The sequence below is a fragment of the Cervus elaphus genome, chromosome 1 (assembly GCF_910594005.1).
Source record: "Cervus elaphus chromosome 1, mCerEla1.1, whole genome shotgun sequence".
NCBI classification, from domain to species: Eukaryota; Metazoa; Chordata; class Mammalia; order Artiodactyla; family Cervidae; genus Cervus; species Cervus elaphus.
Window position 1 is genome coordinate 98,694,441 of NC_057815.1, and position 136,896 is coordinate 98,831,336.

Consider the following 136,896-nt stretch of genomic DNA (forward strand, 5'->3'; position numbering starts at 1 on the left):
GTGGCTATTTCACTTAAAATCTATTAAAACTAAATAAAGAATTTAGTTCTTTATTCATACTGGACACAGTTCAAGTGCTAGATAGCCACCTGTGGATGGTTGCTACCACACTGGACAGTGAGAACACAGAACATTTTCATCATCAGAGAAAGTTCTGGCGCGAATTGGCACACCCTCTGCACCCCAAACCAGGACATTCCCCATCTTGGAGCGCCTGCAAGACAAAATCAGTAATCAGAAGGTTGCCTGGTGAGCAGAAAACCTGGAGCCGCAAAAGCTGGGGGTCTTATCCTTTGAGCCACCAGGGAAGCCACCTAAAAAGTACTTACTAATTTTTTGCTGTGCCGCACAGCTTGTGGGGTCTTGGGTCCCCAAGTGGGGGTAGAACCTGGGCTGCAGCAGTGAAAACCTAGAATCCTAACCAATAAGCTACCAGGTAACTCCCAGTATCATGGCATGTTCCTATGTGTGCTGCTCCGCCACTAAGTCATGCCCAACTCTTTTTCAATCCTGTGGATCATAGCCCGCCAGGCGCCTCTGTTCATGGGATCTTCCAGGCAAGAACATTAGGGTGGGTTGCCATTTCCTACTGCAGGGGATCTTCCCGACCCAGGGATCAAATCCATATCTCTTGCATTGGCAGGCAGACTCTTTACCACTGAGCCCCCTGGGAAGCATACAGGTTTGGAGAACTCTTTTAGGCTCTTTTCTGCCCACTCAGCTCTAGTGCAGCTGGTTATGCTCTGCTTCCCGAGTCCTATCCCATTTCAGCTCTCCCCACCCAGGTCCTCCCGGCTCACAAGAAGCACAGGTATTGGTGTGTAGACACTTCCACCCACTGGCACATGGTCCTGGGAGCTATCTGGCTTCTTCCTTTCATTGTTGTGTGTCGTTTAATTCTGAGGGAGCAATGCTCTTCTCCTTAGTCCTGCGTGGAGGAGGAGGAGACCTTCCCGCGGTCATGTGTCTCCAAGAGTAGGTTGAAAAGGGCAGAGCTGAGTGTAGTGAAACTGACTAAGACACGGCAGGTGCAAGATTCAGAGAGAAAACACGACCGCGGGTCTGGCAAGAGCTGTCAAGGCAGGGCTGACCGAGCATGTTAACATCACAGAAGGGAGTCGGCAGGGAAGGGGAAGGAGGAGATATTTGCGTGAGGGCGTTAACTGAGAGGGCAGATGGGAAGCGATCTCACACGATCGATCCTGGGACTGGGGAGGAGGCAGCAGGGCTAGAGGAGCTCAAGAAGGAGGCTGAGGGGTGACTGGTGAGTGCAAGACCCAGGAGGGATGCTGCAGAAGGGAGGGCTTCCCGGAGGAGGAGAGACTGTCGGTGGAGAGAAATCAGACCAGGATGAAAAGGGATTGCATCCGTTTAGCAGAGAGAAGGTCAAGGTGGAATGGGAAGGGCGGCCATGAGACCACAGTGAGGACAGAGTCACGAGCGGTGGGCTGTCGCGGGGCGTGCAGAGCAGCTGCACCGTTTGTCCATGAAGGGGGACTGTGCAGGAGGGGAGGACGGGGTCCCTGTGGCGGTGACGGGGCAAGTGAAGATGGGGGTGCAGGGACATAAGCAGAGTGGGTCCCCCGGGGGGATGACATGCGCCCACGTAGGAGAGGGCCACGCCCCCGTTTCCCTGGTGCCCCAGAGGAAGGCTGGGCGGAGGTCTAAGCCTCCGCTTAATGTGTTGGATTAGGGGAGTCAGCGGGCGCTGCTCCCTGGGGGCACTGAGGAAGGCAAGGTGCTGGAGGCTTTGACCCCACGAGGCAGCTGCTGACTTAGTGACAGAAACTGCCCCCACTGTCGTGTCCCCAGGGCTGAGTTTAGGAGCAAGTTATTTTCTATGGCACTCTAAACGTGCATGTGCAGTAGCAAATTGAAAAAAGTAAGTCCAGCCTTTCCCCACCGGCTGACTCATCCTCAAACTCTCATCTCCTTGACCCCCAGTTCCACGAAGAGGGATCCATTATTGCCGTGCAGATGGAGAACGAATATGGTTCCTATAATCTGGATAAAGGATACATGCCGTATATTAAAAATGTAAGTGCCCTTTCATTCTCCTCCATCTTTACATACTTTTCTCACTTTGCTGATTCATGGAGCAAACATTCTGAGCAGCTAGAGCTTGCAAGGTACCATTTGGGATGCAGTATTTGTTAGCAATGGATGAAGAACTTTTCAAGTGTTAAAGTCTTCCTCTGTGTACTCTGTAAATCGGCGCCCTCGAAGTTCAAAAATCAATGCTGTGTCCAGTTTGGGGCTTCCCTGTGTCTTTTATTTGAAAATATAGGACAGAGAAAAGTTATTTATTCTAAAGGGTTTGTAGTGTTGACTTCCGAACAGTCCAGCGTTTTAGTTTTTGAAAACCAACGAGAAATCAGAGGATGCCTCAGTTGCAGCAAAAAGACAAAGTCACACACTACTGTTGCGCTGCTCCCCGCACATGGATAAAGTGACAGAAGTGCAGCTAGTGTTTCCACGCTTTTCCCCCAGACAGGGGCCTGGGACACCTGCATGACTCTGATGTCAGCACAGAGTGAGTCACAGTAATTTTTCCTTCTGTGGATATCACAGATCTTTTTTGGTTGGTGTTTGTATAATACACGGGCTTTTCCACCTTTTCATCTTTGATTTTTTTGTATCCACCTACTTCAGGTACATACTCTGTATATAATTAGAATTTGTTTTCCTTAATCCATTATGAGAATTCTCGTCTTTGGAATGTGGTTGGTGTCCATTCCAGGTCATTGCTGATGGTTGCATTTAAGTCCCTTTTGGCTGTTCTCATTGAACAACTTACCAGCAACTGCGCCTGGTGAGGCCTCCTTCCCGCCCCCTCATTCCGGTGCCTCGACCCTCGCCTTCTCCTGGGGACGCACCCCCCCCCCCCCAGGGCCGTGGACCGCCGTTCACCTTCCCAACTGTCCCACAGGCACTGCTGAGCAGAGGGATCAAGACGATGCTCCTGACTGCGGACACGGGCCAGGGACTCCTGAAGGGACACACACCAACCGGTACGCACGGCTGAGTCTGAGGGTCCGCTGAGGCTCCGTTTCCCGGGCCGGGCCGTGTCCAGGCGCACGCGGCCCTGACGTGAGGGACCAGGGCACCCCTGGTGGCCCCGCATCACCCTGCTGGCCTCTGGCCCCGGGACACAGCGGAGGCGTCTCTGCCACTGCCCCGGGCCAGGCCCGAACCCCCGGGAGAGAGCAGGGTCCCAGAGAAAGTCCTGCCCTAGACCCGCCCCCGGAGCGCGTGGGGCTGAGTCCGGGGCATAAAAGCCACGAGGAAACGTGCAGGAGAATTCCAGGGGGACTAACGGGTGGACACACAGGACGGAGGAGGAGTCACGCGAACGAGCTGGAGAGCGGTGCTTCGGGATTCCCTAGCCTACCTGGCCCGGGCCTCGCCCTCCGCCCGCTCTTCCCGGGCACGGTGGGAGAGACAGAGTGTCTGCAGCCCCGGGCTCGGCTTCCTCGGCTGGCTCTTTATCCACCAGCACACGGGGGCACTCTCTCCGCCCTGCTTGTTCTCTGGGTCACTCAGTGAAGGCTGAGCAGACGGGCGCAGTGGGTCTGAGCGGTGCTGGTCGAGCCCCTGTGGACACACGCGGCCCGTCTTCACCCGCACAGGCTGCGGGCCCCGCGGGCGGTGTCTGCGGGCGTCGCGGGCGTGTCTGCCGGCAGAGGCGGCGCCCCGCCCACTGGTAACCCCGTCTCGCCTCCCGTTCCCCCCAGTGTTCGCCACCCTCCACATGAAGAGCATAAAGAAGGACACGTACGAACACCTCTCCTCCGTTCAGGTGAGGACGTGTCAGAGGCGCGGGGTGTTCTCCTTCCTCTCATGTGAGGACTTTTGGGCTCAGAGGTTCAGGAACTTCTCAGCTGTGATTCGTTCAGTTAAAACTTGGATCTGTTACACGCTGGAAACGCCTGCTGTAGGTGGTTTCAGGTGCAATTGCATCACAGTGCCCACAGGGCCTGGCCCCCAGCCCGGAGGAGGGCTCAGGATGGCGCCGCAGGCTCACGGCAGCGCTGAGAGTCCTCACCGAGGGCGGGGGCTCCGCTCCCCCCACGTCCAGGGGCTCTGCTCCCTCCACAGTCTAGGGGCTCTGCTCCCTCCACAGTCTAGGGGCTATGCTCCCTCCATGTCCAGGAGCTCCGCTCTCCCCAGAGTCCAGGGGCTACACTCTCTCTCCACAGTCCAGGGGCTACGCTCTCTCTCCCCACAGTCCAGGGGCTCCGCTCCCTCCACAGTCCAGGGGCTATGCTCCCTCCATGTCCAGGGGCTCCACTCTCTCTCCCCACAGCCCAGGGGCTCCGCTCCCCCCACAGCCCAGGGGATACACTCCCCCCACAGCCCAGGGGCGGCACTCTCTCCCCACAGTCCAGGGGCTACACTCTCTCTCCACAGTCCAGGGGCTACACTTTCTCTCCCCACCGTCCAGGGGCTACGCTCTCTCTCCCCAACGTCCAGGGGCTACGCTCCCCCCACAGTCCAGGCGCTATGCTCTCTCCCCACTCCCCCCCATCACAGTTCCGGAGCAAAGCTAGGAACCAGCTGGGGCCCCAGGTCATGGCTCCACAGCTTGAGCTTCTGGCTCTGCCAACAGAGCCTCAGGTTTCAGGATACCCTGCACACAGGAAGCCGTGACACCCACTAGGAGTTTATACATCAGTCACTGTTCTCCACTCCAGGTGCAGTTTGCTAACCAGATGTCACTTTTTGCCATAGCAATCTGCCTGATAATATGGGTAATATTCTACCTTTATTGAGATTTGCAAACCAAAATGGACCTAAAGTCAGTTTGCAAAAGTTTTTACCCTTTGAATGAATAGCCTCATTCATATTTACCTGTGGTTCAATGAGAAAGACAAGAAACAAAAATAAACAGAACTCAGTAGGAAGTGCTGGTTCCAATAGAAGCATTAGAAGGAATCAGAGGGTGCATAAATCTCTACCACCAAAAGAGATCAGTGACTGGATGCTTCACTCTGCACCTGTCAGAACTCTGCAGTATTAGAAGGAAGGGAAGACTCTACTAATTTCCATCAAGACAAGACAATGCCTAGAATTCTAAAAAAGTAGTTCTCTCCCTGATTCTGCCCTCCTTCAACCTAAGACAGAACTAAGATTTAGAGAAGAATGCAAAGATACAAAGTGCTGAGTATGCAGCGACTTAACAACTGGACCAACACCAAGGGCTGTTGGTCCCTGGTACAAAGGGAAATGGTAAAAGTAGTGCAGAGATTTGCAAGGACTGGAGTCAGTGCATCCTGAGAAAATATGGAGAGGGGATCTAACTCTTGGGGCAGAGCAGACACTCAGATAGAATATGATGGTGATGATGGTGGTGGTGATGATGGTGATGGTGATGGTGGTGGTCATGGTGGTGATGGTGGTGATGGTGGTGATGATGGTGATGGTGATGGTGGTGGTGATGGTGATGGTGGTGATGGTGATGGTGGTGATGGTGATGGTGGTGATGGTGGTGATGGTGGTGATGGTGGTGGTGATGGTGGTGATGGTGGTGATGGTGGTGGTGGTGATGGTGATGGTGGTGATGGTGATGGTGGTGATGGTGATGGTGGTGATGGTGGTGATGGTGGTGGTGGTGATGGTGGAGATGGTGGTGATGGTGATGGTGGTGATGGTGGTGATGATGGTGATGGTGGTGATGGTGATGGTGGTGATGGTGGTGATGGTGGTGATGGTGGTGGTGGTGATGGTGGAGATGGTGGTGATGGTGATGGTGGTGATGGTGGTGATGATGGTGATGGTGGTGATGGTGGTGATGATGGTGATGGTGGTGATGGTGATGGTGATGGTGGTGATGGTGGTGGTGGTGATGGTGGTGGTGGTGATGGTGGTGATGGTGGTAAGGGTGGTGATGGTGATGATGGTGATGGTGGTTATGGTGGTGGTGGTGATGATGGTGATGGTGGTGATGGTGGTGATGGTGGTGATGGTGAAGATGGTGATGGTTATGGTGATGGTGATGATTGTTATGGTGGTGGTGGTGGTGGTGGTGATGATGGTTATGGTGGTGGTGGTGATGGTGGTGATGGTGATGGTGGTGATGGTGGTGATGGTGATGGTTATGGTGGTGATGGTGGTGATGGTGGTGATGGTGATGGTGGTGATGGTGGTGATGGTGGTGGTGGTGATGGTGGTGATGATGGTTATGGTGATGATGGTTATGGTGATGGTGGTGATGGTTATGGTGATGGTGGTGATGGTGGTGGTGATGGTGGTGGTGATGGTGGTGATGATGGTGGTGGTGGTTATGGTGGAGATGGTGGTGATGATGGTGATGGTGGTGGTGGTGGTGATGGTGGTGATGGTGATGGTGGTGGTGATGGTGATGGTGGTGATGGTGGTAAGGGTGGTGATGGTGATGATGGTGATGGTGGTGGTGATGGTGGTGATGGTGGTAAGGGTGGTGATGGTGGTTATGGTGGTTATGGTGGTGGTGATGGTGGTGATGGTGGTGATGGTGGTGATGGTGATGGTGGTGGTGATGGTGATGGTGGTGATGGTGGTAAGGGTGGTGATGGTGATGATGGTGATGGTGGTGATGGTGATGGTTATGGTGGTGATGGTGGTGGTGGTGATGGTGATGTTGGTGATGGTGGTGGTGGTGATGGTGGTGATGATGGTTATGGTGATGATGGTTATGGTGATGGTGGTGATGGTTATGGTGATGGTGGTGATGGTGGTGGTGATGGTGGTGATGATAGTGGTGGTGGTTATGGTGGTGATGGTTATGGTGGTGGTGGTGATGGTGGTGGTGGTGATGGTTATGGTGGAGGAAGAATACGGGATAGTAAGTGGGGAGGGGGGGTAAAAATGATATCCTAACTATAATTAATAAAGTCCTAAAGCTGAGTTTATTTATTCATTGAATAAATCAGCCAGTAACTGTTTTTAGCACTTGCTATGTACCAGTTCTTCCCTGGTGGTTGTGACTTCCCTGGTGGCTCAGATGCTGAAGTGTCTGCCTACAATGCAGATCCGGGTTCGATCTCTGGGTCAGGAAGATCCCCTGGAGAAGGAAATGGCAACCCACTCCAGTACTCTTGCTGGAAAATCCCATGGACAGAGGAGCCTGGTGGGCTATAGTCCGTGGCATTGCAAAGAGTCAGACACAACTGAGGGACTTCACTTTCTTTCTTTCTGTGTGCCAGCTGGGCTTCCCAGGTGGCTCAGTGGTAAAGAATCTACGTGCCTAGGAGAAGTTTTGGGTTTGATCCCTAGGTCAGGAAGATCCCCTGGAGAAGGAAATGGCCGCCCACTCCAGTTTCTTGCCTGGAGAATCCTGATGAGATTATAGTCCATGGAGTCACAAAAGAGTTGGACATGACTTAGCAACTAAACAAGGACAGCAAATGTGCCAGTTAGGTATTTATTTGTCAAGGCATTGTGGATAAAGCAGGGAAGGAACCCTACAAAATCACCACTTTTGGAACTTGTATTTTAGTGGTAAGAGACAGGTGGTAAACAAGTCAAATATGGAGAAAGCTTGTAACACAAGCTAAGAAAACATTCTATGATAATATTTATATGTACAACTTTCAGTTTACATACCCCCCCCCATTTTTAATGTTTGTTTCTTACATTACCATGTAAGAAGCTATTGGTCCTATCCTTATCTTGCCTATGAGGAAACCATGATTCAGAAAGGTAAAATTTCTGCTTTGAGATCATCTGTGGTCAATCATGTAACAGAATAATCCAGGTTCAAATCCAGCCCTTCTGCCTCCAGATCCCGTGCTCGTTCCCTGTTTTATACCATTGCCATCTGAACTCCTCTGGTAAGGAGAGGGTCAGGGCAGAAGGATGAGAACATACGTCAGAGTGGTTTGGAGAGGCTGAGATGCACTCTTGCAAGGAACTCCACCCCGACACAGCGCCATGCCACCAGAGGCAACCCCCAGCTCAGCCTTTGCCACCCCTGCTGCCTAACTCCTGGACTCCTACCCGAACAGTGGGCTCGCAAACACCCAGCTCTGAAGGGTCACGGGGATTGTGCCCATAAGACCTGCTAGACCGTAGCAAAGAAGCAACTCTTCCAAGCCACTGTGGAAGTCCGTATGGAGGTTCGTGGGGAAATAGAGGCACCTCTGATGCAGCGCTCTCCTCTGTAGGTGTTTAGGGAGGTGTTATCGTAGGTGTTATCGTCCTGAAGAGCTGTGTGTGCTGCCTCTTCACAGCACCACGCCTCATGGCAGCCACGGCGTGGAAGCAGCCCCGGTGGGTAAGGACGGATGAACGGATGAAGAGAATACGATACGTGTATCTAGTGGAAAACATTCAGCTTTTAAAAAGGAGGAAATCTGTCATTTGTGACCACATGGATGAGCCTGGACAGCACTGAGCCCGACAGATAAGCCAGATAGTGAGAGCCGAATAATGCCCGTGGCGCCACTTGGATGTGCAGTCCCCGGAAGAACGCAGCAGACTCCCACGACAGCCGCATAGTGGCTGCCGGAGGCCGCGGGTCGCCAGGGGAACCGGGAGGAGCTGGAGAAAGAGCACAGACTTACCGACAGGGTAAACGAGGTCTCGGATGCATAACTGATGCTTGTGGCAAACATCACAATTGCTTAATTGAAGTTTGTTGAAAGAATATAATATAGATGTTTCCACCAAAAAAAAAAAAAAAAGTGAAAGAAGGAATTGGGAGTGAATCTCACAAAATTTTGGAGCATTTTCTCAGAGCAGGGGAAATTCTTTCTGGTACTAGGGAACAGAATTAATTTCAGCGGGTTAAAGGAATAACAAAACGTTTATTGGCTGCATGTATGGGTTGTACTTTCTCACAATCTGAATTCTCCAGAAATGGAATATACTGTCTGGTGATGAATTTGCCATCACGTGAAAATGCAGGGTGTCCGCAGGGGGCAGTGGCCGCCTGAGGATGAGGTGATGGCTGGAGCCCTCATGTCACAGATCCTTCCCGACACTGTGGGGTCCTGTGGGGCTGCGAGGAAGGAAGCTGCAGGGACTTAAGATGCACAGTTTTAGTTTGTGTGCGTGTGCTCAGTCGTGTCCAACTCTGTGGCCCCCCAGGCTCCTCTGTCCGTGGGATTCTCCAGGCAAGAACCCTGGAGCGGGTTGCCATGCCCTCCTCCAGGGGATCCTCTTGACCCAGGGATCGAACCATGACTTTTGTGTCTCCAGTTTTGGCAGGCGGGTTCTTTTCCTCTAGCACCACCTGGGAAGCTTGAGTCAGTCTTAAAGGAGTGAGCACATTATCTCTGGAATTCAGTAGAATATTTTTAAAATGTTAAATTACAGGATGCCAGGCAGAAATGAATGAAAAGGTCACGTGATTTTGTGGTGCACAAAGTTGGCAGTGGTTTTGTTAGTTTAATTCTTTTTGTCTTTCTTTGAAGCGTTTATCAGCTTAGGCAGGAATGTGAATGCTACAGGGGGCTGGGGGCTGGGGTCCCTGCGCTGAGAGCAGACATTCCAAGGCTGCATTAACTTTCAGAACTCGAAGGAGCAGCGTTGACTTTTAACTGTGGACTGTGTGAGCCTGAATGTGGAGGTCATAGGTCCTGAAGGCCTGGGACGGAGGAGGGCCTCCGACCTCGGGCCTCAGGATGGCTCTGGCTGGCCAAGGGCAGAGCAGGAGCCGGGGATTGTGTGGGATTCTCACTGGGCTTGCATTGTTGGCAGTTGGTTCTTGACATCTTCACTGCGTTCTCTGGGTCAGGTGCTTCCCTATGAGACCTCTCCTGGGGTTGGATCAGGGGATGAAGAGATTCTGCTGTTCTGGAAACTTAAAGTGGCCACGGCCATTGATCTCTCCAAAGCTGGAACAGTGAGACCACGAGAGGCAGGCCAGGTGGGGCGTGCGCCGTGAGAGCAGCGAGGGGCCATGTGGATGCCCGCAGTGAGGCAGGCCAGGTGGGGCGTGCGCCGTGAGAGCAGCGAGGGGCCATGAGGATGCCCGCAGTGAGGCAGGCCAGGTGGGGCGTGCGCCGTGAGAGCAGCGAGGGGCCATGAGGATGCCCGCAGTGAGGCGGGCCGGGTGACCAGCCGGCTCGAATGCGTGGATGCTCTGCTTCCGCAGGGCCCCGGCCCGGTCATGATGATGGTGTACACCGCCAGGTCTCTGGATGGATGGGGCACTTCTCGGAACAGTCTGGACCTGCACAGTGAGTCGCATGTCGCCCCTGTTCATCTCCGAGGGCGGGTGTCGGCGGGACTCCAAGGGCGCTGGCCTGCCTCCTGCCGGCTGATTGGAATCCCTGAGGTCGATGGGGCGGGCAGATCCTGTGTGCTGTGTCTGTGCTGTGCTGTGCCCCTCCCCCCCCCCCTCCCCCCGCCCCCCGCCCCCCACGTGCAGTCCTGAAGTCACCCGGGCTCCTCTGCTGCCCCCTCCCCCTCCCCTCCCCCGCCCCCCGCCCCCCCGTCCCCCACCCCTAACAGTCCTGACATCCCCGAGGCTCCTCTCCCTCTTGCCTGCCCCCCGCCCTCTCCCCTGCCCCTCCCCACCCCGCACGTGCGGTCCTGAAGTCACAGAGGCTCTGCTCCCCTCTCCCCGCCCCCTGCAGTGCTGATGCATGAAGCCCGGGAGATGCTGCAGCTCAGGTTCTCCCTCAACTTCTACATGTTCCACGGCGGCACCAACTTCGGCTTCATGGGCGGGGCCGCGTTCCGCGGCCATCGCCTCCCTATGGTCACCAGCTACGGCAAGTACCAGTGGGTCCCGCGGGTCTGCCTGCAGCTGCCCCGCCTCTGCGGTCTCCGGTCCAGGCCTTTGCAAGCAGAGAAGCTGGGAGCTTAGCTCTGTCCATCCACTGTGCAGCCTTTGTAAAAACCTTAGCTTTCATTGGCAGATGATTGCTTTTCAGTGCTGTGTTGGTTTCCGCCATCCAGCAGTGAATCAGCCCCAGGTATCCACCCTCCAGGTGGGCACTCAGTGCTGCCTGAGCTCCCAGTGCGAGATGCACCTTCCCATGAGCCACGGTCCCACCCACGGTCCTGTGTCTGTGGAGACGCGGCTCTCAGCCCGCCCAGCCTCCCTTCCCGCCTGGATGCCCGCACAGCCGTTCTCTGCGTCTGCACCTCTGATCCTCCTGTGGCTAGGCTCATCGGTACCATTTCTCTAGGTTCCATATGTGTGCGTTAACATATAATATCTATTTTTGTCCTTCTGACTTACTTCACTCTCTATAACAGGCTCTAGGTACATCCATCTTAGCTCAACTGACTCAGATTCACTCCACAAGCCTTTGTTCTTCCGGGCTCACTGTGAAACCCATTCCCTTGATGCCCCTATCCCGGGTGTTGGGTGTTGATGACTAGGTCTCCCCCAGTCTGCGACTCTGCTCAGAGACCAAGCAGGCAGCAAGGGTGAGAGAGGGGAAGGGGTCTGGTTGGAAACCTCCGGGTCCCTGCGCTGGGCTCCAGCCTGGGCTTCTGACCCCCTGAGGCTGCCATCTGTCCCTCCCGGGGGGTCGTGGGGAGCCGGCATTGGGCACCATCCTGCCTCAAGGTCTCCCTCCCAGAGCGGCTGTGTGAAGGGCCCTTAGACTCAGCAGCAAGGGCTGACGTCCCTCCGGAGGCTGGACCTTTTAGGGAAGGTGACAGATTTGTTTCTATTCTCAGACTATGGGGCGCTGCTGACAGAGGATGGAGACTATACACCCGAGTATCTCGTATTCCAAAAGCTTTTTCACTCTGATGCAGGTACCCTCCCCGCCCCCCAGAGGGCTCTGGGCTGTGGGGGACGGGGAGGAGGGGAGAGATGCAGATGTGGTCCTTGGGTGAGTCCAGCTCGCCCCAGCACGTTTTATCCTCAGGGGTCTGGGGAGTCAGGCTGCACGAGACACGGACCCCCAGCCGCACCGTCGGTGGGAACTAGAGGGGCCAGGCCCTCCCCAGAGCCATGAGATGCTCATATCTGGGTGGAAGGGGGGAGAGGGGGCAGAATCTGAGCACGCGTGTTCCCCCGCTGGCTTTCAGGAGATTCTGAGCAGCAGGGCTGAGACAGCTGGCCCGGGGGAGGCCAAGGTGCTGGCCGCCTCCATTTCCGGGACAGCAGGGCACACGGGCCAGGCCTCTGGGTGCAGGAGGACTCCCTCCCCTCGGTCCCTGCCCCTGTGGACCCTTCATGGTGCTGGGCAGGCTGGCCGGGGGCAGCAGAGAGCGCTGCAGCCTTGGACGGGGCTGGGGAAGGAGCCAGCCTCCTGCTTGTGGTTTGCAGAGGTTCCCAGCTTCCAGCAGCGAGGCTGCAAGCCTAAGGACACATACGCTCCCCTGGCCGCAGGTCACTTCATATCCCTGTGGGACACCCTGATTCACCAGGATGACGTGAGTGCCCTGCGCATGGACGTGAGCTCAGGACTCGGTGGGGGAGGGAATGAACACAGGGCACAGAGAGCAGTCTTCGAAGTTTCAGTCCCTTCTACTCCTACAGTTCAGATTAGGAGACCTAGGTTGTTGCTAAGTCGCTCAGTCGTGTCCGACTCTTTGCAACCCCCGTGGACTGCCGCCAGTCAGGCTCCTCTGTCCATGGGATTTTCCAGGCAAGAGTAGTGGAGTGGGTTGCCATTTCCTCCTCCGGGGAATCTTGCTGACCCAGAGATGGAACCTCTGAGTCTGCTGCACTGCCGGCAGGTTCTTTACCTCTGAGCCACACGGGAGCCCAATGCATCTGTCCCCTCCCTCGGGGACCCCGCCCCCTGCCCCTCTTGGTCACCACAGAGTGGAGCACCAAGCGGCTGCCGCAGACTGGTCATCGCAGGGGCTCACTTGGCCCTGTGCCCCCTGAGCTTCCTGGCCTGTGATGAGGCCACCCCCAGCCTGGTTTCCACTCCCATCTCTGCAGCAGCCCGTGAGGTCCATGGGGCCGCTCTCCATGGAACAGCTGTCCGTGAACCAAGGGAACGGCCAGTCTGCTGGGTACATACTTTATGAGACCGTCGTCACCGGAGGAGGCGTCCTAAACTCGGATGGCCATGTGAAGGATCGGGGCCAGGTAAGGGGCGGGGGCGGGCAGAGGGTGCCCTTCTCTGCTGGCGAGACCCTGCCCATGTGGCTGAACGTCTGAACAGCAGGCCGGCCTCTTCCTGACCAGTGGAAAGCCGCCCTTGTGTCTCACCTCTGGTCCCTTCGGTGACTTGCTTGGTGTTCGTATGTAAGCCACTGCTCTCACAGGCGTAAGCTACTGGGTGTCCTGGGGTGGGGGGTGCCCACCGAAGCCTGAGTGCCCTTGATGCCACTCATGGAGGAGAACCGGGAGGGGCCTGGACGCCCCCGTGGGCCTCAGACAGAGACCCCAGACGTTTCCTTGGCGCGTAGCGGTCGGATCTGCGCGTTTAGTTCTTGAAACACCCATCTAAGATACCTGTTACCAGTGAGGAAGCCGAAGAGAGGTGCAGTGACCTTGACCAGAAAACAGGGGCTCTGGGCGCTGGGGCGCCTCCTGCCCGCCCTGCGCAGGGGCTGTTCCAGGCTCCTCCTGCCCCTTATGGTCCCGTCATCCCAGCCTCTGTGTCCCCCTGCACTCATCGTGACCTCTTAGCTGTAGACCCTCATTCCCTACTGTTTGCTGAATGCGTGTCTTCACTCGGGTGTACGCTCCTGTGGCTTCCCAGACTCATCATGTCCAAACCCATCGTGAGCTTCTTAGAGGAACCGCAGCTGCAGCCCCGCACCCAAGCTGTGGCCACCCCACCCGGGCCTCCCCCTCGCCTTGTCTGCTGGGTCCCTGGTGGAGCCGCATCACTTGGCTGCTCTTTGCAAACCCAGGCTGTCGCGCGTGGTCTTAGAATTCTGCGGCATGGCCATCAGACCCAGTTCCCGACCTTCCTGCCTCAGAGGGCTCACTGTCCCCACCTCGTGGGGCCCCCGAGTTCCTTCCCGAGGGCGAGTCCCATCCTGACTGCCCCCACTCCCCGGCCCTCCCAGCCACTCTCCCATGGCGGTCCTGGGTCTGGGAACAGCCCCTCCCGCTTGCGAGCGCAGGGCGGCTGTGTCCTCAGCCCTGCGCGAGTCTTCAGGCTGGGACTGTGTGTGCACCTCGGCCACCGCTGCTGCGGGGAGACCTTTAGTCACTCAGCGGTGGTCACTCGAGCAGGGACTGTCGAGCCTGTAGCGCTCGTCTTGGGACCCTAGTAAGCGTAAAATGTGAATCCTTTGTTCTGCATACTACTGACTTTTTGGATCCTCGTGGATTTTGATTTGTACAGTCTCCGAGTCAGTTCCTTTCGGGAAGTTTCGACCTAACTCAGACCCTCTGCCGTGCCCTTTGTGGGCCCTTCTGTGTCCCGCAGGGCTCGAGCAGCCTTGCGGGGCGTCGGGGGCGGACACAGCATGGTGGGCAGTGGTGGGGGTGGGGACGCAGTCACTGCGTCTCTGCCCTGGTCCCCGTGGGCCCCCCGCAGGGGCTCCGGGCTCTCCTCATGCCCCTGGGCCAAGCTGCCTTCAGTGTCCCCTCTCTGTGGACCAGCGTCAGCTGGTCGCCTTCCCGGAAGCAGACGTAGTCCTCCCCTGGGACCCTGGCACCTCACCCCCTCCTGCCATATCTGCACCCCACAGTCTTGCCCGCTCTCTTTGGCAGGTGTTTCTAGATGACAAGTATATAGGAGTCCTGGATGACACGCATCAAAGGCTGATTCTTCACAATGACGTACATACCCCGCGGTTCCAGCCCCCTGGGGCCCTGGGCTTCCTCGAAGAGGCCCCGCAGGGCTGAGCCGTGAGCTCCTTGGGGGGCGGGCAGGACTGTCCCACCCTGGGTGTTTGCTGCTCAGAAATCTCTGCGTTGATCACCAGCCTCAGAAGAGTCTCCAGTAGACTGTTCAATGACTCTTCATTTCTCGGCAGGCCCAGTATGGGAGGAGGGTGGAGGAGGAGCTTCAGGGTTTGCCTGGCCCGGAGCTGAGGTCTGGGGTGCCAAGCCCCACCCTCTGACAGCCCCCAGTTTCCGAGATCGTCCCAGTCTTGGGGGGTCCCCAGTGGTCTCCAGAAGAGGCCTGAGTGCCCCCCCCCCACCAGCTGGTGTGTGTTGGGCAGCATTACAAGGAGTTCCTGACGCTGAGGATCCTGGTGGAGAACCAAGGACGGCTTGCCTCCGGGACCAGCATGAACCAGGAGAGGAAAGGTGGGCCCCGGCAGAGGAGGCGCCAGGGCACTCCTGGGGTGCTTCCCCAGCCCGGGCAGCCGTGACCGGGATCACGGTTTGGAAGTTTCGGGGGCTCCTGGTCAGTGAGAGGCCCGCCCGGGAGCATGACAGAGTGGGCTTCAAGGGGAGGAGGGTCACGTCCTGCTCCAGGCTCCCCCGAAGGTGCTTTTCTAGCACTGAGCGCACAGAGTGCCCTGCCTCTTCCAGGAGGAGGCTGCAGAAACACCCTTGGAGAACAAAGTGGGCCAAGTGCTGCCCTGGGAGCGCTGATTGTCCCTCCCTGGAGCCCAGGCCTGTGTCCTGGCCTCCTTCAGCCTCCCCATCCTCCTCCTCCCCTGGCCTCCTCCAATCTCCCCATCCTCCTTCGTCCTCCCCTGACCTCCTCCATCCTCCCCATCCTTCCTGACCTCCTCCATCCTCCTCATCCTCCCTTGACCTCCTCCACCCTCCCCTGCCTCCTCCATCCTCCCCTGACCCCTTTCATCCTCCCCATCCTCCCCTGGCCTCCTCCATCCTCCTCATCTTCCCTTGACCTCCTCCACGCTCCCCTGCCTCCTCCATCCTCCCCTGACCCCTTTCATCCTCCCCATCCTCCCCTGGCCTCCTCCATCCTCCTCCCTTGACCTCCTCCACGCTCCCCTGGCCTCCTCCATCCTCCCCTGACCCCTTTCATCCTCCCCAGCCTCCCCTGGCCTCCTCATCCTCCCCTGGCCTCCTCCATCCTCCCCATCCTCCCCTGGCCTCTTTCATCCTCCCCTGGCCTTCTTCATCCCCCCTGGCCTCCTCCATCCTCCTCCCCTGACCTCCTCCATCCTCCCTGACCTCCTCCATCCTCCCCATCCTCCCCTGGCCTCCTCCATCCTCCCTAATCTCCTCCATCCTCCCCATCCTCCCTTGACCTCCTCCACGCTCCCCTGGCCTCCTCCATCCTCCCCTGACCCCTTTCATCCTCCCCAGCCTCCCCTGGCCTCCTCCATCCTCCCTAATCTCCTCCATCCTCCTCATCCTCCCCTGACCTCCTCCATCCTCCCCTGGCCTTCTTCATCCTCCCCTGGCCTCCTCCATCCTCCTCATCCTCCCCTGGCCTCCTCCATCCTCCTCATCCTCCCCTGGCCTCCTCCATCCTCCCTGGCCTCCTCCATCCTCCTTCAGGGGGCCAGGCAGGGGCACTTCTCTGCAGCTGCCCTGTCTTGGTGTCCTCTTCCCCCTCTTCTGCAGGTCTTACTGGGAACATCTATCTAAACAGTTCTCCACTGAGAAAATTTAAAATCTACAGCCTGGAGATGCAGAATAAATTCATACAGAGGTGGGTACCCAACCACTGGCTCTAGGTGCCTGATCACAGATGGGGAGACCAGAGACCAGCCAGCCAGACCTGTTTGTGTTCACACAAGAGGCAGAGACCCAGAACACTGAAGAAAGTGACCCCAAGTCTCCTAGTTGTCCAGGACAGAGTGGTCACTGCCCCCACTCCCCAGCCTTGGTCTGCTGTCTCATTACTGTGTTGTGGACCCCAAATGGGCCATTGGAGGGGACACTGGACTCAGCAGGGAGGAGACAGCCCTCCGAAGGCACAGCTGACATGCTGTCAAGGAGGGTGTAACCTGTCCACTGGACTGACTCTCCCTAGGAAACTTCCCAACATCTGGAAGCCCAGCTTTCTCCACGCTGAGGGCCCTGCATTCTTCCTTGCCCTCCTGAGAGTCGGCAGTCAACCCAAGGACACCTTCATGAGCCTGCGGGTGAGTGGTGTTCTTCCCGGCTGTGTCCCCAGCCAAGCTTCTGTCCCAGGATACCATCGTCACCCCACGGCCGCCTGGTGTTGACTCAGGGTGGGGAGGGAGGCCAAAGAAACGTGCCCAAGCTGCCTGCCACCCTGTGTCGTGGGGGGGGGGGGCGGCAGTGGGGACGTGGTGGGGCCCTGAGGTGGGTGCGCATGCAAGGTGAGTTGGAACCTAGTGCCTCCCTCCTGGGGGCCCGGAGCAGGAGCCAAGGCCGGGCGGGGGCAACAGCGCAGAGTCTCCAGGTCACTACCCCTCGAGGGCCGCAGCTGGGCCTGCGTTGCTGTCTGAGTGTGGCTGTGGCTGCAACCTGCATCGTGTGTGTGTGTGTGTGTGTGTCCTGCAACTCTGCTTCAATGTCTTCCAGGGCTGGACGAAAGGAGTGGTCTTCATCAACGGACAGAACCTGGGACGCTACTGGAACCTCGGGCCCCAGGAAACGCTTTACCTCCCGGGACCCTGGCTCAAGCCCGGGTTAAACGAGGTGACCTCCCGCTCTGCACCTCTCCCCGCCCCGGGCAGTGCTCACCCCACCCCGCCCAGCCTCGGCTGAGCGTGTGTCTCAGGGGCACCCCTGCCTCTCTGCAGATCATCGTGTTTGAGGAGTTCAAGTCTACCCTGCTGATCTACTTCAGCAACGTCTCCCAGCTGGGTAAGGGGCTTCCTCCCCATAAGCGGCTCCGGCAGCTTGCTGCCTCCCGAGGCATCTGCGCAAGCTGCCCAGGTCCCGATCACGCTGTACCCGCCCCAGCACCTCCCCTGCCAGCCTTTCCGAGGTTCTCACGGCCACGTCTGCTGTGTTTCCTGCTGCCGTGGCCCTTGGGCCCCTCTTGGCCGTCACAGGGTGGGGGACGTGCGGCCCAGCCAGGATGGCCCGAGCTGCCCCAGGGTGGGGTGGGGCCAAGGGAGACCATGCCCCTCCTCCTCAGGGTACTGAGACTGAGGTCAGACCGCGTGCCTCTCCCTCTCAGGGTACTAAGACTAAGGTCAGACTACCCGCCCCTCCTCCTCAGGATACTGAGAGCAATGTCATATGGCCGCCCCTCCTCCTTAGGGTACTGAGACTGAGGTCAGACCACCCGCCCCTCCTCAGGGTACGGGGACTGAGGTCAGACCAGCCAACCCTCCTCCTCAGGGTACTGAGACTGAGGTCAGACCACCCGCCCCTCCTTCACAGGGTACTGAGACTGAAGTTAGACCACCCGCCCCTTCTTCCCAGGGTACTGAGAGCAATGTCATATGGCCGCCCCTCCTCCTCAGGGTACTGAGACTGAGGTCAGACCGCCCGCCCTTCCTTCCCAGGGTACTGAGACTGAGGTCAGACCGCCCGCACCTCCTCCTCAGGGTACTGAGAGCAATTTCAGACCACCCACCCCTCCTCCTCAGGGTACTGAGACTGAGGTCAGACCGGCCGCCCCTCCTCCTCAGGATACTGAGAGCAATGTCATATGGCCGCCCCTCCTCCTCAGGGTACTGAGACTGAGGTCAGACCACCCGCCCCTCCTTCCCAGGATACTGAGAGCAATGTCAGACCGGCTGCCCCTCTTCCTCAGGGTACTGAGACTGAGGTCAGACCGGCTGTCCCTCCTCCTCAGGGTACTGAGACTGAGGTCAGAGCGCCCACTGCTCCCTCTCAGGGTACTGAGCTCAATGGCAGACGGCCTGTCCCTCCTCCTCAGGGTACTGAGACTGAGGTCAGACTGGCTGCCCCTCCTCCTCAGGGTACTGAGACTGAGGTCAGAGTGCCCACTCCTCCCTCTCAGGGTACTGAGAGCAATGTCAGACCGCCAACCCCTCCTCCTCAGGGTACTGAGACTGAGGTCAGAGCGCCCACTCCTCCCTCTCAGGGTACTGAGAGCAATGTCAGACCGGCCGCCCCTCCTCCTCAGCGTACTGAGCGCAATGGCAGACACCCTGCCCCTCCTCCTCAGGGTACTGAGACTGAGGTCAGACCACCCGCCCCTCCTCCTCAGGGTACTGAGAGCAATGTCATATGGCCACCCCTCCTCCTCAGGGTACTGAGACTGAGGTCAGACCACCCGCCCCTCCTCAGGGTACTGAGAGCAATGTCATATGGCTGCCCCTCCTCCTCAGGGTACTGAGACTGAGGTCAGACCGCCCGCCCCTCCTTCCCAGGGTACTGAGACTGAGGTTAGACCACCCGCCCCTTCTTCCCAGGGTACTGAGACCAATGTCATACAGCCGCCCCTCCTCTTCAGGGTACTGAGACTGAGTTCAGACCACCCGCCCCTCCTCCTCAGGGTACTGAGACTGAGGTCAGACCACCCGCCCCTCCTCCTCAGGGTACTGAGACTGAGGTCAGACCACCTGCCCCTCCTCCTCAGGGTACTGAGAGCAATGTCAGACCACCAACCCCTCCACCTCAGGGTACTGAGTGCAATGGCAGATGGCTGCTCCTCCTCCTCAGGGTACTGAGACTGAGATCAGACTGCCCGCCCCTCCTCCTCAGGGTACTGAGAGCAATGTCAGACCACCCACCCCTCCTCCTCAGGGTACTGAGACTGAGATCAGACTGCCCGCCCCTCCTCCTCAGGGTACTGAGAGCAATGTCAGACCACCCACCCCTCCTCCTCAGGGTACTGAGACTGAGGTCAGACCACCCGCCCCTCCTCCTCAGGGTACTGAGACTGAGGTCAGACCACCTGCCCCTCCTCCTCAGGGTACTGAGAGCAATGTCAGACCACCAACCCCTCCACCTCAGGGTACTGAGTGCAATGGCAGATGGCTGCTCCTCCTCCTCAGGGTACTGAGACTGAGGTCAGACCGGCCGCCCCTCCTCCTCAGGGTACTGAGAGCAATGTCAGACCGGCCGCCCCTCCTCCTCAGGGTACTGAGACTGAGGTCAGAGCGCCCACTCCTCCCTCTCAGGGTACTGAGAGCAATGTCAGACCGGCCGCCCCTCCTCCTCAGGGTACTGAGACTGAGGTCAGACCGGCTGCCCCTCCTCCTCAGGGTACTGAGACTGACGTTAACCGGGCCGTGGCTGAGCTGAGCCGTCTCAGAGCCCTGAGCGCCTGCCAGTCCCCAAGGCCCGCCCAGTGGCCGGGACCACTCTAGAGACTCTGTGAGGCCTGATCCTGCCTGGTCTGCAGTCTGCTTCCCCACCAACCGGCCCGTTCCTCCTTTGGCATAAGTCAGCTTCCCTGTTAGCGGAGCACAATAAACACAGCAAACTGACCAAAGCCAACCCTCTGTCATGCTTCTGTAATAAATGCTGCTGGTCCCTGAGGACAGTGGTGAAGAGATGCTCGGCGGACTTGACCCCACAAATGTGAATCTGGAACAACAGGTGTCTTCCTGAGAAATCAAATAAAATATGAACGCTAAGTGAGGGATTGGCAGGCAGTTCATATGTTTTATATTTTCAGTGTTAAGAAAGGGTTTTCCTTTAATTCCCCAAGTCTGTCTCCATACATCATTGCTTTTCCACACTCCTATGGAAACCTTGCTTCCTGGAGATTCAAGACTCCAGGTGGCCTGGTCCTGCGCCGCCCCCCCCAGCGCCCCTCTCTTCCCCCTGCCCCCCCTCCCACTCCACGCCCCTCCCCCGGCCCCTTACTCCCAGCGCCCCTGGATTCCTCTCCTGCTCCTGGTTCCCCTGGGGTGCACGCCCCCCTCTGAGCCACAGCGGGGAGCACCAGTGACATCCCCACACTCGGGTGGGGCAGCCTGCTGCCACAGCAAGAGCAGGCAGAGGGAAGGCCTGCCGATTCCCGTGCAGATGGGCCCTGGGCAAAGGGGGTCCCCACGAGGTGCGTGGGGACTGTGCGGCCGGCGGCTGAGGCGTTCCGAGCCACCGACCGAGTGGCCGCAGTCAGGCCAGGTGGGGGCTACACTTGCGCCCCAGTCGACCAGAAAGTCAGGGTCGCGAGCGCTCAGCCTGCACCCCGCGTGTCCAGGCAGCGGCCGGGCGCGGACCAGGCCTCCTGCCGCCCAAGGCGGTCGGGGGCGCTGCCCTCATCGCCCACGCTCTCGAGAAGTGCAGGCGTGAGAACCCAGCGAGATGGTCAGACGTGCTGCTCTCCCCACCGTGGGCCCCCCGGGGTGTGCAGCACAGACCCCCAGAGGGCCCGGGTGGGTGCTGGGCCACACCCCCAGAATGTGTGCGCCTACCAGGTCCTTGGGCGTTGCTGGACCGAGGCCGCCCCCCCAAGCCCCCCGCGTGCACGACCTCAGCCCGGGCAGCCCTCCTCCCGGCCTCGTGGCTGTGGGGTGGGCGCCCTGTGCCCCCCAGGCTGTCGGGCTGCACGCTTGGCGTCTGCTCGCCGGGTGCCAGGAGCACCCACACCTGGGGTGACAGCCGGCGTGGACACCACCATCGGCGTCGGGCCCGCTTCCCTCGTCACGGGCCCTTCCGGGCACAGTGGCTGCGCTCCGGCTGGCCGAGACCTCTCCCCATGCCTGGGACCTGCAGGAAGAGGCCTTCGGGGCCATCAGTGCTGTTTCCCCCTGATAACCGAGGGCAGCGCCTTACACGGAAAACTGGTAACTTGTGAACAAAACACATGAGCGGCCGTCCTCTGCCCGTGTGGTTCGGCGGGCGGCTTTCTTCGATTGTTGGGTCTTTGAGGTCCCTCTCAGCGTTAGGCGCGGAGGAGTCACTGCAGTGAGCGGAACGGAGTGGCGTCCAACATTCCCACCTGGATTGTGCCGAAAACCTCCCCAAGGGGACTGAACGCTCCCTGTATCTCCGGCGGGGACTGAACCCTCCTTGTATCTCAGGGGGCCTGGTTTCAGGGCCTCCGGGGCAGGCCTGGAGGCGGGCCCTGGCAGGGGACTGTGGCCTCCGCGCAGGTGCCGGCGTCTCCAGGGCGCGTTCACAGGGGGCTGCCAGCTCCAGCCCCTGCCAGAGGATCCCGGGGGGAGGGGGGACCCCTCTGCAACTTGAGAAGCTCAGGCGCTTTCTATCAGTAGGAGCCGTACCTTTAGCTTCCCGCTTTGAAACAAGTTTACCGACTCAGACGCAGACCGGAAATGGACTAGTGCTCATTTCCGCTGCCCGCCTGCGGGAAGAGAACGCTCATCAGCTTCAGGGCCGGCCGCAGGGCTCGGCGCGCATGACACCAGGGGCCTGCTGTCCTTCGGGGAGGGGGAGGCCTGGGTCTCCCCCAACCCCGGCCCGTGACGGCCCTTGCGTGTGCACATGGTTACAGCGGGCTCCCTGCCTCCCAAAGCCTCCCAAAAGCGCGCCCACGGCGCCCTGGGTGGAGCTGGGCTGAGAGTACGTGGCGTTCCGGGGACGGGGCTGGTGGTCCGTTTGTCCCCCAACCTTCGGAGCACCGCCCTCTGAAATCATGTTCATGTCTGTTCCCGGGGGTGAGCAGACGCAGCTCTGCGCAGAGCAGCAGAGGGCAGGGGGCGGACTCGCCGGGGACCCGGGACAGACCGCCCCGGCCTCCAGGAGCCGGATGTGTCTGGATTCCGTCACGGCCGTGTGCAAAGGGTCCCTCAGCTCAAAGTAGGGCGTTTCCTCATGTTATGCTGTTCCGAAACCCGTGGAAAGGAAGAGGGAACTGGGACCTTCTGGGAAGGAGGGATGACGTCCAACAACAGGCCCGGGTGTGCCCAGAGCCAGCAGAGCATCTGTTGCTGCTGCCCGTGAAGGCAGGGGCTCTTCACCCTAGGTGTGTGGCGGGTCACCCGCAGAGCCGACAGAACACACAGCCGCCCATGCTTTCACGGTAACTTGGACTTTACTCACCAGTGCGCCAGATGTAAATACCAAAACCCAAGAACCATCTCAGGCCCTAGGGCACAAGTCAGCCTTGGAATCATCTGGGGTGTTCTGATAGGCATGCAGCATCATGGAGGTGTGAAGTTTTTAAAAAATTGTAAATAACCGTTGCTTAATTCATTTAAAAACAGTAAACCCACTATCAGGTAGCTAGCTAGACAGATGCCAACTATCAGTGGACTCCTCCAGCCAGCAGCCTTGGAAGTCATCCAGAAGAGAGTAGACCGATCTCACAGGATTACTGTTTCTGGCCACCTCAGAGCCTGTTGGGGCTTCCCTGGTGGCTCAGATGATCAAGAACCCGCCTGCAATGCAGGAGACCCAAGTTCCATCCCTGGGTCGAGAAGATCCCTGGAGAGGGAAATGGCAACCCACTCCAGTATTCTTGCTGGGAGAATCCCATGGACGGAGGAGTATGACAGGCTACAGTCCTTGGGGTCCCAAAGAGTTGGATATGACTCAGCGATGAACATTTCCACTTCAGGGCCTGTTGCACTCTTTGGCCATAAACTCTGGTCATTGTCCCCGTGCCTTCAGGTGTGAAGCCTTTGTCTTTTTTCTGAGATACCGTGGAATACAGGTTGCCTCATAGTGAGGAAAGTCATGACTATCTGATCCAGCATTCTCATCCTGATAAAGGTCCTCTTGTAATCAAATTTCAGTGTTATGAGAGAAATTCCAAAGAGTTCCATCATGACATGAAAATGATGCCTCCTGCTATGAGCTCTCCTGGGCTGCAAAGGCCAGCATCACTTCACACACAGAGGACCTTCTCCCCACTCTGATTATTAATATCTTTGCCTAAGACATCACTGGGGCTTCACTGGTGGCTCAGTGGTAAAGAACCCATCTGCCAATGCAGGAGCCCTGAGTTCAATCCCTGGGTCGGGAAGATCCCCTGAAGAAGGAAATGGCGACCCACTCCAGTATTCTGGCCTGGAGAATCCCATGGACAGAGGAGCCTGGCAGGCTATGGTCTGTGGGGTCATAAAGAATCAGACACGACTGAGCAACCGAGCACACAGACATGCGGTAAATTACTGGGCTGGGGTCTTGCCTGTGAGACTCAGCGCCTGGAAAGGTGCCTGTTTCACCGGGGAAACAGCTCCAGTGGAGGTGGGCGGGCCCTCCGGGGTGTCACTGCGGTGGCGCCAGCCTTCACGGCGGGCTGACCTCCGGGCGGCTCCTGCCGAAGAGCAGACTAGCACACTCACCCAGCCCGGTGGACCGGCACCAGCGTCTTACCTGTCACCCGGGACTGGATGCTAAAGGCCTTGGCTGGCGCTTTGACAGAGCCAAGACACCCGGAAAGCCTTGGACGCTGGCTGCCTTGGGCAGTCCCCGGCCACCCTCGTTGGCCCTGGAGGTGCCTTGTAATGAGAGTACAGTAACTGTGGAACTCACTGCTCTGGAAAACAGGTAGGCAGGTGGTGCATACACACACGCGGGCGCACGTATACACACTCACACACGGGTAGGTAGACTGGTGCAGCCCCAGGGGGGACGATCAGTCTCAGGCGGTTGAGCAAACGAAGGCAGAGGATGGAAGGTGGGAGGGGGCTGGTGGGGACTGAGAAACGCTCCCTCCTCCAGTGTGTCTGGGTCGGACAGCCCCAGGCAGCCTCCACCAGCGTCCCAGGCGGTGACCCATCACGAGAACTCCTCGTCATGTCCACGCGTCCCAGACCAGACACCTGACTCTCGGCGGGATCACCACCCTGCGCATGTCAGGACAGGTGGGGAGAGCTGGCACAGTGGGTGAGCCCAGGGGCCTGGCAGTGCCCTGACCCGGGGGACTGGGTGGCCCGGAGGCTCCGTCCACCTCTCCTTGGAGGGCTGAGCACGGATGGCCTCCGCACGTCTGCTCGGTTCAGCTCAGCTGAGAGTCGGCTGAGCTTTTCCTGAGACAGTCACTTCTTCAAACGGGGAACCTCCGTATGTGGACGCGGAGCTGCTTCCGACCTGGGGCCCTGTAAGTACGGGGTGCTGCCAGGTTGGGCTGGGGTGCACACTGACCCCCTGGCTGAAGCCCCGGGGTGATCAGAGTTTGGGGGGTTGTGTAAATTTGCTACTTCCCTCTTGTGAGTTTGTTCCCTTTAACCCTTACTGTGCCTCCGTACTGAGGGGCCGCATGGTATGTGCTGCCGACCTCCACGCTGCTGGGCGGCAAGGCACGCAAGAAGGCACAGCCACGTGCAAAGGGTGCATGCCCGGGACAACGCACACCAGACACGCGGACTCACTCACGGGCTGGACATGCACACGCAGGTTTCCACTTGTGGAAACTCAAAGCGGGGACTTACAGTCTGATACAGAGAACCAGTGCAGGAATCCCCTGCGGGCCAGCGCGGCAGGGAGGCCACAGCCCCGGCCCACCCCTTGGGCCCCACCCCGTCTGACCCCCGGCCCGGGGATCCGCTCTTTCTCCACGGCTCGCTCCTTGGTTAGAGGCCCAGGCCCTCCCTGTGGCCCTTCCAAGTGGCCTCCCTTGGAGTGTGATCCACGCACTTCGTCTGTTGGGGTTCCTGACCTCTGGGCCGCTGGGCATTGCTTCCTCTTGCTTTTGAGTTTATTTCTCTACTTAGCTGCTGAACGTGGAGCCTGTCCTTGCTTATTCCCACTGCTTGGCTCAGCGGACAAGATTGGAGGATCTGTCCATTTGGCCTTTTGAAGCTAGAGCTCTATGAACGTTCCAGGAACAAAGCTAACACTTACACACGTACAATCCCTTATCCGTAATCTCTGCACCCACAAACACTAAAGCCTAAAGTGTCTTCTAAAATTATTTGGCAGCAAAGCTTGACCAGTGTGAGCAAATTTGGAAACAAAACCTCTAAGGCATTGACCTGACACATTTTAATCGTTTTTATTTACCCCTCTTTTTTTTTTTAAAAGAATCATCTTGTATTTTGGTTTTGGCTGTGCGGGGCCTTCGCTGCTGCCATGGCCTTTCTCTGGCTGCAGGGAGCAGAGCTAGGGTCTGCCCCTAGCTGTGGTGCACTGGCTTCTCTTGTTGCGAAGCATGGGTTCTAGGGTGCCTGGGCTCCAGAGCGTGGGCTTAGTTGTTGTAAGCATGTGGTGTCTTCCTGGACCAGGGAGCCAACCTGTGTCTCCTGCGCTGGCAGGCAGGTTCTCAGCCACACTTTCCTGGTTTACCCCTGTTTACTCCTGTTTACCCCTCTTACTGTGAAGGTCAGCTATTTCTGAGCAGAAGTGCTCCTGTATTTTCCACGAGTATCGCAGACTTGCTCTGTTAGAGTGTCCTATGACAGAGGCTATAAGGAAACCACTTCAAATTGATAAACAATGTATGCCCCCCAACACACACTTAACATTATTAACACGTAGTGGTAAACAACTGCTTGCTACCTGAAGCCTGGAAACAGGTAAGGATGGTTCTTACCACTTTTATTCAACATAGTACTGGGAACTCCCGCTACCACAATGGGATAAGAAGAATTAATAAAAGAGATTGGAAAGGAAAAAAGCTGTATTTGCAGATAACATGACTGTTTCTGTTTTAAAAGATCCTTTTCCCTCAATTTTCAGCTCTGTTTCTTCTATCCCAGATTCTTTTATTTATTTATTATTATTATTTTCTGGCCATGTGTCTTGTGGGACCTTAGTTTCCTGACCAGGGATCGTACCCAGGCCCTCGGCAGTGAAAGCGTCGAGTCCTAACCACTGGACCACCAGGGAATTCCTAACGTAACTGCTGCTTTGGAAAGTCCCGTGGAACTGGGTTTTCAAAACAACCGTGTAGAATTAATGAGAGAGAATACCAAGGTCACAGAATACCAGATCTAAAACAAGAAGCCCGGCTGCATTTCTCTATGCTAACAATGAACTTGCTGAAACTGAACTTGAAAATACCATTACCATTTAAAATAGCTCAAAAGAGGGGCTTCCCTGGGGGCTCAGTGCTAAAGAATCCACCTGCCAATGCAGGGGATACTGGTTCAGGCCCAGGTCAGGGAAGATCCCACATGCCCTGAAGCGACTATACCCGGGAGCCACGAGTCCTGAAGCCTGAGGACCCCAGAGCCCGTGGGCCACAATAAGAGAACCCACGGCAATGAGAAGCCTGTACGCCACAGCTGGAGAGCAGCCCCTTCGCGCTGCAACTAGAGAAAAGTCTGTGCAGCAACAAAGACCCAGCACCGCCAAAAGTAAATAAGTGATTTTAAAATAGCCTCCCCAAAAATGAAACACCGAAGTATACAGCTAAAAAGTATGCATAGGCTCTGTACGTTGAAAAAACACAAAATTCTGATCAAAAAAGTGAAAGTCGCTCAGTCATGTCTGACTCTTTTTGACCCCATGGACTATACAGTCCACCAAATTCTCCAGGCCAGAATACTGGAATCTTTTCAACCAGGGACTGAACCCAGGTCTCTCGCATTGCAGGCAGATTCATTAATGTCTGAGCTATGAAGTAAGTCCCCCCACCAAAGTGAGAGAAGACCCAAGTGAATACAGAAACACAGCATGTTCATAGATTTGAAGACTCAACACAGTGAAGATGCTAAATCTTCCTAAGGGAGGCGGAAGGTCTAATGCAATTCCCATCAAAATGTCAGCATGGCTTTTGGTAGAAATAGACAAGCTTTTTCTAAATTCATGGAAAGTCACAGATGCCAGAATAGTTTTAAAAGTCCTGATAAAAAAAAAAAAAGATTACAGTGCTGTGGCTGTAAAACCAAATTGATAAAGCAGTATAATCAAAGAAATGAAACATTGCGCTTCTGTGTTTAAGAAAGTCAAGGCAGCCCCTTGCATCCAACCTAAGAATGAGAGAGAGAGGGACATTGCACAAAATTCTCAGGGAGGTCGGGTCTCAAGGATGGACGTGTACCTGTAATGAGCAAGCCAAGAATAACAAACACACACAACGCTCCCTGAAAGCTCTAGTCTTGATTTCGATCTGGTGCCACGAGCTCTGCTCTTTCCAGTGGCAGAGGAAAAGCAAGGGCTTCAGGGAGAAAAGGCCAGAGGACTGTCTGATTTTCCAGTCCCTGAAAAGAGATTTTCATTCCGGGAGATCACATCCAGGTGTTCCAGACAGGGCTCAGCGCTCCTTTCTGCGTTCAAATCTCCACCCCGACCTGCCTTTCTGGTCTCAGGAGACGTCCCCACTGTCTACTCCGCTCGCCTGGGCCGCCAGCACAGGGACTGTCTGCCTCCTCTCTCTGAAGCACCTGCTTCATCAGTCAATTACCAGAAGTTCCCCATTTCACCCGGAAATTCTCCTAAAATCCCTTCATGTCCTCGCGGAGTGTAGGGACCAGGAGAACAGCTCGGGTGCTCCTCCTGGGATCCCCGGCTCCTCGATGACCTACTTCTCACCTCACCTCCGCTGTGCACCAGGCAGTCTCCTTAGAACTGATACCCGGCTTGACGGTCCGCCTGCAGCCTCCCGCAGGAGACGCCGAGGCGCCCCTGGTAGCCAGCAACGAGGCCCCCGCGGTGACCCGCGCTGCAGACACTGGATGCACTCCCCGTCCACCGGCGTCCCTCTGTGCCCCTCTCTGACTCTCCCGTCTGCTGCGGGGGGCTGGGGCCGCCTCCCCAGGGGCGCACGCCCGCGCCCCCGCGCCGGGTGTCCTCCTTGCTGAGGGGCTGCGGCACTGGACCTGGAGCCAAGGGGCGCGCTGACCGCCTGCCCCCCGCGGCCGCCCTCGGGTTCTCCTCGCGCCCTGCAGTCCCGGGTGCTGCTGGGGCTCAAGCTCAGGGCGATGACCCTAACCCCCCGGTTCCTTCCCGCAGCTGAGAGGCGTCTCCCGCTGTTCCCTCCGCCTCGTCCCGGAGTCGGGGGACCTGGGCGCCTCCCCTCGCGGGGATGGGCTCCCCGCCGCGCTCCAGGTGAAGGCCCCCCATCCCGCAGCCCAGGGGCCCTCCAGGCGCGGGTTCCCTGAGACCCCCCGCCGCTCCCCCTCCTCGACCCGGAGCCTCCGAGACCTCCCGCCGTCTGTCCGCTGTCAGCCTGGGGCCCTCGCCCGGGGCAGGCGGCCTCGCGGGCCCTCAGACTGCCCGGGGCGGCAGTCCCCCAGCGCGGCCTCTGCCCGGCCGGAGCCCGCCTCCGCGAGCACCCCCGGGAAGAAGGGCGGCCCCGTCCCCTCCTCCACGTCCCCGGGACCCCTCCCCGGTGCCCCTCTTGCCCAGTTCGTGGCCGCAGACCTCTAGGAGGCAAGGTCCACAGGCAGCCCTCTGCGCAGAATGAGGCTGGCGGCGGGACAGCCCCGGCGGCCCCGGTTCAGCACGGAGACCCGCTCCCGCCGCCCGGCAGCCCGGGGCCGCTCCGGGGTCCCTCCGGCGCCTCCCCCGCCTGCCCGGGTCACGGCGGTTTCCTTGTCCTTTCAGCCCCAGTCTCTCCTGGAGAAGAGTCCTCTGCGTCCTTTTCCTGCCACTTGTCTCATCGGGTTTTGCTCCTCCGGTGAAACAAAGAAATAACTTTATATTCGAACGCCGAAAGCTGCACCCGAACCCGCGCAGGTCTGCCTGAGCAGGGGGGAGGCGGCCCTTCTCCTTTCTGGGCTGAAACTGCAGCAGCGCCTGATTTCCGCCATGGAAGCTGCTGACGCCTGCTCTCCGGGCGGGTTCCCAAAAGCCTCGCTCTCGCCACCCCCACCTCTTCCTCTGGGCCCCCAACAGGTTTGACTGGTCGCACCTGACGCCCCGCCAGCTGAAGAACCGCTCGCGGGGGATTCAGACTGAGGAGCAAGCCGGGCGGAACCCCTACTTCACGCTGGAGGGCCACGAGTTCCTCATCCTCGGGGGCTCCGTCCACTACTTCCGAGTGCCCCGGGCCTCCTGGAGAGACCGGCTGCTCAAGCTGCGGGCCTGCGGCTTCAACACCGTCACCACGTGAGCGCGGCGCGGGGCCGCGGATGCGGGCCGAGCCTCCGGTGCGCGGTCCTGCGCGTGCTCAGGATGCCGCGGCCCGTCCGCGGGTGGGGTCACGGGGAGCGGGAAAGCGGCCAGGCTTCGCTCAGGAGCCTTCCCGGTAGGAGGCCCCGGGCCCTTTAGGAGAGCTGCTTTAGGACGGATGCTCAGAGTAGAATTCTAGGTAAAGGCTTGTTTTGTTTTTTTTTTAAACACCAAAAACATTTTGCCCTGGGGTATGGCTGATTAACACTGTTGCGCTAGTTTCGGTGAAGGGACTCGGCCATACCTACCCCCGTGTCCATTCTCCCCGAAACTCCCCTCCCGTCCAGGCTGTGACAGTCATCCGCGGGACAGTCAGCAGAGTCCCCTGGGCTGTACCGCAGGGCCCTGTTGGTTGTCCATTGTAAACGCAGCAGTCTGTTCGTGACCTTCCCAAAGTCCTTAACTATCCCTTCCCCTCTAAATGCATGTTGTTTAACAACAGTTTTTATGTCTGTGAAATGAGCACCTAGAGGAATGAGTGTGCCTGCTCAATGGCTCACTCGTGTCCGACTCTTGCGACCCTAATGGACTGTAGCCCATCGGGCGTCTCTGTCCATGGGATTCTCCAGGCAAGAATCCTGGAGTGGGTTGCCATTTCCTTCTCCAGGGGATCTTCCCGACCCAGGGAAGTTTGCCTCTTACAATTGCCTATGAGAAAAAGGCCTGTCGTAGTGCCGGCGCGTGTATGTCCCCAGTGGTGGTGTCATAAAGAAATGCAAGCGCGGCTTAGTCATCGTGATGTTTAACCTGATTGTGTGTCGAGAGGTGACATGGTTAAGGTGTACTGACGACGATGGGATTTCTGTGCATCTTCGTGGCCTTACGTGGTCCTGACAACTGTGGGTGTACGGTCCCTACCCTGAGGGTTCTGCCAGCTGGCTTCCAGGGTCAGTTTTGCCCAGAGACCTGCCACATCCCACGGGGAGCAAGGCTGCCTCCGAAGCGCTGGAGCAGAGGTTCCTGCCTGCAGGCACCTGGCTGGTGGGAAAAAAACCACGTCCCAAGTAAAAGCCATATTTGAAAGAGGAACAGTGGCGGTCCCTTCATAAGGGACCGTTTCCAGAAATGTCTTGAAGCTGAGAAAAGCAGGAGCTGATTATGGTGGGGTGACGGTGAGTCCAGAGTGAAAGTCCAGAACGGCCGTGCGGGAGCTCCAGGAACAGGTGCCGAGCGAGGGTCGCCGGCAGGGAGGCCCTCCCGTGGAGCGACCCTGCCCAGAGCCCAGAGCCCCCTCCCCCAGGACACGGGCACCGTGTTCCCCGCCCTGGGAAGAGGGGCCCGGGGAGGGGAGCGTCGTCGGTGGCCGTGGAGGGCCTGCTGGAGGGTCAAGCAGGCCCCAGGCTCCGCGGCCCTGCGGCCCCTCAGGACTGGAACCGGCTTGGGCAGCGGGGTTACCTGCCTGGAACTTCGCACCCCTTCCTGTGAGGTTTTGTTATCAAGTCCAAGTGCCCTTGGCAGGGTATTTCATCATTTTATGATGCAGAGTGTAGTTTTCTGGTTTTCTTGTCTCTTCAAAATGACAGTAACCTAAATTTATTTCCTATCTTATCTTCTTAAACATCATTACCCTCCAGCTAAAATCTTCTAGTTGTTGGAACAGGGACTAACCAAATGAGTTATTGTAAGTTATTTAGGTCAGGGATCCCTAAATAGCTATTCAACTTTATTTCTACTTATTTAATTAAAAACGTCTTTTCTTGGCCGTGCTCTGTGGCGTGCGGGATCTTACTGCCCAGCCAGACCTGACGCTGTGCCCCCAGCATCGGGAGCCCAGAGTCTTTACCAGTGGACCCCCAGTGCTAAACTTTATTTTTCTATTTCTTGATGATACGTATGTCACCAGCAATTCGAACGGTCTGTTGTTTTCATGGTCAGGCTGTGGGGTTTTGTTTGGTAACATCAAGAAAAAGTGAGGGCAGTCCCGAGAATCTAGGACTTACCATATGTAGGAGGAAAAAGTGGAAACATGGTAGCAGATACCCTGGGGCACGTAACTCAAGGTCTACATCGGTGACTGTATTCGTCACATTCATTCCAAAAGATTTCCACCTGCTTGCCCGCTCTGGTTAAGCCTCCGCCGGTCGTTCCGGATGATACTCATCCTGCATGGAAGTTTGGATGGAGCAGGGACCTCAGCGTGTCCCCATGCCACTGACCGGTCCCAGCTGGACCCAGAGCAGAGGCCCTTTGCAGCCGAGTGTCCCCGCCGCCCCCTTGTGGCAGAGCTAAGCATCGCACTCACTGAGGGGCCAGCGCTGCTCCGCACCAGCCTGACCTGCAGGGTGGGCTGGCGGCTGGGGGCAGTAAACTGATAACTGGCTCATCTTGTCTGCTGATACTTCAATCACAAAGCATTGCTGAGTTCTGCTGAGGTCTTTCTGCATCTACTGAAGGGATGATACAGTTTTTCTTCACTCTTCTGTTAGACCAGTATTGTTAGTCGCTCAGTCATGTCCAACTCTATGCAACCCCACGGACTGTAGCCCGCCCCAGGCTCCTCTGTCCATGGGCTTCTCCAGGCAAGAATACTGGAGTGGGCAGCCATTCCCTTCTCCAGGGATTTTCCCGACCCAGGGATCTAACCCAGATCTCCTGCAATGCAGCCAGATTCTTTAGCATCTGAGCCACCAGGGGACTGTGTTAAAGCAGTAAATTATATTGAAAAGTTTCCTGATATTTATCCCATCCATGGCTCTGGGATGAATTCTGCTTGGTTATGAGACATGCAGCTGTGGGCACCCACATGCAGATTGCTGAATTGGATTTGCTAGTGTTTTATTTCAGCGATGTACCTTTATGATGATAACTAAATGACTTAAAATTTTATTTCTGAGTGTCTTGCTCAGTTTATAAATCAACACTTGTGAGCTGACTTTATCTTCTTTTTCTATTCACTGAAAATATTTTGCAAAAGAAGTATTTTTACCTTGAATGTTTCTTAAAAGTCACTTGTAAAACTCTGTGACTACTATCTTTTGTGGTTGTGTGGTAAAGGTTTTAGGGACAGTATAACTCTCTTGAATATTTATTATTTAATTCATGCTTCTAAAGGGCTTTCCTCATACCTCAGCTGGTAAAGAATCCACCTGCAATGCAGGAGACCCCAGTTCGATTCCTGGGTTGGGAAGATCCCCTGGAGAAGGGATGGGCTACCCACTCCAGTATTCTTGGGCTTCCCTTGTGGCTCAGCTAGTAAAGAATCTGCAATGTGGGAGACCTGGGTTCAATCCCTGGGTTGGGCAGATCCCATGGAGAAGGGAACAGCTATCCACTCCTGTATTCTGGCCTGGAGAATTCTATGGATGGTACAGTCCATGGGGTGACCAAAGAGTTGGCCGGTACTGAACGACTTTCACTTTTCTATTCTAAAATGTTTCCTGTTTTATTCTATACTCTTGTTTCCTTTCCTTTCTTCTTTCAGATTGACTGGGACTTAAAAAATTCTTTCTTGGAAGTTATACATCATCCAGAGTTTTGGGGACTTTTTTTCCCCTGAATCTTGTGTAAACTTTAAGTCTTTTCAAAGAACTAACTTGTCGATTTATTAATCCTCTCTCTCTAAATCTCTAATTGAGCTGCATTTGGCTTGGGGTCACAGACTAAGAGATGTCGGTTTTGGAGTTTGTTGAGATTCGCTTTGTGTTTTACAGTCTCACCTTGTGTTTGTGGTTTTAGGTGCGTGTTCCACACAGTCAGCTACCGCGCTCTGTGTTTGAGATTCAGTCTTTCAACTGTGCTGTTCAAGTCTACATTCTTACCATTTTAATTTTTTTTTTTTTTTTTGCTGTTGTTGTCTTCCTCTTGTAGAGAAGTATTTTAACTCTTTCCACTGTGGCTGTGGGTGGACCCTTTCCCCCTCTGGTTCAGTAACCTTCTCTCCAAGGCTGTGTATTCAGAGCCCGCAATGCCGTGATCATCACATCTTCTTGAGGCTTCATTCCTTTTGTTACTACTTGATGCCTCTCTACATCTATTTGTGAGGGGGTTTTCTTTGCCTTAAAATCCATTTGCCTGCTATTTAAGACTGCTAGACTAATTCTTTCTCATGTATATCTTTTCCCATATTTCTGTTTCAACTTTTTTTTAGAAATTTTCTTTAAAGTAAATCACTTGTAAGCATCGTTTAGCAAAACTTTTTCATTCTATTCTCTCAGTGTCTAGGTATAAACTTTTCCAGGCATATTTAGTCTTGAGCAAACCAATTTTTCATTCCTTCTCACAACAGGAGATCTTGAAATATAGTCGGTTCTGCCATCTCTTCAGTTCAGTCCTTGGAGGACCTTCTCCGTGGAGGACCCCCTCTTTTGCCGTTAGCCCCACCCGCCATAGAGCTGCCGAGCAGACGACTCACAAACTGCAGAACAATTGTGCATGTGAAAGTCGCTCAGTCTATCCAACTCTTTGTGACCCCATGGACTGTACAGTCCATGGAATTCTCCAGGCCAGAATACTGGAGTGGGTAGCCGTTCCCTTCTCCAGGGCACCTTCCCAATCCAGGGATGGAACCCAGGTCTCCCACATTGTAGGCGGATTCTTCACCAGCTGAGCCACCAGGGAAGCCCAATTATACCAAAGAAATTCTCACACTGTTAAGAAAGTTCTAGGGCCCACAGCAGACTTCCCAACCTGGGGAATCTGGCGAAGGGACTGAGACTCCCCAGGGAATTTGACTTTGGAGGCCAGTGGGATTTGATTACAGAATTTCCACAGGACAGGCAAACAGACTCTCAGAGGGCACGAACAAAGCCTTGTGCCCACCAGGACCCAGGAGAAAGGAGCAGTGACCCCACAGGAGACGGAGCCAGACTTGCCCATGAGTGTCCATGAGGCTCCGGCCTCAGGCCAAACAACAGGGAAGGAACACAGCCTCGCCCATCAACAGAAGATTGGACTAAAAATTTACTGAGCATGGCCCCGCCCATCAAAACAAGACCCAGTTTCCCCCTCAGTCAGTCTCTCCCATCAGGAAGCTTCCAGAAGCTTCTTATTCTTACCCATCAGAGGGCAAACAGAAAGAAAACCACAATCACAGAAGACTAACCAAACTGATCACATGGACCACAGCCTTGTCTAACTCAATGAAACTATGAGCCATGCCATGTAGGGGCACCCAAGTCAGCCGGGTAATGATGGAGCTCAGTTCAGTCACTCAGTCATGTCCGACTCTTTGTGACCCCAGGCTCTGCAGCACACCAGGCCTCCCTGTCCATCACCAACTCCCGGAGTTTACACAAACCCATGTCCATCGAGTCAGTGATGCCATCCAACCATCTCATCCTCTGTCGTCCCCTTCTCCTCCCACCTTCAATCTTTCCCAGCATCAGAGTCTTTTCCAATGAGTCAGTTCTTCTCATCAGATGGCCAAAGTATTAGAGTTTCAGCTTCAGCATCAGTCCTTCCAATGAATATTCAGGACTGATTTCCTTTAGGATGAACTGGTTGGATCTCCTTGCAGTCCAAGGGACTCTCAAGAGTCTTCTCCAACACCACAGTTCAAAAGCATCAATTCTTTGGCGCTCAGCTTTCTTTATAGTCCAACTCTCACATCCACACATGACTACTGGAAAAACCATAGCTTTGACTAGATGGACCTTTGTTGGCAAAATAATGTCTCTGCTTTTTAATATGCTATCTAGGTTGGTCACAACTTTTCTTCCCAGGAGCAAGAGTCTTTTAATTTCATGGCTGCAATCACCATCTGCACTGATTTTGGAGCTCCCCAAAATAAAGTCTGTCAGTGTTTCCATTGTTTCACCATCTATTTGCCAGGAGGTGGTGGGACCAGATGCCATGATCTTAGTTTTCTGAATGTTGAATTTTAAGACAACTTTTTCACTCTCCTCTTTCACTTTCATCAAGAGGCTTGTTAGTTCCTCATTTTCAGCCATAAGGGTGATATCATCTGCATATCTTAGGTTATTGATATTTCTCCAAGCAATATTGATTCCAGCTTGTGCTTTATCTAGCCCAGCATTTCTCATGATGTACTCTGCATGTAAGTTAAATAAGCAGGGTGACAATATACAGCCTTGACATACTCCTTTTCCTATTTGGAACCAGTCTGTTGTTCCATGTCCAGTTCTAACTGTTGCTTCCTGACCTGCATACAGATTTCTCAGGAGGCAGGTCAGGTGGTCTGGTATTTCCATCTCTCTAAGGATTTTCCACAATTTGTTGTGATCCACACAATCAAAGACTTTGGCATAATCAATAAAGCAGAAGTAGATGTTTTTCTGGAACTCTCTTGCTTTTTCAATGATCCAACGCATGTTGGCAATTTGATCTCTGGTTCCTCTGCCTTTTCTTAATCCAGCTTGAACATCTGGAAGTTCACAGTTCACCTAATATTGAAGCCCCGCTTGGAGAATTTTGAGCATTACTTTGCTTGTGTGTGAGATGAATGCAATTGTGTGGTAGTTTGAGATTCTTTGGCATTGCCTTTCTTTGGGATTGGAATGAAAACTGACCTTCTCCAATCCCGTGGCCTCTGCTGAGCTTTCCAAATTTGTTGGCATATTGAGTGCAGCACTTTCACAGCATCATCTTTTAGGATTTGAAAAAACTCAGCTGGAATCCCATCACCTCCACTAGCTTTGTTCATAGTGATGATTCCTAAGGCTCATTTGACTTTGCACTCCAGGATGCCTGGCTCTAGATGAGTGATCACACCATCGTGGTTATCTGTGTCATGAAGATCTTCTTTGTATAGTTCTTCTGTGTATTCTTGCCACCTCTTCTTAATATCTTCTGCTTCTGTTAGGTCCATACCATTTTTGTCCTTTATTGTGCCCATCATTGAGTGAAATATTCCCTTGGTATCTCTAATTTTCTTGAAGAGATCTCTAGTCTTTCCCATTTTGTTGTTTTCCTCTCTTTCTTTGCATTGATCACTGAGGAAGGCTCTCTTATCTCTCCTTGCTATTCTTTCAAACTCTGCATTCAAATGGGTATAACCTTCCTTTTCTCCTTTGCCTTTTGCTTCTCTTATTTTCACAGCTACTTGTAAGGCCTCCTCAGAGAACCATTTTTCCTTTTTGCATTTCTTTTTCTTGGGAATGGTCTTGATCACTGCCTCCTGTACAATGTCACGAACCTCCATCCGTAGTTCTTCAGGGACTCTGTCTATTAGATCTAATCCCTTGAATCTATTTGTCATTTCCACTCTATAATCGTAAAGGATTTGATTTAGGTCATACCTGAATGGTCTAGTGGTTTTCCCTACCTTCTTCAATTTAAGTCTGAATTTGGCAAAAAGAGTTCGTGATCTGAGCCATAGTCAGCTCCCAGTCTTGTATTTGCTGACTGTATAGAGCTTCTCCATCTTTGGCTGCAAAGAATATAATCAATCTGATTTTGGTATTGACCATCTGGTGATGTTCATGTGTAGAGTCTTCTGTGTTGTTGGAAGAGGGTGTTTGCTATGACAAGTGTGTTCTCTTGGCAAAACTGTTAGTTTTTGACCTTCGTTTTGTACTCCAAGGCCAAATTTGCCTGTTACTCCAGGTGTTTCTTGACTTCCCACTTTGCATTCCAGTCCCCTATAATGAGAAGGATATCTTTTTTGGGTGTTAGTTCTAGAAGGTCTTGTAGGTCTTCATAGAACCATTCAACTTCGGCTTCTTCAGCATTACTGGTTGGGGCATAGACTTGGATTACCGTGATATTGAATGGCTTGCCTTGGAAATGAACAGAGATCATTTTGTCATTTTTGAGATTGCATCCAAGTACTGCATTTCAGACTCTTTGTTGACTATGATGGCTACTCCATTTCTTCTGAAGGATTCTTGCCCACTCTAGTAGATATAATGGTTATCTGAGTTAAACTTATCCATTCCAGTCCATCTTAGTTCATTGATTCCTAAAATGTCTATGTTCACTCTTACCATCTTATGTTTGATCACTTTCAATTTGCTTTGATCATGGACCTAACATTCCAGGTTCCTATGCAATATTGCTCTTTACAGCATTGGACTTTACTTCCATCACCAGTCACATCCACAACTGGGTGTTGTTTTTGCTTTGGCTCCATCTCTTCATTCCTCATGGAGCTATTTCTCCACTGATCTCCAGTAGCATATTGGGCACCTCCAGACTTGGGGAGTTCATCTTTCAGTGTCATATCTTTTTGCCTTTTCATACAGTTCATGGCGTTCTCAAGGCAAGAATACGGAAGTGGTTTGCCATTCCCTTCTCCAGTGGACCATGTTTTGTCAGGACTCTCCACCATGGCCCATCTTTCTTGGGTGGCCCTACATGGCATGGCTCACAGTTTCATTGACTTGGACAAGGCTGTGGTCCATGTGATCAGTTTGGTTAGTTTTCTGTGATTGTGGTTTTCATTCTGTCTGCCCTCTGATGGAGGAGGATAAGAGGGTCATGGAAGCTTCCTGATGGGGGAGACTGACTGAGGGGGAAACTGGGTCTTGTTCTGATGGGCAGGGCCATGCTCAGCAAATCTTAAATCCAATTTTCTGTTGATGGCTGGGGCTGTTTCCCTCCCTGCTCTTTACCTGAGGCCAAATATGGTGGAGGTAATGAGGATAATGAGGACCTCCTTCAAAAGGTTCCACGCATGCACTGCTATACTGAGCATCCCCAACCCTGCAGCAGGCCACTGCCGACCCACGCCTCTGAGGGAGACTCCTGGACACTCCCGGGCAAGTCTGGGTCAGTCTCTTGTGGGCTCACTGCCCCTTTCTCCTGCGTCCTGGTGCACAAGGTTCTGTGTGTGCCTCCAGGAGCCTGTTTCCCAGTCCTCTGGCTTCTGGCGGCTCTGTGGTGGGGTTAATGGTGACCTCCTCCATGAGGGCCCATGGCACACCCAGGTCTACTGCACCCAGAGCCCCTGCCCCTGCGGCAGGCCACTGCTGACCCGGAACTCTGCAGGAGACCCTCAAACACAGTTCTGGCTCGGTCTCTGCGGGGTCTCTGGGTCCTGTTGTGCAGAAGGTTTGAGCCTTCCGAGCGTCTCTGGCGGGATGGGGTTTGATTCTAAATGCACATTTGCCCCTCCTACCGTCTTGCTGGGGCTTCTCCTTTGCCCTTGGAAGTGGGGTATCTTTTTTTGGTGGGATCCAACCTTCTCCTGTTGACAGCTGTTTGGCAGCGAGCTGTAATTTTGGAGTTCTCGCAGGAGACGATGAGCGCACGTCCTTCTGCTCCGCCGTCTTGGGGAAGGAAGATGGCGAGTTCTGAGAAAGCACTGGAGAAGGGAAAGGCGCCCACTCCAGCGTTCTTGCCTTGAGAGCCCCGGGAACAGCACGAATGGCCGTAACACAGCGGTGCTGTTGTTTTAGTCGCTGGTTGTGTCCGATTCCTGTGTCCATCTCTCCGTATGGACTGGGGCCCCGCCAGGCTCCTCTGTCCATGGGCTTCTCCAGGCAAGATCACTGGAGTGGGCTGCCATTCCCTTCCCCAGGGGATCTTCCTGACCCGGAGACTGAGCCTGCATTTCCTGTACTTGAGGGCCACTCTTTACCGCTGAGCCACTCGGGAAGCCCCAAAGCAACACATGCACTCCTGAAAGCCTGCACTCTGCAGACCCGTCGGGGAGCGGGAGCCGTCGGGCTGAGGAGAGACTTGAGCTGAGGGCACAGAGCTAGAAGCTGTGCTGCTGACACACAGGAAGCACCTCCCCCAGGGCACACAGCGTGTGACAAACATGCTACGTGTGTCTCGGCCCTTCAGCCTCAGCCCCAGGGGAAGGCCCTGACAGGGTGCTTCCTGCAAAGGCTAAACGTGGTGCCTTCTTTTATCTCTGTTAGCCTCATAGAAACCCGCCTCTGTTGTTATTTTGATTAATGTTTAGCAATATTTGGTAGGTATATATAGACACTTATGGTTTTTACCTTTTCTTTGAATTTTCTAATGGATATGACAAACGATAGGGTGGTGAGTGGGATAATTTATGGATAAATTCAAGGAGTTTAGAATCATAGGATTTTGGCAGCTTAGAACACAAGTGGATAACAGAGAAAGGACCTACTGAAAATAACCACTGTGTGTGTGTGTGACAAGGTTTACGTACCAGTGGGAACTTCAGCTTTTTCCACAATAGAGCTCCCTCAGGGCTTGGGACTGACCTGGCAGTTTGGAGGAAAGAAATAAAAGCATGCTCTTTGTACTTCCCTCTTCCCTGCCACAGCTACGTCCCGTGGAACCTCCACGAGCCGCAGAGAGGCACATTCGACTTCTCTGGGAACCTGGACCTGGAGTAGGTTCTGTGACCCGGCTGGGCGGGGCCGGGGGCCTGAGGGGCGGGGATCCACGGGGCATCCCGGGCAGAGGGGGCCGCGGGGGGAGCCTGTGCCGGGCCCCACGCCCTCTGTCATGACCCCACCACCCCTGGGCAGGGCCTGCCCCCTGAGCCCAGCCCGAGGCCTCTCCCCAGGTGCCCAGCTCTGCAGGGTGGTCCCCGCTGGGCTGGGGGCCTCGGGTCAGGCCCTCGGTCAGGACTCTGTGCCCCGGGCGAGGCTCTTTCTTCTCCTCGTGCCCCAGAGCGGCCGCGCCGATGTCTCAGGCTGGGGGCTCGGCGGTGATCCCGGGAGGGTGGGTGTCCTGCCCTCAGCATCCCCAGCTCCCCCCGGGGAGGGCCGGGCCGGCGAGAGGAGGGGGCGCTGAGCTCCAAGCCCTGAGACTTGGTGACCCCGACCCCCAGGGCCTTCATCCTGCTGGCGGAGGAGGTGGGGCTGTGGGTGATCCTGCGTCCAGGCCCCTACATCTGCAGCGAGATGGACCTCGGGGGCCTGCCCAGGTGAGCGGGGCCGGCCTGGAGCTGTGGCCTTGGTGGAGCTCTGCTGACCCTTTGGTCCAGTCCGAGGACAATGGCGCCTGTTTTGGGTCTCATTGTCGTCACAGCAACGCAGGTGGTGATGCTCTTTTGTTATCCCTGGAGCTGGCGGGATCCTCGTGGGTCCACGCTTCCCCCGGTGGACAGTCTGCCTCCTGGTCAGTGGAGGCTTTGCCCTCTGGGACAGGCGTGTCTGCAGTCTGGCTCAGGAGCTGGACCCACACCCTGCAGGTGTCCTGGGGCTGCTTCCTTCCTGCGGTTGGCTCCTCTCTGTCGAGCTCCTAGGCCTCAGAGGAGAGCTAGCTCTGTCCCTAAGCCTGTGCTCTGCTGACAGCACAGGCTTTTCATAAATTGACAAAGAAGGCAGCAGAGTGTTCACAGATGCTCACAATGCCTGTCCTTAGGACACAGGCGTGCGGCCCCTCCTGAACGGGCCGGAAAGCTCCTGGGGCCCTGGACGTGAGGGTGGACCTGGGACCCCCTCCTGCCTGCTGAGCCTGCCCCCCCACACCCCAGCTGGTTACTGCAGGACCCCACGTCGCAGCTGAGGACCACCAACCGCAGCTTTGTGAACGCCGTGAACAAGTACTTCGACCATCTGATCCCCAGGGTGGCTCCGCTCCAGGTGAAGACAGATGGCTGCGTCCCGTGATCCTCTGCTGCAGGACCGCGGCCGTCCCGGCTAGTGTCCGCGGAGAAGGGAGCTGACAGGCCGCAGCGGGAACTCCAGACTCCCGCCCGGCGGTGCCCTTTCTAGGGTTTCCGGGGTGTGGGGGTGGCGTGCCAGAGTCCCGCCTTGTGTTCGCAGAACTGCCTACGAGGGCAGGAACTCCAGACCCCCGCCCCGCGGCGCCTTTTCTAGGGCTTCTAGGCAGGGGAGGAGGCGGGGCGAGCCAGTGTCCCGGCTCCAGCTCAGGAGTTGAGCTGTGCCCCTCAATGGGGCGGCTGGGGGTCGCCCGGCAGAGCTGCAAGGGCTGGAGCGGGGCGGCCGCCACTCTGCCCGCGGTGGGCTGGGCTTCAGGGAGCAGAGGCTCAGAGTGGACGGCGGTGAGATCACCTTCAACCTTGAAGGCGGTGTGCTGGCACGTCCGGGGGCCGTCGATGGCTCAGCAGCCGACGGGGAGCTCTGAGGAGTGGGTGCAAGGGAGAAACAGACGCTGAGAGTGCGGCCTGGCCGATCCTGGCCGGGGGGAGGGGGGCTTGCGGGTGGAGCCATGGTGGTTTCCATGGTGATGGGAGTCAGCGGGTCTGGCGGGGGAGGATGGGGCGCAGGAGGGGAGGGGCCAGCGCGGAGCCCCGCCTCCCGAGCAGGTGGACCGCGGAGGCGCCCCTGAGACAGGAGACAGAGGACGCCTGCGGGCTGCGGTTTGGGGCCGGTGACTGAGCGGCTCCCGGACCGGGCTCGGGGGCCTCACCAGCCGGCCTGCCGTCCCGTCCCAGTACCGCAGGGGAGGCCCCATCATCGCGGTGCAGGTGGAGAACGAGTACGGCTCCTTCTACAAGGACAAGGCCTACATGCCCTACCTGCTGCAGGTGAGCCGACTGCCGTCCTCCGGTCCGGGTGCCCACTGTCCGGGCCCCGGGGCTTCGGTCCAGCGTCCGTGTGAATCTGCACGTGTGTGACCGCACGCGGTCAGGGCGCCCAGGGAGGCCGGGGCGGCACTGGCGTGGGGTGAATGTGCGGCTCCTTGCCCGCCGTCTCTGGCTCACGGTTCCCGTCGGAGCCGGGGGTGGGGGGGCGATGGGGGTCACCCTCTCTTGCGCAGTCTTTGCCGTCTGGGGGGTATCTCAGGTCGGGGGGCATCTCAGGTCGGGGGTCACCCGTGGTCCTGGTGCTCTTCCCCGGGGTGAGGCTCCGGGCCCCCAGCCTGTAGGAAGCAACCTGGCCGTGAGTGGAAGGCGGGGTCCCACGTGTCTTGCCCACCTCAGGCTGGCGCAGTGGGGGAGCCCCTGCAGCCAATGTTGCCCCCCGGCCCCCCACTTCCTTCTCATTCAGTGAGATTCTGATTCCTGGATCTGTAGACTGTGCCCGTCGACTCGCTGTGGGTCCCAGGCTGGCTCGGTGAGCCCAGGACGCACAGACGGGGTCCTAGGCCGGGGCATCTGTCTGCTCCGTGTTCCCGTGTGGCTTCCAGATGGGACCCCCCGCCCCACCTCCCCGGGAGGGTGGGCGTCCCTCAGTCCAGACAGGACCCGGGTTTGCGACGCTCACCTCTCTCGGGCCCCACAGCCCTGCCCTTCCCAAGGCTCCCCTGTCCCTCTGTCAGTCTACCTGGGTCTGCATGTCTAGTGATCACTCACTTCCTGTCTGCCCCTCCCACTGTCAGCCACCTGTCCATCATCTGTCTGTGTGTCTGTTGTCTTTCTACCTGTATGTCAGCTATCTATAAATCTATCATTTACCTCTTATCTATCTACCTGTATATCATCTGTCTATACATCTATCATTTATCTATTATCTATCAGTCCATCTATGTATCTCTCATCCATGTATCTATCTCTCCACATCTCTCTGATTCTCCCTGGATGTAGGAACCCCTATTCCCTGGTGGACTCAGCTCTGACCTCTTCATTTGAGCCACAGCTACAGGGTAGCCGGGCTCACCCCCTCCATGTGCCCACCCCTGGGAAGACCGCAGGCTGGCCGGAGCACCCAGGCCCCAGCTGCGGAGCGGTCCTGGGCAGAATGTTGACGCGGGCCGTCCTGTCTAGCACCCATGCTGCTGTCTGAGCCCTGGCATATTTGTCTCCTGCTTTCCTTGTATTTCCCTCTTTCAAGGAAAACAAGGGGGTGATTTCATCCTGTCCAACTCTCTCCACAGGCTCTGCTGCAGAGGGGCATTGGAGGGCTGCTCCTGACCGCAGACAGCACAGAGGAAGTGACAAGAGGACACACAAAGGGGGGTAGGAACTCAGACTTGTTTTAGGGGAGAGGGGAGGCTGTGGCAAGACCTCTGACTCCTGAAGGAGCCTCAGCAGGGCCAAGCGCACACCACACCTGACCCCAAGGGCCCGGACGTCGGGCCGCGGGTGATGTCGCCCTGGTGAGGACTCGGGGTCAGGGGTGGACCCGGGCGTGATGTCCCCTGGTGAGGAGTCGGGGTCAGGACTGGACTCGGGCGTGATGTCCCCTGGTGAGGACTCGGGGTCAGACGTGGACTCAGGCGTGATGTCGCCCTGGTGAGGACTTGGGGTCAGGGCTGGACCCGGGCATGATGTCATCTGGTGAGGACTCGGGGTCAGGGCTGGATCCAGGCGTGATGTCCCCTGGAGAGGACTCGGGGTCAAACGTGGACTCAGGCATGATGTCCCCTGGTGAGGACTCGGTGTCAGGCCTGGACCTGGGCGTGATGTCCCCTGGAGAGGACTCGGGGTCAGACGTGAACTCAGGCGTGATGTTCCCTGGTGAGGAGTCGGGGTCAGGGCTGGACCCGGCATGATGTCCCCTGGTGAGGACTCGGGGTCAGACATGAACCCAGGCGTGATGTCCCCTGGTGAGGACTCGGGGTCAGACGGGGACTCAGGCGTGATGTTCCCCTTATGAGGACTCGGGGTCAGGCGTGGACCTGGGCATGATGTCCCCTGGTGAGGACTCGGGGTCAGGGGTGGACCTGGGCGTGATGTCCCCTGGTGAGGACTCGGGGTCAGGGGTGGACCTGGGCGTGATGTCCCCTGGTGAGGATTCGGGGTCAGAGGTGGACCCGGGTGTGATGTCACCCTGGTGAGGACTCAGGGTCAGGCGTGGACCCGGGGATGATGTCCCCTGGTGAGGACTTGGGGTCAGGGGTGGACCTGGGCGTGATGTCCCCTCGTGAGGACTCGGGGTCAGGGGTGGACCTGGGAGTGATGTCCCCTGGAGAGGACTCGGGGTCAGACGTGGATTCAGGCATGATGTCCCCTGGTGAGGACTTGGGGTCAGGGCTGGACCCGGGCATGATGTTGCCCTGGTGAGGACTCGGGGTCAGGGCTGGAATCGCGCGTGGTGTCCCCTGGAGAGGACTCGGCGTCAGAGGTGGACCCGGGTGTGATGTCCCCTGGTGAGGACTCGGGGCCAGGGGTGGACCCAGGCTTGATGTCCCCTGGAGAGGACTCGGGGTCAGACGTGGGCTCAGGCGTGATGTCCCCTGGTGAGGACTCGGGGTCAGGGCTGGAATCAGGTGTGATGTCCCCTGGTGAGGACTCGGGGTCAGGGGTGGACCCAGACGTGATGTCCCCTGGTGAGGACTCGGGGTCAGGGCTGGAATCGGGCGTGATGTCCCCTGGAGAGGACTCGGCGTCAGACGTGGACTTGAGCGTGATGTCCCTGGTGAGGACTCAGGGTCAGGGGTGGACCCAGACGTGATGTCCCCTGGTGAGGACTCGGGGTCAGACGTGGACTCAGGCATGATGTCCCCTGGTGAGGACTTGGGGTCAGGGCTGGACCCGGGCATGATGTTGCCCTGGTGAGGACTCGGGGTCAGGGCTGGAATCGTGCGTGATGTCCCCTGGAGAGGACTCGGCGTCAGAGGTGGACCCGGGTGTGATGTCCCCTGGTGAGGACTCGGGGCCAGGGGTGGACCCAGGCGTGATGTCCCCTGGAGAGGACTCGGGGTCAGACGTGGGCTCAGGCGTGATGTCCCCTGGTGAGGACTCGGGGTCAGGGCTGGAATCGGGCGTGATGTCCCCTGGAGAGGACTCGGGGTCAGACGTGGACTCAGGTGTGATGTCCCCTGGTGAGGACTCGGGGTCAGGGGTGGACCCAGACGTGATGTCCCCTGGTGAGGACTCGGGGTCAGGGCTGGAATCGGGCGTGATGTCCCCTGGAGAGGACTCGGCGTCAGAGGTGGACCCGGGTGTGATGTCCCCTGGTGAGGACTCGGGGTCAGGGGTGGACCCAGGCGTGATGTCCGCTGGAGAGGACTCGGGGTCAGACGTGGACTCAGGCATGATGTCCCTTGGTGAGGACTTGGGGTCAGGGCTGGACCCGGGCATGATGTTGCCCTTGTGAGGACTCGGGGTCAGGGGTGGACCTGGGCGCGATGTCCCCTGGTGAGGACTTGGGGTCAGGGGTGGACCTGGGCGTGATGTCCCCTGGTGAGGACTTGGGGTCAGGGGTGGACCCGGGTGTGATGCCCCCTGGTGAGGACTCGGGGTCAGGGGTGGACCCGGGTGTGATGTCCCCTGGTGAGGACTCAGGGTCAGACGTGGACTTGAGCGTGATGTCCCCTGGTGAGGACTCGGGGTGAGACGTGGACTCAGGCGTGATGCCCCCTGGTGAGGACTCGGGGTCAGGCGTGGACTTGAGCGTGATGTCCGCTGGAGAGGACTCGAGGTCAGGGGTGGACCCGGGTGTGATGTCCCCTGGTGAGGACTCGGGGTCAAACGTGGACTTGAGCGTGATGTTGCCCTTGTGAGGACTCGGGGTCAAGGGTGGACCCGGGCGTGATGTCCCCTGGTGAGGACTCAGGGTCAGACGTGGACTTGAGCGTGATGTCCCCTGGTGAGGACTCGGGGTCAGGGGTGGACCCGGGCGTGATGTCACCCTGGTGAGGACTTGGGGTCAGGGGTGGACCCGGGTGTGATGTCCCCTGGTGAGGACTCGGGGTCAGGGCTGGACCCGGGCATGATGTTGCCCTTGTAAGGACTCGGGGTCAGGGGTGGACCTGGGTGTGATGTCCCCTGGTGAGGACTCAGGGTCAGACGTGGACTTGAGCGTGATGTCCCCTGGTGAGGACTCGGGGTCAGGGGTGGACCCGGGCGTGATGTCACCCTGGTGAGGACTTGGGGTCAGGGGTGGACCCGGGTGTGATGTCCCCTGGTGAGGACTCGGGGTCAGGGCTGGACCCGGGCATGATGTTGCCCTTGTAAGGACTCGGGGTCAGGGGTGGACCTGGGCGTGATGTCCCCTGGTGAGGACTCAGGGTCAGACGTGGACTTGAGCGTGATGTCCCCTGGTGAGGACTCGGGGTCAGGGGTGGACCCGGGCGTGATGTCCCCTGGTGAGGACTCGGGGTCAGACGTGGACTCAGGCGTGATGTCCCCTGGTGAGGACTTGGGGTCAGGGGTGGACCTGGGCGTGATGTCCCCTGGTGAGGACTTGGGGTCAGGGGTGGACCTGGGTGTGATGTCCCCTGGTGAGGACTCGGGGTCAGACGTGGACTTGAGCGTGATGCCCCCTGGAGAGGACTCGGGGTCAGGCGTGGACTTGAGCGTGATGCCCCCTGGAGAGGACTCGAGGTCAGGCGTGGACTTGAGCGTGATGTCCGCTGGAGAGGACTCGGGGTCAGGGGTGGACCCGGGCGTGATGCCCCCTGGTGAGGACTCAGGGTCAGACGTGGACTTGAGCGTGATGTCCCCTGGTGAGGACTCGGGGTCAGACGTGGACTCAGGCGTGATGTCCCCTGGTGAGGACTCGGGGTCAGACGTGGACTCAGGCGTGATGTCCCCTGGTGAGGACTCGGGGTCAGGCGTGGACCCGGGTGTGATGTCCCCTGGTGAGGACTCGGGGTCAGGCGTGGACCCGGGTGTGATGTCCCCTGGTGAGGACTCAGGGTCAGACGTGGACTCAGGCGTGATGTCCCCTGGTGAGAACTCGGGGTCAGGGGTGGACCCGGGTGTGATGTCCCCTGGTGAGGACTCGGCGTCAGAGGTGGACCCGGGTGTGATGTCCCCTGGTGAGGACTCGGGGTCAGGGGTGGACCCAGGCGTGATGTCCGCTGGAGAGGACTCGGGGTCAGACGTGGACTCAGGCATGATGTCCCCTGGTGAGGACTTGGGGTCAGGGCTGGACCCGGGCATGATGTTGCCCTTGTGAGGACTCGGGGTCAGGGGTGGACCTGGGCGCGATGTCCCCTGGTGAGGACTTGGGGTCAGGGGTGGACCTGGGCGTGATGTCCCCTGGTGAGGACTTGGGGTCAGGGGTGGACCCGGGTGTGATGTCCCCTGGTGAGGACTCGGGGTCAGGGCTGGACCCAGGCATGATGTTGCCCTTGTAAGGACTCGGGGTCAGGGGTGGACCTGGGTGTGATGTCCCCTGGTGAGGACTCAGGGTCAGACGTGGACTTGAGCGTGATGTCCCCTGGTGAGGACTCGGGGTCAGGGGTGGACCCGGGCGTGATGTCACCCTGGTGAGGACTTGGGGTCAGGGGTGGACCCGGGTGTGATGTCCCCTGGTGAGGACTCGGGGTCAGGGCTGGACCCGGGCATGATGTTGCCCTTGTAAGGACTCGGGGTCAGGGGTGGACCTGGGCGTGATGTCCCCTGGTGAGGACTCAGGGTCAGACGTGGACTTGAGCGTGATGTCCCCTGGTGAGGACTCGGGGTCAGGGGTGGACCTGGGCGTGATGTCCCCTGGTGAGGACTTGGGGTCAGGGGTGGACCTGGGTGTGATGTCCCCTGGTGAGGACTCAGGGTCAGTCGTGGACTTGAGTGTGATGCCCCCTGGAGAGGACTCGGGGTCAGGCGTGGACTTGAGCGTGATGCCCCCTGGAGAGGACTCGGGGTCAGGTGTGGACTTGAGCGTGATGTCCGCTGGAGAGGACTCGAGGTCAGGGGTGGACCCGGGTGTGATGTCCCCTGGTGAGGACTCAGGGTCAGACGTGGACTCAGGCGTGATGCCCCCTGGTGAGGACTCAGGGTCAGACGTGGACTTGAGCGTGATGTCCCCTGGTGAGGACTCGGGGTCAGATGTGGACTCAGGCGTGATGTCCCCTGGTGAGGACTCGGGGTCAGACGTGGACTCAGGCGTGATGTCCCCTGGTGAGGACTCGGGGTCAGGCATGGACCCGGGTGTGATGTCCCCTGGTGAGGACTCGGGGTCAGGCGTGGACCCGGGTGTGATGTCCCCTGGTGAGGACTCGGGGTCAGGGGTGGACCTGGGCGTGATGCCCCCTGGTGAGGACTCAGGGTCAGACGTGGACTCAGGCGTGATGTCCCCTGGTGAGAACTCGGGGTCAGGGGTGGACCCGGGTGTGATGTCCCCTGGTGAGGACTCAGGGTCAGACGTGGACTCAGGCGTGATGCCCCCTGGTGAGGACTCGGGGTCAGACGTGGACTCAGGCGTGATGCCCCCTGGTGAGGACTTGGGCTCGGGGGTGGCGTGCCCGCGGGCAGGCTCCCGGGTTCTCACTCCTGACGTCTCCCTGGAGCCTCCTCCTCACAGCTTTCCCTCTTTCCCAGTTTTTCTGTGGTTTAGAGTCTGGGCTGGAGCTGGCCAGAGTCAAGCTTCCCCGGGCCTGGGAGTTGTGTGGCAGCAGGAGGCAGTGCTGAGTGGGGCCCGGCCTCCAGAGCCAGCTGGGACCCCGGCTGCGTCTCCGCGGGCACTGCGTGTGCCCCTGGGCAGCAGGTGGCGGGGGGATGTCACCCAGCAGTGGAGGACAGAACCGAAAGGCCCCGGCCGTGGGGGCAGTGACCAGGGCAGCAGGTGTCCAGGAAACACCTGTCGCGTCATCTGCCCCTTCTTGGTGGCATGCCGCTCTGTTACTGCTGACCGTGGGCCCTGTGCTGACCGTGGGGTGTGCTGACCGTGGGCCCTGTGCTGACCGTGGGGTGTGCTGACCGTGGGCCCTGTGCTGACCGTGGAGCATGCTGACCGTGGGCCCTGTGCTCACCAGGGGGCCGGGGGTCCCAGGTCCATGTGAGTCACGCGACCTTGGTCTAATCCACTTCTCTGCACACAGCAGGGCTGCTTTGAACTGCCCTTCTTCCCTCACATTGTCCCTGCAGTGCCGGGAACGTGAGGGCGTGCGTGGGGGCCCTTCCCACCTGCAGAGGGAGGAGCCGCTGCTGCCCCTCCCTCCGAGGGCACCCTGCACCCCTGTCGGGGGTGGCGAGCCCCAGCCGCGCCCCGTCCTGTCTGTCTCTGCAGTGCTGGCCACCATCAACATGAAGGGGTTCAAGGTGGACTCGTTCAAGCATCTGTACAAGCTGCAGGTAGGTGGCGGCCGCGGGCCCGGGCAGAGCTGCTCCAGGACAGGCCTTGGGCCCAGCTTCGGGACTGCTGCCGCTTGTATTAGGCAGTGCGGGGAGCGCCTCCCAGGAGGCCCGGAGGGACAGCGGGGGGTGAACGTGGATGCTGGGTGCGGGGCCGTGGCCGAGAACTCTCCCCAGAGATGCGCTGGGCAGCTCTGCCCCTTGGCCCCGTGAGCTACGACGAGGACGGACACCAGTGCCGGCCGGCGCCCTCCCTCCTGGCTCAGCGGGGCCGGGTGCTCGGGATCAGCTCTGCTTCGCAAGAACTCTGCAGGCTACCTGTGGCTCCAGGCCCACGCTGCCCGCGCCCCCTTCCAGGTGCAAACGCCCCCTCCCCTCGGCCTCCACCCTCCTCCACAGTCCTTTCTTTTTCTTAAGATGTTTTGATGTGGACCGTTTCTAAAGGCTTTATTGAATTTGTCAAAACATTGCTTCTGTTTTCTGTTTCAGTTTTTTGGCCGAGAGACACGTGGCCCCTAGTTCCCTGACCAGGGATCCAACCCACACCCTGTGCGTCAGGAAGCCAAGCGTTGACCCCTGCCAGCCAGGGGAGTCCCCTCAGTTTCAGTCCCCTGTGCTCACGGTTTCTGCGCGTTTCCGGCTCGTTGGAAGCAGGGAGCTGTGCCAAGGGCAGTGTCACAGCTGTGTCTCCTGTTGCGTCTCCCTTGCTGTTGTTTTCCTCTCGTTCCCTTAAAAGCAGTTTTATTGAAGAACAATTTATACACCGTTGACTCCACCCATTGAAAATGTGCGATTAGCAGGTCTTTTTGCAACTGTCATCTGTCTAGAAGGCCTCCTCCTGCAGTTAGCTCCCCTCCCTCCTCCCATCCCAGGGAGCCGTAGATGACTGGCCTTTTCTGAATGGCAGTCCACTCCAGTATTCTTGCCTGGAGAATGCCATGGAGGGAGGAGCCTGGTAGGCTACAGTCCATGGGGCTGCAAAGAGTCGGACACGGCTGAGCTAGTTCACTTCACTTCATCAAAATGGGGCCTTCGGTGTCCATTCTCTCGTGCTGCCTGACGACTCTGAGGCCCACGTGTTGGGCCTTGATCGGCGCCGCGTCCCTCCTGATCGCGGCGCTCAGGGCCTAGCTCCCCGCTTCGTGGGCGCTGACACGGGTCGCTTGCGTTTTGAATGCTGACCGACGTTTGCATTCTCCGGCTGAATCCCTCTTGGTTGTGGCGTGGTCTCATTTTATACACCGCTGTTTCCCACTCGTTCGGATTTTGTTGAGGACTTTGGCTTCTGTGTTCGTGAGGAATGCTGATGCTGGGTTTTCTTTTCTTGAAATGCCTTTATTTGATTTTGGAATTAGGGTCATGCTGACTGCATAAAATGCCCTCCTTTTCTGTCTTCTGGAAGAGATTGTGTAGAAATGTTAGTATGTCTTACTCACCGTTTGGTAAAATTCACCATTGAGAGCATCTGGACTTGAAATTCTCTTTTTTAGAAGATTTTTTATTAGAAATTTAATTTTTTTAATGGATACAGCATAGTTCAGGTTACTGCTTCTTAAGTGAGTTTTGGCAGCTTGTGTCTTTTAAGGATTCATTCTATCTCCTGTGCTTTGAATTCATGACCTTAGAGTGTTTGTAATGATCCATTAATATCCTTTGAATGTCTTTGTTGTAAGTAATGATGACCTTTCTTTCACTCCTGTTATTGACAATTTCATGTATTCTTCTTTTTAAAAAAAATCTTGGTCAGTATGACTTGAAGCTTATCACTTTTGTTGATATTTTCAGAGAACTAGATTTTGGCTTTTTTCTCTATTATGTTTTTGTTTTCTATGTATTTCTAGTGTAACCTCTAACATTTTCTACCTTATGCATAGAATTTGCTCTATTTTTACTAGTTTTTTTTTTTTTTTCTGGTTGAAGCTTAGGTTACTGACTTGAGACTTTCTGTTTTTCTCATACAAGCATTTAGTGCTATGAATTTTCCTGTGTACACTGGTTTTGCTCCATCCCACCAATTTTGAAATGCTGTATTTTTTTTCACTTTTGCTGTATTTTGCTGTATTTTTTTAAATTTTCAAGTGATGTTTTTAAAATGTTCAAAGCATTAAATTTTCATTGAATTCAATTATTAACTTTTCATTTCTATATTCCATGTATCCGTTGGAAGCATGTTGTTTAATTTCTCAGTGTTTGGGGATTTTCTAGATATCATTCTGTCAGTGATTTCTATTTTAATGCTGTGAAAATCCAAGAACTTACCTGTTGTGATCTCTGTTCTTTTACATCTGTTCCAGTTTGCTTTATGGCTTGTGATACGGTTGTCCTCGGTGCGTGGCCTGTGAGCACTTTGGAAGAGGGGCGTTCCGGGTTCGTTTGCGCGTTTCCATCAGGTCGGGCTGGCGGGTCTTACTCTCAGGTGTCTCTGTCCTTGCTGATGAGCAGAGCTCAGCCCATCGATGAAGAGAAGGGTGCTGGCGGCTCTGAATCTATTTGTGTTCTGTGCTGCTCTCAGCCTGTCCACAACCAGTCCACAGGTCCCCGCGGGCCTTACTATGAGCGCAAGATGCCCTCAGCAATAGCCATCAGGTTGTTACTTCCTTTGTTTTACTCTTTGGTTTATTTTTCTGATTTCTTGAGACGGATAAGTAGCCCCCGCGCTCGGTTTTATGTCTCTCTTTGTCCCTTTGTCTTAGTACACGTGGGGTGTGTTTTTGGGCCTGTGGGGAACAGGAGCCCCTGCTGTGGGTGGTTGCAGAGGTGCGCTGGGTGAGGGGCACGGAGCGTCCGCGCCCAGCAGGGACGCGTGGAGAGAGGGAGCTCCTCAAATGCTGACTTGTCATCTTCATGTCTTCTGATCTCCCTTCTTCCTGGCGTCAGACTTAGCGTTTGACTTGGTTTGTTCCTAGAGCCACAAGCCCATTGTGATCATGGAGTTCTGGGTCGGCTGGTTTGATACGTGGGGAAACGACCACAAGGTGGTGGGTGTGAACGGTGAGTCTGCCGTGGCGTCTGCCCTGCGAGCGTCGCTCACCCTGCCCTGCTCCTTGGTCAGCTCTCGGACCCGCACCTCCTGCGGAGGGGCCGCGGCCAAGCCCGAGGGTGCGGGGGCCTGAGCCACTGGCTCCACGCCCTGGAGGCTCGCCGCTCCGTGGACGGACAGGCGGTCGGGTAAACACTCAGTGAAGAGTCCCCGACCCCTGACCAAGCCGCTGCGGGGACAGAAGAGGGAGGGCCGGCTGCTGGGGGGCCCCGCACAGTCTCTGAGGGCGGGATGCATCTCCTGAACGTCACAGTGGCCTCTGCAGCTGAGGGGCCAGGAGGTGAGAGTGACTGGAAATCCTGGATCTCGGGCCCGGCTCTGCGGCCCCAGTGAGGTGGCCCCTGTGACCGCCTCTTCCCCGGAGCGCTGTTGTTAGGATGAAGTGTGGTGATCCGGGTAAACCGCCCAGAGCAGTGCCTGGAGGAGGTTGTTAATAGAAGTGATTTTCTACTAACGATAAAAATTTACAAAAGCAAGCTCACTTGTACCGGAAATAAAGACAACAATTGAAAGATAGTGGGTAACTGAGAAAAACCTGCTTTGAACTGCAAAATAGGGAGCAAATGAAAATAACTTCAGACTGCCACCAGTGAACAACAGGTTTCTGACCACGTGTCTGTCAGGCGCTGTGTGTATTCCTTCCCTATCAGTTAATTCTCACCCGTATGTGATGTGGGAGGGAGGGGGACCTTTGTTCAACAGACCGGGGAGCAGAGGCTCTGAGCGGGCAAGTGGGCTGAGCGTGGTCAGAAGGAGAGTGAGGGGTCAGCCAGTGCCGAACCCACGCCTGCAAACCTTCGTGTCCTTCAGGGCCAGCGTGGCCTCGGGGCACAAATGAGAAGGCAGTGGTCACTGGCCCCAGAGATACTACCCGAGCAGGTAGTTCACAAGAATAGACGAATTATTTGTATAATTTCAAAAAATTTAATGAGCACGAGATCCTTAAGTGATGCAGAGGCTCTCAGGATGCTGTTTAATAGATGTAGCTCAGAGTGAAATTCTCTGGGAAAAGTAACTTTTGAAAAGGCTCTTAGTATTGGAGAAGGGAGTGGCAAGCCACTCCAGTTTTCTTGCCTGGATCATTGCATGGACAGGGGAGACTGGGGGGCTACAGTCCATGGGACTGCAGAGAGTCGGACACAACTGAGCGACTAACACTTGCTTAGTTTGGCCAAGCTTAGTTTTCTAGGGTGGTTGTGGTCGATTCCACCTGCTGTCTGGTTAGATGCTCTGTGGACGCTGAGGGCCTATGGGGCAGTGCCAGAGAGGAGTGGCTTTCCTAGAGACTTCTGTCTTCTCTGAAGTTTTAGCCTTCGCTATTTCTCATCTTCCTCCTCTGCAGAGGTTGAAAAGAGTGTGTCTGAATTTATCCGATTTGGGATCTCCTTCAATGTGTACATGTTCCACGGGGGGACCAACTTTGGTTTCATGAACGGGGCCACGAGTTTTGAGAAGCACAGAGGTGTTACCACGAGCTACGGCAAGTGTTCTCCGGGAGGGGCCCCCCTGAGCCCTGGGGGCCCTGCGGCTTGACCGGGGAGGCCCCTCAAGCATCATGGGGTTCTTGGCCCCTAATCTGTGCTGAGCACCGAGAACTCCCTCACCTCTGTGTCTCCTTCCCTCTGACCCGCTCACAGTGCAGAGAGCAGGCTGACCTCGCCGCAGAGGGGCCGCCGTGACGTCTCACTCTGCCCCGCCCGTCCTGACCGTGGGCCCCTGCCCTGGGCTCCCCAGTAGAACCTGGGGTGGTGCCTTCTGGGCCCTGGAGGCCTCCTGGGCGGCTCGGCTGGGGGCAGATAAGTGTCCTCTGCGAAAGGAAGCAGGGCAGGCCAGGTGGCCGTGGCCTCGGACACGGGCATGGCTGCGGGGATGGCCAGAGAGGTCTGGGCCGGGAAGTCGGTTCCCACGCTCTTGGGGGGCCCTGCCCGGAGAAGGCGGCCGGTGGGGGGGCCTGCCTGGAGAAGGCGGCCGGTGGGGGGCCTGCCTGGAGAAGGCGGCTGGTGTCTTGCAGACTACGACGCGGTGCTGACAGAGGCTGGGGACTACACTACCAAGTACTTCGCGCTCCGGAACCTCTTTGAATCCATCCTGGGTACTCAGCTGCCATTTTGTTGGGGGGCTGCACCTCCTCGGGAAGTTGTGGGAGGGGGTAGGAGAGGGAAGGGTTCCCCGTGGGCAGAAACTTAAAAGGCAGTGAGGGCAGGGGCCGCCTTAGTTCAAACCCTGGTTTTCCCACCTGAGAACCACGTTGTTTTTAAGCCCTCTAAGCGACATCATGTTCTCTAAATGTGAAGAGAGTGGTGCTTGTCCGCTGGAAGTTGGAGTGACGGTTGACAAAGCTCTCTGCATGGAGACGCCCTCATGCGCTCCTGAGCGTCACCCTGTGAGCTGTATCTGCGGAAATTACGTTAGGGAGGCGCCTCCCACATGCCAGGGAGCCAGGCGGCAGCGGCAGCAGGCAGAGACCTCCGGCCCTGAGCTCCCCGGGGGTCTGGTCCCCCAGTGTCTCACGGCTGGAGGAACGCCGCTGGGCTGGGACCCCGTCTCCTGCGGCCCTGGGAGGGCGGGGCAGTGTGGGGAAGGAGTGGATGCTTCCCGCTGCCCGTTTCCTTTGCAGTCAGGCCCCTGCCCCCTCTTCCGAGTCCCACTCCCAAGACGGTGTACCCCTCCTTGAAGCTATCTCACTACCTGCCGCTGTGGGAGGCCCTGCCTTACCTGCAGAGGGTGAGCACCCCCTGGGCTCCGGGGACCTGGAGTGGCTGCTGGGGACACGGGGGCCGAGGCCACACAGCAGGGAGGCCCTCGGGACTTTCTGTGGAAGCGGGGGCGTGCTCCTAAGTTTTATCCATGTTTGGGACCAGCGGGCAGAGCCGGGGTGCCTCCTGGGAGGACCGTGAATGGGGGTGAACTGAAGAGTGGGGGGCCTGGGGGGGAATGGGACCGCAGAGATGCCTGCTCGCAGGCCCCGTACTGAGCGTGGCAGAGCCAGCAGCCCGTGCAGCTGGGCTCCGCGTCCTCTCCAGCACCGCCTCGTCCGACGGCAGGGCCCCCTGCTCCCCTTGAGACTAGGGTCCGTGTCCCCGCAGAAGAGAAGGCAAGCCTTGCTTGGAAGATGTCAGCTCTGCCTTTGTTCGTATTAATTTGTTTTTGCTCATTTCTTTGGCCATGTCGGGTCTTACTTGTGGCAGTCTTTGTTTTACTTGCCACATGGGGGATCTTTAGCTGTGGCATGTGGGAGCTAGTTCCCTGACCAGGGACTGAACCCAGGCCCCCCACATGAGGAGCACAGCGTCTCAGCCCCTGGAGCCCAGGGACGTCCCTGGGAGACGTTCCCCCTTGAGCTCACGGGGTTTCGCCTGCGCTGAGCCTCCTTCCACTAGTGAGCCGTGCCGCGCATGCTGCAGATGCAAACGCTCGCTTGCTCGATGCGTCGCTTTGCTCTCTGGCAAAGTCTCGACTGAGCTGGGACACAGTCGTTGACGCTGCTGGTTCTCAGGATTAGAGAGGGGGCCCCTCTGCCTGCCCCCAGGCTCCTGGTCTGTGGAGACTAGGGCACAGGCGTCGTCACACGGCGTCTCATCAAAGGGCTCTCGGGGACTGTTGGTAGGCATAGCCAAGCTTGCCCAGGGTCTTAGGGAGAAGGGCCTGGTCCTCACCCTGGCTCCCTGCCCACCTCTCAGCCAGTCACCTCTAACGTTCCACTCAACATGGAGAACCTGCCCATCAACAACGGCAACGGCCAGTCCTTCGGGTTCGCGCTTTATGAGATGACCATCTGCTCCGGGGGCCGGCTCCATGCCAACGCGCAGGACGAGGCTCAGGTGGGCTGGTGTCTGGCTGCAGGAGGACATCAGCCCAGCTCCGCCGTGGGGCAGGGCCAGTCGCTGGGCCCCTTTGCTGTTTGATATGCTTTTAAGCACCTCTGTGTGTGAGGCTTGATTGGGGTGGAAAAGGCCCATTTTACCTGTCGCGCTGTAAGTCTACTGGGGCCTCTCGCTGGGCCGGCTTCTGGCCGCCCATGGACAGCAGGCTGGTGGCTCCCTCCCTGGAGACTGCCCCAACCTCGATCTCCCTGCCCCTTCCTCTGGGTGGGCCTCTCCATCTGATGCCGGCCCTTCTTTTGTAGGTATTTTTGAATGAGACAAGTTTAGGGATTCTGACTGATGTTTATCGGGACATAGACATTCCTTCAATCACGGTATGTAACTTGGACATCAAGCTGCTGCCCTAGACCCAGGCCTCCAGCGCAAATGCGCTATTCCTGAGGCAGACCCTCCCGTCTCCCCCTCTGCCGGGGGTGATGGGCCCCTCAGGGTCCTGGCAGAAGGGCTGGGGCTGTGAGTCTGCGTGCGTGCCCCTGGCCCTGATGTGTCCTGGGCTTCAGCTTCTGCACTGGGGTGAGGGTGGACGTTTCCTGCCAAGCCCCTGGCTGGCTCTGTCTCAGTGCCACTGAGCCCCGGGCCTCTGTGAGGGTGGACCGAGCAGGAGCACTCAGGGTCCTTGGGGCGCCCTCGGCTCCCCCTCGCTTGTCTTCCATCTGGGACTCTGACAAGACTGGGCTCCAGAGGACAAGCCTTCCGTGCTGTGTCCCCATGAACTGGTCTGTCCCAAGCAGGAATGTCAGCTTCTAAGGATCCTGGTGGAGAATCAAGGACGAGTCAATTTTTCATGGAAAATTCAAAATCAGCAGAAAGGTGGGCTCTGGTAACAGCCATGCCCTCCCTGCCTTGTGACTTGGACCCGAAGGTTGAGGGTGGGATTGGAGGAAAGGCTGTCCCCCGGGAGAGGCGGACCCTGGGTCTGGGGACCAGCAGCGCCTGTCCCCCCGCCCCCCACTCCACCCACCACCCCCCACTGTCCCCCCATTGTCCCCCCACTGCCCCCCCAGTCCTGTTGACTCCCACTGCTGGGCCAGGCGTCCTGGCTCTCTGCTGTGGGACCCAGACCCTCTGGGGAATACCAGGGGAAGTTCAGGGCCTGGGTGGGAAGCTTTCCTGGTGGTTTGGAGACCCTCAGTCACCCAGGTCAGACCAATCCTTGCCCCTAGGCCAAGCCCCGGTCACAGATGACTCCGGGCTGTGAGTCTGTGCTTGGACACCGGAGAATGTCCCAGCCATCTGACCTCTGCTCCCTCCACTCTGCAGGATTGATCGGACCTGTTACTCTGGATAAAATTCCCCTGAGCAGGTTCACCATCTATTCTCTGGAACTGAAAATGACATTCTTCAAGAAGTATGCTCCTTCTAACACTAAACCTGACTCTGACCCTGACACTGACCCTAAACATGACTCTGACAGTAACTCTGACCCTGACCCTGACCCTGACTCTAACCCTGACCCTGACCCTGACCCTAACCCTAACCCTGACCCTGACCCTGGGCCTGGCCCTGACCCTGACCCTGGCCCTGACCCTGACTCTAACCCTAACCCTAACCCTAACCCTAACCCTGACTCTAACCCTGACACTGACTCTAACCCTAAATCTGACCCTGACTCTAAGCCTAACCCTAACCCTGACCCTAACCCTGACCCTGACCCTGACCCTGACCCTGACTCTAACCCTAACCCTAACCCTAACCCTGACTCTAACCCTGACACTGACTCTAACCCTAAATCTGACCCTGACTCTAAGCCTAACCCTAACCCTGACCCTGACCCTGACCCTAACCCTAACCCTAACCCTAACCCTGACCTAACCCTAACCCTAACCCTGACACTGACTCTAACCCTAAATCTGACCCTGACTCTAAGCCTAACCCTAACCCTAGCTCTGACCCTGACCCTGACTCTAACCCTGACCCTGACCCTGACTCTAACCCTAATCCTGACCCTGGCCCTGACCATGGCCCTGGCCCTGGCCCTGACTCTAACCCTGACCCTGACCCTGACTCTAACCCTAATCCTGACCCTGGCCCTGACTCTAACCCTAAACCTGACCCTGACCCTGACCATGGCCCTGGCCCTGGCCCTGACTCTAGCCCTGACCCTGACCCTGACTCTAACCCTAATCCTGACCCTGGCCCTGACCATGGCCCTGGCCCTGGCCCTGACCCTAACCCTGACCCTGACCCTGACTCTAACCCTAATCCTGACCCTGGCCCTGACTCTAACCCTAAACCTGACCCTGACCCTGACCATGGCCCTGGCCCTGGCCCTGACTCTAGCTCTGACCCTGACCCTGACTCTAACCCTAATCCTGACCCTGGCCCTGACTCTAGCCCTGACCCTGACCCTGACCATGGCCCTGGCCCCCGGCCTTGGCCCTGACCCTGACCCTGACTCTAACCCTAACCCTGACCCTGGCCCTGACTCTAACCCTAAACCTGACCCTGACCCTGACCATGGCCCTGGCCCTGGCCCTGACTCTAGCTCTGACCCTGACCCTGACTCTAACCCTAATCCTGGCCCTGGCCCTGACTCTAGCCCTGACCCTGACCCTGACCCTGACCATGGCCCCGGCCCCGGCCCCGGCCCTGACCCTGACCCTGACCCTGACTGTAACCCTAATCCTGGCCCTGGCCCTGACTCTAACCCTGACCCTGACCCTGGCCCTGACCCTGACCCTGACCCTGACTGTAACCCTAATCCTGGCCCTGGCCCTGACTCTAACCCTGACCCTGACCATGGCCCTGGCCCTGGCCCTGACTCTAACCCTAATCCTGACCCTGGCCCTGACTCTAGCCCTGACCCTGACCCTGACCATGGCCCTGGCCCCGGCCCTGGCCCTGGCCCTGACCCTGACCCTGACCCTGACTGTAACCCTAATCCTGGCCCTGGCCCTGACTCTAACCCTGACCCTGACCATGGCCCTGGCCCTGGCCCTGGCCCTGACTCTAACCCTAATCCTGACCCTGGCCCTGACTCTAGCCCTGACCCTGACCCTGACTCTAACCCTAATCCTGACCCTGGCCCTGACTCTAGCCCTGACCCTGACTCTAACCCTAATCCTGACCCTGGCCCTGACTCTAGCCCTGACCCTGACCCTGACTCTAACCCTAATCCTGACCCTGGCCCTGACTCTAACCCTAATCCTGACCCTGGCCCTGACTCTAGCCCTGACCCTGACCCTGACTCTAACCCTAATCCTGACCCTGGCCCTGACTCTAACCCTAATCCTGACCCTGGCCCTGACTCTAGCCCTGACCCTGACCCTGACTCTAACCCTAATCCTGACCCTGGCCCTGACTCTAACCCTAATCCTGACCCTGGCCCTGACTCTAGCCCTGACCCTGACCCTGACTCTAACCCTAATCCTGGCCCTGGCCCTGACTCTAACCCTAATCCTGGCCCTGGCCCTGACTCTAACCCTGACCCTGACCATGGCCCTGGCCCTGGCCCTGACTCTAACCCTAATCCTGGCCCTGGCCCTGACTCTAGCCCTGACCCTGACCCTGACTCTAACCCTAATCCTGACCCTGGCCCTGACTCTAGCCCTGACCCTGACCCTGACTCTAACCCTAATCCTGGCCCTGGCCCTGACTCTAACCCTGACCCTGACCATGGCCCTGGCCCTGGCCCTGACTCTAACCCTAATCCTGGCCCTGGCCCTGACTCTAGCCCTGACCCTGACCCTGACTCTAACCCTAATCCTGACCCTGACCCTGACTCTAGCCCTGACCCTGGCCCTGGCCCTGGGCCTGGCCTAACTTTGGAGACCAGGGAGCTTGAGGTCCCCAACCCCTCCCTTTGCAGACGAGGGGCCGAGGTTCATGGCCCCAGAGTGAGGTGCTCAGGGTTATCAAGGATCCTGGTTCCAGCAGAGCCCCTGACACAGAACTCCCATCCTGCGGGGGAGGCCTGGGGTCAGCATGTCCTGTGTGGGGGCCCGGGTCAGCCCATCCTGTGGGGGAGTCCAGGGTCAGCCCATCCTGTGGGGGAGGCCCGGGGTCAGCTTGTCCTGTGGAGGAGATCAGGGGTCAGCCTGTCTTGTGGGGGAGGTCAGGGGTCAGCCCGGGGTCAACCCGTCCTGTAGAGAAGGCCCAGGGTCAGCATGTCCTGTTGGGGGGCCAGGTCAGCTCATCCTGTTGGGGGGGCCCGGGTCAGCACGTCCTGTGGGAGGCCCAGGGTCAGTCCGTCCTGTGGGGGAGGTCAGGGGTCAGCCTGTCCTGTAGGAGACCTGGGGTCAGCCCGTCCTGTGGGGAGGTCAGAGGTCAGCCTGTCCTATGGGGGAGGTCAGGGGTCAGCCTGTCCTGTAGGAGACCTGGGGTCAGCCCGTCCTGTGGGGAGGTCAGAGGTCAGCCTGTCCTGTGGAGAGGTCAGGGGTCAGCCCGTCCTGTGGGGGTCCCGGGATCAGTCCATCCTGTGGGGGAGGTCAGGGCTCAGCCTGTCTTGTGGGGAGGTCAGGGGTCAGCCCGTCCTGTGGGGGTCCCGGGGTCAGCCCATCCTGTGGGGGAGGTCAGGGGTCAGTCTGTCTTGTGGGGAGGTCAGGGGTCAGCCCGTCCTATGGGGGTCCCAGGGTCAGCCTGTCCTGTGGGGGCTCGGGGTCAGCGTGAGCCTTGGCACTGGGAAAGGCTTTCCTGCTCCTCATGTGTGGCCCCCAGGCTCCGCTCTGCACCCTGGAGGCCTCTCAGGGGCCCCTCCTCAAGCCCTGCCTTCCACCTGGGCACGCTGATGGCTGGCTCTTCCCCGCAGGATACCTTCCTCCAGTTGCCCGTGAGTGAGCGCCCCTCTACGCACGCCTGTCCTCGCGGGGTCTGGAAGGGAGGCCCCCGCGTTCTTTCCCTTCCTCACTTTAACCAAGGTTTCCAACAGGTTTCAGTCCTCCTAACTTTTCATTGTTTAAGAAATAATACATCAAAGCACAGTGAAAATTTCAAATAATAATATGTAGACAGCAAAGGGTGTGGGTTCTCTCCCCACCCCCCCAACTCCTCTCTACTTCCCAGAATTAGGCGTGGCCAACGGTTTCATGTGTGGTTTCATGAGTAACTGTGCTTGGACACACACATGTCACCCTTTTACACTAAGGGCATTGTTCCATAAAGTGTATTCTCCAATTTGCCTCCTTTCCTCGGATATTATTTTTTACCTAGTATATCTTCTATATGTAAATACCTGCATAATATAAAGCACAAAATATGAATGTACAGATCAATAAATTATCACAATCAATAAATTATCAATAAATTATCACAATAGTGAACACCATAAAATTACCATTGAGATAGAAACGAAACATTGTCAACACCCCTCCCAGTGCGCACCTCCCCTAACAGGTCCCAATGCAGAGAGCAGACTAGTTAATGAGGTTCCCTGAGACTGAGCTTTCCCGGATGAAACCTGGGTGTGTGTGAGGTGTGAGAGCTCCGCTCCGCTTCCCGCCTTCTCTTCCTGGGTGAGCAGGCGCCTCTAGGGGAACACTGTTTCCATGTCTTCCCCCAGGTGTTGGTCCTGGAATTCTTCCTTGGATCAGAAGCAGATTAAAACCACATAGCTTATATGGTTGTTCTCAACAGTGGTGGTCACCCCTAGTACCTCGTAATTGTTTCTGGAAGCAGAAGCCCTGCTGTTTGAAAAAAGACAGCACCGCCTGTCACAGGTTGGGAGCCTCGGCTGCCCCCGGATGGCAGGGGGCTCTGTGCCCGCTCTGGGTTCCCCTCCTCACTCCATACCTGGGAGCCTCGGCTGCCCCCGGATGGCAGGGGGCTCTGTGCCCGCTCTGGGTTCCCCTCCTCACTCCATACCCGGGAGTCTCGGCTGCCCCCGGATGGCAGGGGGCTCTGTGCCCGCTCTGGGTTCCCCTCCTCACTCCATACCCGGGAGTCTCGGCTGCCCCCGGGTGGCAGGGGCTCTGTGCCCCCCCGGGCTCCCCTCCTCACTCCATGCCCGGGAGCCTCGGCTGCCCCCAGGTGGCGGGCGCTCTGTGCCCCCCCGGGCTCCCCTCCTCACTCCATGCCCGGGAGCCTCGGCTGCCCCCGGGTGGCGGGCGCTCTGTGCCCCCCCGGGCTCCCCTCCTCACTCCATGCCCGGGAGCCTCGGCTGCCCCCGGGTGGCGGGGGCTCTGTGCCCCCCCCGGGCTCCCCTCCTCACTCCATACCCGGGAGCCTCGGCTGCCCCCGGATGGCAGGGGGCTCTGTGCCCCCTCGGGCTCCTCTCCTCACTCCATACCCGGGAGCCTCGGCTGCCCCCGGGTGGCGGGCGCTCTGTGCCCCCCCGGGCTCCCCTCCTCACTCCATACCCGGGAGCCTCGGCTGCCCCCGGGTGGCGGGGGCTCTGTGCCCCCCCTGGGCTCCCCTCCTCACTCCATGCCTGGGAGCCTCAGCTGCCCCCGGGTGGCGGGCGCTCTGTGCCCCCTCTGGGCTCCCCTCCTCACTCCATACCCAGGAGCCTCGGCTGCCCCCGGGTGGCGGGCGCTCTGTGCCCCCCCGGGCTCCCCTCCTCACTCCATACCCGGGAGTCTCAGCTGCCCCCGGGTGGCGGGGGCTCTGTGCCCCCCCGGGCTCCCCTCCTCACTCCATACCCGGGAGCCTCGGCTGCCCCCGGATGGCAGGGCGCTCTGTGCCCCCTCTGGGCTCCCCTCCTCACTCCATACCCGGGAGCCTCAGCTGCCCCCGGGTGGCGGGCGCTCTGTGCCCCCCCGGGCTCCCCTCCTCACTCCATACCCGGGAGCCTCGGCTGCCCCCGGATGGCAGGGCGCTCTGTGCCCCCTCTGGGCTCCCCTCCTCACTCCATGCCCGGGAGCCTCGGCTGCCCCCAGGTGGCGGGCGCTCTGTGCCCCCCCGGGCTCCCCTCCTCACTCCATACCCGGGAGCCTCGGCTGCCCCCGGGTGGCGGGCGCTCTGTGCCCCCCCGGGCTCCCCTCCTCACTCCATGCCCGGGAGCCTCGGCTGCCCCCGGGTGGCGGGCGCTCTGTGCCCCCCCGGGCTCCCCTCCTCACTCCATGCCCGGGAGCCTCGGCTGCCCCCGGGTGGCGGGCGCTCTGTGCCCCCTCTGGGCTCCCCTCCTCACTCCATACCCGGGAGCCTCGGCTGCCCCCGGGTGGCGGGCGCTCTGTGCCCCCCCGGGCTCCCCTCCTCACTCCATACCCGGGAGCCTCGGCTGCCCCCAGGTGGCGGGCGCTCTGTGCCCCCCCGGGCTCCCCTCCTCACTCCATACCCGGGAGCCTCGGCTGCCCCCGGATGGCAGGGCGCTCTGTGCCCCCTCTGGGCTCCCCTCCTCACTCCATACCCGGGAGCCTCAGCTGCCCCCGGGTGGCGGGCGCTCTGTGCCCCCCCGGGCTCCCCTCCTCACTCCATACCCGGGAGCCTCAGCTGCCCCCAGGTGGCGGGGTCTCTGTGCCCCCCCGGGCTCCCCTCCTCACTCCATACCCGGGAGCCTCGGCTGCCCCCAGGTGGCGGGCGCTCTGTGCCCCCCCGGGCTCCCCTCCTCACTCCATACCCGGGAGCCTCGGCTGCCCCCAGGTGGCGGGCGCTCTGTGCCCCCCCGGGCTCCCCTCCTCACTCCATGCCCGGGAGCCTCGGCTGCCCCCAGGTGGCGGGCGCTCTGTGCCCCCCCCGGGCTCCCCTCCTCACTCCATACCCGGGAGCCTCGGCTGCCCCCAGGTGGCGGGCGCTCTGTGCCCCTCCGGGCTCCCCTCCTCACTCCATGCCCGGGAGCCTCGGCTGCCCCCGGGTGGCGGGGGCTCTGTGCCCCCCCGGGCTCCCCTCCTCACTCCATGCCCGGGAGTCTCGGCTGCCCCCGGGTGGCGGGCGCTCTGTGCCCCCCCGGGCTCCCCTCCTCACTCCATGCCCGGAAGCCTCAGCTGCCCCCGGGTGGCGGGGTCTCTGTGCCCCCTCTGGATTCCCCTCCGCGCTCCATGCCCGGGAGCCTCACCTGTACTGTGCAGTGACTGTTCCCGGATCTCCAGCCTGCTTCCCTTGCAGGGCTGGAAGCACGGGTGTGTGTTCATCAATGGCCGTAACCTTGGGCGGTACTGGAATATTGGGCCTCAGGAAGCGCTTTACCTGCCTGGCTCCTGGCTCCAGCCGGGCACCAATGAGGTGGGTGGCCCCAGCCCCCCTTTAGGGCTCAGACCCGCCCTCACCCCAGGCCTGCTCATCCTGCAGGGCTCACCCTTTCTTCCGCCACCCTGCCTGTCCTTCCAGATCGTTCTGTTCGAGAAGGAGAAGAGCAGCTCAGATATCTACAGCACAGACATCCGCAGGTGGGTGGTACCGGGTCCAGACAGCCTTCTTCACTGACCGAGTCCATCCCCAGGTGCACTTTCAGGCCGAAGATTATATCCATAATATCACAGAGCATTGCCTACAGTAGCAGGAATTGAAAATATCCTAAAAATCAACAGGGAAATCGTTATGTTTATTATAGTAAATTCATGTGATGCTGATTTCAGCCTTTGAAGAGTCTCCAAAACCTTCAGTGAAAGATTTTCCAGTTAGACGCTCAACCTGCAGCATGTTTTAGTCTTTGCTCAAAAGTGCTTCTGGGGCAGATATGAGTAAAATGAACGTGCTTTATTTCTGCCTCTCCATACTCAGCTGGGAGAAACGGACCTGTCTTTGGCTGAAGAGAGGGTGAAGAGAGAGCGTATTGTATGTTCTGTCTGGAGACTCCTGGTGTGTGTGTGTGTGCATGTGTGTGTGCATGCATTTGTGTGTGTGTGTGTGCATGTGTGTGTATCTGTGTGTGCATCCATTTGTGTGTGTATGTGTGTGTATGCAAATGTGTATATCTCTGTGTGTGCATGTGCATGTATGCATGCACTTGTGTGTGTATGGGTCTGTGTGCATTTGTGTATGTCTGTGTGTGAGTGTGCATGCATTTCTGTGTGTGTATGTGTGTGTGCATGTGTGTGTATCTCTGTGTGTGTGCATGTATGCATGCATTTGTGTGTGTACGTGTGTATCTGTGTGTGTGTAGTTGCGGAGGTACAGGGGCAGTGAGCAATGTCTTCAGGCTTTCCCTCCCGTCTGTGTGTCTCCGTGGTGGTCTGCTGGGTCATCCAGTCAGAGAAGGAACAACAGTGTGATTGTTGGCTGTGACACGCGTGAGACAGCAGGGCCTGGCATGGAGCATCTGTTATGACTCCTGAGCCGTCTGTGTGTAGTCAAAGCTCTTTCTGGTCGAGGACAGATATTGGTGAGAGAAGCCCCGCGGTCGTGAATACTGCAACCAGCTCTCTCAAAATGGCAGCACTGGGAGGCAGTCCCTTACAGCCCTCCCTCCGTGTCTGAGGGGACTGATTCCAGGACCCCCGACGCTGCTCAAGTCCCTTACAAAACTCGGTGAGCAGACCATCTGCATATGATGCACACACATCCTTCCCTGTACCGCACTTCAAATCCTCTCTAGATTACCTGTAATACCTAATACAATGTAAATGCTACGTGAATAGTTACTGACCCGTGATAAATTTAACTTTTGCTTTTGGGAATTTTCTGGAATTGTTTTCCCGAGTAGGTTTCGATTCTCGGTTGGTTGAGACGTGGATGTGTTACCTGTGGATGTGGAGGACCAACTGTGCTTATAATCCAAATACAGCACCTGGCTTGAACTCAAAGCAGCGCACCAAAAACAGACTTATCACTTCGTTATGTTGTGTAGAGGTTTCAAGAAGTTTAGCAAGTAATCTGGTGTCCAGAGGGAAGAAGGAACCATCCTGTTTGGCAGGAGGAGAAAGTGAGACTGCCTTCTACTCCACTGTTGGGAATGGCTGGCTCGACTAAGGAGAATTCTACCATGAACCATACAACTCCTACAAAGGACCTTATTATTGTCTGGGGCTTTAGACTCAAATTCATGGAGTCTGTGGAGAAAACCAGAAATCAGAACCATCAGATCACAAGAAAATATTATACCTCAGATATGATGTATACATCATTTCTAAACATGAGAACTATGCCCAGATGGAAAAACTAAGGCTCAAGGAGATGTGTCTTTTTTTGATGACTATTGTGTTTTTGATTCACTCTTCTTTTGCTTTCCTATCTCTGTTCTAATTATTTTCTATTGTTTTAAATTGTGTATCTAAATGAGGTGATGTGGGTTTACTAAATTTACTGTGATCATCGTTTCGTGACGTATGTAAGTCAGATCATTATGGCGCACACCTTGAATGTATGCCATGCTGATGTCAATTCTGTCTCAATAAAACGAGGAGGAAGAAAAGATGCAAGAGCCCATTTCCTTCCAGAACCGCAGTGGTGCCGGGATGGAGGCAGGTATGTCTCATCCACCGGTGCATTCTCAGCCTCCAACACAGAGCACCAGCTCAGTACGGCGTCCGGAGCAATCTGACCACGTCTGTCGGGGGTAAAGGATGTGAAGCGTTTCAGGGGAGGGTCGCAACTGAGGGTCACTCAGTCTTGGTATATTCTGAGAGTTGCAAATAACCTGTCACACCCGGGTCTCCCTCATTGCAGGCAGATGCTTTTACCCTCTGAGCCATAGTCCAGGAGGGTGAGAGTGTATGAAAGTTCTTAATAATTGTTTTCGTAGATGATATTGATAGTTTTCGTAGGAATCTTTAACCATTGCTTTATTTTACTTCAACTAATGCAGTTTTAATGATTCACTTTGTGGCGTCTCCCACACGCATGCCTACATCTGAAAGCGAATGATCAGATACTCAGGACAGACTCAGAGGGCGCAGCTGGTGCTCACCGCCGACAGCTCACACGGCTTGTATCTGCAATCGCTCTGCCACCAGGCAGGCGTGCTGCTGTGCATGGCCCCGCCTGCTCACCCCGGAGCCCGCCTTCCCCAGCCCTGGCCCACCCACGACACCCCCTCAGGACGTGGCTGCAGAGATGCACCACATCCATTCTGCTTCAGTGCTTTCCGTCTCTTTGATCACGATCGCATATCTGTGTCCAGTCTGCGATTTCCTTCTCCCACCCGAAGTGGAGATGAAAACTGGTCTGTATCCTTGACTCAGGGTCACAAGCCACAGCTGCTTTCCTATTTCTCTTTTCCTCTTGCAGCAGATATCCTTGAAGGAGGCTTGTCTGCTTCGGCCCGAGGCCCCTCGTCCTCCCTAGCCCGTTCCGCTGCCCCAGCCTCTCCACACCTCCCTGCATCACAGTTGCCAGAGTCCTCGGTGGACCAAACCCTCCGCAGGCCAAGCAGCTGGCCGGAGCTGGGCTTCTGGGCCTCTGGACAGGCCGACCCTCCCAGTCTCCTCCATCCCAGGGACGGCAACCCTGTTTCCTCCTCTTTCTCAGGCCCAGCATGACGGAGTCATTCTCGAACCCTCCTTATTTTTTCTCCCCACAAACGATCCAGGAATCAAAGACTCCTCCCCGTGCCAGGCTGCCACTGTCTCAGCACACGGACATCTGCAGTAGCCTCCGGTCGGTCCCCTTTCTTGTACTGCTGCCCACTCCTGGCATCCAGATGACCTTAGGAAACGCAGTGGATGCCACGCCCAGAGCCTGCCCTGGCTCCTTGGCTCATTGAGTCAGAGCTCTGCAATGGAAGGCCTGCCTGAGCGGTCTTGGTTCCCCTGGCCTCCTCCCTGCAGGCCTGCCCGGCTCCCGACCTCCCTGCAGGCCTGGACCCCGGGGCATTGCCCCCCGGGGCCCTCTCTGCTTGGCCGGCCCCTCCTCAGCCCCGCACACAGGTGATGACTCAGGGCTTTGCTTGGCAACGCCCGCTTGGTGAGGCCTCCTCTGTACATGGCACCCCCGACACCCCCTTCTCTCGTCCGCTTCCTTCATGCTGTGGAATTGGGACATGGGCCTTTTGTGGAGTTTGTACCTGGACCAACACCTGGAGTGACAGGTACAAAGGCACGGCGGTACAGCACGAAAGATGACTGCGAGCGGTTGGAGCAAATCATCCACGAGACACAGAAAGGCCACAATGCAGCTGCCGCTTCTGAGGTGCCGGGCGCGATGGCGGGGTCCCTGCACACAGCACCACCGGGGGGAGCGCCTGCTCCCCACGCCCAGCCCCCCAGGGAGGAGCCCCCCTACTGCTCTGGCTCCCTGAACTGCAGCAGGGGGCCCGGTGGGCTCCCCTGAGCCCTCCTCTGGCCTCTGGCCCACCCACAGGTTAAGAAGCCCAGGGTTGGTGTCGCCTTGAACACAGAGGACTGATTGGTTTGTGCATTTTTGCTGTTCCGCTTCCTCAGCCGGGGCAGACGTCTCCGAGAGAGGGGCCACTGAAGCCTCCCCATACCCGAAACAGTGCTCCGCACACAGCGAACCCAAACGCTGTTGATCCTGTCTGGATGAATGAACGCTGTTGAGTCAGATCTTGCTTTTCAGTCGCCCAGAGGCTGAGCTGCAAAGTGGCCTTTGGGAACCGCCCAGGCCAGCGCTGGAGCCGGTGCACCCCCGGCAAACACACAGGCCCCCAGCACCCCGGATGTGCCTTTCTGGGGAAGCTTTGACTGACCGTCCCAACTCGGACCCATTTTCCTTTCTCGTTTCCTGAGGACAAGGATTTTATTCTTTTTTTAAAAATAATTTTAATCGAAGGCTTATTGCTTTACAGAATTGTGCTGGTTTCTGCCAAACGGCAACATGAATCAGCCGCAGGTATATACATGCCCCCTCGCGGACAGTGGTTTTCCGCGTTCTTTTCATCCAGGGCTGAGATGATGCTCACTTACTCCCAGGCGGTCCCCCTGTGCTCCCACCGGCTCACTGTTTCTTGGCTCCAGACTCTGGCAGCTTGACATGGAAACTGGGCTCCTGGTCCTCTCCTCACCTCTCGTCCACCCTTGTCTCCACGGCGGGTAGCGGGAGAGTCCTGGGAGGGGAGGAGGTCAGCAGTACCTCGTTCTTTAAGGACCACTTGTTTCGTTCTGTTTTCTGCACACCGGCATGGGGAAGTTGGCCTGTGCAGGTTACCGTTGCGGGTATTAGGTACGATCTGCACACACACCACTGTTTACAGCCCCATTGGCCGGGTCACTGAACTGTAGCCTCCCTGCCCAGTGATGTGAGAATTCCATGCTCTGCTCAGGGTCACGAGCAATCAAGCATTCTGCAAAGGAGTATCTTGAAGGCATCTCTTGCTACTCTTTTAAGAACCCGAAATCTTGGCTCCTCAGCAAACACGTCTGGAGTAGCACCACCTCTGCAGCGCCGTCCAGGTATCACTGAATCCTGATGGAGTAAATGTGTTCTTAACCCAGGAGTAGGGCATGTCTACAGGTCTGTAGCTGTCAGCAGGTTAAGGGGTAAGGATTTCTTCTGTAGCACTGAGTTATTCACAATTTCCCCCATAAATAAAAACAAAGGACACAGGGCTGGGCTAATTATTTCTTGGTTTTTATAGCCCATGTCGACAAGTTTAATATCTGAAAAAAAAAAAAGGAGAATCTGATACTGTTTAAATAGTTTAAGGATACCCTGGTGTTTAGTGGACTGTGCTATTTATTCATTTATTACTTTTGCAATAATTTGTGTGAATCCTAGCTCCCTTAAAAAATACATTTGTTTATTTGACTCTGCCAAATTTTAGTTGCTGCTTGTGGGATCTAGCTCCCTGACCAGGGATCAGACCTGGGCCCCTTTTATCGAGAGTGTGGATTTCTCGCCATTGGACCAGCAGGGGGGTCCCGGGACTGTGCTGTTTGCTGCTCAGCAGCGTCCCCAGGAACCAGGACAGGTGTGTCTGGGACGCAAGCGGGAAGGGCCTCACCTGCAACCCCTTCCCCGTGTGTCTCCTGGGCCGTCTCTCACTCCAGTTACACCAACACACTTTTATCACAGTCTTAACACCTATCAGGCAATTTTATGTCTTAAAAAAAGTGGATAGAAGATGCTGGCTTTGGGGCGTGCGCTCAGGGGGAGAGTCTGCGCCCTGGAGCCTTGAGGGCGGCTCCGGCCTGGGCCAGCCCCAGCCACCCCCCACCCTCTGCCACTGCACCACGGCTTCCGCCTGCCTGTTTGTTCCTTCCTTTCTGTCTCTCCTGGGTTTAACTTTCTCTAGCTGACAAATATCTGCTTAATGCTGGAAAAAAACTCTTCAAAGTAAACGCAGCTTCTCTTTGTTCCAGAAGTAAAACCTCATTGTGTTCCTAGCAGCTTTTCAAGTCCAGAGCTCTGTGCAAGTGCAGCATACAGTTTTAAAACATGCAGTGGTGTGTGTGTGTGCCTGCATGTGTATTTTCTAGAAACTCTGATGCTGTGAAAAACATCAGCCTCCCTAGACATGTTTCATATTTTCTTTCAGTAAACTCTGAATTTTGTTCTTGGGATGAGTCGGGCTTGTGATTGCTAGAAAGCATAAATTTGCCCAAATATCATACAACTTCCTTTGTGACATAATTCTGTGCCAAAATAAGACTTTTATTCATCTTTTCCTAAAATTTGAGGTTTATCTGGACATTTTTTAAATTAAAAAATTGAAAGTGGTAGGAGTGAGGACCAGAACAAGTGGACCCTAAGGCAGAGAATATTTCAGTTGGCCCCTTGCACCCATCTCCATGCTATTCAAATGTGTGCCAGACACATTTGTCTAAAGAAAATCTATAATGTTTTGGCTTTTTACATGATCAGTTCAGTTGCTCAGTTGTGTCCAACTCTTTGCAACCCCATGGACTGCAGCACGCCAGGCCTCCCTGTCCATCACCAACTCCCAGAGTTTACTCAAACTCACGTCCATTGAGTCGGTGATGCCATCCAACCATCTCATCCTCTGTCGTCCCCTTCTCTTCCCACCTTCAATCCTTCCCAGCATCAGGGTCTTTTCCAGTGAGTCAGCTCCTTGCATCAGGTGGCCAAAGTATTGGAGTTTCAGCTTCAGCATCAGTCCTTCCAATGAATATTCAGGACTGATTTCCTTTAGGATGAACGGGTTGGATCTCCTTGCATGCAGTTCAAGGGACTCTCAAGAGTCTTCTCCAATACTCCAATACCACAGTTCAAAGCATCAGTTCTTCAGCGCTCAGCTTTCTTTATAGTCCAACTTCCACATCCATACATGACTACTGGAAAAACCATAGCTTTCACTAGACAGACTTTTGTTGGCAAAGTATTGTCTCTGCTTTTTAATATGCTGTCTAGGTTTCTTCCAAGGAAAAGCTTTATTCTTTTAATTTCTTTAATTTGTCTTTTATTTATTTTAATTTATTTAAATTTAATTTCTTTAATTTAAATGTCTTTTAATTTCATGGCTGCAGTCAGTATTTGCAGTGATTTTGGAGCCCCCCAAAATAAAGTCTCTCACTGTTTCCATTTCTTCCCCATCTATTTGTCATGAAGAGATGGGACCAGATGCCATGATCTTTGTTTTCTGAATGTTGAGTTTTAAGCCAACTTTTTCACTCTCCTCTTTCACTTTCAAGAGGCTCTTTATTTATTTTTTTTCATTTATTTTTATTAGTTGGAGGCTAATTACTTTACAATATTGTAGTGGTTTTTGTCATACATTGACATGAATCAACCATGGATTTACATGTATTCCCCTCAAGAGGCTCTTTAGTTCTTTGTTTTCTGCCATAGGGGTGGTGTCATCTGCATATCTGAGGTTATTGATATTTCTCCCTGCAATCTTGATTCCAGCTTGTGCTTCATCCAGCCCAGCATTTTGCATGATGTACTCTGCATAAGAGTTAAATAAGCAGGGTGACAATATACAGCCTTGAGGTACTCCTTTCTCGATTTGGGCTTCCCTGGTGGCTCAGCTGGTGAAGAAGCCGCCTGCAATGCACGAGACCTGGGTTCGATCCCTGGGCTGGGAAGGTCCCCTGGAGAAGGGAGCAGCTACTCACTCCAGTATTCTTTCCTGGAGAATTCCATGGACTGTATAGTCCACGCGGTCACAAAGAGTCGGACACGACTGACCGACTTTCACTTTCACATGATAAGTCACTATTTAAAAAACTTTTCTCTTCAGCATTTGAACTGCTTTAAAACACTGCGTTGGCTTTGGAAACCTTTCGCACCTATCTCCAATTCAGCGCGCCGGGGGTGACTTTACCCGCGTGTTCAAGTGTGCAAGGGCTGAGCAGCGCGCGCCCAGGAGGTCAGCTTCTGTTTGCACATCTCCAGCTGCAGTGTCTCTGCCATTCAGAGAGACTCTCAGGGACAGGCCCCCGGGAGGGGATCTAGCGCGCGGTGACGGGGCTGAGGACCGGAAACCGCCGGGCGCCCCCGCCACTCTCCGCGAGGCCCCGCCCCCGCCCCGCGGCCCCGCCCCGCCCCGCCGCGCCGCCTCGGGGCGGGCCCTCGGTCTGCAGCCAATGAGCACCGGCGGGCCAGGAGCGCGGCGGCTTGTTGCCTCGGCGACCGGCGCGCGGCCCCGCCCCCGCCGAGCCTCCCGGTCGGGTTCGGACTCCAGCGCCAGTGGGTCCGGCGCAGTGGACGCACGATGCCCAAGTGGGGCGCGCGGCGGAGGCCCGGCCTCCTGCTCGGCGCGCTTCTGCTGATCGTGTGCCTCCCGGTGCTCCGCAGGTGAGCTGACGCCGCGTCCCGCGCACCTGCGCCCGCGCCCGGAGCCGGCCCGGAGCCCCCAAGGGCAGTCCCCACGGGGCGACCCCCCGGCCCCGTCCGACCGGAGCGCCGGCGCCCGGTCGCTCTGTGCCCCCGGAGCCCAGGCGCTGCACGCCCGGCCCCGGCGTCTGCGCCCAGCCGGGGCTCCCCACCCTCCTGCGCAGGGGGTACGCGCAGAACTGGCCATCAGACAGGGGCCAAGCGTGCGCGCCCCGAATTTTCCTGCCGAGCCCCAGGCCCACTGCTTTTCTCCGAGGTCCCCACATTTTCTGCCAAGCCTGCTGCGAGGTTTCTCTGTTCGGCTGAGGTCAGAGCTCCAGCTCCGTAGGGTCCACTTGCCCGGCCCAGCGCGGTCCCCAGGTCTCTGTCCCGCGGGTCCTCCAAGCTCCTTAGTCTGGGTGTGGTTGCCCCGTTCTCAGGATGCGTCTTCCCCTTGCCCACCACCAGCTCACCAGCTCACCCCTTCCCACTCCCCATTCCCTTATAACATGTTATCTGGGGTTGCGTTTGGGGATAGAATGCTTTACCCACCACCTATGCCTGTGCCTGAGCCTAGACTTTTCCTACCGACTCTGTTTATAGGATTTTACAGCTGTGACCCTATCTCTCAGGTCAGTGCCTGGAACTTTCCATATTCAAAATGTCCAGTGTTTCGGGAAGTCAGGCAGGGACGCTGGTGTTGAAGCTGAAGGCTGAGCCAGTGGACCTGCTGCAGGCACACTGCCCTCAGCTTTATCTATTGCTTCTTTCTGTGTCCTTGTCACTCCTCTGGGAGACTGCGATGTTTGGGAGGGAGCGAACTCTTTCCCTTTGCACCTTTCCAAGTCTGAGGTGTCACCTTTGTTTCGGAGGTGACGAGGGTGTCAGCATTGTTTGGGAGAAGGAAATGCTTTTCTGGGGCTCGGAAAACTTCAGGGCATCCCGTTTCCCCAGCTGCTCCCAAGACTTTTCCATCCTGTCTGTGATCTCTCCCCTTCCTCTTTGAGAACTGGTCCTAGCCCTTGGAGGCACAGGGCTGACGCAAACCCCAGAGTGATCCCTCCAGGCAGAGGTGGCAGGAGCCTCTGGCATACACCCATGTATCCAGGAGACCACACCCCAGGGAGAAAGGCCCGCCGCGCAGGAGGGGCACGTGCTTGGATGCTGGAGGTCAGAGAGGCAGCAGCCCTTGGGGAACCCAGACAGGTCATGGGGAGGGGGATGGTGGCTGAGACAGGCTCAGGATGGGCCAGGCAGGTACCCTGACAGTCTCCAGGAGGAGGCGCAAGAAGGGGGCGGGTGCTTGTTGGGGTCTGGAGGGAGAGGAGGTAAAGAAACTGGGCTCTCGCAGGCGAGGGAACCTGTGTCCATCTGGCAGCAGGAAGAGTTGGGTCCGTGGAGCAGCCTAGACGAAGGGCAGCGGCTCCTGCCCTGGCAGCGGTGGGGCACGTTCAGCGTTTAGGAAGGACACCGCGTTCCTGCTGCGCCTTCTTTCTCGGCCGGCGAGCCAGAGGCCAGAGAAGCTTGGGCTGGGTCAGGGCTGCCTCTGAGGTCCTCCGGAATACTTGTCTCCTTGCGTCTTTCGGGCTGCCTCTCGCGGGTGCCTTCCGCCCAGGTCCCTCTGTCCCACTTGGGCTGGACACCGAGACCTGAGTCTGGAGGCCAGAGCCAGCTCCCTCCCCTGCCTGATGCCTGGATGGCCAGGTCACCCGCCGACTGGGGCCTCTCCCAGCTGTTGGGAACGTGGACGCGGTCCCCAAAGTAGAGGTCACGCGGGGATGGGCCGCAGAGCCGGGAGCTCCAGGTCAGGGGCGGCTGTGTGGGTGGGGGAGGGGCTGCTTGGTCGCAGCCTTTTTTTTTTTTCTTCGTGAACTTTTACCTGGATTGGTTCGTGGTCAATCACTGCTGTTTGCTGACATCATATCCAAGAGAAGACTTTTGAGGAAGATTTCAGCCTTTGGTTTTTTAGCTTGAACATTGGTCTTAAAAAAATCACCTTGATGGCAGTATAACCGTCGTGTAATCAGTCGCACGTGTAGCAGGTGTGTCTGCTGGGTTCTGACACATGCACCATCCGTGGAGCGACCACCGCAGCTGTGACAGAGTGGGTGTCCACCAGCCCCGGAAGCTCACTGGTGCCCCTGGGTCCCATGCTCGCATCTCCCCAAGAACACTCATATGCTGCATTTGGCCTCAGACACTACCTGGCATCCTCTCAAGCTTACAGAGGTGTAACCCTCTGCCTTGGCTGACTTTCTTCACTTGGCATGTTTCTTGGGGTCCAGGGTGTGTGTGCTGGGTGAACCTCGGCTCCGAACCTCTCCTTCTCCACAAGCACAAGAATGCCTGCCTGGTGTGACAAGGGCGTGGTTCCCGTTCAGGACCTTCCCTCAGTATCTGCGCCTCACTGAGCAACCCCCAGGGAGCTCTGTGTCTCTCTAAGCTAGAGGTCAGCTGCAGAGTCGGCAGGGCCAGAGCCGAGGCGGGCCGCCTGCATCGCCTCCCGAGGGAGGTTGTCTTTGCTGCTCCCGCCCTGCCAGGGTCTGGGTTCCAGAAAGTCGCTCCTCCCCTGGGAGGGAGAGGAGAAGGACCTCTCAGGCGACCCGGGGACATGGGTCACAGCCTCGGAACCAGGTCGCTCTCTTTGGTCCCCTCCTCTGAGGGCGTTGAGTGCCGGACCATGTCCTTCCAGGCATCTGTGAGGTCACGGGTTTTATGGGCTTCGGCTGTTCCGTACGCTGCTCTCCGTGGAGCCCAAGTCATCGCTGCTGGAACGCTCCAGGTCTCACGTTCTGGCAGCAAAGCTCTCAGCCCGTGGGAGTGTCACCCCTGACACACCTGGGGAAGGGGGGCAGGTGTCTGAGACCCTGTGCCAGAGGAGAGGGTGGGTGCTGAGGGTCTGTGACTGGGGGACCGGGATCTCAGCAAATGCGTGGACGCTGAAGGTCTGTGATCAGGGGACTGGGGTCTCAGCAAGTGCGTGGACGCTGAGGGTCTGTGATCGGGGGACTGGGGTCTCAGCAAGTGCGTGGACGCTGAGGGTCTGTGATCGGGGGACTGGGGTCTCAGCAAGTGCGTGGACGCTGAGGGTCTGTGATCGGGGGACTGGGGTCTCAGCAAGTGCGTGGACGCTGAGGGTCTGTGATCAGGGGACTGGGGTCTCAGCAAGTGCGTGGATGCTGAGGGTCTGTGATCGGGTGACCGGGGTCTCAGCAAGTGCGTGGATGCTGAAGGTCTGTGATCAGGTGACCAGGGTGCCCCAGAGACCAGCCCTGAGGCCTCCGGAGCCTCAGCCCCCCAAATATCAGGACTCCGGCCAAGGAGTCCTCTCCTCTTGGAAGGAGCCGGGGAAGTAAACATGCTTCATTTCCATGATGCGACTCCAGTCCTCTCGTGTCACCTGGAATGCTCTTCTGGTGAAGCGGCAGGAGACGCCAGGGCTCAGAGACCCTCTCAGGACGCGTGGGGTCTGAGGGCACCAGGCCCCGTCCAGCATCCAGCAGCGGGGGCTTGCTGCCTGCTCACCATTTACTTTTATGTTTGCTTAAATCGATTGGTCTGGCTGTCAAAGGCTGTGTTGAGAGTCCCCCTCGTGTGCTGCCTCTCCTGGACGAAAGGGCAGTGGATTCTTAGAGGCTCGTGGTAAGAAAGCGGGTGCGTCTCAACGGGGGTGCACAGGAGACCCTTAGTTACTGCCCCTGCTCCCGCCCCCCGCCTCCCACGATGGTTGGCGGGGCTGTTCCTTTCAAGAGCACCTTTGCGTTGTTCTTACAAACAACGCAAGTTATTTTGTGACTAGGTCATCTAGGAAGAAGGATGAAGCCTTCAAATAAAGTAAAGGGGAAAATGAGGTCCCTGGGTTCCCATCTCCCCGCCCGGAGGTGGCCCCCATCATGGAGATGCTCAGGGGTGTCCCGTGCGTACGAAGACGGCTGTAGGCGGCACTCTATCTGTCCAGTTATTCAAACTGCTCCCTCCTGAAAGACATCCATGGCTGCAAACCAGGCTGCAGTGAACGTCTGTGGGTGAGATTTCTGAACTAGAATCTCTGACTGTATGAGGCGCTCATTTTAAGTCTTGATCGACATTTACATTAAGTAAGTAAACAGCAGATTCTCTTTCTGTTGGGTCAGCCTGAGCTCTGTGGTCTGAGGGTTAGATCTGTGTGTCCAGTCTGTGTCCTCTAAGAGCTAACCCAGCTCTGTCTGTCTCAGGAGGTAAGTCCCATGGGGTGGACTTTGAAAGCAATTTATTTAGGTTGCACTTGTTCGGTCCAATCCTTTTCTTCTGATTCCTCGAGTCTTCGAGATCAGAGTCTTGTCATGGGGGCGCCTGGAGGTTTGCTCACAGAGCTTTCCCTTCTGGGCACATCCTCTGCCGCTGCTGCCAGTGGGAACGTTCCCCAAAGTGAGAGCACGGGGTCCCCTGACGTCCGGTCACTCTGTGCTGTTCGTGTGTGGTGGAATCCGAATGAGGGGTGTCACTGCACGACGGGGTCTTGGGGTCTCCTCGAGTAGATATTGTTCACACATGAACTCCTATGGGCTTTAGACAGGGCTGCTGGCCTGGCCTGCGGGGCCAGAACTCCCCCGCTCACCAGGTCCTTCCCACGGGGATGGGCAGGGGTGCCAGGAGCGGTGGGCACAGGCCTGCGGATGCTGCCCGATGGATGGAAGGCCAGCCCTCTGGAAACAGTTAACGCCTCTCCCAGCGAAGCAGGAGCCATGGCCTGGTGCACACGGCCAAGGAGTGCAGCCACGAGGCTGGGCAGACCCGGGCAGAGCTGCAGATCTCGGGGCTCATGGGCTGATGCAGGCGGCACTCTTCTGGAGTGGGGGTGTCAGAGGCGCTGGCCAGGAATGGGGAGGGGGTGGATCCCTCCCCAGGCCCCCAGCCCCCGCTGACTGCACACAGCTGAAGGCTGGTGAGACCCCAAGCCCCCAGGTGGGCGGTTCCGGAGACCGGGTGGCTGATGAAGCTGGGCCTCAGGAGCGTGTGGCCACATCCGTCTTCAGAGTGATGAGGAGAAGCGTGTATTTCAGTCCCAAGTGTGAGGGTGTCTTCATCGTGTTCTCCTGGGTGACAGCCTCAGGCACGGCCACGTGGATGGGCGGTGTGTTTTCACGGTCAGCATCTTTAGAGCGAAGCCCTGGACGCAGACTCAGCGGAACCTCACCAAGTGGGCACCGGTGTGCGTTATGTGCGGAGACAGAGAGGCATCCGGAATTCAGAAGAGAGTGTAGATGGGAGCTCCTGCTGGAAGGAAGGCAGCGGCCCTGGTCTCCGCAGAAAGTGTCATCAGGGCACGTCCCTGGTGGTCCGGTGGCTGAGACTGTGCCCTCGTGCAGGGGGCCCAGCTTCTAGCCCTGGTCAGGGAACTGGATCCCGCATGTGGCAACTGAATGTTCTGCGTGCCACATTGAAAACTGAAGATCCCATGTGCCACTGCTAAGCCCCAGAGCAGCCAAATAAATAAATGTTTTTTGTTTTCTTTTTAGTTTCATCAGGAATGAACTGCTCGCGGGAAAGCAGCAGTAAGCAGGGCTTCCCTGGGGTTGGTGGGCTCCGAGCGCACAGGCCTCCGTCAGAAGGAGAGGCCCCCGCCTGAGCCCGCCACAGGCCCTGGTGCCTTTCTCAACCGTGGCTCGTCAGCTGCTCGGGAAGCCGGAGGTGGTTATTAGTGTAACGAGCAGCAGCACTGATGATCATCGTCTGTATTAGTGACTGTTTACGTTGTTGTTTATGGGGCTCTGACATGTATCACCTTGTTCTCTCACAGTGTTCCTTGGAGAAACCCAGCATTTGTTATCCTGGTTTTCCCGGTGCAGCCGTCCCTATTATTAGTGTACTGAGGACTTGTTAGTTACCTACCAGAAAGTCCTCCTTGGAGAGACCCAGCGTTTATCACCCTGGTTTTCCTGGTGGAGCCATTCCTATTATTAGTGTATTGAGAACTCGTTATTTACCTACCAGAAAGTCCTCAAAGCTGCTGGTTCTCCAGTGTTTGGCCTTTGATAGCAACTCCAGCTTTGCTCTTTTCAGTGTTAATTTTACCCCTCTTAATGAACACCGAGAGGAAGATTTTTTTAATCTAGAAAATCATAGGATCTAGAGAGACGGGTAAGGAGAAGCCCCACCCTGGAGGAGTCTCTGCAGATGTGTTTCAGAGGACAAGCTGCAAGGCTGCTGATCTCAGGTCTACCCTGGGGAACGGCCACAGTGCAGACTTGGACTCAGTAGGTCCCAGTAGGGCCTGCGTGTCTGCGTTTCTGACGAGCTCCAGGCGTGGCACGGGCAGGGGAAGGGCACACCTGGAGACAGAGCCCAATGACTTGTCATCCACGGGGGCAAGGGGTCACAGAGAGCCATCTCCCACCCCACCTGCACCCCTGCACCTGCCAGGTGGGGGAGGCCCTCACAGCTTTTGGGGAGATGGGGTTGTGAACAGATGTTATGTCAGTGACTTGGGGAACTCCCAGGAGCTCTTCTGTTGAAGTTCTGGCCAGTGATCAGGGACTGCTTCCTGGTGGAATGATTGCTCAGTGGGGGGTGTGTGTGTGTGTGTTTGTATGTGTATTTGTGCATTCACCGCTGGACGGTCAGTGATCAGTGTGCCGTGTGTGTCTGTGTGTACCCGTGTGTGTGTGTGTGCCCGTGTGTGTGTGTGAGTGTGTGTGCCCGCGCACTGCTGGATGGGCAGTGATCAGTGTGCACGTGTGTGTGTGTGTGTGCACTGCTGGACAGTCAGTGACCAGCAGGCCCGTGTGTGTGTGCGTGTGTGTGTGTGTGCACTGCTGGATGGTCAGTGATCAGTGTGCATGTGTGTGTGTGTGCACTGCTGGATGGTCAGTGATCAGTGTGCCCGTGTGTGTGTGTGTGTGTGTGAGGGTGTGTGTGAGTGTGTGTGCACTGCTGGACGGTCGTGATCAGTGTGCCCCTGTGTGTGTGTGTGTTAGTGTGTGCACTGCTGGATGGTCAGTGATCAGTGTGTGTGTGTGTGCCCGTGTGTGTGTGTGTGTGAGTGTGTGTGCCCGCGCACTGCTGGATGGGCAGTGATCAGTGTGCACGTGTGTGTGTGTGTGTGCACTGCTGGACAGTCAGTGACCAGCAGGCCCGTGTGTGTGTGTGTGTGTGTGTATATGTGTGCACTGCTGGACGGTCAGTGATCAGTGTGTGTGTGTGTGTGTATGTGTGCACTGTTGGACGGTCAGTGATCAGTGTGCGTGTGTGTGTGAGTGTGTGTGAGGGTGTGTGTGAGTGTGTCTGAACTGCTAGACAGTCGTGATCAGTGTGCCCCTGTGTGTGTGTGTGTGTGTGTGTGAGTGTGTGCACTGCTGGGTGGTCAGTGATCAGTGTGCGTGTGTGTGTGTGTGCACTGCTGGATGGTCAGTGATCAGTGTGCCTGTGTGTGTGTGTGTGTGTGTGTGAGTGTGTGTGTGAGTGTGTGTGAACTGCTGGACGGTTGTGATCAGTGTGCCCCTGTGTGTGTGTGTGTGAGTGTGTGCCCTGCTGGATGGTCAGTGATCAGTGTGTGTGTGTGTGTGTGCCCGTGTGTGTGTGTGAGTGTGTGTGCACTGCTGGACAGTCAGTGATCAGTGTGCCCCTGTGTGTGTGTGTGAGTGTGTGTGCACTGCTGGATGGTCAGTGATCAGTGTGCGTGTGTGTGAGTGTGTGTGCACTGCTGGATGGTCAGTGATCAGTGTGTGTGTGTGTGTGTGTATGTGTGCACTGCTGGGATGGTCAGTGATCGGTGTGCGTGTGTGTGTGAGTGTGAGTGTGTGTCCACTGCTGGACGGTCAGTGATCAGTGTGCCCCTGTGTGTGTGTGTGTGTGTGTGCGCACTGCTGGATGGTCAGTGATCAGTGTGCCCCTGTGTGTGTGTGTGAGTGTGTGTGCACTGCTGGATGGTCAGTGATCAGTGTGCGTGTGTGTGAGTGTGTGTGCACTGCTGGATGGTCAGTGATCAGTGTGCGTGTGTGTGTGTGTGTGTGTGTGTGTGTGTGTGTGCACTGCTGGGATGGTCAGTGATCGGTGTGCATGTGTGTGTGAGTGTGAGTGTGTGTCCACTGCTGGACGGTCAGTGATCAGTGTGCCCCTGTGTGTGTGTGTGTGTGTGTACTGCTGGATGGTCAGTGATCAGTGTGCCCCTGTGTGTGTGTGTGTGTGTGCACTGCTGGGCAGTCGTGATCAGTGTGCATGTGTGTGTGTGCACTGCTGGACGGTCAGTGATCAGTGTGCGTGTGTGTATGTGTGTGTGTGCACTGCTGGATGGTCAGTGATCAGTGTGCGTGTGTGTATGTGTGTGTGTGCACTGCTGGATGGTCAGTGATCAGTGTGCGTGTGTGTGTGTGTGTGCACTGCTGGATGGTCAGTGATCAGTGTGTGTGTGTGTGTGTGTGCACTGCTGGATGGTCAGTGATCAGTGTGCGTGTGTGTGTGTGTGCACTGCTGGATGGTCAGTGATCAGTGTGTGTGTGTGTGTGTGTGCACTGCTGGATGGTCAGTGATCAGTGTGCGTGTGTGTGTGTGTGCACTGCTGGATGGTCAGTGATCAGTGTGTGTGTGTGTGTGTGTGTGTGCATTGCTGGATGGTCAGTGATCAGTGTGCGTGTGTGTGTGTGTGCACTGCTGGATGGTCAGTGATCAGTGTGTGTGTGTGTGTGTGTGTGTGTGCACTGCTGGATGGTCAGTGATCAGTGTGTGTGTGTGTGTGTGTGTGCACTGCTGGATGGTCAGTGATCAGTGTGTGTGTGTGTGTGTGTGCACTGCTGGATGGTCAGTGATCAGTGTGTGTGTGTGCACTGCTGGATGGTCAGTGATCAGTGTGTGTGTGCGTGTGTGTGTGTGTGTGTGCGTGCACTGCTGGACCGTCAGTGATCAGTGTGCCTGTTGTGAAGCAGAGAATCTGCACGCAGCTCTGCCCCTCCTCGCCTGGGTGAGCGCGGGGAGGTTAGGTGAGGCTGAAGGCCACGGAAGCCCGTGCAACACGATGCGTGAAGGAAGGTAGAGTGTGTTCTTTGGAGAAGATGTGCTCAGAGAGCGGGGAGACCGTGCTCGGCTGTGGGTGAGCTGGAGGCCTCCCACGAGCAGCAGGAGCTGGTGCCGAGCCAGGCGCGGCCCGGGAGGCAGGCGGGGGCGGGAGGCGGCCAGGCGGTGGCCACGGAGCTCACAGGCCTCCTTGTGCCATGCTGGGGCTCACGCTCCAGGGCGGGTGGGCAGGGTCCTGCAAGGCCCAGGTGGTGAGTGTGTCCAGGTTTGAGGACCCTGCTGTCTGCCGTCACGTCACTGAGCCCGAGCAGCACAGACTGTGTAGACAGGTGGCAGGTTATCAGTAAAATTATGGATGCTGAAATGTCAAGTTCAATACAACTGTTTTATGTCCCTAAGTATTCTTCTTTTGATTTTTTCCAACCATTTACAAATGTGAAAACTGTTCTCAGCTGGCAGACTGCACGCAGGCACAAGGTGGGGGGGCGTGTGGAGTCTGGCGTCTGCAGACTCTTGGCTTCGGGCAGCTGCCCAGTGGACAGTGCTTTCACCATGAAATTGACAACTGAAATAAGATGACTTGGCACAACAACCAGCACGTTAAAGATAGTGAAATGCTGAATTAAACAGAGAAGGCAACGGCACCCCACTCCAGTACTCTTGCCTGGAAAATCCCGTGGATGGAGGAGTCTGGTAGGCTGTAGTCCACGGGGTCGCTAAGAGTTGGATACAACCGAGTGACTTCACTTTCGCTTTTCACTTTCCTGCATTGGAGAAGGAAATGGCAACCCACTCCAGTGTTTTTGCCTGCAGAATCCCAGGGACGGGGGAGCCTGGTAGGCTGCCGTCTATGGGGTCACACAGAGTTGGACATGACTGAAGCGACTTAGCAGCAGCAGCTGAATTAAATGGGAAAGAATGGAAAGATTGGGATTGTTCATATCAGGGACACAAAAAGCCTACTGAAGCTATTCTATTTGCAAAGCATGTTAAAATGAATTAATTTCAAACAGTGAGAAGATGCTTTTGCTGCTTGTAAGATACATCTTTGACAGCAAGTCTCGTTGAGCCCGTCCCTGCGTGTCCCGTGGACAGCATGCCTTGTGGCTCGTGAGGGCGGCCTTGCCACAGGCTCTTTCCTCGTACTTCCCTGGTGCCCGACCCTCGTGCAGCCCTTGTGAGCACTTAGGACAGGTGATGGCCGCAGTTGCTGGGGCACGGCCATGCCAGGGAGCCAGGGTCTGCAGCCCCCAGCGATGGCACTACCAAGGGGAGGCCCAGGGCTCACGTCCAGACTCTCCTCTCAGAGATCCTGCTTTTGTTTCTACATCCCTGTGCAGGTGGTCATTTGGGAGAACTGTATTTTTAAATTTCATTTTAAGTCACTTGGAACATGGAACTTTTTGAAGAAGGAAGCCACTGATAGGTTTACAGTTACCCACAGATGACCATTTCACAGTCTCCAAGTGTATTCCTCCCCCATCCACTGGTGACCGTAACTTTGTGTTTGTTCTTTTACATTCGTGATTTTAGTTCTATTTTGTAAGTTCATTTGTACCACTCTTTTTAGGGTCTACATTATAAGCAATATCATATATTTGCCTTTGATTTGCTTTACTCAGTATGAACTCTCTAGGTCCATCTGTATTGCTGCAAGTGGCGTTATTTTGTTCTTTTTGTGGCTGAGTAATATTCCTTTGTACCACATCTTTATCCATTCATCTGTCGACGGACGTCTAGGTGGCTTCCATGTCCTGGCTATTGTAAATAGTGCTGCAATGAGCGCTGGGGTGCATGTGTCTTTCTGAATTATAGGGCTTCCCTGGTAGCTCAGCTGGTAAAGAATGTGCCTCAGTGCAGGAGACCCTGGTTCAATCCCTGGGTTGGGAAGATGCCCTGGAAAAGGGAAAGGCTACGCACTCCAGTGTTCTTGGGCTTCCCTGTGGCTCAGCTGGTAAGGAATTATGGTACTACAGCTATACGCCCAGGAGTGGGATTGCCAGATCATATGGTAGTTCTGTTTTTAGATTTCGAAGGACTCTCCAGACTGTTCTCCACAGTGGCTGTCCCTGTCGCTGCCTCTTATGTCTCGCTTCAGCAGACGTGCAGTCACTGTCATTGCGGGGGAGACATCTCAGTTTCTGTCCCAGTCTCAGCGAGGACCAGGTGTGGGACCAGCCGGGGTCTGCACAGCTGAGGAGCACAGGCTGGGGCAGTCCGTCCACACTGCCCGTTACATGGCCGGTCAGACCCGAGCCCGTGGCGTGGAGGCGGGGGGAGAGATGGCCTCCACACACGCCCGTGGCCGGTGAGGCTTGGGCGGGCAAGACTGTGTCTCAGCCAGGGCTGGTTCTTATGAGCCTCTTTCAACCGTGTTTGAGTTTAGCTTCTGTTTGAAGATAAATGGAAACACCAGAGAGGCGTAGGGGCCTTTTCAAAGCAGGGCCAAGGCAGCAGTGACCATTCCTGTCCTCCCGTCCCCAGCTCTCCTCAGCGTCCAGCTTGTCTCACTGCTTCCTCTGAGAGACGGGCTGGCAGGGTGATGGGGTGGGGGTTGTGTGTCGCGTGAGGGCTCCCTCCCCGCCGCCAGTCCTCCAACTCCAGGGCGCACATTCTGTGGACTCACCTTCCTGGCAGCCCCCTGGTGGGTGCTCCCCGTCCAGACGCCCCTCGGCCACACCCGGTCCTCAGGAACATGAACCTTGGACGCAGGGTCCCTGAGCAGACGCTGTTCCTAACTGGTCCCTCTCTCCAGGTATCTGCTCCGCCAGCCTGGGGGCTGTGACCTTGAGGTGACCCCGAGGTACCATGTCAAGTAGCCGCTGCTTTGATGTGTGTCCTGTGGCCGCTGTAGGAAGCCACGTCCGCCCCGACTCCTCTCGGTCCCAGCACCGAAAGGCAGCTTCTCCGCCCTTAGGCCTCTGCCCGTGTGCACCCCGACCTCCCTTCTGAGTGTGGCCCCGTGTTGAAAGCCGGCTTGTCTGTTCCTCGCTGGCTGGGTGTGAGCGCCGCTGACGCGCGTGGCAGCCTCGAGTCTGCTGGCGTCGGGGCCGTCCGGGGGCTGGAGGCGGAGGCGGGGACCGGCTGCCCGCAGCCCCCGCGCCCGGCTGGCGGGCGGCTCTGAGGCCCTGTCTCCTGCAGGCTGAACTGGAGCGGCCTCGGCGCCTCGTTGTTGTGGCGCCGGCACCTAGGGCTGCGGGCCGATGGCCAGAACTTCAAGCTGGAGAACTCGGCCTTCTGGATCTTCGGGGGCTCCATCCACTACTTCCGGGTGCCCCGGGCCTACTGGAGGGACCGTCTCCTGAAGCTGCGGGCCTGTGGCCTCAACACGCTGACCACGTGAGCGCCGCCCCGCGCCCCGCGCCCCTCACCTGGCCCGGCCCCCCGTGGGTGTAAGGGGGAGGAGCCCGGCCCCCGCGTGGGTCTAAGGGGGAGCAGCCCGGCCCCCCGTGGGTGTAAGGGGGAGGAGCCCGGCCCCCCGTGGGTGTAAGGGGGAGGAGCCCGGCCCCCCCGTGGGTGTAAGGGGGAGCAGCCCGGCCCCCCCGTGGGTGTAAGGGGGAGCAGCCCGGCCCCCCCCCGTGGGTGTAAGGGGGAGCAGCCCGGCCCCCCCGTGGGGGTAAGGGGGAGGAGCCCGGCCCCCCCGTGGGTGTAAGGGGGAGGAGCCCGGCCCCCCCGTGGGTGTAAGGGGGAGGAGCCCGGCCCCCGCGTGGGTCTGAGGCGGAGGAGCCCGGCCCCCGCGTGGGTCTGAGGCGGAGGAGCCCGGCCCCCGCGTGGGTCTGAGGCGGAGGAGCCCGGCCCCCCGTGGGTGTAAGGGGGAGGAGCCCGGCCCCGCGTGGGTGTAAGGGGGAGGAGCCCGGCCCCCGCGTGGGTCTGAGGCGGAGGAGCCCGGCCCCCGCGTGGGTCTGAGGCGGAGGAGCCCGGCCCCCCGTGGGTGTAAGGGGGAGGAGCCCGGCCCCCCGTGGGTGTAAGGGGGAGCAGCCCGGCCCCCCCGTGGGTCTAAGGGGGAGCAGCCCGGCCCCCCGTGGGTGTAAGGGGGGGGAGCCCGGCCCCCCGTGGGTGTAAGGGGGAGCAGCCCGGCCCCCCCGTGGGTGTAAGGGGGAGCAGCCCGGCCCCCCCGTGGGTGTAAGGGGGAGGAGCCCGGCCCCCCCGTGGGTGTAAGGGGGAGGAGCCCGGCCCCCCCGTGGGTGTAAGGGGGAGGAGCCCGGCCCCCCCGTGGGTGTAAGGGGGAGGAGCCCGGCCCCCCGTGGGTGTAAGGGGGAGGAGCCCGGCCCCCCGTGGGTGTAAGGGGGAGGAGCCCGGCCCCCGCGTGGGTCTGAGGCGGAGGAGGAGCCCGGCCCCCGCGTGGGTCTGAGGCGGAGGAGCCCGGCCCCCGCGTGGGTCTGAGGCGGAGGAGCCCGGCCCCCCGTGTGTGTAAGGGGGAGGAGCCCGGCCCCCCCGTGGGTGTAAGGGGGAGCAGCCCGGCCCCCCCGTGGGTGTAAGGGGGAGCAGCCCGGCCCCCCCGTGGGTGTAAGGGGGAGGAGCCCGGCCCCCGCGTGGGTCTGAGGCGGAGGAGCCCGGCCCCCGCGTGGGTCTGAGGCGGAGGAGCCCGGCCCCCGCGTGGGTCTGAGGCGGAGGAGCCCGGCCCCCGCGTGGGTCTGAGGCGGAGGAGCCTGGCCCCCGCGTGGGTCTGAGGGAGGAGCCCCCCTCCCCCCTTGCCGAGGTGTGTGTGGACTTTCCCAGCACACCTGTCTCCATATCGCTTTCTGGAATCGTCTTCAGAAGCTGCGGTTTCCCTCCTGGAATAAGCGCAGGGTCAGCCGGTGGTGGCCACCCACCTCTGTGCTGATCCGGGAATCAGTTACCACATGGGCTCGGTTGGGAAAAAAATCTTGATCATTTTGTGGATGTCTTTTTCAGCATTTCCAACAGATGTTTAGATCCAAGTCTATGAAATCAAGTGCATGATCAGGCTGGGTTATTAAAACTTCAGGCAAAAATGTGTGATTATAAGTCAAGGACGTGGGTTTTCTTGGTAGTTTATGAACCGATTTTTGAAGACAGTTCTAAGAACAGTTACGGGGTGTTCTGAGCCATGACAGCATCAGTTGAACAAAGTATGTGATTTTCCAGGAAGGTTACCTAGTGGGATCCATTTATTTCTGGTCCTAAGGGGGGCACATGCTCGTGTTACAGGGCTCCTGACAGGGGCTGAGCATTTTGCCTTATAAGATCAGGAGAGTCTGTATGAGCTCTTGAGTCTGAAGTGGAAGCAGGAAGCCACCTATTCACCTTTGCAATCGGAGACCTTCCCCCAGAGGCTGGCGTGGGTGGCGTCCAGGAGAGGGGCATCCGGGACTCAGGCAGCCACTTAAGGAGCTTACATTTCCTGATCTTCTCTTTGGGTAAGAACCTCAGTCTGTGGCAGGGTTGGGATTCTGAGTATTGCGTTAAGAGCAGTGCTGGGGAGTAGGGCTCCTTTTTTCCCCTACTTTTGTTGCCGACCAGGGTTCTAGGACTCTGATCAACAGGCACTGACCAGAGGCCAGAGGAGGGTCGCAGGAGAGGGTGTACCTGAGGGAAGCAAAAGCAGTAACTGGGGCTCCTCCCAGGGGTGGGGGTGGGTCTGGAGGGGCTGGCGTGGGGATTAGGTGGTCCCCCCACTTGGTGGTGCTGCGTGGAAGGGGTCCTGCACGGACCCTGCTTTCGCCCCCGGCACCTCGGAAATGGCAGCTGGGTTCTGGGTCTTTCTGTGTCTTGGCTGTCCTTTGCCCTGCGTGCATGCGGTTGTGTTTAGTCTCTTAGCTTCTCTGTATTTTGTTGCTGGAGGTGTTTGTCCAGGTGCAGGCAATGCGGCAAGGGTTCCAGGTCCTAGCCTGCCTCACTTTTAACTGCTTTGCCCATAAAGTTACTTCTTTCTCTGGTGAAGAGAGAGGATGATGGAGAAGGGGGAGGGAGGGATACCCCCAGACCTCTTGGCCCCCTGCCCTTCTCCCGGCAGGGGTGGGGGGCTTGCGCTGCTTCTGTGAGCTCACTGGTCTCTCCAGTTCTTCTCCATTCCAGCCCTGCACGTGAGAAACCCGTCTTCAGCCTCATGAGGGTTTTAGGGACGGAGATGCTGGTCTGGGAGACAGAGTGGAGAACCACTGGAGGCCTCACACCTGTCACCCTCTTCCCTGCCACAGCTATGTCCCGTGGAACCTCCACGAGCCGCAGAGAGGCACATTCGACTTCTCTGGGAACCTGGACCTGGAGTAGGTTCTGTGACCCGGCCAGGTGGGGCCGGGGGCCTGAGGGACGGGGACTCACGGGGCATCCTGGGCAGAGAGGACCACAGGGGGAGCCTGTGCCGGGCCCCACGCCCTCCGTCGTGACCCCGCCACCCCCGGGCCGGGCCTGCCCCCACCCCCGAGCCCAGCCCTGAGGCCCCTCCCCAGGTGCCCGGCTCTGCAGGGTGGTCCCGGCTGGGCTGGGGGCCTCAGGTCAGGCCCTCAGTCAGGACCCCATGCCCCGGGCGAGGCTCTTTCTTCTCCTCGTGCCCCAGAGTGGTCTCACCGATGTCCCAGGCTGGGGGCTTGGCGGTGACCCCCGGGGGAGGGGCGGTGGTGTTCTGCCCTCAGCGTCCCCAGCCCCCCGGGGAGGGCCAGGCGGGCGAGGGGAGGGGGTGCTGGGCTCTGAGCCCTGAGAGTCAGTGACCCTGACCCCCAGGGCCTTCATCCTGCTGGCGGCGGAGGTGGGGCTGTGGGTGATCCTGCGTCCAGGCCCCTACATCTGCAGCGAGATGGACCTCGGGGGCCTGCCCAGGTGAGCGGGGCCGTGCCTCGGCGGTGGCTGGGGGTGCCCTGTGCGCTTGTGTGAGCGCTGAGCACCCCATGGGCCTGAAGTTGCTGCCTACGTGTACGTTTCACCCTGTGTGGAGGTTCTTTTTCAGAATAAGTGGCCCCCAAAGGGCAGCCTCGTCAGTGACGTCACAGTTACTGTCCCCGTCAGAGCCCATGTGGCTCCGCGCTGCAGGGCCGGGAGGCCGGTCTTAGGCGCCAGGCCCTGCTGCAGGGCTCGGCCTCGGTCTGGTCCCGCCCGCTCCAGACGGGCCTTGCTTTCTGAAAAACGGGAGAAGTCAAACCCACCCTCCTGTTCCTTAGATGTGCTACAAAGCATTTTTTTTTTAGGGGCGAGCATTTTGATAGAGGAGAAACACGCTGTTTTAGTTTTATCTTTTGCCTTCAGATCTCAGGCCCCGATGAGCTATCTTGGGATGGGGTCTCCACAGGAGTCAGAACCCTGCCTGTGGTTGGCTCAGGAGTCGGGCAGGATTACCTAGCGCCAGGGCCAGTCCTGGTCCCAGGTGTTATTACCACTAGTAATATTCCAGCAGAAGGGTTTCCTGTTGACGGGGTCCCATGCTCCCGGTTCTAGCTGCTAGCTCCCTCTCCCCAGTCTGCGGGGGTGGGGGGGCAGGCTGGTCCTGTGTGATGCCTTCTGCTCTGTGAAGGCCTCACTCTCACCCTCGGGCGATAGGGCCTGCCCCACTGCCCAGACCCTCGGTCGCTGGCCTTCAGCTCGGCGCGGGGCCCTGAGGCTCACACAGCCAGGGCAGCCTCGCCCCCTCCTCCCTGCGGATCAGAAACCCTGTGTCAGCAGCGCCTCCATTAAGTCTGAGCTCTGAAGCCCTCAGGCCTCCCTGCACCCTGGGCTCAGGTCCTGGGCGGGCATTCCCGGGGGGCAGAGCTGGGCTTGCTGCAAACGGAGTCCCAGCGGGGACCAGAGACTAGAGCTTTCCCTGTGAAGGACTCAGGCTTTGGCCCCAGGGGGCTGTCTCTCCACGGTCACCCAGTGACCTGACGCAATCATGGCTTTCTCAGCCTGTACTTCTTCTGGACCAGGATGCGAGGAGCACTGGGGCCTTTTGCAGGAAAACATGAATGTTCCTCAGAATCTGTATAAGGAAAACACCTTGGCTGCAGGTCTGGAAGTGGTGCTCCGTGCTTACCTGCTGGGTGAACACCACAGGCAGGCCAGAGCAGGGTTAACCTTCTTTGTCTCCAGCTCCCCCTCCCTCTCCCCTCCCCCCTCCCCATCCTCCCCTCCCCCACTCTCCCACACCCTCCTCTCCCCCTCCCTCTCCCCTCCCCCCTCCCCATCCTCCCCTCCCCCACTCTCCCACACCCTCCTCTCCCCCTCCCCCACCCCTCCCCCAGCAGGCCAGCCCAGGGTTAACTTTCTTTGTCTCTAGCTCCCCCTCCCCCCCCACCCCAGGCGAGCTCTGGATGCCGAGGACCCCTGCAGATGGGGAACAGCCGGGTTAGAAAGGGGAGGCCAGACCCCTTCTCTCGGCCCCCAGGCTGCCTTTTCTGCTGGCAGCAGAAGGCGATGCCTGTGTCCTCCAGTCTCAGGGATCCTCGACCCCTTTGTCTTCGCCCCTCTCTGATAAGATGTTGCGTAGTCTTGAGACATGGGCCTTGGCTTCAATGAAAAGCTTTGGTCCCTCTGACTGGCAGCCAGACCGCTGGCCCTGACTCAGAACTAGAATGGCCAGCGGTGCTGGGTCCTCGGGGGAAAGCAGGTTCTGGCCCGTGCCAGCGTCTGCCCTGCATCCTGACTGGCCTCCAGGATCACCCCTGGGCTCCCTTAAGCTGCTCCTTTTCAGCCGTCATCCTGCTCAGAGCAAACCCCCAGACGGTGAAACTAATCACCCTCCCCTTTTCATTCAAGCTGGTTACTCCGAGACCCTGACATGAGGCTGAGAACAACTTACAAGGGCTTCACGGAAGCAGTGGACCTTTATTTTGACCACCTGATGCTCAGGGTGGTGCCGCTCCAGGTAAAAGAGCAGACTGGGCCTGCCCTCCGCGCCCCCGCCGGTCAGGCTCTCGGCCCGGCTGGGCTCACGGCGCTTCCCGCGGCCGCGCCCTTCTCCGCGGAGGCCTGCCTGGTGCCGCGCTGCCGTGGGCGGGAAGCTCCGAAGGCCGGCGCGGTGCGGGCGGGCGCAGGGACGCGGCGCCGGGCGCGGGGTGGCGGCTCGCCTGGCCTGTCGGTCCGGACTCGCAGCGCGGGGTCCAGTTGTGCTGGAGAGACGCCCCTGGGACAGCCCCTCGCCTGTGAGGAGGGGGCCTTCTCCTTATAGTCTCCACTGATGACGTCCGGAGTCCGTCCTCTGGTTCCCAAAAGGGTGCAGGTTTATCGTTCAAAACACACGTCTTCAGATGAAGCTGGGGGAGAAAGTGTCTTAACGTGGCATCTAACAATTGGAAGCAATGAAAAAGCAGGAATGCAAATAAACCCAATTGCTTCTGTAAAAGAACTGCGACACTGAGAAATTAGTACAGTTAAAAAATTAGTTCATTGATAAAAGCGGCTGAGAGTCAGTGGTTTGGGATATTCACAGCACACAGATCAAAGGAACTGTTGGTCCTTTGTAGGGTGGGCAAATAACACACAGGATACCCCCATTACATGTGAACTTCAGATAAACAAGGAATACATTTCTTAAGTATACATATGTCCTAAATATTGCATGGGACAGGTACATTAAAAAATTCATTTCTTATTTAAAAATTATTTGTTGTAAATTCAAGCAGTATAACTGGATGTCTTGTATTTTTACTTACTAAATCTGGCAGCCTCAGTCATGAAAGAGGCAAGAAGCTAGGAAAATTCTTAGTCTAGATTTTTGCAAGGAAGATGGGCTTGCCAAGACGATTCAGTAAGCTGTCCTAGGCTGGGCGGCGGAGGTGGGGTGGGGCTGAGGGCCCTGGGGTGGCTGTGCTAGGGATGTGACCCAGAAGCCTTCTTAGGCACAGAAAGGTCACACCTAATCCAGGACAGTTTTTTCTGGGTGCTGTGCTTAGGCGCTTAGTCGTGTCGGACTCCATGCGACACCATGGACAGTTGCCCGCCAGGCTCCTCTGTCCATGGGGATTCTCTAGGCAAGAGTACTGGAGTGGGTTGCCATGCCCTCCTCCAGGGGGTTACAGATATCTGTTTGAGTCCATTTTCACTTCTGTTGGATATATACCCAGAAGTGGTATTGCTGGGTCACATGGCTTTTCTGTGTTTAAGATTTTGAGGAAAAGTTAAGTGTTCCACAACACAGTTTTACATTCTCATGAACAATACACAGAATTCCAATTTCTTGACACCCTGGCCCACAGTTGCTGTTTTTTGTCTGTTTCATAAAAGCCATCCTAATGGATGTAAAGTGGTATCTCACTGTGGTTTTGATTTGAATTACTTAATAATTAGTGATGTGGAGTATTTTTTCATGTCCTTACTGGCCATTTATATATATTCCTTGGAGAAATATTTATTCCAATTCTTTGCCCATTTTTTAACTGGTCTGTGTGTTTTTGTGGTTGTAGGAGTTCTTTCTTCAGTATCTATCAGTCTCTTATCAAATGTATGACTTGTAAATATCTTCTCTCGCTCTGAGGGTGTTTACTGGTAAGTCCAGTGCATCTTGTTTTCTCCTTTGGTGCCTGTGCTTTAGGTAAATCATTGCCAAATCCAGTTTCCTGACACTTCTCCCCTGTGTCATCTTCTGAGAGTTTCATAATGTTGCTCTTACATTCTGGTTTATGATCTCCTTTGAGTTACGTTTTTCAGATGGTATGTATAACGTAAGGGCACAGCTTTGTTTTGTGCATGTGCATATCCAGTTTTCTTGCCATCATTTGTTTAAAAAAATGAGTGACCTTTCCCCATTGAATGGTTTTGCCTCCCTTGGAGAAAATCCTTTTGACCATATGTGTGAGTTTATTTCTGGGCTCTCTATTCTATTCCATCAGTCTATATATTTGTCTTGAGGCCAGGACTGCACTATTTTGATTACCGTAGCTGTGTGGTAAGTTTTGAAGTGAGAAAGTGTGAGACCTCTAATTTTGTTCTTTTTTTCCAGCATTGTTTTGGATATTCAGAGTCTCTTGAGATTCCATGTGGATTTTACGATGCCTTTTTCTGCTTGTTTAAAAACACTGGTGTTTTGACAAGGATTACATTGACTTTGTAGATTGCTTTGAGTAGTAATGACATCTTAATAATATTAAACCTTTCAGTCTGTGAACACAGGATACCTTTCCATTTATTGGTATCTTCTTTCTTTTGGCAACATTTTGTAGGTTTCAATGTATAAGTATTTTGCCTCCTTGATTAAATTTATTCCTAAATATTTAAATCTTTATGCTGCTATTGTATGTAGAATTTTTCACTGATAGTGTATAGAAACCATTGAATTCTTTGTGCATTGGTTTTTGTATCCTGCGGATTTGCTGTATTTGTTTATTAGAACTAACAGGTTTGTTTGTGTATATAATCTTCATGGTTTTCTAATCATAAGATCATATTGTCTGCAAACAAGAGATAATTTTGCATCTTCCTTTCCAACTTGGATGACTTATTTCACTCTTTTTTTCCTAATTACTCTAGCTAACACTCTATACCTTGTTGAATAGAAGTGGTAAAAGCAGGAATCTTGTCTCAGTCTTAATCTCACAGGAAAAGCTTTCAGTGAGTATGAGGCGGGCTGTGGGCTATTCACATATAGCCTTTTTAAAGGTGAGATAGTTTCCTTATATTAGTAATTTGTTGAGTATTTTTATTATGAAATCATGCTGAATTTTTGAAATGCTTTTTTACAACATCGTTTGAGATAATCATGTTTTTTTAACCTTCATTTCATTAATGTGGTGTATAACATTGATTTTATTGAACCATCCTTATATTCAGGAATAAACCCCACATTTTCATGGTGTATAATCTTTTTAGTACGCTGCTGAATTTGTTTTTTTTAGTATTATGCTTAAGATTTTTGCATCAATATTCATGAGGGATATTGGTCTGTAGTTCTCTTTACTTGTTAACTCTTTTTCTGGCTTTGGTAACACTGGCCTCATAGAGTAAATTTGGAAGTGTTCCCTTTTTTCAAAATGTTTAGAATTTGAGAAAGATTGGTGTCACTTTCCTCACTAGTTATAAATCTGTTCAGATGTTTCTTTTTTCACAATTCAGCCTTGGCATGTTGTGTGTTTCTAGTTGAGTCTTTTCTTACTCTAACTAGAGGTTTGTTAGTTTTGTTAATCTTTTCAGAGACTCAAGAAAAGATTGGTTGATTTTTCCCTATTGTTTTTCTAATCTTCTATTTCCCCTGCTTTCATATTTCTTATTTCCTTCCCTCTGTTACCTTTGAGTTTAGTTTCTTCTTTTCCAGTTGCTTAAGGTGAAAAGGTGGGTTGTTGACTTGAGGTCTTTCTTCTTTTTTTAAGTGTTTATAGTGCTTTCATTGTATCCCACAAGTTTGTATGTTGTGTTTTTATTTTGTCTCAACATATTCTCTAGGTTTCCTGAGATTTCTTTGAGTCACTGATTGTTTATTCACAGTCTTGTGAATTTTCCAGTTTCCTTTTTGTTGTTGGGTTCTACTTTCATCTTTTCTGTAATTGGAAATGATACTTTATATGGTTTCAACCTTAAATTTTATTAAAACTTGCTTTATGGCCTCACATATGGTTTATCCTGGAGAGTGATCCATGTGCGTTTGAGAAAAATGTGTGTTGTGCTGTTGTTGGGTGGAGTGTTCTGTATACGCTTGTCAGGTCTAACTTGTCTGTAGTGTTGTTCAAGTCTTCTGTGTCCTTCCTGGTCTTCTGTCTGGTTATCCTACTGAAAATGGAGTATTGAAGTCTTCTACTGTTTTTATAGAGTTGCATTTCTCCCTTTAATTCTGCCAATATTTACTTTGGCGCTCTGGTGTTGGTGCACATGTGTTTATATTGTATCTTCTAAATTGGCCCTTTTATTGTTGTGCAAATATGAATATCTATACACCTGTGTACATTAAATGATGTCTTTCTTTCCCCCTTCTAACAATTTATGACTTAAAGTCCATTTTATTTGTTACTATAGTCACCCCCTGGTCTCTTTTGGTTACTGTTCACACAGAATATCTTTTTCCATACTTTCTCTTTCAACCCATGTAGGTCCATAGATCTAACATGAGTGTCTTGTAGACAGCCTATAGTTAGGTATTGCTTTTTTATGCATTCTGAAAATCTGTCTTTTAGTTGGGGAGTTTAATCCATTTATATTTAAAGTAATTACTGATAGGGATGCACTTACTTTTGTTGTTTTGTTATTTGTTTACTGTATGTCTTATAGCTTTTTTCTCCCTTATTTCCTTCATTACAGCCTTCCTTTGTATTTAGTTGATATTTTTTTTTTTTTGCAGCAGATTTTACTAGTTGAATTTTTTAAGTGACAAGTTTTGGTTCTTTTTATTTCCTTTTGTGTATATTCTACAGATATTTTGGTTATCATGGAGATTACATACACTCTCCTAAAGTTATGACATTCTATTTTATATTGATACCATCTTAACTTCAATCACATACAAAAACTCCTACTTTTTTACAGCTCCATCCCCTTTATATTATTGCTATCACAAATTGTATTTTTATATATTGTGTACCAATTAATATAGACCCATAATTATTTTTATATACTTGTCTTTTAAATCCTGTAAAGAATAAGAAATGGAGTTACAAACTAAAATTATAATAATACTGTTTTTTACATTTTTTCACATATTTACCTTTCCCAGGGAAGTTTATATTCTCAGCTGGCTTTGAGTTTTCATCTAGCATCCTTTCATTTCAACTTGAGGGACTCTGTGTAGCATTTCCTATAAGAAAAGTCTAGTGGTAATATATTCTTTCAGCTTTTATTTGTCTGACAATGTCTTAATTTCTCCATTATTTTTGAAGGACAGTTTTGCCAGATAGAGAAATCTCACTTGCTAGTTTTTTTCCTTCAGTACTTTGAATATAGTATCCTACTGCCTTTGTCCTGCAAAATTTCTGATGAGATATCCACTGGTAATCTCACTGGGGATGGTTAGCAGACATTCAGTCCACACTAAAAGGTCTTGGATGTTTGGTCTTATCCAAGCTATTTAGTGTGGGGCAAATAGGCTCATGGACATTTTGGGTAAAACTAGATTTCAAGGACCTTTTGGCATGAACTGAATGTCATATGAACCAAATATCTTATGGACTGAATGTCTTGTGGATGTTTTGGACCAAATGTTCTGCAAGGTTGGGAATCCTTTGTACATGTCAAGTTGTGTTTCTTTTGATCCTTTCAAGAATCTCTGTCTTCTGACAGTTTGATAATATGTATTGGTGTGGGTCTCTGGTTTAATGTTACTTGGATTTCACTGAAGCTTGGATCTCTGCCCCTTTCTTCTCCTTTTGGACTTCCTATAAGTGAGTGTATTTGTCTGTTTACTGATTTGCATAAAGTCTCTTAGGATCTGTTCACTTGTCTTTATTCTTTTTTCTTTTTGCTTCTCAGACTCAATAATTCAAAATGACCTGTCATCAAGTTTGCACACTCTTTCTTCTGCCTGTTTGAATATGCGGTTGAACTCCTATGGTGAATTTTTCTATTTAGATAATGTACTTTTCAGCTCCAGAATTTCTGTTTGGTTTTTTTTGAAATCATTTCTGTCTCTTTATTAATATTCTCGCTTTGTCCATATGTCCTTTCCTTGATTTCTGTCCATGTTTTTCTTTAGCTCTTTGATCATATTTATGACAGTTTTAAAATTTTAAAATTCTTTGTCTTCTAAGTTCAGTGTGTGTGTTTCTTTAGAGGCCATTTCTAGTTCCTTTAGACACTGTTTCTAGAGATTTATTTTGTTCTTTGAATGAGTTACATTTTCCTGTTTCTTTGTATGCCTAATTTTGGAGGGTTAAAGTTAGGCATTTATAAAGACAGTCCCCTCTCCCAGTGTTTGCAGTCTTCTGGAAAGACCTTTAGTATTTAGTGGGCTCCGAGCCTTGAGATCAGCCTGGGATGCAGGTCTGAGATCTTCTCAGGTATTTTCTTGGTATGTATCCTGTCTGGTTTGTGTGTGTGCTTTTTAAAAAAAAAAAAATTCCCCTAGCTGCTTTTACATGTTGATTTCTCCAAGAGTCTCACCCTGGATTCTTCTTATGGTCTTAGATATTCTATCATATTCCTCTGCCTGTAATCCCTTGCTCCTGGGCATCCATGGGTCTGTAGTCCCCCTGAAATGTTTACAGGCTGTGACCCATCGCTGCCTTTTGCAGCTTCCAGCCTGAGGTCCAAACCATACCACCGTTTTTTGTCTGATCTCTAAGTCAGATGAGACAGAAACTAGTTCTCTAGGGAGCCCACAAATAGCCCTTCTGTCCTGACGGACGGGCTGGAACTCAGGCTGTGTCCTTCTGACTTCACCTTGCTACTCCAGGGAGTGGGTGGGACACAGGTGAGCAAAATCATGGAATGTGCCACCGTTTTGAATGTCTTTTCTTGATTGGATGTTCCCTTGTTTGCTTAAACATTTGGCTTGTTTCCAGAGACCCTATAAAGTTCCTTTAGTCAGTGGTACAGTTGTTTTCCTGTTGTTTCCCCAGGGGGACAAAGGCCTGGAGCTCCCTTCTCCCTGTCCCACTGATGTCACTCAATTGTGTATCAGACCTTTTGAGACTTGAGCTTCTGAACGGACGTTCTGCTGTCACTGGCGCTAAGTGTGGTGACATTAGCTGGTGCGGTTCCCACCACAGCCTCAGCTTCTGACTGCTCTGTTGTTTTCTCAGTACAAGCATGGGGGACCCATCATTGCTGTGCAGGTGGAGAATGAGTATGGGTCCTACAACAAAGACCCCGCCTACATGCCTTACATCAAGAAGGTAAGAGTCAGCTCAGCTCACCTCTGCGCCTTCCCTCTATGGGCTCTGCTGCGACGTATGGGCCTGTCACCCAGCACCATTTACTAAGCGGTAAATCCTTTCTCAGACCTTGATTGCAACAAGGTCTTCACTTGTGCCCTCCATTGACTGAGTTTAACAGGGATTTCAGTACATATGGTGCTGCGGGGGCTGAGAGCAACAGAACTGCCTTGACTGAGGGCGTGGCTGGAGGCCTTCCTGGTGGTGGCGGCTGCTGATCTGACTCCAGCACTCAAAGCAGTGGCCCCTCCTCTGGCCGCATGTTGGCTCCCTCTGGGGATTGTTTAAACTCACTGTGCCCAGGCCATATGCCATCCGTTAACCAAGGGCCTCTGGGGTGGAGCTCAGACATCCGATTCCAGCGAGCAGGTGGCTGGAGCCCCTGGCCAAGTGTGCGGCAGAGCAGGCAGGGGCAGGGCCAGAGCGACACTGAAAAGAACAGGTGTGCTGCAGTCCACGGGGTTGCAAAGCCTCGGCTGCGGCGAGTGACTGACAACAGCTGCTCAGAACTGGCTCCTCTCACTCGGCAGCTGAGACCTGGAGCAGATGCACCCATTTTTCTAAGCCCCTGCTCTCTCTTCTGTGAGTTGGGATCGATGAGAGGGTTTGCCTGTCCGAACTGTATGTGCAGCCAAGTCGCAGGCTCAGTGTTGCTCCAACATCCAGTGAACAGTCAGCACACAGGACACTGATGACGTCACAGGCACCAGCGCTTTGTACTTGGGAGGGTCGGCCCCCGTGTGCGTCGAGAAAGCCTCAGTGCCTCCAGCTGATCTGACGAGAGCTGCTCCGGCCCCCGGTGTCCTGGGCGACACCCCTGCTGTCACAGGCAGAGTCGTGTCCATCTGGGGACTCCTCCAGTCCCTGCAGACGCTTGGAGGGTGTCACCCAGTGTCCCCTCCTCCTCCGCAGAGGGGCCAGGCTGCCTCGGGGAGGGTGGTGTTCTTGAAGCCAGATGAGAGCTCAGTCCTTGTCTGGGGCAGGCTTAGGCCAGCAGGGTGTCTTCTGCCACAGCGCCTCCTTGAGACCCCCTGGGCCAGAGCCACGATGCCTGTTCTGTGCCGGTGAGGCCGGGCCAGGCTTCCCAGTCCCCGGGCTGCAGGGACGGAAGCTGCCCTGCTGTCCCTCCTGTCTGGTGGTGACCCTGGTGTCTGGGACGGGGTGCATAAAGGGATGCTTGCCTGGTCCTGAAGCCCAGGGGAGGCTGGGCTCCTGGGACGCTCACTTCTCTGGGCCCCAGGGCCTGCTCCAGGCGGAGGTCAGGGTGTGACATGGCGGGAGGTGTGAGGAAGGACAGCCTGTTGTCTGACCCCTCGCAGGCCCTGCAGGACCGGGGGATCGTGGAGCTGCTCCTGACCTCAGACAACCAGGACGGCCTGAAGAATGGCATTGTGGACGGAGGTACCTGCCAGGAGGCCGTGGGGAGGTGGGGGGGCGGTGTCGCCCTGGCCTGAGCTCTTGTGTGCTCCGGGCTGGAGGGGCCGACTGGTGGAGCACTGGGGACACCCAGGGCCCCGTGGATGGCAGGACACGGGACAGCAAGGTGGGCGTCCAGCAGGGTCCACAGAGAGGCCAGGCAGACCACCGGCTGGTGTCCGGCAGGGACAGCTGGCTCACAGCTCGGTCCTCAGGCCCTGTGGGCACCCCCTTCTCGTGGTGCTGGGTCCCCGCCAGCCGCTCCCACTGGAGCAGAGGGTTTCGCCCCGTCTCCCTGCGCCGCGCCCTCCTGGGAGCCTGGCCTGTCCCCTCTGGGCGGCAGTCTCTGCTGGCGCCGCGCTCCTCGAGTCCACGCTCACGGCTCCCAGCGCCTCTGCTTGCCCGAGGGCCGTGGTCCTCTCTCCCCGACGCTGCCCTTTGCAAGGCCGCAGTGGCCCCTCGTGACACGTGCGGTGCCCGCAGCCTCCGACCCGGTACAGTGGGCCTCTTCTCTCACTGGCGTCCGGGCGGGCACCTCTGGGCAGCTCCTCTCGGTCCGCCCCTCTCGACGCGCCTCCCGAGGGGCCCACACGGTGGCGCTGTGTCCCGTCGGGTGGGGGCAGGACCCGGGCTGTGGGCTGCGGCGTCCGGCCCTGGAGCGCGCTTCAGCCGCGGGGACAGCAGAGGAGCCTCGAGCGGCGGGTGCGGGCTCTCCGGGGCCGCTGGTGGCCCCGCCCCTCCACCGCGGGCCACGCCCCGGCCCCCTCCCCTCCACCGCGGGCCACGCCCCGGCCGCCCCCGCCCTCTCCACCGCGGGCCCGTCCCCTCCCTGGCCCGCCCCTGCTGCCCGGAATGATTTTTTTCAGTTAGTTAAACGTGATTGGCACCCCACTCTAGTACTCTTGCCTGGAAAATACCTTGGGCGGAGGAGCCTGGTAGGCTGCAGTCCATGGGGTCGCGAAGAGTCGGACTCGACTCAGTGACTTCACTTTCACTTTTCACTTTAATGCATTGGAGAAGGAGATGGCAACCCACTCCAGTGTTCTTGCCTGGTGAATCCCAGGGACGGGGGAGCCTGGTGGGCAGCCGTCTATGGAGTCGCACAGAGTCGGACACGACTGAAGCGACTTAGCAGCAGCAGCAGCAGCAAACATGATTTAGACTTTGACCAGGTGTGAAAGAAATCTTGGAAATGCTTGTGAACTGAGAGGCTATCCTTGACGTTTATACAGAAGCGCGTGTGATTAGGCAGTGAGCGGGAACCTCCATGCAGCACAGAGCTCTTCTGGGTGCTCGGTGATGACCCAGGGGTGGGTGGGCGGCGGCGGGAGGCCCGGAGGGAGGGGCATGTGTATACCCACAGCTGATCCACGCTGTTGTGCAGCAGACACCAGCAACATTGTGGAGCGGTTATCCCCGAACAAAAACTCAAAAACAAAACAACAATGAAAGAAACACGTGGTGCAGCCTCCGTGGCCCTTGCCCTGAGGTGCCCACTTGGAGCTGTTTACCTTTCCTTTTGACTCTGCCTCCGTGATTCTAAATAACCTGCACAGAGAGCCCTGTAGTGTGGATGTCAAGCCCCCTCTCCTGCCGCCCTGGCCCCGTGGCTTTCCTGGGTGCAGCTGTGCCCCCAGCTCTGTCTTGATGGGCACAATGTTTGGGGCCCAAGTAAAGGTCCTCATGCCGGCCGGGCAGCCCATCGGCGTTCTGGACGGTGCTTGTGGCCAGCTAGCTTCCAATGTAACCCATTGGTTTTCCTTTTCTTTCAAATTTTTTTCTGTCCTTTCTCTTCCCTGTCTCTCTTAAACACTTGACAGCAGCTTCCAAACCCCGTCAGGGTGTTTTAAGACGCCTGTGCCTGTCGGAATCTGATCCAGTCCGATGGCGCTGGCCCCTCACCATCCCGATGGTGGCCCAGGTCCCCTGGAGACTGGGTCCGGGGACTTTGAAGTGTTGTCCGTCATTTTCTCCACGTGCTGCTGTGACTCGGGCCCTGTGTCTCTGCGGAGCCCGCCCTCCTCGGCGCGCTGTCAGCTGGACAGAGCAGTCCTGGAGGCGGCTGCTCCCTGCTGTGCCGTGCCACCTCTTCTCTGGTTCCGTCCTCTGTGGGTCCAAGGCAGGTGTTCACCCTCTGTGCCGTGTGGCTCTCCAGCTGTCTGTCTTCTCCTTTTCCTTTTGCTTTCTGAGCAGTTTCCTCAGCCACCTTCTTCCCAACCTTGTATTTCCTGCACTGTTTTCCTTGAATGTGTTTCTTTTCTGATGGCCTGCTTGCCAGTGGCTGTGACCAGTGCCCCTCCCTGTGGGGTGACCGGACTGAGGCGGCTGTTCCAATCAGGGGAACCAGGTGTGGTGTTGGGGTTGACTTTCACAGGATTAAGTGACTCTGGAGAGACCTCTTTGGGCCAACACGATGAGAATCTGGGGGCAGGAAGGTGCAGGAGCCATCTTCCGGGCTTCCTCTTCTGCAAGTGCCCAGACCGCTGGGGCTCGGCTTTCCTAGGGGGCCAGGCACGGGGTTGGGGGAGAGGTGGCTGGAGGGGGCCCCGGGCCTCGGTGGGTCATCACCTCTGCCGTCACAGGATGGTTACCCCCCCCCCCCCCCCGGCCCCTTTCCAGGTTCCTCAGGTTTCCCTGAACCGTGCCCCTCCTCACCCTCCACGCTATTCTCTGGGCTCTGAAGGGGGGTGGGGGGTGGGGATGGAGAAGGTGCAGGGCTCCCTCGGCTGGTTTGACCTGTGGCTCCAAGGTTTCTGGGCCGGTTCAGACTGGCCCCCTGTCGGCCTGGCTCTTCACTTTAGGTGAGGAGAGTCCAGATGTGGGGTCTTCTCCATACCAAGTTGGCCTCCCGGGGTCCCAGCTGATGTTTGCTTTTTAAAAACTTAATTAATTTTTTATTAGAGTTCAGTTGCTCTCCAGTGTTGTCAAGATCTCTGTTTTGGTTTTTGTTTACTCACCACGTGGCCCCTGGGACCTTCCTGCCCCAACCAGGGATGGAAACTGTGCCTCTGCAGGGGACACGCAGTCTTACCCACCAGACCTCCAGGGAAGTCCCATGATCACGGCTCATGTTCCACAGGAGACTACCCAGTGAGCATCCACCTTCCTGGGCACAGCAGGGCTCAGGCCAGGGCACGAGAGCTCCTCTGTCCAGGGACAGGAAGCAGGCAAGAGCCTCGGAGCCAAATTCTGCGTCCATGCCTGTGGGCCAAACATAGCACATTTTTCTCGGGCATGCTTTTCCCTAGTGAGAAGCCACAGGGCCTATTGCTGGGGATGGATCAGAATACTAACCCTCATCTAAGGTGTAAAAGGGGAGTCTTCTTAGATGGTCACCCAGTGCTGGAGGCTGGAGATGGAAAGTGAATGTCAGACTGCGGGCTCCTGTGAAGGAGGAATTAATGGAAACACACGCTCAGGTTGTGAAAATTATGTAAATCCAACCCAGCTGCTTTGAGAGCGGATCTCTGTAAGGCCCGTGCTGAGTCGTGGAGTTTCCAGGATGAACCAGGAAAGTCTCCTGGCGACAGAGGAACTAAACTCTTGGTTGGCGATGGGAGACGGTGTCAGGATTTGTCTACCTGCTGGTGAGCTGAGACATCAGGGGCGTTCAGTCCTCCAGGTGAGGGGGTGATCTCTGTCCCCTGTCTCCTTCCTGCCCGCAGTGCTGGCCACCATCAACCTCCAGTCACAGTCGGAGCTGCGGCAGCTCACCGCCATTCTGCTGGGCACACAGGTGCGTGCGCGCTCAGCCTGGGTCAGCGTCAGGGGCTTCAGTGGGCGGGGGACCACGGGGCTCGGCCTTCAGCTCTTCCCCCTTTCCCAGGCACGGCCCACCCGGCCCCCGGGCTGCCTGCCCCTGGGGAGGGGAGCCGGGTGCAGGCAGGTGTGTGGAGGTGGGTTCCTGCCTCTCCACGAGAAAGGGGGCATTTCTGAAGTCCTGGAACTTGAGAGCTCCGTGGACTCAGCGAGCCCCCAGTGTGCTCCGTGTGGGGAAGATGCTTCCCTGCCTGGGTCTGGCCTTGACCCGCCGGGACTCTCAGGGCCCAGAAAGGCTGTTGTCTGCTGTCTTCACCTGGCGGGGGGCACGGCCCGTCAGGCCAGCGCGGAGTGAGCCTCACGGGCGATGAAGCTTCAAGGCCGCCCTCGCCTGCCTTACGTGCGGGCCGGCGGGTGTCCCCTCTGAGACCCGCGCCTGGCGTGGCTGCTGGTGGGCTCGCCCCCGGCCCAGAGAAGACGCCGTGGGGTGCTGGGGCACCCGCATCCCAGCCGCTGCTATGGAAAGGCAGGGGTGGGGTCCAGAGGCTCAGCCGCTGGAGGCTCGGGGCAGTGGGAAGTCCCCAGGGCCGGCCCCGCCCCGCGCTTCTGTTTGGAGGGAGGGGCAGGGAGGAGGCAGGATGGGGGCGGGGGGAGGGAAGTGCGGAGGGGGGCGCGAGCCCCGCCCGCCCGCCTTCCCGCAGCCTGTGCCACGCCTGCTGGCCAGGGTCGGAGGCCACAGGGCCTCTGCCCTCAGGGACACTGAGACCCGCTTGGGGAGAGTCCTGGGAGGTACGCAGTGCCCTCAAGGTCGTCCAGGACAAAGACGGTTCTGTGACCCTCAGCTTCCCGTCCCTCTTCTGGGAAGCGGAGGTTGTGCTGGAACCGACTCGTAGGGCCGTTTGAGGGTCAAGTGGGTGATGTTTGGGGAGCACCCAGGACAGGCGTGCTCCCCACGGGCTCCTGTGGACTCACGCTTGGAGAAGTGGCCCGCGGCCGGCCAGCCTGCCCTCCGCGCCCGCCGCCACCGGCCTCTTGCGCACTGCTCAGCCACGTGTTTTCCTCCAGAAAGGGGCCGTGGACCCAGCCCGGTTCAGATCAGAGGCCCCGTCTGGTGCTCAGGGGTTTCACACGAGCCCCACCGGCCCCGGTCCCTGCCCCGTGACCGGAGGGTGGATGCTGGCATCTGCGGGCGCCTCCCAGAGCTGGGCCGTGTGTGCTGACGGCGCCAGCTGCCTCGTCTCGTGTGACTGTCCCAGTAGCCGTGTTCGTCTGTTCTCCAGTTCAGGACAGATTCCAGGACAGAGGGCCCCTGGCAGTCAGGTCAGGGCACGCAGGACAGTTGGTGCTGAGCCAGCCCTGAGCCACGGTGACCTGGGCTGTCGGCGGACAGTCCAGCCCTGGCCCTCAGCCTGGGGCCCCTCCCTGCAGGGGAGACTGCTGACCTGTGTGACTAGCGACCCTCGTTAGTGACCCAGACGTGGTACGAGTGTCCCCTCCGGAGGTGGGCAGCCTGGAGGAAACCGAGCCCATGGCCTTTCCCGTGGCGCGGTCGGGACCTTCTCAATGGACCGTGACTCTGTGGTCCCCGGATGGGACGGGGATGCTCTGTGTGCAGGGGACGCTGACCGCCAGGCTGGAAGCCGCAGGAGCGCCCCTGCGGGAGAGAGGAAGGCGTGAGGGGCCGAGAGCTGGGGCGGTGTTGGTGGACCCTGACCCTCAGGCCGGCAGCCGCAGGAGCGCCCCCTGCGGGAGGGAGAAGGGCGCGGGGGGCCGGGAGCTGGGGCAGCTCCCTCAAAGGCCAGCCTGTGGCGGGGGAAGGGCTGGGCGGGCGGAGGCGCCAGCTAACTCCTCCCTTTGGCGCACAGGGCAGCCGGCCCAAGATGGTGATGGAGTACTGGACGGGCTGGTTTGACTCCTGGGGCGGCCCCCACTACATTCTGGACTCCTCAGGTGGGTGCTCGGCGGGACCCCATGCAGGCCTTGTCTAAGTCCCGGCCTCCGACGCAGGACTGAGCTCCAGAGGAGCTGCCAATGGTGTGAACTGGCTGCAGTGCGGTGCTCTGGGCGTCTGTGCGCACAGGCAGCTCCTGAGAGGGTCCAGAGTCCTCTGTCTCAACAGGGCAAGGAGCGGTCAGACGCTCCTCTGCGGTCTTTCTAATGGCTCTGGGGTAGTGACGCATGCCCGTCGCTGCCATCCAGCCAACACAGGACGTGTGTAAAGAGGAGATAAAAACCCGGAGTCCAGAGCAGACGCTTCCGTGTGTGTAGTGCAGGCATTCTCTGTCTGCACTCTGAGTGCACTGCAGGTGGAGGTGTGGGCGGGTGTGGGCAAGTGTGGGCAGGTGTGGGCGGGTGTGAGGTGTAGGCAGGTGTGGGCGAGTGTGGGCAGGTGGAGGTGTGGGCAGGTGTGAGTGTGGGCGGGTGTGAGGTGTAGGCAGGTGTGGGCGAGTGTGGGCAGGTGGAGGTGTGGGCAGGTGTGAGTGTGGGCGGGTGTGAGGTGTAGGCAGGTGTGGGCGAGTGTGGGCAGGTGGAGGTGTGGGCAGGTGTGGGCGAGTGTGGGCAGGTGGAGGTGTGGGTGGGTGTGGGCAGATGTGAGAGGTCCAGAAGCCCGGCTTCCTGCACTGTGCGATGTGGATGCCCCCACTGCTCTTGAGGATGCAGAGACACCCCCCTCCTCCATGACCTCTCGTTTTGAAGACCTGGGTGCTTCTGGGCTTCGCTGGTGTCTCAGCAAAGAACCTGCCAGGAACACAGGAGGTCCAGGGTCTGTGCTTACAGACCGAGTTGCAGCCAGCCTCCCTGCACATCAGCCTGGCGCACCTGGCATTTCCCTGGGGTGAATCCCCAGCTAGCACTGCTTTCTTCACCTGGGCGTGAGCTTCTCCAGGAAGAGGACTGTCAAAGATGTCCATTCCCCCCAGATTCATCAACGGCCACTGTTATTTATCAATAATGGTAACATTTGCTGATAGGGTCTCCCCTGTGGCTCAGTGGTAAAGAATCTGCCTGCAGTGCAGGAGACACGAGTTCAATCGCTGTATCCAGAAAATCCCCTGGAGGGAGGAAATGGCGACCCTCTCTGGTGCTCCTGCCTGGAGAATCCCAGGGACAGAGGAGCCTGGTGGGCTGTAGTTCATGGGTCGCAAAGAGGCAGACATGACTCAGCGATTAAACAACAGCAGCGCCTTGTTCAGCTCTTTTCCTTCAGCCAGTGCAGGGGTTTAAAACTGTATGTGATGTTCATTAACCGTGCATGTTACTCCTCCACTGATTCTGTGCATATGGCGGGCTCGTTCTCCAGCCTGGGTGGGCCAGGGGGCAGTCAGACCGTGCTTCTAATCAGGTCCCCTCAGTGAGCACCAGGTGAAGTCCCCTGGGGGGGAGTGGGGGCGGGAGGCGCGGCCCCAGCCGCAGCCTTGCCGCAGGCAGACTCGTCTGGGAACTGAAAGCCGCTGAAAGCCAGGCTTTGGACTCGGGGCCTCCAGCCACGGACTGCAGCTGGGTTCAGGGAAGCCACGGGCCAGAGCGGTGAGGGGCCTCCTGGGGGCTCAGGGCTCATGATCACTTGGCCATGAGATGCCCCTCCCCGCAGAGGTCTTGAACACAGTGTCGGCCATCGTCGAAGCCGGCTCGTCCATCAACCTGTACATGTTCCATGGGGGCACCAACTTCGGCTTCATCGGAGGAGCCCTGCACTTCCAGGACTACAAGCCCGATGTCACCAGCTACGGTTCGTATCCCCGACAGGGCACCCACACCACTCCCCGGCACTTCAGGGGTGTCCCTCAGGGACAGCGGCTGGCACCTCCCACGTGAAGGTGAGGTTTTGTCCAGACCATCACTGAAGCTTCCAGGGTGTAGATCAGTTGGCTAGGGAAGGAAATGGGGCCCAGGCCAGGAGGGGTGGCCCTTGGGGGGGTAGCCCCTCTCCCTCCTTAGGGCCTAGAGATGGGGTGACCCTGGACCCCCGCGTGCCAAGTGGGGTCTGGACACTTTGGGGCCGTTCACGTGTTCAGTGTGTGTGGAATTCTGATTGACGGCCGGCTCACGTCAAGTGCCTCGCCTGCGGCATTGCTGGGGTGAGGAGCCCACTGCTGAGCCCGCCTCCTCCCGGGACGTTGTCCTGGGGCCTGACGCCCGTGGCCTGTCTGGTATCTTGCAGACTACGACGCTGTGCTGACAGAGGCCGGGGACTACACGGCCAAGTACACAAGGCTCCGGGAATTCTTTGGCTCCATGTCAGGTACCTGCACGCTGGCCGCTGCTCTGAGACCTCAGAAAATGGGCTTCCTCCCCTTCCCCATCCTCTCACACCTCCCTCCCCCGCACCATCCTCCCTCTGTTCTCCCCCTCCCCATCATCCTCCCTCTCCCCCATCGTCCCCCCCTCCTCCCTGTCCTCCCCCTCCCCCATCATCCTCCCCGTCCTCCCCTCCCTATGGTCCTCCGCTCCTACCTGTCCTCCCCCCATTGTCCTCCCCTCCTCCCTCTGTCCTCCCTCTCCTCCATCGTCCTCCCCCTCCTCCCCCGTCTTCCCACCATCCTCCCCTCTTCCCCCATCCTCCTCCCTCCCCCACCATCTTCCCCATCCCCCCACTTTCCTCCCACCTTCCTCCCGCTCCCCCACCTTCCTTCCTCCCCTCCTCCCCATCCTCCCCCTCTTCCCACCATCCTCCTCGTCTTCCCCGTCCTCCTCCCTCCCCCACCATCTTCCCCATCCCCCCACCTTCCTCCCACCTTCCTCCCCCTCCCCCACCTTCCTTCCTCCCCTCCTCCCACCAGCCTCTCGCTCCTCCCCGTCCTCCCCCTCTTCCCGCCATCCTCCCCCTCTTCCCGCCATCCTCCCCCTCTTTCCCCATCCTCCTCCCTCCCCCACCATCTTCCCCATCCCCCACCTCCCTCCCCCTCTTCCCCCTCCTCCCACCATCCTCCCACACCCCACATTCCTCCACCCTCCCCATCCCCCTCCTCCCCACCCCACCTCCCTGTGCAGGAACTTCCTAGAAAGGATAGGGAAGTCTGAGCGACTATTCTCATCCGAGTAGGGGTGTTGCCAGCTTCACCTCCTCACAGGTGTCTTATTTCGAAGGGTGTGAGAAGCAAGCCCCTGTCCAACCCCGCATCTTCCTGGAGGGTTCTCTGTGTGGCTGGCAGTGGTGTGTTCTGCTGGGTGTGGGCAGGAGCCGGGGCTGGCGGTGGCTGGGGGCAGTGACTGTCGGGGTCCTTTGGGGACGCCCCGCTGTCTGCTTGTGGTGCAGGGGCCCCTCTCCCCGTCCCGCCTGCCCTTCTTCCCAAGACGGCGTATGACCCGGTGACACCAGCTTTCTACGTGTCCCTGTGGGACGCCCTGAACCTCCTGGAGCTGGTGAGTGCGAGCCGGGCCCTGGGCTCAGGGCCTCATCCCCCACCACGGACTGCGGGCTGCAGCTGGGCCCACAGGCGCCCTGAGCTTCCTGGAGCTGCTGAGCTGGAGGACGGAGAGAACCAGTCTCCACGGGGCTCCACCCCGGCCTCAGCTCAGAGTGCAGAGGACAGGCAGACAGGGGGAGGAGGAGGATGGAGGGATGCAGGGAGCAGAGGAGGAGCATGGAGGGGGGGGATGCAGGGAGCCAGAGGAGGAGCACGGAGGAGCGAGGGGGCCGAGGCGGGCTCCACCCCAGCCTTAGAGCTCAGAGTGCAGAGGACAGGCAGACAGGGGGAGGAGGCAGGAGGGAGGCAGGGAGCCAGAGGAGGAGCACGGAGGAGCGAGGGGGCCGAGGCGGGGTCCACCCCGAGCCCCAGGCCCCAGTGCTCAGATTCCTCCTGTCCCTGGTCCCCTGACCCTGATGAAGAATCGGGCAGGACTGTGGTGCTTGCCCATGTGATAGCAAATATAAAGTGGTCATCCTCACCGCGCCCCGCGTGCTGACCCCATGGGGTCGCCCGAGGCGAGGTGGCCTCTGTCAGTCAGCCTCGCCCCCCGTCTCCTGTCCGTGCAGCCGGTCACCTCGGAGCACCCGGTCAACATGGAGAACCTCCCGATCAACGGGGGCAGCGGGCAGTCCTTCGGGTACACGCTCTATGAGACCACCATCACCTCGTCCGGCGTCCTCAGCGCCGTTGTGCGTGACCGGGGACAGGTAGGGGCGACCCCGCACCCAGATGCTCCCACGTGTGGAGATGTCCCCGCGCCGCGGCTCCATATCCTCCCCGCCCCCGCGCCGGCACCCCCAGGCCCCCGCCGACGCTGTGGGCCGTGTCTGCTCCTCGGCAGGTGTTCCTGAACACGTTCTTCCTGGGGATCCTCGACTACAAGACTGCGACGATCATCATCCCCATGGTCCAGGTTCGCCCGGGGGCGGGGCCGGAAGGGGCGGGACTGGGCGCCGCCGCAGAGCTGCGGTGGGACTGGCGCTGTGATCTGAGACCCAGTCTCGGGCTCAGCCTTTAGGGAGAGCTGGGGCGCCCACGAGAAACCCCGAGGGGCGGCTGGGGCTTCCTCAGGGCGCCCCGTGCTGCCCACAGGGGTTCACGACGCTGAGGATCCTGGTGGAGAACTGCGGGAGGGTCAACTACGGGGACAGCATCGACCAGCAACGCAAAGGTGGGTCCTGGCGCCTCCCGCCCGGCCCTCCCCACAGGGGCACCGCGGGCACGGCGCTGCGCCAGGGGGGGCTCCCGGGTGGACGGGGGTTCCTGGAGGCTCTGGAGGGGGTGAGTCCTGGGTCCTCCTGGAGGGGGTGAGTTCTGGGGTCCCCCTGGAGTGGGTGAGTCTGGGAGCCCCTGGAGGGGTGAGTCCTGGGGGCCCCGGGAGGGTGAGTCCTGGAGTCCCTGGAGGGGTGAGTCCTGGGTCCCCCTGGTGGGGTGAGTCCTGGGAGCCCCTGAAGGGGGTGAGTCCTGGGGGCTTTCTGAACCTTCTCTCTCTTCCTTATCTGTCAAACCCGGGGGGATTTCATGCAGTCTGAGATAGGAGCTGGACGAGAACCCTCCCCAGGCAGGGTCGCCTCTGTCACCTTGAGGAAGCGATGTGGTCAGACTGGGGCACCCGGGTCCTAGCACGACCCTCCCCTGCCCAGACCCCCAGGGCCTCCCTGAGGGGCTTGCAGCTGTGGCCGCCCCTGCTCCCCCTCCTCCTGGGGTCCCTGGCCGGGTCACTGGTCTGCTCCATCTGGGCCCCAGCACACTGACCTCAGTAGCTGCAGGCTGAGACGTCCCAGTCAAACCTGTCCTTCAGGTCTCCTTTCCTGTTGAAAGCCTCAGCCCCAAAGGGAGTGCCCCCCAGAAGGCCCAGAGGCAGACGCCACCCCGGGTGCCTCCTCAGAAGGCCCAGAGACAGCCGCCACCCCAGGTGCCCCCCCCAGAAGGCCCAGAGGCAGACTCCACCCCGGGCACCCCCCCGCCCCAGAAGGCCCAGAGACAGCCGGCATCCTCGGCGCCACCCCAGAAGGCTCAGAGGCTTGGGGCTGGCAGACTCTGCCTGCTGGCTCGCGGGGCTTTGGGATGGCAGGGGAGGAATTTGAATGTGAAGAGCCCCCTGGGGGAGCTGGCCTCTCCGGGGAGTCTTTTCTGGAACTTTCTGCCGGGCCCACAGGGCCCCTGTCCACCCTCCTCGCTCACCTCCTCTTCCCACAGGTATCATTGGAAATGTCTATCTGAACGATTCTCCCTTGAAAAAATTCAAAATCTACAACCTGGAGATGGACAGGAGCTTCCTGCGGAGGTGTGTCCTGCCCTGTGCTGCCCGAGGGCAGAAGAGGCTGCCGGGCCTTGCCCCCGCCCCGCCCCGGGGTCCCTGGGACCCCCTCCCCAACCATTGTCGCAGGCCACAGGGCGGGCGGTGACTCTGGACATAGGGCCTTTCCCTGTCCGTCTGCCTGCAGGTTCACTGGAGACATGTGGAAGCCTGTCACGGAACAGCCCATGTTCCCTGCGTTCTTCCTGGGGGCACTGCATGTCTCAGACCCCCCCTACGACACCTTCATGAAGCTGGAGGTGTGTAACCCCTGCCAGGGGCGTGCACACCGCGTGTGCCCACAGGCTCCCCATCGTGGCCTCCCTAGTGGAGACCTCCGGGCACGCTTCTCAGGGCCAGGCTCGGGGGTCCAGTTTGCGCCGGGCGCTCTGCGGGGGCAGCTGTGGGCTGGGGGCAGTGCTGGCTGGTCCCTCTGAAGTTGAGAGCCGCCGTCACTCCGAGTTCAGCTGACTGATGCGTCCCCCCACTTCTCGTAGGGCTGGGAGAAGGGGGTCGTGTTCATCAACGGCCAGAACCTCGGCCGTTACTGGAACATCGGGCCCCAGGAGACCCTCTACCTCCCCGGCGCCTGGCTGGACGCAGGCTTAAATAAGGTGGGGGATCGTCCCCCAGGACCCCTCAGCCCTGCGGCGTCTCCCGTGGCGGGGCCGGGGCGGGGGCGGGCCTGGGTGGGCGGGAGAGGACGGACGTTCCGGCCCGAGACAGGCTGGTTATCTCCCCCAGATCATGGTCTTTGAGGAGAAGAGGGCGCAACAGATAATCCAGTTCGTGGACACGCCCAGCCTGGGCCAGCACAAGTACGTGCACTGAGCCGCCCAGGCCCGAGACCCCGCTGACCGGCCTGTGCCCGCTCCGTCCAGCCTGTGCCCACTCCGTCCGCCCTCGGGAGCCCACCCGCTGCAGTTGAGCCTCGTCCTGTAGGCTGGGAGGCGCGAGGACGGGGCGAGGGGCCCTCCCGGGAGAGCTGCCCTGCTCCCCTGGGCCAGACGGAGGCCCGGGGACTGTTCACCGTGGGGGCCGGTGGGGCCCGGCTCCTGAGTGCTTGCTCCTCTGCCCCCGGCCCGGCCGTGCCCTCGTCCCTGTGGCCCCGGCTCTGAGCTGGGGGTGTGTCACTGTCCGTGGAGGGTGGGGGGAGCCCGCTGTCCGTTCACGACTTGCCCAGGCCTCTCTGCCGTCCTGGGAGGACGCCAGTGCGGTGCAGGGCCTGCGCCCCGTGGGGTCGCGTCTAAGAGTCGGGCCTTACCTCCCGCGTCCACATGTTCCCTCCTCGCTCGGTGTGAGGCAGCATCCCCTGAGGAAAGGCCGCTGCTCTGGGGGGCAGGGCGGTGGGGGGCGGGGCGGGCAGCCTCCTCCCGAGTGTCCATCCAGACTCTGGGGTGTGCCCAGGGGTGAGTCCTCTGCTGGGCTCCGGTTCACTGCCCTGAGTTGCAATAAAGCCACAGAGTTGAGTCCAGGCTTGCGTGTTGGTGTCTCTCTGACCTGGTCTGTGTGCGGGGAGCTGAGACGCGGGCTTGTGGGGCTGGGCGCACAGTCAGCCCAGCTGGTGGGGGATGCAGACCGCCTGGTGGGCAGGGGGTGGCTGTGCCTGTGGGCGCGCATCCCCACGGACCTGGATTCCCCTGCTGCTAACGGAGCCTCTTCTGTAACAGCCCCAGTTCAAGGGTGGGTTCCTCCTGGGAGTGGGACATGGCTCAGGTCTGCTGGGGGCACTGGTGTGCCGACCCCGGGCCCAAGAACCGGGTCAAGTGACTGGCAGAAGGTCACAGCAGGCTGGACCCTGTGGTCCTGTTGGAGGCAAACAGTGGAGCTCACTGAAGCAAACGTGTGAACCGTGGCTGGGCGGCAGGGAGGTATCCAGAGCACATCTTGATCTCGTCAAAACTCACCAGCCCTTCCTGCCCCACGTTCCGCGGGAAGCTCAAAGCTGAGTGCCAGGAGTCGAGGCCCCTGGCTGGGCCTCACGAAGCCCATGGGTGTGCGTCCACCTGGGTGCGCCTGGGGTCTGCAGGTGAGCACGCCCTGGCATTGCTCTGTGCCACCTGACACGCAGCCCTTCCTGGTCGAGGTCCCTGGGTCCACCCGTCTTCCTGACTTCCCTGCCCGGTGACCCCAGCTTGTCCGTTCAAGCACCTAGGCGGGACGCGCCCTCCTGCTCACCCAGCCTCTGAGTGCTGGGCGCCTCGGGCCCTCCCAGGCCCCCTCCCCCTCTGTCCACACTTGCTGCGGAGGCCGTGCGCACGGGGCTTGTCAGCAGCATTCATTCTTGTTCTCTGCAACGCTGCATCCCCGTCCGGACTCCAGGGGCCCCAGCTGCTGGCCGCTCACCTCCACTGTGCATGTGCGGCAGCCACACAACCCCACACTGTCCTCGCCGTGTGGACCCCTGCAGTCTGCCCGCATTGGTGGACGCAGCTCTCCGCTTTGTCTGGCTCTCCTCGGCTCCGCTCAAACCCCGCACCTGGCCCAGCAGCTCGCCCTGCCGCGTGCCCAGACCTGACCACTGCCCTCGTCTCCGGCCGCACCTCGCCCGACCCACCGTGGTCTCCGGCCGCCCGCCTGCGTCCTGTTCGTGTGGAGCACAGGAGGCAAGCGATTCTTCTAGAAGTCCAGCTGGACCAAGTCCACTCTCTGCTCCGAACCTCTGGCAGCCCCTCCTCCCACCCCCAGGCCACCGAACTCACCCTGGTCCCCAGGCCGCCTGTCCGGGGTCCCCCACTCGCGTGTCTGACGCCCGACCCCGTCAGCTGCCCTCAGGGCCTGTCTGCCAAGCGCCTCCCGCTGACAGAACCCACTGCCTGGATCCCAGTCTCTGTGTATCTGCCCGGAGGCTGTGCTGATAGCACCCGTGCCCGCCCCGCGCCCCTCGACTGCCTCCTGGTGCAGACGGCATCTGGAGCACCCCAGCTTTGTGCATTCGCGTCCTCTCTGGAGGTGACCCCAAGGCTTTCGGGGCCCACGCCGCGCCTGGAGCAAGGAGCGTCCAGGGGGCACGTCACAGTACAGGCTGGACGCTTAAGTAACGAGAAAGCAGGCATGGCGGAGGAGGGTTAAGACGGTTAAAAACCATAGTTGACTTTTAATTTTGAAACAAATTAAATACAGTTAAATTAAAACAGACCGACGGTGCAGCTGTGGGGGCCGCCCACCCCCCTGTGTCCTCGGGGCTCTGCACCCCCCACTCCCGACGGGGGAGCAAACAAGCTGTGGTCATGGACCCAACCCTGGCTCATAACGAACTCATTCCCAACGAAGACGGAAGCTGCAGTCCACCAGGGTTATAACTGTAAATAAATACACATGCAGCTAAGAGAGGGTGTTAGGTGAAGACAACTGAACTAGTATCTGCCAAAAAGAAAAAAAAAAGAGACAATCCCGTTTTGTGGTTCATCACCAATTTCCTGAAAACCAGCCCTGTCTTTCTGGCCAAGACAGTGGCCCAGCCAGGCCAGCTGACCCAGCGTCCAGGGTTGGTCCAGGCGAGCGAGGCCGCGATGCCCGGCGCAAATTCACCCACTCAGCTGGTCGCTGTCACCCCCGTGGTTCCCAGGCACCCGTGTGCCCCGCAAAGCAGCTCAGGGCTCTGGGTAGAGGGCCGTGGAATGCTCCTGTGGCCACGGTGAGGAGGTAAACCCCTTTCAGCACAGGCCGCGATGCTGTTTGGCACTCTGGGTCGCTGCGCGGAGGCCACCGCCCCCGAAACCCAGGAGCAGGCTCTCGGCAGCCCTCGGACCCTTCCAGCGAGGTTGAGGGGGGTGGGGGCTGTTAGCGTTAAAAGTAAACACCTGTTCAGGGGGCGCGGGCCCTTCCTCTGCCACTCAGGGGAGGAAAATTGTGCTTCCGGCGGTCAGGAGCGTGAGTGGGGGCTGGCAGAGGGCTGGCCCGCGGGAAAGGCAGGGGGACCAGCGCCTCCCTCCTGGCGGGGGGCTGTGTGGTCGGGGGGATGGGGTGGGACTGGAAGCCAGCTGACTGCGCGCCCCATTAGGGAGAAGCGAGGTTTTGTTTCCCACTCTGTGTCACGATCTGCCAGCAGTCTGGGCTCCGTCTCCCGCCTTCCGGGTCCAGGTCACCTCCGTGCCCTTCTGTCGACCCCTCCGCTAGGCCAAAGACCCCCGGCCGGGGGCGGGAAGGACACCGCCCGGCCCTTCCTCTCTCTGCTCCTGGCCCACCTGCCCCTTGATCCCCGCCGGCCGCTCTGGTGGGGGGCGTCTGCCTCCCCAGTCCTGGTCCAGGCGTGGCGGTGGGCGGGAGGCTCCTTCCGCTCTGGGCGGGGCCGGGTGTTGGGGCGAGGGCCTGGAGGGGCTCTGCTCCCTCCGAGAGGTGAGGTACGGACCCGCCTGCCGGGCGCTGACGGCCCCAGGCTCTGCAGGCGGGAGTGAGGAAAGCACGCTGGGGGCGGCCGGCCTCCTCTCCCGGGAGCAGCTCGGTCCGGACGCCAGGGGCTGGGGGCCGCCGTCCCGTGACCGTGGGGCCCCGTGGGGCCAGGGCCGCTCTGCGGGGCTCTCACCTCCGTCCCAGCCGGGCAGTTCCCAGGTTAGGGGCCCATGGCGTCGACTCCGTAGGACTGCCGGGCGGGTGGAGCACAACACGTCTGGGGGTTCTGTGCTTCAGGGTCTCCTTCCTTCGTCCCGGCCTCGGGCCGGGCTCTCTGAAGGCCCCACAGGGAAGGGAGGGGGGCAGCGAGTCCACAGGAGTGCGCCTCGGAGGGACACGGCGGGGGAGAGAAGGCGGCCAGGAGCAGGTCTCAGAAGGCGCTCCTGGGGGGAGAGGGCGAGGGGGCGGCGTGAGGGGGGCCGCTGGGAGCTGGGGTCCACGGAGCACCCCCACCCCCGACCCCCGAGCAGCCAGGAGCGTGCTCTGTCTGACCCAGTGTGGTCTCGTCTTGGCCAGGTGATCTGCCATGCGCTGGGTCACGACCCCGCGGTCTCCTGCGGTGGGGCTATTGCGCGCGAGGCACAAAAGCTGCAGCCTGACTCGGAGGCCCGAAGACCAAGAGAGCCCCACTCCCAGCAAGCCTCCAGCTCTGCTGAGGTCACGGGAGGCCCCCAGGAAGGGCCTGGCTGAGCCGGTCACTGGCACAATCCACTCAGCTTTCCTGTCTCCTTCCTGTGCCTCTAAAGCATAGATGGAGCCTGTGAATTACTTCAGTGCCGGATTTTAAAGGGCCAAATAAAAGCAGCAGCAGTTGGGCAGTGCCAGAGACTGTTTCTGGTGCCCCAACAACCCCTTTTGCAAATGAAGAAAATGAGGGAAATGGGAGCCTGGGAGCTGGGCCAGGCTCTGGAGTCCACGCTTCCACCTCAACCGAGGAGGAAACCACGCAGACAGAGCCCGAGTGAGTCCACACAGCAGGGCCTCATATGGGGACAGGCTTGTGGCCAGAATGGGCCGCCACGAGGCGGTGCTGGGAGGTGAAGGCCTCCAAGCAGCAAGGAAGGGGCCAGGTGTGCAGGGACCCAGGTGTGCGGGGGCCCAGGTGTGTGGGGGCCCAGGTGTGCGGGGACCCAGGTGTGCGGGGACCCAGGTGTGCGGGGGCCCAGGTGTGCGGGGACCCAGGTGTGCGGGGAACCAGGTATTCGGGGACCCAGGTGTGCGGGGGCCCAGGTGTGCGGGGACCCAGGTGTGCGGGGAGCTTGCCACCTGCTGACTTCAGTCCTGCCTCCTCCACTACGTGGGGCCTTTGCCGTGACTGTCATGATTAAAGACCAGGAGGAAACACCTTGGCAGATTTACTCTGCACCCAAGCTTGGGTGGCCACTGAACTGAACTGAACCCAGGGCATCACTGGCTCACATCCCCCTACCTGTGTCCGGGGCTCAGATCTCCACCGTGGGGTCAGTGAAACCTTTCTTGCCCTCATTCACCAACACCGGTTTCTCAGTCCGCGTGTGCCAGACCAGGATCTGTGTGTCCAGAGACAGGAGACCACGTGGGGCCGGCCCCGACCTCGCCCTCCTACCCTTGCCCCTCCCTTCCAGCTCTTGTTCCAGCAAGACTTTCTCCATTGTTCTGTATTTCTACCTACCCCCTCATTCTTGCTCTTTGTACATAGGCTGCCTTCACAATATCTATTGGAAATAGAAAATCTGCAGCTACAAAAAAGAGACAGAGTGGTCCCAAGTTTCCCTCTTGCTTCTCATCCTTCCCTGTGCTTTTTGATAGGTCTTGAGGGAGACAGTTCTAGGGCCACCAGCTCAGCTAAGCGCCAGCCTGGTCCCCAGCCGGAGAAGCCCAAACTGGAAGCAAGATGTGTCTGTGCATGTGTGTTCATGCCTGTGTGTGCATGTGTACTGGGCATACGTGCACATGTGTGCACACACTTGTGCTTGTGTGCATGTGCATGTGTGCACATACATGCATACATGTGCACCCGTGTCTGTACCTGTGCAGACTGGACATGTGCAAGTGTGCATGCAAACACATGTACCTGTGTGTCTGTGCATGGTGGTGCGTGTGCACTGGCATATGCATGTGTGTATATTCATGTGTACGCATGTGCCCATGTGTGCGTGTGTGTGCACACATGTAGGTGTGTCTGGCATGGAAGTGTGGAGCCCAGCTGATGTGTGGTGAGGGAGGGATTCACTCCTCGGCTCTGCCTGCCTGGGGGCCCCCTTCTTGTCCCCCCGCCCACCTTTGGTGTGGCTGCCTGAAGGGCCGTAGACCACCCACTCGGGAGGGAGGCTGGCTGTCCACTGGCAGTGCAGGTCCCTGATTAGCAGGAGCCTCGCAGGCAGGAGCTGGCCCGCACTGCGCGGCAGGCTCGGCGGGGGCCCACCTTGGTGCAGTTGGCTGCCTTGGGCTCCAGGTCACTGAGGGTGACAAGCTCGCGCAGCAGGCTGCTCTCCTGGTAGCCGCCCTTCACGCCGCGCAGCTTGAAGTAGGCCTGGCTCCGCTGCAGGATGAGCCGCAGGTTGACCGCAAATCCCGCCATGTCTATGGCAAATGGCCGGTGGGGGTCGAACACCGTCTTCCAGCCGACCACCTTCCCTGCCCCGTTGACCCTCGGGGCCTCGTACCGAAGGCCCCCGACGAAGGCGACGGGCCACACAGACACCCTCCTGGTGCTGCGCATCTAGAGGGGAGAAGAGTAAGGACACCTGGGCCGCCCAGGGCGGGCATCTGCGGAGGACTGGCCTTGGCTGTGAGCAAGGCCACCCTGCAAGCAGCTGGTGCTTCCCTTGTCACGTGACCTGTGCTTTGTCCTTTGCTGCAAAAGCTCTGTCTCCCCGATTTAGAGTCTGAAAGGACTCCCTCCGCTACCCCAATGTCCTGATTCCCAAACTTGGGGGGTGGGGGGACACTGAGGGTGGACGGGGAACCCGCCTCCCCTCCCCCACTGGAAGCCCTCCGCCAGACAGTGCCCTGAAGCCCGGGCTGCAGTGGGTTGGTCGGTCTGGGAGCCCCATGCAGGCCTCCACCCCCTTCGCCAGGTTCCCCGCCCTCCCTGGTCTGCGTGCATCTGCAGCCCGCACCTCCTCGAAGAGCTCCAAGCTGTAGGTGTTGTCGTCATCCGCGAAGTACACGACGCCTGGCTGGCTGGAGTTGCGCGGGAAGGTTTCCCGCAGCCAGCGCAGCGCCAGGTTGCGCTGCATGGTGCCCCGAGGGATGCGCGGGTCACGCGCATCCCCCCGCAGCTTGTAGTTGCGCGGCGTCTCCACGTGCAGGTGCGTGTAGTTGAGGCCGGTGTCCCGCAGCAGGCGTGCCGTCAGCGGGGTGCGGCGCGGCGCGTCCTCCACCACCAGCCAGTGCAGGTTGGGCACGTGCAGCAGCGTGTTGGCCAAGCGAGTGAGCTCTGCCTTCTGCACCGGGCGGCTGTAGGTGGGCGTCACCACGTGGATGGTGGGCAGCGTGTCAGACCAGGGCGGGGGCCGCGTGTACACGTACTCTGTGCGCACCACCTCCACGATGTCCCGGTCGGACATGCAGTACTCCCTGGGGTCCGTGCCAGGTGGCGCCTCGCGCCGGGGGTCACCACTATCATCTGCAGATTAGAGGAGGGGGTGTGGTGCTGGGGGGTGTGGGGACAGTACTGGGGTACTGGGGGTACAGGTACTGGGTACAGGGGTACAAGAGTGCTGGATCCAGAGATACTGGGTTCAGGGGTAGTGGGTGTACAGGTAAAGGGTACAGAAGTACTAGGTACAGATACTGGGTATAAGCACTGGCTACAGGGTACTGGGTATAGGAGTGCTGGATACAGAGATACTGGGTACTGGGGTACTGGGGTACAGGTAGTGGGTACAGATACTGGGTATAGGGGTACTGGGTATGAGCACTGGGTCCAGGAGTACTGGATACAGAGATGCTGGGTTTGGGGTGCTGGGGATACAGGTACTGGGTACAGATACTAGGTATGGGGTACTGGGTATTAGCACTGGGTACAGGGTACTGGGTATAGGAGTACTGGATACAGAAATACTGGGTACAGGGGTACTGGGGGTACAGGTACTGGGTACAGATACTGGGTATAAGCACTGGATACAGGGTACTGGGTATAGGAGTGCTGGATACAGAAATACTGGGTACTGGGGTACTGGGGGTGCAGGTACTGGGTACAGATACCAGGTATAGGGGTACTGGGTATGAGCACTGGGTACAGGGGTACTGGATACAGAGATGCTGGGTATGGGGTGCTGGAGATACAGGTACTGGGTACAGATACTAGGTATGGGGTACTGGGTATTAACACTGGGTACAGGGTACTGGGTATAGGGGTACTGGGTATGAGCACTGGGTACAGGGGTACTGGATACAGAGATACTGGGTACTGGGGTACTGGGGGTACAGATACTGGGTATAAGCACTGGGTACAGGGTACTGGGTATAGGAGTGCTGGATACAGAAATACTGGGTACTGGGGTACTGGGGGTGCAGGTACTGGGTACGGATACCAGGTATAGGGGTACTGGGTATGAGCACTGGGTACAGGGTACTGGGTATAGGAGTGCTGGGTATGGGGTGCTGGGGATACAGGTACTGGGTACAGATACTAGGTATGGGGTACTGGGTATTAACACTGGGTACAGGGTACTGGGTATAGGGGTACTGGGTATGAGCACTGAGTAGAGGGGTACTGGATACAGAGATACTGGGTACTGGGGTACTGGGGGTACAGGTACTGGGTACAGATATCAGGTATAGGGGTACTGGGTATGAGCACTGGATACAGGGGTACTGGATACAGAGATGCTGGGTATAGGAGTACTGGGGGTACAGGTACTAGGTATGGGGTACTGGGTATTAACATGGGGTACAGGGGTGCTGGATACAGAGATGCTGGGTACAGGAGTACTGGGGGTACAGGTACTAGGTACAGCTGTACCAGGTACAGGTACTGGGTACAGAGATACTGGGTACAGATACTAGGTATGGGGTACTGGGTATTAACACTGGGAACAGGGGTACTGGGTGCAGGAGTACTGGGGGTACAGGTACTAGGTACAGCTGTACTGTGCACAGGTACCAGCCCGCCCGGCTCTCCCCTGCTCCTCCTGTGGGAGAGTCAGTGCATGCCTGTCTGGGGTCCTGGGGGCTGAGGCTGATGGTCGAGGCTGGCTGCCTGACACCCTCCCCCGGGTCCTCCTCTTTCTGACTCCCAAATGACACAGAGATAACCTCTCCCTACACCTGGCTTTCAACAGCTCGGAGCTGTTTAAGGGCAGCTGGCCAAACTGCAGCGTCGCACCCTGGGCTCCTGTCTGTGCCGGGCTTTGTATGACGAAGCGCCTGCCTTGCGGCCCACGCCCTCCTCCCCTCCCAGAGCTAGCCGAGGAGCCCGGGCACCAGCACTCGTGCCCGGGGCAGCTTTAGTGCTTCGTTGCTACGCGCCCTGTGGCCCCAGAGTCCAGGAGCACCTTGCCTGGGTGCCAGATAGGCTGGACGGGATCAGAGCCTCCCTCTCAGGCTGTCGCCTCCGTCCTCCCCTCCCCGTCCCCCTCCTGCTCCCCCGGGGGGAAGGGGCCTGCAGCGGGCTGCCCCAAAGGCGCTCTGGGGCCTGACTCAGAATCTAGCTCCCGAACCTCGCTGCAGAGTGTGGGGCTTCACCACGGCACTCTGTCCCGGGGGTCTGCCCCTGGTGGGCAAGATGCTTCTGGATCCTGAGCCCGTCCCTTCTGACCGCCGATGTCCCGTGTTTGGGCCAGAGGGTGAGGTGGAGACCCGCCTCGGCTGCTCCCGGCCTGTGTGTCTCCTCACACCGCACGTTCCCGTCATGCGCTCTCAGCCCCTGGGGCCTTGCCTGTGCCCCACCAAGCCGTGCACCCAGGAGGGGCGTGTGTGGAGCCGGGCAGAGGCCCGCCTCCGTGACACGCAGGCATGGGAGACCCTGGAGGTGCCCTGCTCCCGCCAGGGTGGCTCTGATGGTCAGGCTTTCTCCTACATCTGCGTCCCCGTGGGGAGCCAGCAGCCGCTCACGGGGGGACAGCCCACAACCCCTCCCGTTCTGAAAGTGCCCCCCTGCCCCCGAGGCCTGTCCGGCCGTGTGAAGGACTTGGGCACTCGTTGCTCCGGGGCCATCTCAGCGGGAGGCGGGACGGTCGGAGGCCAGATCTCGGAGTCCGAGCTCTGAGGCTCAGACCCCGGCTGGCTCTGCACTAACTGCACGACCCTGAGCCGGGCGCCTGGCCTCTGGTCACTGCTGGCAGCTGCTAAGGAGAGCTGATAACTGCGTCTCCTTTATCCAGGTTCCGTGTGGGTTCAGGGGCTTGGAACACAGCCCGGGCTCACAACATCTCCCCTGTGCAGAGGGGGACGGTAAGATGCTCTGTTCCTCGTGGCTTCTTGCAACTATGGAAAGGGCGGTGGGAGCAATCCCCTGCAGGGAGTGAAGAGGGCCCCGGGAGGCCGGGCTTCCTACGGCTCTCGTTAGCACGCGGGTGTGGGTGCAGGAGCTGGCCTGGGGCTGGGCACGGGGCTCCAGAGTGACAGATGCGTCCCCGGCTCTGAGAGAGTTCCCACGGGCTAATGACCCCCACTGGGGACACACGGCCCAGGTGGGAGCCTGCCCCCGGGCTGTGGGTGCAGGGTGGGGAGACCGGAACAGGCAACCAAGGGGACTTTCTGCAGGAGTTTTGGGTCAAACTGGGAAAAGAAAACTAGCTTGCAGAGAGCAGCTGCAGACCAGGACATAAATAAGGATTAGTGTATCCTGCTGTGAGCAGAGCTTTGGAAACCGAGGCTCGGGGAGGACAGTGCGCTGTCACTGACCCCCGCCCTCCCCCATCTGCCCTTCAGTCACGCCCCCGCAGGCGGCTCTGAGCCCTGGAGCATCTGCGAGCCCGAGAGGGGCTGGGTCAGGGCTGCCGCCGCCTCCGCGTCCTCAGGGCCCCCATCGCCCTCTGCTGCTGCCTCTGTCCAGCATCGCAGCTGCCCTGTCCCGTCTCTAGGCAGGACCAGCTTGCTGAGCACGGCAGCCTGGGGCCCCTCAGCCCAAAGCGCTGCCGAGACCGGAAGCACGTGGTGTTGCATCCCACGTGACAAACCTCGCGAGGTGCTGCGGCGACAACCCTAAAAGGACAGGCAGCGGCCCTGGGGTCCGGGCTTAGGACGTGGCACTCTCACTGCCGTGGCCTGGGTTCTGTCCCTGCTCAGGGAACTGAGATCCCACGAGCCACTCAGCTCGGCCAGCAAGGAGCGAGGGGAGGAAACGCCGGGAGACGGTGGGCGCTGAGCCGTGCTCCTCCCAGCCCTCCCGGAGGAAGCTTCAGGCCCCCGCAGGGATGACCAGCCTGACGCGTCACGGTGCGGGCCGCCCACCCCAGTCTGGGGCTCTCGGCCCTGCCTGCTCTGGGGACTGGGGGCTGCGTCAGGGCTTCCTGTCGCCCTGAAAGGCTTTCAGTGACACAGGCTGGGAATCCTGCCCCCCAACCCCGAGTCCTCCATGGTGCACCCCCGGAGTCCTCCTGTGGGGCATGCCCGACCCCTGAGTCCTCCATGGTGCACCCCCCAGCCCTCCTGTGGGGCACGCCCGACCCCCCGAGTCCTCCATGGTGCACCCCTGGAGTCCTCCTGTGGGGCATGCCCGACCCCCGAGTCCTCCATGGTGCACCCCTGGAGTCCTCCTGTGGGGCACGCCCGACCCCTGAGTCCTCCATGGTGCACCCCTCAGCCCTCCTGTGGGGCACGCCTGACCCCTGAGTCCTCCATGGTGCACCCCTCAGCCCTCCTGTGGGGCACGCCCGACCCCTGAGTCCTCCATGGTGCACCCCCGGAGTCCTCCTGTGGGGCACGCCCGACCCCTGAGTCCTCCATGGTGCACCCCTGGAGTCCTCCTGTGGGGCACGCCCGACCCCCCGAGTCCTCCATGGTGCACCCCCCAGCCCTCCTGTGGGGCACGCCCGACCCCTGAGTCCTCCATGGTGCACCCCCAGCCCTCCTGTGGGGCACGCCCGACCCTCCGAGTCCTCCATGGTGCACCCCCCAGCCCTCCTGTGGGGCACGCCCGACCCCTGAGTCCTCCATGGTGCACCCCCGGAGTCCTCCTGTGGGGCACGCCCGACCCCTGAGTCCTCCATGGTGCACCCCCCAGCCCTCCTGTGGGGCACGCCTGACCCCTGAGTCCTCCATGGTGCACCCCCCAGCCCTCCTGTGGGGCACGCCCCCACCCCCATGCCCTCCTGTGCTGCATGTCCTGGGCGTGGGTGCAGAGGAGAGCCTGTGAAGCTCTGAGCCTGTGTGCATGGCACCATCCAAGCCCCAGGTCAGCCCCCAAGGGTGCGGTCGTCAGCCAGGTCGTCCCCAGGTCCCCTCTGGCTGAGCAGGGGAGACTCAGGCCTGCAGGCTGCGGTCACCCGTCAGGGGAGACTCAGGCCTCCAGGCTGGGGTCACCCCGTCAGGAGACTCAGGCCTGCAGGCTGCGGTTGCCCCGTCCGCGAAGCCCGGCAGGGTGGGACTCACCCTTGCGCGCGGTGAGCAGGGGCGCGATGGTGCTCTGGTGCCACACGGTGACCAGCAGCGTCCAGGGGAGCACGATGAGCACGATGGCGAGGACGTCCCGTCGCTTCGGCATCTCCAAGGCTGGCTGGGCCCACAGCTCCTCGTGAGCTGGGCAGTGGCCGTGGGGGGGAGGAAAGCACATGAGTGGGCCGGGCAGGCCGGGCACGGGGCCGCGGGGAGCCGCACGCCAGCCCACGGGCCTGACCACTCAACCCACCCATTGCCGACGCAGCTCTGTGGAGTCCGGCCCGACCGGAGTCTGGGAAGGGGTGCCGTCCGCGGTGGGTCAGGAGCCCTGCGGGGTGGACACCTGCAAGAGGGGACAGAGAGGCTGGCCGGAGGTCTGGGGGGCCACCCCACAGGGCCAAGGACAGGCGGTGCCCCTTGGTCCAGACACCCCGGCTGGTTCCCCCAGCTCACCCCCGGGCCTGTTTGCTCTTTTATGAAGTGGGCAGTGCACACTCAGGGCTCAGACACCCCTGCCTCGGTTCCCCTGGCTCAGTCCTGGGCCTGTTTGCTCGTTTATGAAGAGGGCACCTACTTTCCAAGGCTTTAACGCCTGTGAGCCTCGCAGCCTGCCGCCGGGTGGACGCAGCGAGCACTCAGGGTGACGGCCTTGTGGCTGTGCCCTCGTTTCACAGCCTGGATGAAGGCATCTGCTCAACTGAGTCCTCAGAGGACCGGCCAGTGGTGTTTGGAGGTGGGTTCTGGGAGGGTGCATCCTCAGCTAGTTTGGGCAGGACAGGGCCTGGACTGTGGCCGTGGCCGGGGGTCAGCCGAGGGGCTCGGGGGTCAGCCAAGGCGCTCGGGGGTCAGCCAAGGGGCTCGCGTGCCGACAGCTCCCTTCCAGGCCAGCTGAGCTCGTGACGAGGGACTGGTGCCCTGCCTCCTGGCAGCCTGGGGACTGTCACCCCTCGTCCACCCCCCACTTCTGTGCTGAGAGCCCTGCAAGACGCCTCTGGGCCCACAGGGGCGGCCCGGGGAGAGGACAGCCACGGCTGGCCTGGTCTGGCAGGCCGAGCCCCCGAGCCCGCCATCCACCCAGCCGCAGGCAGGCGGACATCCGTCTCCCGCGGGACTGGGAGCCAGGCTGAGCAGGACTCTTGGAGGTGCTGCGTCTCTCCTCCCTGCCTGGTCCTCTCGCCTGCAGCCCTCCCGGCAGGCAGGTGCTCCTGGTGGCCGCCTCGGTCCATCTGCGTGGCCTGCTTGGAGCAGACAGCAGACAGGCCCGGGGGTCAGATGGTGCGGGCTCGGGGCAGGTTCCTGGACCCTGAGCTGCCTCCACGTTCCCGGCCGCGGCCCCGCGGGAGGAGGCCAGAGGCCACACTGCCTGCCCATCCGGGTGTCGGGGTGCCTCCCCGGCCAGCCCCACCCACGCTGAGCCCACGGGTAGGAAGCCGAGCGCCGGGTCGGGGCCTCGGTCTGGCTGGCCGCCGTGGGCCGCGCAGGGAGGCCTCCTAGGGGTGTGGGTCCCCCAGGGCTTTTCCAGCGTCTGGCCGTGGGGGCTGGCCTGGTCTGGGCACTCGGGCACCCGCCTCCACTGTGGCTGCCCCTGGGGAGCACTCTCCGCTCCCTGAGTCCTCCCGCATTCCCTTCCGCCCGGTGCTCGCCGAGGCCACAAGTGATGGCTCGTGCTGGGGCCAGACCTGAACCCAGACCCTCTGGGAGCAGGGGAAGGAGCGTCAGGCCCCAGACCCCCTTTAGGGGCAGCCCCCTGAAGGTCCTGTCCCTCCCAGAGAGCAGGAGGGGGACAGAGGCAACGGCCTGAGGGGGACGCTCTGATCCTGTCCAGTCTATCTGGTCAAAACATCTTTGACGGGAAGGAGGGAGAGGCAGGAAAGCTCTAAAAATAAACTTAGCCATAAACCCAGTTGTGCATTAATTACTTTGGAAGCCATTACAGCTTGAAAACCCCATAACTTTAATGGAGGCTATTATAAGCACGGCAGCGAAGTCGTGGAGCTAATTACCAGGTGGTTATGAAGCGGAGCGGGGAGCCCCCAGCCTCCGAGGGAGCCAGTTGGCCAGCAGGGGGCCTGTGGGGGGCAGGCCTGGGGCTGGGTGGCTAAGACCGCGGGTCTGGGGGCCTTGGGTGGGGGCGTGGGGTAAGGCAGGTGGAGCACCCCAGACCCAGAGGCCTGAGTCTGAGAGGGGGCTGCAAGGATGAACAGGGGCCATGGCCCTGGAGGGGTGGTGGGCAGCCGGCCTGGGGTCCAGCCTCGAGCAGGCCGCCTGGAAGAAGCTGGGCGAGCTTGGCTTCGAGGCTCACAGCAGCCTGCCTCCTGAGACTGCAGGGACTCGGGCAGAAAGCTCACCCACACCCCACACCTGGGGAGGAGCCGGTTTAGTCCCACTGGTGGTGGACAGGGCCCTGCTGGATTCAGGGGCCGTGTGGTGGCGGCGGCAGGGAGTGGGGTGGGGACGGGCAGGTGGCCATCAGCACCCGGCCTGCAGGGAGGAAGGCTCCACACAGCTCTGTCCTGCCACTCAGGGAGGTAACTGCAGAGCTGGCGTGTGCACATGTGTGTATGCGTGTGCACATGTGTACCTGCGTGTACACGCGTGCATGTGTGCCTGCATGCACACTGTGTGTGCATGTGCATGTGTGTACATGTGTGTGTGCATGTGTGTGGTGGAGGTCAGTTACCGGGATGTGTACAAGCCACGCGTGTCCTGCCCACCGCCCAGCCCGCGGTCCTTTCCCTGATCAAGTGCCTGTCACCAGCCAGCGCGGCTCTGCCTGCGAGGCCAAGGATGTCTCGGGAGCTCACGGTCCGCGGGGAGTCACCCCCCAGGGCACCGTGCCCGCGGCCTTGACAGTGACTTCCCTGAAGTGGTCCGCGACTGGGGGACACTCAGTGAGCGACCTGCACGGCGTCCTTCAGCATTTGTATGATGTTTCCCACGGTCTTCATCTCGCCTGGAGAACGTTTTCCCGGACTCTCCTCGTGGAACCTTTGGAGAGCATTCAACTTCTCATAGAAACAAGGGCTTTCTTTCTTCCTTTCCGGCTTGAATTTCTTTTTTCTGCCATATTCTGTGTTGATAAGGGGCTTCCCTGGTGGCTTGACAGTAAAGAATCTGCCTACAATACAGGAGATGCAGGAGACCTGGGTTCAATCCCTGGGTCGGGAAGATCCCCTGGAGGAGGGCTTGGCATCCCACTGCAGTCTTCTTGCCTGAAGAATCCCATGGGCAGAGGAGCCTGGTGGGCTGCAGTCTGTGGGGTTGCAGAGTTGGACAGACTGAGCGTGTACAGAGATGACGAGAGCATGCAGGGCCATTGCAGACGGATGAGGAGCAACCTTACAGATTCTGGGGAGGCCGCAGCTCCCTGACCCAGAGGGCCCCCCGCCTGCCTGCAACGCTGACAGGCCAGGGCGTCGGTCCTGAGTGGGTGGAGGGGACTCAGCTGGGCCGTGAGGACAGCAGCCGCCCCCGTCCCTGGGAGCTGAGTGCCCGGGGCTGTGCAGATGTTGGGGCCGCGAGGGAGGAGGGGCTGGTTTGGAGAAGCTGGGCGGAGGTCAGCGGAGGTCAGCAGAGGTCAGCGGGCAGGATGCCGGGAAGGGCCGGCTCACCCTCGGCCTCAGATGGTCCCCAAGACCCATAGGAGCCCTAACAGGACTCAGCATCGACCCCGCGGCCCCTGCACAGGACAAGCCCGAAGCCACAGCTAGCCGGCTCCCACCCCGAGGGTCCACATGCATCAGCTGGCCCCAGCCTCCTCCCCGGCCTCCTCGTCCCCCTGGCTCCGTGGGGAAGGGGCAGCGCATGGCGGCCGCTGTCCCCCGGCTCGGCCCTCACCCCTGGAGCGTGTGGGAGAGGGGGCCTCCCACCCCAGGAGGGCTCGGACAGCCCCTGGGGCTGCAGCCCTGCCCTGGGCAGGCGGGGTTCCTTCCCTGCAAGCCACAGCGGCCTCTGAGGCAGGCAGGGCAGTCTCAGCCCCATTTCACAGGCTAGGAAACTGAGGCCTGGAGGGCCCGGGTCAGTCTCAGAGCGCGCACACCCGCCCTATGCACACTGTTCCTGCCGGCAGGCCTGGCCCCTCGGGCAGCGCCAAGGACCCGGTTCAGCCAGGAGGGGCTCTCCACCGGCCCTCATGGTGGGGGCTGGAGGGACCCCAGGCCTGGTGCCATCTTCCTCTGCTCTGGCTGAGACCCCAGCCCCCGGCCGGGGCGGAAGGACGCCCACTCGGCTCAGGCTGGGCTGACGGCTTCGGGCTTCTTCCACACAGGAGTCAGGAAACAACAGTCCGTCGGTCATGTTTAAAGCGGCTCCTTGGTTTTTCTTCCAGTTATTCAGAAACAGCCTTGGGATCGGGTTTGGATTCTGACTCAGTAGAGTGGAGACAGGGTCTGGTGTGCGTGGTCCCCTGCACTGCAGGAATCTGAATGGCACAAACCAGCAGCCCCAGTGGCTTGACTGACGTCTCCGTCTTCGGGCAGAAGGTCGTCCACACGCCCCACAGCCCCCTAGCAGGAAGGCATCACCCGGGGTGTGTCCTGGGTGCCCTGGGCTGGGCCCGAAGCACACGCATGCCCTGCAGCGTGACTCAAGGTGGGGACACAGACCACAGGGAAAGTGGGCCACCCAACAGTGGCCGGCCAGGGCGTGTGCCCCTGTGGAGAGCCGCCGCTGGAGGGCCTTGGGCGGCTGTCCCCTCCACAAGGCCTGTCACGGCCCTGCTCAGGGGTCTGAGTATCCCCGAGCCCGCTGGCCACCTTGCAGGAAGCCTGGGCCCCAGCTGGGCACTGCACCCCACCTCAGCACCGTCTGATTGTAATTCAGCCCCACAGTGGCCGAAGCACCAGCCCCCTGCCCCCAACGCAGTCTGTAGTTTCACTCGGGAGGCAGCGGGGCTAGGTCCATTCTGCGAGCTCCTCGGAGCCACCGCCCCGGGTGACGTCACACATGTGTGCACGTGTGAGCTTGTGGCCAGCACCGCCTCTGAGTGAGTGCATGTGTGTCTGTGGGCACATGAGTGTTCCTGGGCACATGCGTGGTCTCAGGGCGCAGAGGCCTCTGAGGAACATCCCCCAGGAGAGGCTGTGTGGACGCAGCAGGCAGTCACCCTGGCCCCAGGACACGGCCCCGCCCGAGTCCAGTGTGGCCGCAGAAAACACCCTGGAACACGTGCTCAGTGCTCAGCCCCAGGCCCCGGAGGCGTGGGGCAGCTCAGGACACGCTCAGGACACGCTGACACGCAGCGCATGGGGCCCTGGGCACCACCCTGGGTGCGCGGGGGAGGGAGTCAGGGCTCTGATAGGAAAAGAGGGCAGAGGCCGGGGGCCGGGGGCCTGGGTGTCCGGGGCCGCGCTGGCCCAGGACAGCATGCAGAGCCTGCAGGCCATGGGCGAGGCTGCGCTCAGCCGGGCTGGGGTGTCAGCGCGTGGCCGTCTGTCCCCCCCACCCTGCCCCTGCTGTCTGGCCATCCTGCTTCTCTCTGCCTGTTTCCCTTGGAGCTGGTGGCCTGCGGTTTGGGGCGGGGGGGCGGGGGTCCCACCCGGTGGTTTCCAGGGGAGACCACCTGGCGCTCTGAGCCCTTGGCCTCACCCCCGAAGCTTGCCCGGCCCCACGCATTCTGTGGCCAGCCCACACCCTGCGTGAACCCGCTGGTCTCACTGGTTCCGCGTCCGTCTGCAGCCCCCAGGCCAGGGCTCCTCCAGACCCCAAAGGTCCCCGCACACCGTGGGGGCTGCACTGTGTCTCTGGCACTGAGTCTCCTTTGCAACGCTCATCGGGCACTTGGGGATCCGCTGAGGGGTCCGTGGAGAACCTCGGCACAGGGCCTGGCCCGCAGAGAGCGCCACGAAGGCTGCGAGATGTGAACTATCACAGCAGGGACAGCAGCAGCTCGCTCGTGACTCCAGCTGAGCGCACGCGTCTGGCAGAGACGGGACGCGGGGTCCCTGGCTCCTCCTGGCCCAGCCAGCCTCGGGTGGCTCTCACAGCAGGTTCCTCCCGCCCTCAGACGAGGCTGTACCTGCAGGCAGTGTCCGCAACGTGGACTCCGGGGAGGGGTGAGGAGCGGGGTGTGTGCCAGGGCTAGCCCTCTCCACCCCGACCTCCGGGCTCTTGGCGTGGGTGGCTGCCTGGGCGGCCTGCCATGGCCTTGGGGCACCCCCTGCGCCCCAACTCTAGCCCTGTCCCTACCCCGATGCTGGGCGCGGCCAGGGCATGCCCAGCACTTGGGGAGGGCAGGGGTGCCCCGTCTCCCTCCATCTCCAGGGCAAGCGAGCTGAGGCTCCTCCTTCGGGCTTGGGGCTGAGCTTGGAGATGGGGGCCATGGACACAGGGCCGCCTGTCTCTCCTGCCGCCCCATTCCTTCCCTGGGATCAGCTGCACCCACGTCGTGAGAGACACTGGGAGAATTGAGCAGAAGGTGCGGCTCCGAGCAGGCAGTGACCCGGCGGGGGGTGGGGTGATGGACCCAGGGTCCCAGTCTCAGCCTAGACCCCACCCCAGAGGGAGGGGTGATGGACCCAGGGTCCCAGTCTCAGCCCAGACCCCACCCCGGGGGGGTGATGGACCCAGCGTCCCAGTCTCAGCCTAGACCCCACCCCAGGGGGAGGGGTGATGGACCCAGGGTCCCAGTCTCAGCCCAGACCCCACCCCGGGGGGGTGATGGACCCAGGGTCCCAGTCTCAGCCCAGACCCCACCCCAGGGGGAGGGGTGATGGACCCAGGGTCCCAGTCTCAGCCCAGACCCCACCCCAGGGGGGTGATGGACCCAGGGTCCCAGTCTCAGCCCAGACCCCACCCCAGGGGGAGGGGTGATGGACCCAGGGTCCCAGTCTCAGCCCAGACCCCACCCCAGGGGGAGGGGTGATGGACCCAGGGTCCCAGTCTCAGCCTAGATCCCACCCCAGGGGGAGGGGTGATGGACCCAGGGTCCCAGTCTCAGCCCAGACCCCACCCCAGGGGGAGGGGTGATGGACCCAGGGTCCCAGTCTCAGCCCAGACCCCACCCCAGGGGGAGGGGTGATGGACCCAGGGTCCCAGTCTCAGCCCAGACCCCACCCCAGGGGGAGGGGTGATGGACCCAGGGTCCCAGTCTCAGCCCAGACCCCACCCCAGGGGGAGGGGTGATGGACCCAGGGTCCCAGTCTCAGCCCAGACCCCACCCCGGGGGGGTGATGGACCCAGGGTCCCAGTCTCAGCCTAGACCCCACCCCAGGGGGGGGGGTGATGGACCCAGGGTCCCAGTCTCAGCCCAGACCCCACCCCGGGGGGGTGATGGACCCAGGGTCCCAGTCTCAGCCCAGACCCCACCCCAGGGGGAGGGGTGATGGACCCAGGGTCCCAGTCTCAGCCCAGACCCCACCCCGGGGGGGTGATGGACCCAGGGTCCCAGTCTCAGCCTAGACCCCACCCCAGGGGGAGGGGTGATGGACCCAGGGTCCCAGTCTCAGCCCAGACCCCACCCCGGGGGGGTGATGGACCCAGGGTCCCAGTCTCAGCCTAGACCCCACCCCAGGGGGAGGGGTGATGGACCTTGGGTCCCAGTCTCAGCCCAGACCCCACCCCAGGGGGAGGGGTGATGGACCCAGGGTCCCAGTCTCAGCCTAGATCCCACCCCAGGGGGAGGGGTGATGGACCCAGGGTCCCAGTCTCAGCCCAGACCCCACCCCGGGGGAGTGATGGACCCAGGGTCCCAGTCTCAGCCTAGACCCCACCCCAGGGGGAGGGGTGATGGACCCAGGGTCCCAGTCTCAGCCTAGACCCCACCCCAGGGGGAGGGGTGATGGACCCAGGGTCCCAGTCTCAGCCCAGACCCCACCCCAGGGGGAGGGGTGATGGACCCAGCGTCCCAGTCTCAGCCTAGACCCCACCCCAGGGGGAGGGGTGATGGACCCAGGGTCCCAGTCTCAGCCTAGACCCCACCCCAGGGGGTGATGGACCCAGGGTCCCAGTCTCAGCCCAGACCCCACTCCAGGGGGGTGATGGACCCAGGGTCCCCAGCCTCAGCCCCAGAGGGTGGTTCTGTCCCCCAGGTGCATGGGACACAGTGGTGGTCCAGACAGGCTGAGCCTCACGAGGTGTGGGCAGAGGGCCGCCCCACGCACGGGTTCTGCAAGGGGCCGGCTCCTCGCCTGGGGTCCTGGGTCCTGGCGGGGCTGTCCCTTCGCTGGTCCCGCCTGTAGCCGTGGCCATGCTCTTGCCTCCCCCTCTCCCGGGGCTGTTGAGCACACTGGCCCTGGTTGGCACTGGACGGTCAGGGAAGGCAGGGCTCCATCCTCCCTGCTCCCCAGGTGCCTGGCTCTCAGAGCACAGAGGTGTCTGCAGCCCTGGGAAGGAAGGGCAGTGGGAAAACACCACCGTGGACCGCCTCCACCCCACGGTCTGGCAGTAAACGGCCTGCCCGTCTGAGGACTGGGCTGGCAAGATGCATCCACATGGAGTGACCCAGCCCAGCAGGGACCAGCGCTGACGCTGCTCTGACACAGAGACCTGGAGGACGCTGGGCTCGGGAGGCACGGCACAGCCGGACCAAGCCCCTGACCCGCTCACAGAGGAACAAGGTTGTGGGACTCGGGCGCAGGGCAGAGGCTGGGGGCCCGAGCTTGGGTGGGGGCTGGGGAAGCACACAGCTTCCAGCGTGAAGGATGGGGAAGTCCTGGAGCTGGATAGGCGCGCACTGGGACGTCCTTGGCACCTGGAACACTTAGGAGTCGTTATGGTGGTACATCCTAATTGTGCATTCTGTGACTTTCTGCCACAGAAAAGAACCTATCATCCAACAGCTGTGCTTGGACGGGCCAGCAGTGACACACAGGACTGGGCCGGGTGGCACCTGCATGGTCCCAGTGCCAGACCTTCCTTCTGGCTGGCATGGGGGTGTCTCCATGAAGAAACACACAGCGGGCACGTCTGGGGGACGCGCCCCACGGGTTCCAGGTAAGGCCCCAGGAGTGCGCAGGACATGGTGAGAGGATGGCATGCACACACGGACGTGCATGCACACATGCGCACAGTGCAGACGGCTGGGTTTCCAGCTGGGGGTGTGGGGAGGGGCGGAGGCATGGATGCTGGCTCCCAGAGGGAGGCTTACGGGAACAGGAGAAAGTCCACGTTGGCACAGGGTGAGTTAGGCAAGCAACACTTCACTTCACCTTAGAGGCTCAGAGGATGAAAGAAAACAGAACAACCTGCTCAGAGGCCATAGAGCAACCAGAGCACAGAGGCCTGGGGGCAGAGGGTGTGCACACCATGTGATCAGAGCGTGGTCAGAGTGTGTGTGTACATCGTGTGGTCAGAGTGTGTGCACACCGTGTGGTCAGACTGTGTGTGCACACCATGTGGTCAGACTATGTGCACACTGTGTGGTCAGAGTGTGTGCACACCATGTGATCAGAGCGTGGTCAGACTGTGTGTGTACACCGGGTGGTCAGAGTGTGTGCACACCGTGTGGTCAGACTGTGTGTGCACACCATGTGGTCAGACTGTGTGCACACTGTGTGGTCAGAGTGTGTGCACACCATGTGATCAGAGCGTGGTCAGACTGTGTGTGTACACCGTGTGGTCAGAGTGTGTGCAGACTGTGTGGTCAGAGTGTGTGCACACCGTGTGGTCAGACTGTGTGCACACACTGTGTGGTCAGACTGTGTGCACACCGTTGGTCAGACTGTGTGTAGTCAGACTGTGTGTGCACACCGTGTGGTCAGTGTGTGCACACACTGTGTGGTCAGAGTGTGTGTGTGCACACCATGTGGTCAGACTGTGTGCACACCATGTGGTCAGACTGTGTGCACACTGTGTGGTCAGACTGTGTGTGCACACCGTGTGGTCAGACTGTGTGCACACCGTGTGTTCAGAGTATGTGTGTGCTCACCGTGTGGTCAGACTGTGTGTGCACACCGTGTGGTCAGAGTGTGTGTGTACACCGTGTGGTCAGACTGTGTGTGTACACCATGTGGTCAGACTGTGTGCACACCATGTGGTCAGAGTGTGTGTGTGCACACTGTGTGGTCAGACTGTGCACACCATGTGGTCAGAGTGTGTGTACACCGTGTGGTCAGACTGTGTGTGTACACCGTGTGGTCAGACTGTGTGCACACCATGTGGTCAGAGTGTGTGTGTGCACACCGTGTGGTCAGACTGTGTGCACACTGTGTGGTCAGAGTGTGTGCGCACACCGTGTGGTCAGACTGTGTGTGCACACCGTGTGGTCAGAGTGTGTGTGCACACCGTGTGGTCAGAGTGTGTGCACACCGTGTGGTCAGTGTGTGTGCACACCGTGTGGTCAGACTGTGTGTGCACACCATGTGGTCAGACTGTGCACACACCGTGTGGTCAGAGTGTGTGTGCACACCGTGTGGTCAGAGTGTGTGCACACCATGTGGTCAGTGTGTGCACACCATGTGGTCAGACTGTGTGTGCACACCCTGTGGTCAGTGTGTGCACACCGTGTGGTCAGACTGTGTGTGCACACCATGTGGTCAGACTGTGTGCACACACCGTGTGGTCAGAGTGTGTGTGCACACCGTGTGGTCAGACTGTGTGCACACCGTGTGGTCAGACTGTGTGTGCACACCGTGTGGTCAGACTGTGCACACACCGTGTGGTCAGAGTGTGTGTGCACACCGTGTGGTCAGACTGTGTGCACACCATGTGGTCAGACTGTGCACACACCGTGTGGTCAAGGTGTGTGTGCACACCGTGTGGTCAGAGTGTGCACACCGTGTGGTCAGACTATGTGCACACCGTGTGGTCAGACTGTGTGCACACCGTGTGGTCAGACTGTGTGTGCACACCGTGTGGTCAGAGTGTGCGCACACCGTGTGGTCAGACTGTGCGCACACCGTGTGGTCAGAGTGTGTGTGCACACCGTGTGGTCAGAGTGTGTGTGCACACCGTGTGGTCAGAGTGTGTGTGTGCACACCGTGTGGTCAGACTGTGTGCACACCGTGTGGTCAGACTGTGTGCGCACACCGTGTGGTCAGACTGTGTGCGCACACCGTGTGGTCAGACTGTGTGCGCACACCGTGTGGTCAGACTGTGTGCGCACACCGTGTGGTCAGACTGTGTGCACACCGTGTGGTCAGACTGTGTGCACACCGTGTGGTCAGACTGTGTGTGCACACCGTGTGGTCAGACTGTGTGTGCACACCGTGTGGTCAGACTGTGTGCACACCGTGTGGTCAGACTGTGCACACACCGTGTGGTCAGAGTGTGTGTGCACACCGTGTGGTCAGACTGTGTGCACACCATGTGGTCAGACTGTGCGCACACCGTGTGGTCAGAGTGTGTGTGCACACCGTGTGGTCAGACTGTGTGCACACCATGTGGTCAGACTGTGCGCACACCGTGTGGTCAAGGTGTGTGTGCACACCGTGTGGTCAGAGTGTGCACACCGTGTGGTCAGACTATGTGCACACCGTGTGGTCAGACTGTGTGCACACCGTGTGGTCAGACTGTGTGCACACCGTGTGGTCAGACTGTGTGTGCACACCGTGTGGTCAGAGTGTGCGCACACCGTGTGGTCAGACTGTGCACACACCGTGTGGTCAGAGTGTGTGTGCACACCGTGTGGTCAGAGTGTGTGTGTGCACACCATGTGGTCAGACTGTGTGCACACCGTGTGGTCAGACTGTGTGCACACCATGTGGTCAGTGTGTGCACACCATGTGGTCAGTGTGTGCACACCGTGTGGTCAGACTGTGTGTGTGCACACCGTGTGGTCATAGTGTGTGTGCACACCATGTGGTCAGACTGTGTGCACACTGTGTGGTCAGAGTGTGTGCACACCGTGTGGTCAGAGTGTGTGTGCACACCGTGTGGTCAGACTGTGTGTGCACACCGTGTGGTCAGACTGTGTGCACACACTGTGTGGTCAGAGTGTGCACACACCATGCAGGCTGCGATTCACTGGTCTAATTAAAGTTTCCTGTGTATTTTCAATGCGCCGCCTGTGGCCCGAACCAGCTGACCTTCCCTGGGGCCCTGGCAGGACAACGTAGGTGCATCCTCCTGCCAGCTGTCCCAGGAGGACAGCGGAGGCCTGGCTGGCTGGTGGGGGAGGGGTGCCCGGTCCCATGGTGGGCCTCTCACCCTCTGCCTGGGTGGCCTGTCTCCATCCTAAAGAGCACAGGGGGCCTGAGACGGGAGTGCGGGAGTTAGACTCGGCTATGTCCGGGACCAGGCACCAGGGTGCTGTGTGACCTGAAATAGGAGCAGAACAGCCCTGGGCAGCTTCCTGGTCCCTAGAAAGAAGGACGCATCTTCAGATGCAGAACCCTAACTCTGGCCGGATGGTCTTCCGGGCCACCACCAGCTCCCAGACCTGCTTGCTCTGCCCCCCGCCTTCTTGGCGGATGTGGACGCCCCCACCCTGCTCCTGGGGTGTCGATCGGGGGGCTGACTGAGGGCAGGGTGCGGTTGGGGCAGGACACGGCCACACGCCTCATGCGGCTGTCGTTTTAGATGAGGAGATGAGGCCCCGGGATTGAGTCCGCAATGAGCGGCCGACACAGCTGGGCCTGGAGGCAGACAGCAGCTGGTCACGGGGCCTGCCCGGCCGGGGGCTCCTCTCCCTCAGGACGAGGGCTGGGAGCCAGGCAGAGACCCCAGGTCCCCGCCACCCCCGCCTGCCCAGACGCCCTGGAGGCCGGAACCTTGTGTGCTAAGCAGGGCCCTTTGGGGGCAGCTGGGGGAGCTGCGCTCACTCGCAAAGGCGGACACGACCGAGATGGTGTTGGGCTCACCGTCTGGCCGTGGCCCCACCAGCAGAGGGGATGGGCTCAGGGCCGTGGGCGATGGAGGCAAGGCTACACCTGGGCCCCTCCACACACCAGGCACACTGCGTGTCGTCCAGGTGTCTGTTGGATGAAACGTTAACTGAATGAATAATTTTAAAAATTGCTGGGAGTTCCCTGGCGATCCAGTGGCGAAGACTCCACGCTCCCAGTGCAGGGGCCCGGGTTCCATCCCTCAGGAAACTGGATCCCACATGCGGGAACTAAGAGTCTGCAGCTGAAGATCCAGTGTGCCGCAACTAAGGCCCGGAGCAGCCAAATTTTAAAAAAAGAGGCAAAAATACCTGCTGAGCAAAGGACCTACTGCTCGTGTTCCAAGTGAGTAACATGATTCACTGTGATTCTCCTTCCCACCTCACAAGCATCCCGTTATCATCCCGCTCAGAGACGAGACCCACGGGAGCACAGGCAGTCAGGGGCGGCCCCGGGGCACACAGCGTGATGCAGAGGGTGTGCGTCCCACAGCCCACGCTCTCCACGCCTGCAGGCGCAGGGCTGAGCCTAGGGCAGCGCTCGCCAGGGGCACTCAGGGACGCTGGGCTCATCCTGGACGCGTCCGTGCTGTCCTGCGGGGCGGCCACAAGCCCTGTGCATGCCTGAGCTCACAGAAAGCGCTGGCGTGACTGGGGGATGCCCGCCGGGGGAGGGGGCAGCCGTGCCATGTCCAGCTGGGCTCTGCGGCTCCCAGCGCTGGGTAAGTGAGCAGACGAGCGCTCACCACTCCCCACGGAAGGAAGCGAAACAGGGCGGGGGGAGGAGGAGGCGATGGCATGTGCTCAGCCTTGTGCGGGGTCCACGAGGACCTCAGGCTGGGTCCCTCCTGACACCTGCCCTCTGATCCCCATGGCCCCGGCCCCTCCCCCTCCTTCATGAACAAGGACCAGG

At 58.6% G+C, this 136,896-nt stretch overlaps 4 protein-coding genes across 10 annotated transcripts in view; 3 read left to right on the top strand and 1 right to left on the bottom strand.

The window, feature by feature from the left end:
* The window catches only part of LOC122703495 (beta-galactosidase-1-like protein 2), a 33,113-nt gene extending 12,994 nt beyond the window's left edge, over positions 1-20,119 (top strand). The window contains exons 6-20 of the mRNA XM_043917790.1: positions 1,945-2,037; positions 2,930-3,011; positions 3,735-3,799; positions 10,079-10,163; positions 10,563-10,700; positions 11,620-11,700; positions 12,218-12,324; positions 12,842-12,991; positions 14,576-14,644; positions 15,031-15,118; positions 16,358-16,445; positions 16,770-16,881; positions 17,288-17,404; positions 17,509-17,572; positions 19,894-20,119. Coding sequence (XP_043773725.1) covers positions 1,945-2,037; positions 2,930-3,011; positions 3,735-3,799; positions 10,079-10,163; positions 10,563-10,700; positions 11,620-11,700; positions 12,218-12,324; positions 12,842-12,991; positions 14,576-14,644; positions 15,031-15,118; positions 16,358-16,445; positions 16,770-16,881; positions 17,288-17,404; positions 17,509-17,572; positions 19,894-19,901 — 1,347 coding nt within the window. The 3' untranslated portion in view covers positions 19,902-20,119. The remainder of the gene's footprint in view (positions 1-1,944; positions 2,038-2,929; positions 3,012-3,734; positions 3,800-10,078; positions 10,164-10,562; positions 10,701-11,619; positions 11,701-12,217; positions 12,325-12,841; positions 12,992-14,575; positions 14,645-15,030; positions 15,119-16,357; positions 16,446-16,769; positions 16,882-17,287; positions 17,405-17,508; positions 17,573-19,893) is intronic.
* A 7,462-nt stretch (positions 20,120-27,581) lies between these two features.
* LOC122701636 (beta-galactosidase-1-like protein 3) lies at positions 27,582-66,451 on the top strand. 5 transcript variants are annotated; one of them, XM_043914814.1, is made up of 22 exons: positions 27,582-28,537; positions 29,036-29,167; positions 29,327-29,539; positions 39,747-39,815; positions 40,260-40,355; positions 40,908-41,016; positions 41,832-41,924; positions 43,214-43,295; positions 49,237-49,301; positions 52,208-52,292; positions 53,684-53,821; positions 54,353-54,433; positions 54,959-55,065; positions 56,022-56,162; positions 56,468-56,539; positions 56,954-57,035; positions 57,486-57,573; positions 60,882-60,993; positions 61,797-61,879; positions 64,187-64,319; positions 64,425-64,483; positions 65,740-66,451. In XM_043914814.1, the coding sequence occupies exons 1-22, from the start codon at positions 28,515-28,517 to the stop codon at positions 65,759-65,761; spliced, it is 2,085 nt and encodes a 694-aa protein (XP_043770749.1). In that variant the 5' UTR covers positions 27,582-28,514; the 3' UTR covers positions 65,762-66,451. The 5 variants fall into 5 exon arrangements, with proteins under 5 accessions (XP_043770749.1, XP_043770731.1, XP_043770740.1 ...); XM_043914796.1 differs by having other exon boundaries at positions 56,957-57,035; positions 64,203-64,319; XM_043914805.1 differs by lacking the exon at positions 56,022-56,162 and having other exon boundaries at positions 56,957-57,035; positions 64,203-64,319.
* A 6,123-nt stretch (positions 66,452-72,574) lies between these two features.
* Positions 72,575-111,776, top strand: LOC122680122 (beta-galactosidase-1-like protein 2). 2 transcript variants are annotated; one of them, XM_043881155.1, is made up of 19 exons: positions 72,575-72,689; positions 84,837-85,034; positions 87,857-87,925; positions 88,380-88,475; positions 90,384-90,492; positions 97,286-97,378; positions 98,737-98,818; positions 102,499-102,569; positions 104,458-104,542; positions 106,185-106,322; positions 106,755-106,835; positions 107,850-107,956; positions 108,570-108,710; positions 108,845-108,916; positions 109,096-109,174; positions 110,203-110,290; positions 110,451-110,562; positions 110,800-110,916; positions 111,047-111,776. In XM_043881155.1, the coding sequence occupies exons 1-19, from the start codon at positions 72,607-72,609 to the stop codon at positions 111,131-111,133; spliced, it is 1,908 nt and encodes a 635-aa protein (XP_043737090.1). In that variant the 5' UTR covers positions 72,575-72,606; the 3' UTR covers positions 111,134-111,776. The 2 variants fall into 2 exon arrangements, with proteins under 2 accessions (XP_043737090.1, XP_043737177.1); XM_043881242.1 differs by lacking the exon at positions 84,837-85,034 and having other exon boundaries at positions 72,596-72,689.
* Positions 111,777-113,365: 1,589 nt separating this feature from the next.
* B3GAT1 (beta-1,3-glucuronyltransferase 1) overlaps positions 113,366-136,896 on the bottom strand; it is a 26,930-nt gene continuing 3,399 nt past the window's right edge. Inside the window, exons 1-7 of one of the 2 annotated variants that reach the window (XM_043914854.1) lie at positions 126,124-126,285; positions 123,474-123,566; positions 123,218-123,364; positions 117,796-118,304; positions 117,099-117,395; positions 116,124-116,223; positions 113,366-115,077 (exon numbers count right to left, since the gene is read on the bottom strand). In XM_043914854.1, coding sequence (XP_043770789.1) covers positions 116,137-116,223; positions 117,099-117,395; positions 117,796-118,304; positions 123,218-123,364; positions 123,474-123,477 — 1,044 coding nt within the window. In that variant the 5' untranslated portion in view covers positions 123,478-123,566; positions 126,124-126,285 and the 3' untranslated portion in view covers positions 113,366-115,077; positions 116,124-116,136. Of the gene's footprint in view, positions 115,078-116,123; positions 116,224-117,098; positions 117,396-117,795; positions 118,305-123,217; positions 123,365-123,473; positions 123,567-126,123; positions 126,286-136,896 lie in introns of those variants that run through there. The other variant, XM_043914844.1, reaches the window with a different exon arrangement.

Coding starts and splice junctions, on each gene's coding strand:
- LOC122701636 (XM_043914796.1), top strand. CDS start 28,515: ATGGGCTCCCCGCCGCGCTCCAG. Junction 52,293..53,683: donor CAAGGTGGTGGGTGTGAACG/GTGAGTCTGCCG, acceptor CCTCCTCTGCAG/AGGTTGAAAAGAGTGTGTCT. Junction 53,822..54,352: donor AGGTGTTACCACGAGCTACG/GCAAGTGTTCTC, acceptor GGTGTCTTGCAG/ACTACGACGCGGTGCTGACA.
- LOC122680122 (XM_043881155.1), top strand. CDS start 72,607: ATGCCCAAGTGGGGCGCGCGGCGGAGGCCCGGCCTCCTGCTCGGCGCG. Junction 72,690..84,836: donor TGCCTCCCGGTGCTCCGCAG/GTGAGCTGACGC, acceptor TGTCTCCTGCAG/GCTGAACTGGAGCGGCCTCG. Junction 108,917..109,095: donor TCATCATCCCCATGGTCCAG/GTTCGCCCGGGG, acceptor TGCTGCCCACAG/GGGTTCACGACGCTGAGGAT.